This window comes from Gavia stellata, chromosome 4 (assembly GCF_030936135.1).
Source record: "Gavia stellata isolate bGavSte3 chromosome 4, bGavSte3.hap2, whole genome shotgun sequence".
Classification (NCBI taxonomy): Eukaryota; Metazoa; Chordata; class Aves; order Gaviiformes; family Gaviidae; genus Gavia; species Gavia stellata.
Genome location: NC_082597.1, coordinates 27,613,003 through 27,757,181, shown reverse-complemented (window position 1 = coordinate 27,757,181; position 144,179 = coordinate 27,613,003). Strand labels below are relative to the sequence as shown.

The 144,179-nt window shown below is 43.3% G+C and overlaps 2 protein-coding genes across 2 annotated transcripts; one reads left to right on the top strand and one right to left on the bottom strand.

Moving 5' to 3' along the window:
* Window positions 1-4,901: 4,901 nt before the first annotated feature.
* LSM8 (LSM8 homolog, U6 small nuclear RNA associated) lies at window positions 4,902-10,074 on the top strand. The gene is made up of 4 exons (XM_059817089.1): window positions 4,902-5,017; window positions 6,145-6,185; window positions 7,632-7,759; window positions 9,827-10,074. Exons 1-4 carry the CDS (start codon window positions 4,987-4,989, stop codon window positions 9,915-9,917), a joined length of 291 nt encoding a protein of 96 aa, XP_059673072.1. The 5' UTR covers window positions 4,902-4,986; the 3' UTR covers window positions 9,918-10,074.
* A 19,847-nt stretch (window positions 10,075-29,921) lies between these two features.
* Window positions 29,922-89,362, bottom strand: ANKRD26 (ankyrin repeat domain containing 26). The gene is made up of 39 exons (XM_059816261.1): window positions 89,160-89,362; window positions 85,550-85,664; window positions 85,131-85,304; window positions 84,913-85,019; window positions 84,266-84,403; window positions 83,332-83,480; window positions 80,397-80,447; window positions 78,375-78,408; window positions 78,223-78,295; window positions 76,895-76,955; window positions 75,531-76,543; window positions 74,423-74,579; window positions 72,796-72,857; window positions 71,518-71,620; window positions 69,855-69,883; window positions 69,686-69,752; window positions 69,550-69,594; window positions 64,304-64,389; window positions 61,659-62,654; window positions 60,619-60,857; window positions 59,644-59,793; window positions 58,808-58,841; window positions 58,443-58,581; window positions 56,797-57,010; window positions 54,500-54,683; window positions 53,889-54,032; window positions 51,621-52,574; window positions 49,616-49,768; window positions 48,714-48,889; window positions 48,412-48,505; window positions 47,236-47,313; window positions 45,931-46,065; window positions 44,750-44,862; window positions 44,209-44,350; window positions 42,133-42,414; window positions 41,185-41,420; window positions 40,176-40,422; window positions 31,662-31,707; window positions 29,922-30,161 (listed from the first exon to the last, which is right to left on the bottom strand). The coding sequence occupies exons 1-39, from the start codon at window positions 89,360-89,362 to the stop codon at window positions 30,013-30,015; spliced, it is 7,572 nt and encodes a 2,523-aa protein (XP_059672244.1). The 3' UTR covers window positions 29,922-30,012.
* Window positions 89,363-144,179: the final 54,817 nt, after the last annotated feature.

Genomic DNA, 144,179 nt, shown 5'->3' with positions numbered 1-144,179 from the left:
TTCTGCAAACAGAAACATGCAAAATTATTTTTTATGCTAACACATTAAGTAGGGATGTAGTCATTAAGATTACTATTGTATTTTGCATATTTTAGCAAAAATTGCTGGAGAAATATACACTTTCTCATATAAAGGAGCTCTTTCAGTAAAATCTGTTTTTTGTAATGTTTCCCATGATAGCAGCAGTTGCTATCATAACAAACAAACTTTAGAGCAGGTGTTTGTTAACACTGAGTTTCTAAAGATAAATAAAAAGCACTTTGGGACTACTCATGCTACAGATTTGTTTCTAATGCATTGTAACTTATATTCAGAGTCTACCAGAAATTTTCAGACTGTTTACCTTTTATAATATTTTCCTGATTGCTGATAATGGACCCTAGAGTCTCTACAGACTCAGAGGAACAAGGCAGAGATGAAGGGATGTTTCTGTTTTTCCTGAATACATAAAAAGAAACCAATCATGTTTAGCCAGCTTGGGTGTGTATAAACAAGCTAAAGAGCTAGGGTCTTTTTATGGAGTGACATTCTGGGAACATAGGTGAAAATCAGAGAGATTTAAACCTTTAAGTCCCACAAAGTATGAGAAAGGCTGTTAGAAGGATTAAGTAAATTAAATGTGTGGGATTTGGGGGTGCTTAGTTCTCTTCTGGAGTATGTACTGTCTGATTCTTCTTCTTCAGTACGTACCACTCCGTTATTCCCTACCTCAGGTGCTATTTTTTCTTGAGCAGCAACCAGGGGATGCAATTTTTGTTGAGCAGGCTGACAGATATTACCAATTTTGGGAGGTTTGTTATGAGAAAGTTCTTAAAGCCCCTGAGTTTCAGCTTTGAAGGAAGCCTGAGGAGTAGGTCTTGCACTTTTCTCCATCTGACCTGACAGGGACATGGCTTGACATGTCATGGCACAGCAGTACTGGTTAGAATGGCTGGGTCTATAAAACCTGGCTACTTCTTAACAACGAAGGAAAGCAAAACCACCAGAAGCCAGTGTGTTTTGGGAGACGTAAAACTGATAAGCAATATACAGTGACAGCAGCAACAAATGATTCACTCATCCATTCCATCAGCCCTGGGCTAGATAACAAGTTTACACACAGTAACTGCTTGCACATACACCCTACAACTACTATTGCAGGATTTCCTTCCTGCCCTGGCAGACTATAAGGAAGCAGGAAAGTGTGCAGAGATACTCCAGGGCATGATTAGTTGGTTATATATTCTGCGGAAATCATAACATATAGCAATCACTTGCCAGAGCAACTTTTATGTATGGAGAAGCAATTGCAGAAATAAACTGATTTTAGTTACAGGAGTAAATGTAATTAGCAAATAAGCTGTATCTAGACAATGTAAGAGAAAGGGAAAGACTTTTTACAAAGGTGTTTTGTTTCTTCAATTAATTTAGAGCTTAATGGGCATTATGGTCATATTCAGTTATTCAGTGTACACTCATATTGTTATTTAGAGTGTCCTCATGAGCAGCTCTGCAGCAAGTGAAGGTAAGAAAGAGGCAAAAGGGTACCTAGCTGCAGGTTTCCGATCCTAACACCAAACTTATCTTGACAACTATGGTCATCAGGAATAAAATTTGTTTGGCCTAATATAAATGTGAACCTGTGAAATGTCCGTATCTGAGCTAGTCACCCTAGGCTCACTTTAGAGGTATTGGAGAAACACAGACATCTTTAGAGGAAAATGCATATCATCCTATGGTAGAAAATTAATTGTTTTTCTCTGTAAAGAAGATCAGGGTGACATGCTTAGCCTTAAAATACTGCATTTCTACATCTAAAGTTAGGACTCAAGTGATCTTGACCAGCTACAGAGAACCAACGCTCAAGGTTGCTTATTTAATCTAAAATGCCACTGGATTTCTGTACTGAATAGACCTTGCAATAGCAACCAGAAGGTAAGATTTCCCTCTACTGGACAAGTAGCTTAACCACAGTTTTAGACTCTTTTGGTGCTCTCTCTCTAGCCTAATGAATCCATACTTTCTCTGCATGTGGCACAGCTTCAACAAAGGGCAAATTATGGCCCCAGGTTATAACTTAGTCTACCAAACCTTGCTACTGAGGAGGAGAGGCAGGCAATATCTCATTTTTTTCAAAAAGGAAAAAAACCTGGTAGCTTCAAACAGAAGGCTGAACCTTGAGAATAGGACTGTGAGAAGAAGGGCACATCTGCTCGCATTCAGGAAAAGGCAGAGAGCGCCTGCATACATGAAGTCAGGAATTCCCTTTTCCAAGTTCCTTTATATTGACAGTGCTAACTGCTCTGAAGCACCTGGTTTGGCAAAGCCTGGGTACCTAACTTCAGGAGCCCAAACCTAAGCCTTACTCTTTGGGTCTTAGTCCTTCTTTACAAAATAAGAAAAATAGCCCTTTGCTGCTTTTTGGGGACACTGTTAAAATAAACAAGTAGATCAGAGATTCTCAGGGGATCAAATATTGCTGTAACGTCGCCATGCAAGTATTTTAAGATTTTATCCTACATACTTGTATCCTAATGATCTCATATTCTTGGCCTTTGAAAATGTCTGTCTTTATAGGGAGGAGTATGAAAAGGAAAATGTCAAAGCACACGCACACAAAAATAATCTTCAGCCTCTTACATGGAATATATAATAATTATTTCCAGTCCTGGTATAAAGTTTAGTGGCTGTTGTTAAGCATTTTATAATAAGAGCTTAAGAGGATGGGCATTATGTAATGCCCAGTTCCAAGAGTATTTTATGTTCTCTGACATCTCTTGTCATGTTTTTGACAAAGGCTGAGCCATTAGACAAATTCCTGAGAGACTACTTTGGTGTAGTTACCTTCAGAGGTGCCAGGAATTGACTATCTATTTCTTCTGGCTAATTTGCCTTAAAACACTTCATTTTGCTTTCTCTGTAGTTGTGATGGCTACAATGTGAAAGGAGACAATCAGCATACTAGAAGGGGATGAAACAATAGCATTCTGCTGTCCAGTCCATGGTATTCCCCATGGGAATTAAACCATGGACTGGACACCGAGTTCCTTTTTACACCTCTTGCCAATTTGTCCCTGGAGTCTTTATTGAAATAAAAGGAAGTTGGACTAGTACTGACAGAGATGATCTAAACTCTAAGTAGCATTTATGTAGCAAAACAAAAAGACCACAAAATACTTTTACAGTTGAAAGGCAGACATGCAGAAGTCAGGTAACACAGAACTCAGATGTTTTAAGCAACATCAGTTTAGCTTAATTTGTGTCTGCATCTTTTGCTACATGATCTGAGACTTCTTTTTATAGCATTCTGTCAGTTAAAGAGAACAAAGGCTGGTACCTCATCCATGTCAAGTTATTCAGCTTCTTCTACAAAAGTGGGAGTAATCAACTTTGAATTTTCAGTTTGTCTTAAACACCTGATTGTACCTTCAAGTTATTAAAAAATGCATTCTCATTATTTCAGTGTATGAAGATTTATGAAATTTAGAGGTGAAAGCCCTGGAAGATAAGACTGTTTTTAAGAGGTCATGCCTGTGTAAGAATTCTGAAACCTGTTGCATACTGATTATATTATCTCCCACAAAGATGGGTAAAGCACTAGGATTAGTTTTGTAGCTTAACTTGGTTCTACTACTGAATGTCTGAACTTAATTTCCGTGAGACATCTGTTCTTGTGTTAAGTACCAGTGTGGCTCCCTACATTCCTGAAAATTGTCTTCCAGTGCCACCATTGAATCCAGCAGATTTTATACACTCCTGCATCTCACAGGACTCTGAGGAGACTGAGAAACACTGGGTGCATCATGTAGACTTGACCAGAAAGTATGGAAGGCAGTAATAATCAGGGATGCATCAGAAGAAGTAATGGGCCACCAGAAGTGAATAATGCCAGTGACAGGTAAAGTTACACAAAAATGAAAAAGCACAAGTCCTTCGGGACATCCCTATTTGCCATTCCCACATTTACAGATTATGACAAAAGGAGATTCCTGTAAACATAAAATCCAAACTTCTGCGTAAGTATCACCACTTACTTGACACTGCACATCTTTTTAAAAAGATAGTTTTGCTTGGATTGCAGAGAACTTGACCACTGTGTTTCTCTTCAAACAAGCAGCACAATTCTCCACTTGTAGACCGCAGCCTGGGCCCAAGCAGGTGGCTTGGTGCCATGTGCATTTCAGTGTGGAATCTGAGCACAACAAAACCACCTTCCCCAAGCCTCGTGTCTTAACCACACCCCGGCATCTACCATTTCCTACAGAAAACACACCCACATGGGACTTCAATAAACAGCACTGCAAGGCCGGCACTAGGCATCTATCCCACAGTCCTGCTGCAAGGCTCTCCGAGTCCGTGCAAAGGGGCAGAAGCCAGGCCTCCTTCCTGCCCACCTCACACCGGCAGGCCGCAGGAAACCGAGGGAGGATATGTGGCTCCCGTGTTAGCAAGAGAAACGCTACACCCAGGCCACGAGGCCCTGAAGGCCAACCCTCAAGCTAGGCACGCCAACAGCCCTCCCGCTCCCCTCCAAACGCCTCCTCCCCAGCCGAGCCCCTCCACAGCGATGGCGGCCGATGGAGCTGCGTGAGAGAAAAGGACGGACCCGCCTCCGCCTCCTGGCCCCGCACACCCAACACACGTCCCTACGGATAGTGCCATGTGCCGCGGAGGGGGCAGTGTAACCCGCCCCCGCACGGCCCTCAGCGATGGCTATTTGGTACAGCCCACTCGCATCTCCTTGCCGCCTCAAGCCTCTCCGCGCATGCGCATCCGCAGGGGCCCTTCCCGCGGTCGATATCACGCCGCTTGAAAGCCGGCCTTGCCGCGGCGCTGCGCATGCGCAGCGGTTGGAGTGGCGCTCTCTCTGCGTAGTTGTGCGCCTGCGCGCCGGGCCGCGCGTCAGCGGCGCGCGCCGGAGGTATCGTCGGGTGTCTCGCCGCTGCCGCTGTCTCGCGGAAGGTGGTTATCGGCGCCGGTGTGAGGCGAAGCGCGGGAGCCGTCACCATGACCTCTGCCTTGGAGAATTACATCAACCGTATCCTTCCAGCGGGCGGAAATATCCCGGGGCAGTCCTAGGGGCGGCGGCAATGGGCCTTCTCTCTCTTTCGCGCCCGTGGGCTTGAGGAGAGGCCGGGTGCGAGGGGCCCAGCGTCTCAGTGCCGCTGAGGGCCGGGCAGCGCTCGTCCCCGGGGCGCTGGTGACTGCAGCATGGCGCGGGGTTGGGTGCCAGAGCTACTGCGGGCATCGAGTGACTCCGGGCCCGGCAAGGTGTGAGCTGCGAGGAGATCCCCAGCCCTAGGCAGGCTGCTGAAGAGCCTATGAAAAGCATATTGGCCGGGGCCTCTGGCTTCCTGCATCCTGCTCCCGCGGGCCGTTGCGTTACTTTGGTCCTTCCTGGTTGGCTCTTTCAGTTTTTCTTTACGTGAGGCTGGTTTAGCAGGTAGAATGGAGATTACAGGAGGCCCAGAGAATAGGGTCCCCTATAGCTTCTAGTGCTGCAAACCTGATCTCTGATGAGGAGCGAGATTCACAATGGGCCTGGCCCCTTAAAGGGCTCTTACCCTGTGTTTAGTTATCAGCTTTACATCATTTGCTCAAAAGCTGTAAGTTGGTGTTTTTGGAACCCTTTTCTTGGTATTTTTTTGTACTCCTAATAACTTATAGGTACTTTCAGTTTTAGTTGCAAACAGCAAGGTACTAACCCAAAATCATTCCGGATGCTGGATATGTGATCATCAAATTGATATAGTCCGACCTTCAGAGTGAGTGGATGTACAATGCCGGACTTGGGATCCCCACTGCTAAGCTGCTTTTAAGGACTTAGCTTGACGTGTTTATGAAACTTTTTCAATTTTGGGGTAGTGCAGTTAATAATGGGAAGAGAGGTGAACTCAAATCTTTAGTCTGCTTTTAATGGTGTTCGTGTTTGTGTATGACTCTCCATGGTTGGGTCAAGTGAAACTTTAAAACAGATAGTCATAAAAAATACTGTGTTTTCAAATGTTACTATTGTGTTACTATCAACCATGCTGCTTTTTTAAAAAAATTAAATGCTGATAGGCTCTTAATGGCTCTTAAAACTTACATTACATATGAATGTTTCAGAAAATGCTAATGGTTCTATTTCAGATATCTCTAAACATTTCCTTAATGAACTATGAGGTACTGTTGCAGTAATTACTTCTGATGGAAGAATGATTGTGGTGAGACTTGTATTTTTTCACATCTTATTTTGCCCCCATAAAGAGTTTCCATCATGGCAATAAAGAAACCATGCTAGGATATTAGCGCTTATATGTTCACACGTTTACATATTTATTTTTCTTAAAGCTTTATAGCCATTATTTTATTTTGTATGATTTAAACAGTTACTGGTTATTGCCTGTCAGCTTTGTCCTTTGATAAATTTATGTGTGCAAATGCTGTGACTTTTTGTCAAATGGCCTTTTCTATAGAAAGGCACAAGAAAATGCATTTCTCTTTCTGTTTAGCAATTTGGTTTCCATCTAAAATGTCCTCTTTCTTCAGTAAGCTCTTCAACTTTCATGCTAAAACCATTTCTTCCATACGATTATAGAAAAACATCAGCTGATAATTGTTGAGTAACTTTTATGGGATTCTGTTTAAACCTGAAAAGCTGAGGACTGGCAAACTATTATATATTAGACTGTATAACGTTTTGGTTCTGTGGTCTTTTTGGTTTTTTTTCTTGTGTTCCTTTCTCTTCCCCCCCCCCCCCCATCTTTTATTCTTTTGTGTTTTGAGTTTAACTTACTAGTATGATCTTTGCATGAGGTCTTCTTGTCTGTCTGTACTTAGCTTTGTGCGGCCTCTAGAAAGAGAAAACAGTACTTTTAGGAGAAAAATACTAGCTTCACCAAATCTTTTGTCTCGTTGGAGTCAGTCTGGTAAACCTTGTGTTGTGATACAACAGACTTTCTACCAAAAAGATTTCAATGGAATTGGAACACATGACTCATTGTTACACGGTTAGATAGTGTAGATGAGTATTATTACTGTTTGAATGACTGTGTCTTACATGAGTTTAAATTTCTTAATCCATTACTGATGGTAAATTACACAAATCAATTATGTTACCATTTTTCCAAATGCTTATTAAAATGTCACAGAAATTCTTCCTTTTTTGTGTTTTGGAGGTGTTTTTGAGTAATTCTGTGGAACCAAGTTAATCTCCTTCAAAGAGACACCACTTAAAACCACATGTTAAAAATGGTTTCAATACTGTTGACCAAAAGAATATAATTTTTCTGTTCTTTGATTTATTTAATTATTTGGTATCTGGAAGCTTCCATACAAGGAAGACTAAAATAGTGTAGAAATAGTAAAATTAGTTGTTTAGAGGGCATCATTGGTACAAGGGAAACTTTACTACTTTTAATGCTAAAGATTACTGTAGCTGTTAGCATGAACACTCAGTAGTAAATATAGATACTTCTTAAATAATCAATTAATTGCTTTAAAGTTTCATTCTTCAGCTGTTTGTGTTTTTAAGCCTAGCAGTAAAATATAAATAGATCATCTGTTCTCTAGTACTTTAGGATTGTCACCTTGTTTAATATATCCTTGAGAGCAAAGATGATAAATTTAAAAGGTAATTGGAGTGCTTTTATTTTTGTGCGTTTTTTCAGGGAACCCTCAAAGGTTTTGATCAGACCATTAACTTGATTTTGGATGAAAGCCATGAACGAGTGTTCAGTTCCTCACAAGGAGTTGAGCAAGTAGTGCTGGGATTATACATCGTAAGAGGTGATAATGTGTAAGTATAGCATATTCTTGTTTAAACCAATTAATAAAAAATTTTTGTGTGAGTGTATATATATCATATATCTGTATATGTCTGGGGCTATCAAGATATCTTACGCATTTGTATCTGTGGGTAGCACTGATTGTACTATGAAAGCTGAGGCATATTAGATAGCAAATATCTATGCTTCTATTACAGAAGTGATTGCATTGTAATGTTAAGATATTGTTGGTCTAGATTTATATATCATGTACTGATAGCAATCTAGGAAGGGTCAGTATAAAGCTCAGCATTTTCCTTTCTTGAGTGTAGGCATTGTATAGATGTTCTTTATTCCAGTCTGTGAATGGCAGTATCTGTCAACGGAGGAAAAAATAGCAGAAGAACAAAAGATGAGAACAGAACTTGTGTGCAACAAGTCAGCAATCTGGTAACAAAGTTAACTTTTAACAGGATTTTTTTTAGATGAGATTTTCACAGATAACACTTTATAATCTGGAAAATGCATGAAGGGTCTGCCTTGACAGTGTAAGAACTGGACCGTGAAAGCCAATGTAGTGACAGGTCAAAGGTGTGAGTTGATATTTGAGGTAAAATGCCATGACAAAATGATAGTAAAAGCTCATTAGATGCAGAGAAAAGTAGCTGACGTGCCAAACAGATGGGAGGGTTACAAGAGAAATGGAAAGGAGACCGGTAAGTGGGCCTGCTAGGAAGTTGGTTTTTGCAGCAGCATGATGGCAAAAAATGAGATTTTTTTTTTTATCACAACCAGAAGAAGAATATGTCACAGTGGCCAACATGTGAGCCTGGATAGGAATTTTAATCCTCTAATTCTAATAGATATTTCTGTACAAAGAAATGTCAAAACTTAGATTTATATCTAGGTGTGTTTATCTAACATGACTGAGAACGTGGATCATTTTGGAAGGCTTTCATCACCTGACTCAAGCTTTTCAGCAAAAAAAATTAAATTGACAAACGTACAAAGGTAGAGCTAAGCATGCTACTCTAACAGTAACTTTTCAAATAGTACAAATGTGTATAAAAAGCCAAATAATTTTTAATATTCACCTTCCTGTAAGGATGCTGAATTTCAGTATGTTAAAAGTTGCATGAATACAGAGTTACTCCTTCAATGAATATGTTTCCAAGTTTGTCAAGTTTACAAAAAAATAGAATACTTTTTATGGAAGAACATTTTGAGCACAGCTATAGAGGTAATTGGTTGCTGTGAAATCAGGAGTGGTGTAAGGAGGTAATTGCTTCATTTAAATTCATCTAGCTTTTTCTGGTCTTGAAAAAGGAAGGTAATCAGACAACAAGTTATGTATAAAGGTATTTCACTGCACACTGTAAAACTTAATTGTGGAACTCATTGCTGCAGGATGTAGCAAAAACCAAAAATATAAATTTGTTCAGAAAGCTATTGGATGGATTAATATAACATAGTTTCTGGTGGCTATTAAGTCATTTTGTGAATACAGTCCCTAGCTCCTAAGTCTCTGAAGTGGTGAATAGACGGGCTATGCCAGAAAGATTAGACTCTTTGTTCTTATGTTCCTTCTGGGTTAGTTCTCATCCTGAGCTAGTATGACTTCTATTACCTTCACCTTCTTTTCTCTTTAAGGCAGTTTTACTGAGTCCACTAGTGTTTTGGTCCAGGTAAGTCTTAACATAGCATAGGTGAAATACTATATATTCTCCCTTGGATAAATTAATAACATTTCACTGGGCTGTGTTGAAGGAAATTGTCTTACTTTTCTGATGCTGTATGCACTTACAAATTGCTACAATTAAACGTTACTCTTGAAAAGCTATTCTCTCTCTCTAAAAGGTTTCCAGGTCTTGTTTCTGCCTAAAACAGACCAGTAGTATTTGGTTCTTGCAACCTGTATCTTTAAAAAAACCCCAACTTCCTTTAGACTCTACTTATAGCCATCAAAATTTGAAGTTGAAAGGATAGAGCTCTACAATTTAAAAAAAAAAAAAGGAGGGATTTCACTAGCAAGTTAATTTTGTGCTTTCCAGATTTGCACCAGGGGATTTCAACAAATCATAACCTGTTTTTTATTGCAGTGCTGTCATTGGTGAAATTGATGAAGAGACAGATTCAGCTCTTGACTTGGGAAATATTCGAGCAGAACCTTTAAACTCAGTTGTGCATTGAAAAGATGGAAATGCACAGGGACTTTGTAAATCTTTGGTTGTACAGACCTATTTAACAACGTGGAAGATTTTTACAAATCGTGTTTAATTTGTTTAGTCACCAGTTTTTATTATGAATATGTTGTAGTTTTGCATGTAAATTAAAGTTTCTATGTTTTACTAAAGACACTTTCATTGAATTTCCTTTGGGGTTTCATGTTGCATAATTTCACTGTAAAATACATACTGGGAAATGCAAGCAATATCAGTGATAGTCCTGATAATTATGTATATATACCTCATACTTAAAATAAGATCACATTCCTAAAGGTAAACCAAGGCGCTTTTGTGTTAACTCAAGATTATTTGGAGATAGATTGTGTAACAGTCAGTTTAACCATCTCTAAATGTAGTTCTGGCTGTAAGTAGAAAACTGGGTTTTGTGGGGTTTTTTGTGTGTAGTGTAGAAAGCAAGAATGTTAAAAGCTTTCACAGCCATATTAATGATTTATGCATGTAATAGGGTTGTGCGTTTATCAAACGTTCTCTAGTCCCCAAGACTGTCCTAGAGGTGCAGGAGTTCTTAGTGCCTTAATGCTTGCAAATTAAATTGGAGAAAGAAAGACTTTTGAGCAGGAACACAGAACCTAAACCAAATATACACATTTATTTGAAGCCCATTAAATTCTAGACCAACTCCTTCTCTATCATCTTTTTTCAGCAACTGTTGTGTTGCTCAAAATGCAGGTAAGATACATAGACAGAGAATCGTGTGTTTCCTAATGTGTAACCATTTTCTTGCTAGAGTGTAGTTTAGAAGACACAGGAGTACTTTAGATAGAGAAATTATTTCTTTTGAATGAAAGGCTTGCCAATGTGACACCCATCTTCAAGAAGGGCTGGAAGGAGGATCCGGGGAACTACAGGCCTGTCATTCTGACCTTGGTGCCGGGGAGGATTATGGTTCATCTTGAGGACGCTCACAGGGCACATGCAGGACAACCAAGGGATCAGGCCCAGCCAGCCACGGGTTCATGAAAGGCAGATCCTGTTTGACCAACCTGATCTCCTTCTATGACCAGGAGACCCACTGTGCTGGTATTGGCTGGGATAGGGTTAACTTTCTTCATAGCAGCTAGTGTGGGGCTGTGTTTTGGATTTGTGCTGGAAACAGTGTTGATAAAGCAGGGATGTTTTAGTTACTGCTGAGCAGTGCTTACACAGAGTCAAGGCCTTTTCTGCTCCTCACTACCCCACCAGCGAGTAGGCTGGGGGTGCACAAGAAGTTGGGAGGGGACACAGCCGGGACAGCTGACCCCAACTGACCAAAGGGATATTCCATACCATATGATATCATGCTCAGCATATAAAGCTGGGGGAAGAAGAAGGAAAGGGGGGGATGTTTGGAGTGATGGCATTTGTCTTCCCAAGCAACTGTTACGCGTGATGGACCCCTGCTTTCCTGGAGATGGCTGAACACCTGCCTGCTGACGGGAAGTAGTGAATGAATTCCTTGTTTTGCTTTGCTTCTTTGCACGGCTTTTGCTTTACCTATTAAACTGTCTTTACCTCAGCCCACGAGTTTTCTCACTTTTACTCTTCTGATTCTCTCCCCATCCCACCCGGGGGGAGGAAGAAGGAAGGGGGGGACATTTGGAGTAATGGTGTTTGTCTTCCTGAGCAACTGTTAGGTGTGATGGAGCCCTGCTTCCCTGCACATAGCTGAATGCCTGCCTGCCAATGGGAAGTGGTGAATGAATTCCTTGTTTTGCTTTGCTTGCCTGTGTGGCTTTTGCTTTACCTATGAAACTGTCTTTATCTCAACCCACAAGTTTTCTTACATTTACTCTTCTGATCCTCTCCCCCATCCCACCTGGGGGGAGTGAGCGAGTGGCTGTGTGATGCTTAGTTGCCAGCTGGGGTTAAACCATGACACCTGCCTAGTGGATGAGGGAAAGGCTGTTGACGTTGTCTACCTGGACTTGAGTAAAGCCTTTGACACTGTCTCCCACAGTAATCTCCTGGAGAAGCTGGCGACTCGTGGCTTAGATGTGTACTCTTTGCTGGGTAAAAAACTGGCTGGATGGTCAAGCCCAGGGGTCGTGGTGAATGGAGCGAAATCCAGTTGGCGGCCGGTCACAAGCAGCGTCCCCCAGGGCTCAATTCTGGGGCTGGTCTTGTTTAACATATTTATCGATGATCTAGATGAGGGATTGAGTGCACCCTCAGCAAGTTTGCAGGTGACACCAAGTTGGTCGGGAGTGTTGATCTGCTGGAAGGTCAGAAGGCTCTGCAGAGGGATCTGGACAGGCTGGATCGATGGGCTGAGGCCAATTGTATGAGGTTCAACAAGGCCAAGTGCCGGGTCCTGCACTTGGGTCACAACAACCCAATGCAATGCTACAGGCTTGGGGATGAGTGGCTGGAAGGCTGCCCCGCAGAAAAGGACCTGGGGGTGTTGATTGACAGACGGCTATGAGCCAGCAGTGTGGCCAAGGCGGCCAACGGCATCCTGGCCTGTATCAGAAATAGTGTGGCCAGCAGGACCAGGGAAGTGATTGTGCCCCTGTACTCGGCTCTGGTGAGGCCGCACCTCGAATCCTGTGTTCAGTTTTGGGCCCCTCACTACAAGAAGGGCATTGAGGTGCTGGAGCGTGTCCAGAGAAGGGCGACGAAGCTGGTGAGGGGTCTGGAGCACAAGTCTTGTGAGGAGTGGCTGAGGGAACTGGCGTTGTTCAGTCTGGAGAAGAGGAGGCTGAGGGGAGACCTTATCGCTGTCTACAACTACCTGAAAGGGGGTTGCAGAGAGGTGGGTGTTGGTCTCTTCTCCCAAGTGACTAGTGACAGGACTAGAGGAAATGGCCTCAAGTTGCGCCAGGGGAGGTTCAGGCTGGATATTAGGAAAAAGTTCTTTACTGAGAGAGTGGTGAGACACTGGAACAGGCTGCCCAGGGAGGTGGTGGAGTCACTCTCACTGGAGGTATTCAAGGAACGTGTGGACGTGGCATTGTGGGACATGGTTCAATGGGCATGGTGGTGTTGGGTTGATGGTTGGACTTGATGATCTTACAGGTCTTTTCCAACCTTAGTGATTCTGTGAAATTTGCCATAATATTGGGTATAAGGATCACATGTAACTGTAATAGACCTCCTCTTATACATCAGCAACAGCCAAGTTAAGTGGGACAAGCTCTGTGCAGTATATTGTTTTTTAGGCCACATCCAATTCACTACCCAGCAGAAATACTGATATGGTGGCAGCGAAAGGAAGTTGGTACTACTGGAGAAAGTTGTTTTCCTTGTCCTCTAGTGTACCAACAGGTCCAATATTTTTTCCCATATATAAATGTGCTGTGAAAAAAAAAAATAATGTACATATTTGTTTTTTATATTGATTTTAATGTTAAGTGGGATTTGGTACTTTTCATTGTAACTTCACTGTTTGGAAACCAAATACATTGAACTGAATATATTTTTCTCCATGAAATCTGGGTCTCGGTTCCTGTAGCTTCCAGCTTGTTTTCTGAGACTGCTCTTGGTGGAGCATGTGAAGCCCAGCAAAACTTTTTGTCCTTTACCCGTCTTGTGACCTAGTAAAGTAATGTTTTCTGTCCACGTTTATGCAGGGAGTTGCTGAGCAGACATCAAATAAGGCAAATCAGGGTTTTTCTGTGATTACTGAAAGTCAAGTCTGGTTATGATTCATTATGTGAAAAGAATTGACCAGTTTCATTAAACAGTCAGCAAAATTGTGTATAATGTAAATCCCTTTTGCTAGTGAAACACTGATATCAGCACAAGAGAAAAGAAAGTATAGAAAGTGAATTGTACTGATAAAGCACAAATAAAGCAGATTATGTAAATTAGCTACCTTAGGGCTCAGCAGAAAAAAATGCAGAGGCAAAGAGCTGATTTTAAATGCATTACTTAGCCTTGGATGTATTAGGATAGTTACAGTTGAACTACATAGTTGAATACTTGTAGAAGCACTGGAATGACTAAGGAAATCTGTTGCTTTACAGCTGAGGAATTATGTTTAAAGCTGAGTTATGGAATGTTAATGCATATGGAGACCATCTGTCTCAAGCACATCATTTGCAATGCAACTTGGTCCTGTGTTTGGTTGAGGACTTAGAATATGATGAGCTGCTGCTGTTAGTTGAAACTATTTTCTCTATCCTTAAAATAATGATTTCAGATGCAAAGCTGTGGAACCAAGGTGGTGAAGCTGATCAGTAAAATCCAGGGAGTGACCAGATGAGAATTCAGAGTAGTTCAGGAATTGCTGAAGCAGGAAAAACATGATCTGAAAAATAATAGTTACACGCAGTTAGGTGTTCAAAACACAGATTGCAAACCGTGCCGTCTTCCCTTCAGGTGAGTGACCTCAGCTCTTGCATGCACTCTTTCTGGACCTGTGAAATTGTGTGTGCAGGGTCAGGGAGGTTACAGCTTAAAGAAGTTAAAATGTGTCACCGCTCACAGGCTGACCTAAACTTAGGGCATTCTCCAAGGGATTGAGAAAGATAAGTTCAAACTCCCTTTCAGAAAAGGATCCTAACAAAAACTGGTTGCACATAGCCCAAATGGGTTGATACACAGTGCATTGTCAAATCGATTCTTCCGCAATGAGATAGGCAAAAGAAGGCCAGCTCACAGCTCTGATTGGGATTGTGGGCAGTAACTCAGCCCTGCCAAGACGAAGCCTACTCAGAAGCAAAGTTCTGTCTAAAACATTAAAACTGGCAGCTCTGGAGTTTGCTTACCTTCATGCTTAGACAGCAGCAATGGAAAGCTTTTCAAAGTTGTCGTTTCTGGCTTACACTCAAATTTAGTTTCAATTTGATGCCATGGTTTCGGTCTGGATTTGACCAACGCCTTTTCTGGATATACTGGTGACCCAATCAGAAGGAGATTCTCAAAATCGAATCTAGGGCCCCATACGCTTTTAAAAATTAGAAGATGAAATTATAGCTTTGTGAACTGAATAGGAGCTCTAATCTATCGTGGATAACTAGGTCCCTGTAAGTGTACGGTGGAGAGAAAGCACTCAGGAAAACAGTATTTGATGCAGGAAGTTGAATTATAACCAGTCTGAAACAGTATTTTTATTGAATCAAACCTGTTGTGCAGTCCAGCTAAAAAATAGGTCACCAATGGAAGTTAATAATTTTTTATATCATAATTTACTTTCATAAAATTAATCAAAGTAGGAAAAATAAATGAGACTGAAACAGGGAAGTGGACCCAGAATGATGGCCTTGTATTAGTCATTCTAGAAAAGAAAGCTAGGGAACATTAGTCCCCAGAGGAGGAGTCTAGGGTGGAAGCTCAGCAAGTGTGAAGTCTGTGTATGTGCCTTGACTCTAGGTGAACCCCCACTGCAGCTAGTGTAGCAAAAGCGGTGACAGTAGTGAAGAGGTAAAACATCAAGGAAATGAAGAAGTAGAGCTGAATTTATGAAAGGAAATGTTATGTCCTCAGGTGCTGAGGAGGTGTGAAAGAAGACTGGAATAGAAAAAGCATCACAGATGACTCTTGTGTTGAGCAGCGGTATGCCAGTCGTTGTGTGCCAGCTGGCTGGGGTGAAGGTTCTCCTTGCTGTTTCCCACTAACCATACAGATGTAGCAAAGCAAATGTCTCCTAGGAGACGAGGAGTAATACTTTCTGCCAAAAGCCTTGGCTTTATTCTTGCTGGAGGGAAAAGTACTCTCAATAAGAAAAGAACAACTCCCTTTTCAGACTTGAAGGCACCCCCAGTGAGTTCTCACCACTGTGGTCATATGAGTGTCACCTGGTTCCTCAGGGTACATGAAGAGCTCTGCTGAGATAAGAAGGAGTCGTAGTCCATAATGTTCTTGGAAACGGTCTTTTCCTGCAAAGAGCCTAGATTAAAGACCCAATAAATAACAGGTGACGTTCAGTAAAATCCAATGTGTCCTTGCAGAGTAATAAACCAATTTTACAAAAATGAGCAGGACAGAGAAAGGTGATGCTAAGGACAAAAGGAAGTAACGCTGAATTGGAGGTAATCGTCATATTCCATTGTTTCCTGCATTGCCCTAGGTTGGTCACTTCCTCCTTTTGTTTGTTTAATAGAGATCTTGGAGTGAAAGGACAAGTCTTGACTAGTACTGGAAAAGGATGCCTCCAGTGAAATGACTGATCTGACTTACAGACATTAATTAAATTCATTTGGTGTGGATGAAGTAATGCAGAAGCCATCTTCTGTGGTCCAAGGGCAACTTCCCTAATTGCAATCCATGTGGAGTGCCTCCATTTATACTTCACACATTTGCAATCAAAGTTCTTCAAATATTACACGGCCTACAGGCAGATTACTGGATTGAAAGAACATGGATTCTGTTTTGAGGGCTTATTCCAACAGTGGAAAATCTCTGGATGACTCAACCTTCGCTATCAACTATAGCCTATTATCCTTAGTCCCTGGAGTTAGTGTTTGTCCTCCAACCCATTTTATAAGTGAAGCAACAGAGAGACATACCAAACACACTGTGCTAGAGCTGAAGATAAAACATGGGTGGTTTGTCTGACAGATTTATCTATACTACTTTCATAGCAAATGTACTAGATCTGTATGCTTGAGTAGGTGCTTTGTACCTGTGGTAACAATTCTACCTCCATCTCTGCTGCATGAAGCTGCACTCCACTGAGAATTTTATTCTGCGGATTCCTACAGAAATGATTCTAAATACCGGGGTTGTGTTCTCAGTGCATTGGTAAGAGAGGATTTAATTTATTCCACAGTTAACATGGCAAATACCAAGCCATGAGGTGTTGTTTCTTTAGGAATGAAATAACAATGACCATGAAGGCGCTCCTCAAGAAGGTAGACGCCCCAGTTGGAGAGACTCAGAAACTACAAAGGTGATTCGCATTAGTGAAGCATCAAGATGGTTTGTGCTTGCTAGTTATACACGGTCTACGGTACTTCTGAAATTGTCTGTCTCTTTTGCATCTTCAAGCTGCAGGTTTAAGGAGTCACAACGCCAACTGAAGAAAGCACAAGGCAAAGAGACAGACAGTATTAACTCTGTCTCAATTTTTGGCACCTGTGTATGCAACTCTACTAATTTTTACTACTTGTGTTTTTATTTCTGCTTTCCAGTTGGGAAAACTGCAGTTTAGTGATTAGAACTATGAAAATAAGTCTGTGGATTTTTTTTAAGTGGAAGAGAGTTCCTCAGGCACAGTAAAGATCCAGAAAAGCTGTGTCATATCGATCAGTCTCAGCTTCCCTGTTGCTTAAATAGTAAGGCATACTTCATGTATCAGGTATTCACAGACAAAAACCCACGAAACCCAGATGTGCCAGAAGGTGGTATCTGTACAGACCAAGTCTTGAAGTGAGGGAGGGAAAACATATGACAAGATAGTAAAGAGCCAGGCATTTGTCCTGGAAATCCTGTTCCTGATAGCCTCTTCCAGTGTGCTATGTTCTGTCTCGGGGTCCTTTTCAGGGGCCTTTTTTTAACAGTAATTTTTACAGTAATGGCAGAAATGCTGACATTTCTTCCAGCAGCAGCATTCTCCTTGAAGAAAATAAAAGCTCCACTGACAAAGGTAGAAATCAAAGCTGAAAACAAAACAGCATTCAGACTGAATTCGGCCAACAACTACTTGCTAGCACTAAAAGCTTGACCTTATCTAGGCGGTAATATCTTCCTTCCTGGAGCCTTGCAGCACGTTCCAGGAACTCTGGAACTTGCGTTGAACAACACGCTGCTGCCGTTCAGCCTTACATCAGTAGTGGTGCCACTGAATGCCAAGAAATTTCACTTCACGCTGAACTTCTTGTCTGCTACTTGCACTTTTAGATAAAAGGTTTTTGATACTGGAGGGAGCACAAGGGCATGTGCATGTACCAGTTTTGTCCACTAAAACATCTTTAATGGTTGTCCTGCCATCTTCTTTTTGTTTTGTACTCTAGCTTTATCTTATCTTTGATTCAGTGTCGATTTTTCCAGCAGTGATGATTAGTGCTCTGCATAGGAACTAGAGTGGAAATTATACAGGTGGAGAAATCAAAGAAGCTGGATCTGAAGTAGTGAAATCCATAAAAAATAGAAGTAAGCAGAATAGAAACCTGTTGAATGTGGACCAAGTTAGGTTTTACAGCAGTGTTCATTATAGTGAAGTTCTCTTTAACACAGATACAATTATTGTGCATGTCATTCATAGTATGAAAAATACTGAGAAATTGTGAGAAAACATTCTCTACTCAGAAATATTTTAAGGCACCAGAATTTCATATGGAAGCTTCCTATCCTAAAACATTATTTTTTAATTATGGTCCTTGCTTTGTATTTTTGTGCTTAAATCTTCGGGAATTGTCACTTGTATAATTTCAGACTTCAACTCTGCTTACAATGCAGATGGACACCTGTGTGCAGATGAACGCTGTGATGTTTCTGCAAACTGTCCAACCAGTGTTGCTGGTGGTATATGGCAAGGATCTGCAGTATTTTGCACTGATGGGGAATGCAGGTGACATAGTGTCCTCAGATACAGGGGATAGATGCTAAAATTGTATTCAAGGCAACATGCATGCAAAAGACCAGGAAAAAACATGCAGCAATAAAACTCCTAGCTCTTTACAACTGTTTCAAAATCACTTTAAAGCATTTCCAACGAATAAAACCAGTTCTTGCCAAATGCCACCTAAGTACCACTGCATCTATACCATTTCATCTATACAGACCAGATTTACGGGAGTTCTGTTTTGCAGCGAGTTGCAGTGCTGAACAGAAGCCAAGGCAGGAAGTGATTATGACTAAGGAGCTGATGCTGATTGAAAATGTCTGATGCTGCGGAGGAAATATCACACAATAGAACCTCAGTTAGCTTGGAAATAGATTTCAAAAACAGGGCACATTAAGATGTAAACAGTCAATAGGACTGGGGCCCGCCTTTCTCCTAACAATCAGATCATTAGCAGTAGGAGCGTGCAGAATGATTTCCATGATTAAACTGCAAATGCAAAATGCGTGAAAGTGCATGCTCATCAACGCCGAATGGAAACAGCCTTCTTGCCATGTTTCTTCTACTGCTTATCCTAACTCATCCTGGATACAAAAGTCAGGCATAAATGCAGCTTAAATCTAGGAAGTGCAAATGCTCAAGGTCTTTGAAAAGGGAGGCTCAAGATTCTTTTGTGTAACTATAATGGGATAGGATTGCACTCTGGAATTGCACTTCTGATTTTCAAGACTGCTTCCCTGAAAAGTCTCGCATTCAATTAAAATTGTCAGGATCCGAGTGGAAACAGTCTCTGATGAGAAATGGAACAGAATTAAAATATTTGGTAGAGTTAGCTATTGTTATAATTTAAGTGATGATTGTTATGTGGGTGAAGGGGACAGCTTCCTATTTTATCTAGAGCCTAGTTTAACATCTTGCATAGTTTATAACATCCATCAAGTAATTTTGAGTTTTATGCTCTAACTTCTGATTCCACAATTTTTCACAAGTCAAGACAGTGCAGAAAGCAATTAGAAAGACAAACTTCAATCTGGGACTCATACCTTTTTATTTGTGGATAAGACATGTATGATGCTCTACAACCACATTGTGTATGTCAGTAGTTTGGGGTTTGGTTCTAATTATGCTTTTTCTGAGTATCAAGAGCAAAGTGCAGATGCTAGTGGAATTGCCCTTAGCTGAAAGGGAATTGCCAGGCTACCCGACTCCTAATGCCACGCTTCAACACACAGCTGTACCCAGAGCAATGTTGAGAGCCTCAGTCCTTCCTGGCTGGCCCTTCATCATCTTGGGTCTTTAAGCAGCTGAGCATTATTTATGAAATCACTGAAGTTTCCAAGCACTCTGCCATGGGCCACCTAAGCCTTAGTACTTTAACGAAGCCAGAAACTTCTAAGATAACAAAGGTTCTACTACAGCGCCAAGAAAGGCTTAATCAGTGAAGATAATCTGGACATAAAGAAGTATAGATAAGTTGCAAAAGCCAGTGATCCATCATTTTTCCCTGCACTTCTGGTACATATTTTTCTCTGTTTGCTCCTGTCTGCATGCCCAGAACATCTACACATCTTGTCTTCCGCATCCAGAATGAAAGATGATTTTTCTCACAGTGACTTGGGACCCTCATGTGACAGATGGCAAAATGCAGGTGCAGGATTTTGTTTCAGGAATAAAATTGAAAAGATAGCCAATCATTTATGGAGAGGGGACTAAATTCAGTCCATGTTCAAAGTAACTTCTTCCTTGCCCCAAAATAGACGGGTAGAAAAAAAAAATCCCAAATATGTCCTTTTCTTGATTAAAGAAGGCTCAGCTCCATTGTGGATGCGAAAAAACAAACCAGGTTTTAAAGCCCAGCTTCTCTGAAATATTGGTGTCTTTCCAGGTATAGCCCTGCAACTCTTGAAAATTAGAGGACAGCATGAAACAATTTAAGTTTATTAACAGTAAATACAAAGACACATTGATCATCAGGTTGGTCTGAAGAATTGGGTGGAAAAGGGGGCTGGAATGGGCCTGTGTGATTCAGGATTCCTTGGTAAATATAACTTCTGCTGGGGCTACCTAGCTGCTGTGAAAGGACTGTTAGCTTTGTGCTGGGTTAATTTTCCTTGATGCTCTAGGAATACGTAAGCATGATCCTGTTTTGTGAAAAGCCTTTGAAGAGGAGCATTTGAGATGGATAATAACTGTCTATTCATTCTTGCAACAGGGAATGTAGTTGTATGCATAGGATTTTGATAATAAATACAACTGGAGACAAAAAAGGACTTTTCTCAAAGGCTATGGCAATCGGCAGTTCATCAGCAAGAAGGTGACTGGCAGTAGTGTCCATGTAGGTGCCATGAGTGTTTATAGATGTGAAGGAGGCTTTCTTTTTCCATTTACAAAGATGCTTAGAGCTCCATTCTACATAGAGGCACTGCTATAGATGTCTGGGGATCGACCTATGAGGTGGGAGCAGAATTTGTACTCCATTTCTACAGTTAAAAGAGAAATGGCAAGAGAAAATAAAAAGTGAAAATTATCCTTGTCATTTTTGATACACAGCTGTGCTTGTAAGGCCTAACTAGTAAGTGGACTGTGCTGCTTGCCTGTGTAACAGTCACTGTCCTTGTTGTGCTTATAGCAGTGATTAAATTAATGGCAATAATTAATAATTAATGATTAATAATTCATCATAGTTAATAGGTAGCGGAATGGTCAGCTATTATAGTAACCTCAGCTAAAATAGTGCTTAAGCTTAGGGAAAGGCTGTGCTACCAATGAAAAGCAATTTGCACATTCAGGGTTGACAGTGTCAAGAAATATCGTTATCATCTTGATTTGCAAGTGCAAACCATGAACACCATCTGCTACTGGCAATGTGTAACCAAAGGGCGAGAGGAGGCATAAGTCAAACTGATGGTACAGTAAAGGCTGAATAACCAGTTGTCAACCCCTTGGCCTAGGGGTCTTTTCTAGGTATCATGCGATACCTCCCAGCACCTGCAGATTGTGCTGGTGTGCTTCTGGCTGTCCTTTAGAAGAGGTCTATTGTAATGATGATTTTCATAGTCTTCTCAAACTAACTGTACTAGGAAAAGGCACGCAAAGACATAATTATAAGCAGATTAAGAAGCAGTCTTTCACACTGTTATTTCTTTAAGCATTCTGCATTGTTAATCTGTTTCAGAAGTTAAAAGAAATCAGTGAGCAAAGAGCAACATTAGGTTAACAGACACTGGGATGAGGAAAAATTGGGACAGCCACAAACTGACACCAGCCAAAGGTCATCTTGCCAACTATTTGGGGGTTTATGGGTAAATCATGGGTACAAGTAACACAGCAGAGAGAAACCTGCCCCCTGTGCAGGCTGGAAGGCATCAAGGCACTGAGGAGTTAAGTGTAGGATTATGAGATAAAAGCTCCTCTGCTTGAGGATGGTGATGGTGGGGAGCAAGGGACACTGGAATAAAACCCTGCTCCAGCTGCACCCAGGCTCATCACAGGAGCTATCAGCCAATCAAAGGCCCATCTACATCAGCCTAGGGGAGCAGAGAAGCTTAAGTGTGGGCAGAAACCCAAATTTGGGACTCAGAGGAAGGTACTTGCTGTCTGGGCCGCTCCCAGGAGTGCCTCAGCCCCTTAGTCCAGGTGTGAAACCATCAAGATGAGACAACAGCTCAGCTATGGGACAGACTGAGTGTCTGTGCTTGACTGCTGGAGGGATCCACATTGTACCTACCTATATTTAGATATCTATGTCTACAAACATATCTATATGCATATATGTATCTATTTTTGTATCTGTAGCTACACATATCTTTGTACTGTCCCCATCAGGTTACTGGCTTCGGCAGCTTGCTCACAGTAAGTACTGAGTAGCTGGGTGCCCCATTAGGATGAACTGTAAACAAGTTAATGATCTTCCAGAAAAAAGAAGAGCTCCTAATGGGGCTGAAGATGTGCTTGATCCTCTTGTAGAATAGGGTACCTAAATCAGAGAGTTCAAAGCAATAAGAAATGAGGTTTGTGGCTGGAGGCCTGGGCAACTGGATGAGTTGGTGCCACTGAGGAGAAAAGCTGATTCACTCACTGTTGGTTTGGCACTGTATCAAGCCTGTGCCTCATGAACACTGAAGACCTGCAGGCTGATGTCCCAGCCTAGCCCATCCCCATGGCCCTGCCCAGCCACCCCAGGGCTGTGTCTGACCCTGGTCACCCTCACAAGGCCTCATCCTGATGCTGACGCTGACCTGGGAGGAGACTTCCCAGTTGACTTGTTACCAGGAACTTGCCTGGTAATCTGCACTCCTGGCTGGATCTGGCCACAATCTTTAGGTCCATCCTGCTTGCCTGGCTCCAGAGTGGTGGGACTGGGCTCCAGCTGGCAAGGCCCTTGCTCCCACAGCTCCGTCACTGCTCACGGCTGCTCAGTGCTGGGAGGTGCCTCCAGGCCAGCCCTGGGTGGTCCCAGTCCCAGCAGCCACTGTCAGGTAGAGCCTCTTCCAGGCCTCAGGAGCTAAAGCCGTGGTCTCAGCAGGGTTTCTTTTGCTTCGCAAGGTCAACACCATGTTCACAACTGCATGTTCAAAGGAGTTGGCATCTATGCCAAGGAGCCAGATATGCAGACCTGCGTTTTGGCTTTGTGTGCAAAACAGATTACGTCTGCACAGACCCTTTCAAGACATAGAGGTTGCCTCATGGAGGGCTGGCCAGCCTCCTGTAGGAAAGTACCCCAAAGATCCCCATGTGTGGCTAGGTTTTCAATGGAGGGCTTGCCCTTGGCTTCCTATTGATAGCGTATCACCACTGAAGACCACTGAGCAGTTCAGCACGCCCATTAAAATCATAATTCTTCACTCTGGTTTCAAGCATCATGGACACCAAAGCTGTTGAGACTGTACCAGTGGATGGCTGGCTGCAAGCATTCTGCCGCTGTATAAACTGAAGAACGTGGCATGAAAAATAGCTTGCTATAAAAAATTAAACTGTATTATCTGTTACTTAAGATCTCTAGTTTTAGTATCATTGGAGGGCACTGAAGGCTACACATAGGCATGTATTGGTGCATTCAGGGCTTTACAGAATGCACTTCTCACGTGATCTTTAGCTTTTTTGTAGCTGTGATGCTCCCAGAGCAGCTGGAGTGGTGTAAACTATAGAACCAGGATTCACTCCTGTTATGAAATGGCATGCTGCAATTCCAGTATATAAGCCATAACTGTACAGCGTTGAGGCTTTCTCTGGTGATAGCAGACTCAGAAAGGAAAGCTTTTTTGCCCTGTGTATCTGGAATGACCTCAGACTCCAATTTCTCCAACATTCTAATTCGACCTTCCAGGACTGAATAGAGACCGTTCATCTTTCTTCTCTTAATACCATTTAAGATATCAGGCAAGTGAAAGAAATTGCTTAATTTGGAAGGATGGGAACACAGGAACTATAATATGAATAAAATAATATAATATGCTGAAAAGCAGACAACAGCTGGATCTTTTTTGAGGCGCTCACATGGCATGTGCAGGCCATGTGCAGGACAACCAAGGGATCAGGCCCAGCCAGCACGGGTTCATGAAAGGCAGGTCCTGCTTGACCAAACTGATCTCCTTCTATGACCAGGTGACCTGCCCAGTGGATGAGGGAAAGGCTGTTGACATTGTCTACCTGGACTTCAGCAAAGCCTTTGTCACTGTCTCCCACAGTATTCTCGTGGAGAAGCTGGCAGCTCGTGGTTTAGACGTGTACTCTTCGCTGGGTAAAAAACTGGCTGGACGGTCGAGCCCAGAGAGTTGTGGTGAATGGGGTGAAATCCAGTTGGCGGCCGGTCACAAGTGGAGTCCCCCAGGGCTCAGTTTTGGGGTGGGTCTTGTTTAATATATTTATTGACAATTTGGATGAGGGGATTGAGTGCTCCCTCAGCAAGTTTGCAGATGACACCAAGTTGGGTGGGAGTGTTGATCTGCTGGAGGGTCGGAAGGCTCTGCAGAAGGATCTGGACAGGCTGGATCGATGGGCCGAGGAACAATTGTATGAGGTTCAACAAGGCCAAGTGCCGGGTCCTGCACTTGGGTCACAACAACCCCATGCAATGCTACAGGCTTGGGGATGAGTGGCTGGAAGGCTGCCTGGTGGAAAAGGACCTGGGGGTGTTGGTCGACAGCCAGCTGAATATGAGCCAGCAGTGTGGCCAAGAAGGCCAACGGCATCCTGGCCTGTATCAGAAATAGTGTGGCCAGCAGGAGCAGGGAAGTGATTGTGCCCCTGTACTCGGCGCTGGTGAGGCCGCACCTCAACTACTGTGTTCAGTTTTGGTCCCCTCACTACAAGAAAGATATTGAGGTGCTGGAGCGTGTCCAGAGAAGGGCAACAAAGCTGGTGAGGGGTCTGGAGCACAAGTCTTCTGAGGAGTGGCTGAGGGAACTGGGGCTCTCTACAATTACCTGAAAGGGGGTTGCAGAGAGGTGGGTGTTGGTCTCTTCTCCCAAGTGACGAGTGACAGGACTAGAGGAAATGGCCTCAAGTTGCACCAGGGGAGGTTCAGGCTGGATATTAGGAAAAATTTCTTTACACAGAGAGTAAGAGCAGTGAAGCTTTGGAACAGGCTGCCCAGGGAAGTGGTGGAGTCACCCTCCCTGGAGGTGTTCAAGGAACGTGTGGACGTGGCATTGCGGGACATGGTTTAGTGGGCATGGTGGTGTTGAGTTGATGGTTGGACTTGATGATCTTACAGGTCTTTTCCAACCTTAGTGATTCTGTGAAAGGGTTGGAGAGAAGAGACTGGAGACTGCGTGTTGCATTACAAAGGAGAATGCAGAAAGGAAAACACACTGCCACTGCACAGGTAGACTGACATACCATAAATAAGTCGCTGGATGTTATTTCCCCAAGTATGGGAAATGAAGCTGTACCACGTCTGGAAGAGGATTGCCTGACACTATGCTCTGGAGCTGAAGGTGTAATGGATATGGAAGAAACCAAAGCTTATGTTAGAGAAAGCGGCTATGTCCCCCCTAAATAGGGACAGTTGAAGAGATGTGGTTTGGTAGTGGGAAACATCTCTTCCTCATGTACTGTGTTTGCTTTTTCAAGATCTCATACATCTCAGTGTTGCTTAAGAAAGGCAATCTTTCACAGAATCACACAGAATCACAGAATCACTAAGGTTGGAAAACACCTGTAAGATCATCAAGTCCAACCTAAAACAAAACAAAACAAACAAACAAAAAAAAAAAACAAAAACCAAACAAACAAACCACAACACACCAAAAACTTTGTCTGATGCAGAGCAAAAACCCCTTTGTTCTGGAGTACAGAAGGGTGCAGGAACAAGCTGAAATACCCTTGTTCACATGCAATTTGCCTGTATTGCTTGCATTGTACAAACAAAAAGAAAAAAACCCCTCAACGTGCACCCACTGTGTGCTAGTAATACATGATCAAGCACTAAGGCACCAGGGAACTGGACCGGAAACTTAGACAGTGTGCTGGTTTTGGCTGGGGTAGAGTTAACTTTCTTCATAGCAGCTAGTATGGGGCTGTGTTTTGGATTTGGGCTGGAAACAGTGTTGATAAAGCAGGGGTGTTTTAGTTACTGCTGAGCAGGGCTCCCACAGAGTCAAGGCCTTCTCTGCTCCTCACCACCAGTGAGTGGGCTGGGGGTGCACGAGAAGTTGGGAGGGGACACAGCTGGGACAGCTGACCCCAACTGACCAAAGGGATATTCCAGACCATATGATGTCATGCTCAGCATATAAAGCTGCAGGAGGAAGAAGAAGGAAGGGGGGGACATTCGGAGTAACGGCGTTTGTCTTCCCAAGTAACCGTTACGCGTGATGGAGCCCTGCTTTCCTGGAGATGGCTGAACACCTGCCTGCCAATGGGAAGTGGTGAATGAATTCCTTGTTTTGCTTTGCTTGCCTGCGCAGCTTTTGCTTTACGTATGAAACTGTCTTTATCTCAACCCACAAGTTTTCTCACTTTTACTCTTCTGATTCTCTCCCCCATCCCACCTGGGGGGAGTGAGCGAGTGGCTGTGTGGTGCTTAGTTGCCAGCTGGGGTTAAATCACGACAGACAGAAATTATGGAAGAGACACCTGCAGAGAAGATTGATTCCCTGTTTTATAGAACAGGATAGAGCTCTGTTTCAGGATAAATAGTGACCTTGTGTATCACCATGTGATGTGGTAGCAGCACCACTTTGAGGGTAGCTGGGGCTGTTTCCAACAGGCAGCAAGAACCGGGTACCCATTTCTGAGAATAGGTTTTTTAATAGTGAACAAGAAAACAAATACATCAACTTTGAAGTTAATTAGTTGACTGGAATTTCCTTTACCTGCTACCCTTATGGTAACAGTCATGAACAACTGTTATGCTAGATGGTGAAACTGGCTTTGAGTTCAGTTTGTCCAGCAGCCAATAACCTTCCCTTCTCACTGAGAGGCAGGAGTAAAGAAGCATTTACCATTGGCTTTTACAGGCAAATAGAACTTGTAGTTTGTTTGTTTTTAGTAACAGGTGATTTATCTCTATATCCAGGGTAAGGGTGGTGAGAGGTGCCTCTAAGGTAAAGGGAAGGGGAAAATATGACAAGGTTGGTCAGTATGCTTATAGGAGACAAGATTTATATTCCCTCTGCAAAGCATCAGTGAAGCAGTTAGAGCTGCAGCAGTCAGCAATGAATTATAAGCAGATGCCTGAATATCTCAGAAGTCAAGATTCACTGGGGGGACACATCAGTGCTATGGCAACACTACTCAGCCAGCCTTTAAGTGATCTTTCATGCCTCTACTCTGCCAATGAGTAACAATGAAAAACTGATGTTTTGTGGCCACAATTCAATGCAACATTTGAAAATAGCAAAACCTGGATACCTTACACTGTTTGCTCTTAAGGAAAAAGCAACTGGCATAATGAGACTTGCTGAAACAGAATTGTATATTCTGAACAACTGATTTTAAAACTGTAGCAATCCTCTTACAGCTACTGACCTGAAAGGGTTTCTAAGAAACTTTAGCAAAGAAATTAAGAAACACACTTACCTTCTCTTTGGAAACAGATCAGAAAGTTCCAAAAGCTGACTTGACTGTTATGGTGCAAGCCAGAGAAAGCCTTGCTAGTCAAGGTAAGCAACATGCACTGCTCTCCTCTGTCCACTGAATTACTGACATCATTGTAGAAGGCTACCAGATTGGCGTGGCATGATTTCCCCCTTCGCAAACCCATGCCGACTCCTCCCCGTCACCTTCTTGTCCCCAACAACTTTGGAAATGGCTTCCAGGAGGACGTGCTCCATCACCTTCCCATGCAGCGAGATGAGGCTGACTGGCCTGTAGTTCCCCAGCTCCTCTGTCTCACGCTTCTCAAAGATAGGATGGATATTTCCTGTCTTCCAGGCCTCAGGGGCATCCCCCCACTGCCATCTCCGAGATCAAGAGTGTCCCCCCAGTGACACTGGAGATGGACTTGCAAGTGAAGGAACTGACTGGACTTCTCTTTACCCCCTCACCCCCCACCCCATTGTAACTGCTATCAGCTCCTGTGACGCCGGATGCCAACGCTGAATTTCTGTTCTGCTGCTCCACCAGCCAAGAACTTTCCCCTCTCACTGGCAACCGGCAGCAGAGAGCCCGTTAGGAACAAACTTGGAAACAGGTCATGTCCGAGTTTATTGCAAGGGCAACAAAAAGTTTTCTGCACCTGCTCTCTCCGTGGAGAGACGCTAGAAAGTAGCAAAAGCTGAACTTCTCTTTGACTGCTCTGGTGCGGGCCGGAGAAAATTCTTAACACCTTTTCCCTTTGTAGGCTACAAATCGGTCAGCTCCCCCTGAGATCAAAACCTTTGCCATTTGCCAGCGTTTCATGGCTACCAGAAGCTCACCCACTACCTTCTGCCCAGACCACAAGAAGGATTGCTCTAAAATACAGGAAGAGTCTGGGAACTGGTTATTAGCAATGCCTCAATTCTTCTCCACGATCTTAACACAATTGTGCTTCAAGGCTCCCTGGAGGAAAAGGACACAGATGCGTGCTGGCTGTTTGCCTGGCCTCCAGGACAAGCTGAAGATGCAGCTGTGAACAGAGCTGCAGTGAGCAGAGGAGAGCTCTGTAGAGTTCTATGGGCAGGGAAAGGGGGGGGGGAAAGCAAAGCCAAGAAGGGGAACAATAGAACGAAGACTTAGATTACAAAGTTTATTAAATATCAAGTTGGAATGGAATATCTGGAATTAAATACAGTGTGTTAGCTTCACAAAAATGTATTAATATAAAAAGGAACACAGTGTCACAGCAGCATTCATTGCTTTCCTCACTGCCTATTAACTCAAGTCCTTAAATTAGAGTGTGAAACCCCCAAATTTTTCCAGTCTTAATTCATCTCAGCACAACCATTCTTACTCTTCCAGAATTGGGAGTTTTTTCTATGATCTTCTAATCACTAGTGACTTTTGCAGACAACTGCAGATTTTCAGTAACAACAGGCAACTCCCTGAAATAGGTAAAACTGCTTGTTTTATTGACACAAATGTCCCACAACACTGGCCAACATCCGGGCTACAGCCACCATATCATCAGCTGCTAGCAGCAACAAGAAGATTGGCTATCCTATCACACAAGTTTTAGAAAGTTCTGAGGAGTCTGAAGGTTGATATATTAACATTCCTTTTTTCCCCATATGAAGTGTTTCAGGTGCACCACAGGTGTTGACATAGGAACTGCAGATGTCTGAAGCTGCAGCAATTTTTAATAAAAAAAAAATCGACATGAATACTATGAGAGGCAATGGGCATAAACTGAAACACAGTAGGTTCCATCTGAACATCAGGAAACACTTCTTTACTGTGAGGGTGACTGAGCACTAGCACAGGTTGCCCACAGAGGCTGAGGAGCTTCCATCCTTGGAGATACTCAAAAGCCAACATGGTCCTGGGCAACCGGCTCTATGTGGTCCTCCTTGAGCAGGGGGGGTGGACCAGATGACCTTCAGAGGACCCTTCCAACTTCACCCATTCCACGGTTCTGTGACACAAAACAAACATACCAAAAAAGACCACCTAACAACTGTACTGGCACTACTATACACTCACAGTATTTTTAAACGTAAGGTGCATAAAGTGACAGCAATGTAAAGTGCCCTATTCTCCAGCTTGAACGCTAGTAAAACTTTATCAGCAGAAATATTCACTGCATCTGGACTGAGGCAGCAGGCTCAAAGCACATCAAATAATGTCTTAAGCATCAAAAGAACCACTGGAAACGTTAAAAACACATAAAGTGAAAGGATTAAACAGAACAAAGAGAATGGTTTTGTAAAAACACAGAACATGAGTGGAGCAAAATAATGCATCTACCTTAGTAAGAAACATTTTGACAGTTCCATCAAGCTCAAGAATCAAGAATAGTCAATCTACTAGTGAGAAAAAATAGATATGGTTCTTATTGTGAGGGCAAAATAAAAAACTATGTATCAGTAAACCAACAGGTAAGTGCAGTGTGCTTGACATCCATTTAATAGACTTTGAATTTATATTCAGACTGCAGTAAACATGTTTTCACATCTGAACCATGGAATGGGAAAACATAGATGCACTATGTAAACAAAATTATTTCCAGAGCCTTTCCCTAGCATTTTGTTCAAATCAGGTAATTCTTGGTTAAAACATCACGGTACTCCTGTATTGCCCTGCAAAGTGGATCCTGGTCAACGTGGAAATTTCTTGAAGAACCATCAGTGGATACCATGGGAGAAGCTCCAGCAGATCCAGTTTCAAGTTCAGCAGTGGCTAGGGAGAAAAGAGACAGGATTCCTGGTGTTACTTTTACAGTAGACAGGCCCAAATAAGTCACTGTAAAAACATTATGAGTAACTGGAAAGACTACAATCCAGAAAGAGATTTTAAAACTTCTATGGGAACATAACAATGAAAGGGCTAGGCACAAATGAAGAAACACATTTTTTCTGCATTTGCTTATCAGTCAATGGTATTTCTAAAGTTAGTGAAATATATTCTGGAGGCTACACACTGAACATCTTCAGGGAATCCACAAATGACTCCTGCTTACACCAGTGCTAAATTTAGCCCCCCTGCAGACCTCTTCTACCTCAAGTGTTTGTTTTCCTTAAATGTTCAAACCAGTGATTTACTGGAACACTACTCCTAAAAACCAGCTTCTGCATTTGCTGTGACAAACTTTAAAAGAATCTGCCTGTGAAAAGGCAAACACTTTTGCGCTGCAGTCAGGCCAGAACAAGTCTCCCAGACTGGCACCTTCTCTGAGGGGCATCTTTGTAACTTGCTCTGGCAAAACCCTCTTCTCTCCATGAAAACGCATACTCAATGAAAACAAACCCACCTTTGACATCTTTCTCCAGCCACCTTTTTCAGACAAGGTCCTCAAACCAAACACACTCTATGACTCCTAGCAGATGCACAATTACATTCAAAATGCACACAGATGCAATGCAATGGCTTTGTGTCCATTCAGACACACGGAAAGAGCTTATGAAGCAACAGTTGAACACTCTCTATATGTTTAAAAGCATACAGGAACTGAAGGAAATGCTCTCAGGGGGGCACCTGCTTTGAAATAGCACCAGTCACTGCAAAGCAGTGGCTCTGGAGGAACAATTATCATGAAATAGGTGGAATTCCTCTTTGGACACCTGGCCTCATATTATAGAGCATGATTTATGCTATGTATTACAAGCAATCAACTTATCTTATGCTTGCCTAAACACTACTGAATGATCTTTTCCTAAAGAAAGGAAATATTTTGTCATTGATTATATTCTTCTTGCTTATTCAAAAAAGACAGCAACACATAAGCTACAAATACAAGCAATGAGTAAGAGACAGCAAAAAATCAAGAACTAACAACAGAGAATGTGTATGGTATAGTTTACTGCTGAACGCATTTAATGTACGTGGAAGAGCAAGTGATGGCTGAAGTCTATAAAAGAAGCCCTGAGATGAGATTTTTATGTTTGATGTTTGGGCTTGAGGATTAACTGTAGTGAAAGGCGACTTCAGCTTAATCCATGTGTATCTGTGTGGGGGAAATGGGTTAGTTTTCTTTGCACTTTTTTTTTCAGGCAACTGCATAACATTTTATAAAATATTTTGGTAAACAGGAATTTTTCACATTCAGGTCTAAACTGGAAGGCTAGCAGAAAAAAAGCTGTGCTTAGCACATGAACTTGACAACTTTCAAGCCATTATTTTCAAGAGTTAGGAACAGTCATCTTCTTCCTTAAAAACACTCTTAACATAATGACACATTACCCTGTTCAAGTTCTTTAGTGATTTTTTCATCCAGTTCCCGCCGTACCTAGAATTATACAGAAAATATACAGTTAAATAATTAACAGTTACATTTTTGTAATATTAAACTTCTAAAACATTCTTAAAACCCACACATAACATGTGATAAAACCTAAAACTATCACCCAAAATAGAGACATCTTGGTTTGGGGTTTGATTTTTAATGAAGATAAACTCTTGGTCAATCAGGCTGTAGCATTCTCTTTGCTGAGCAACATTAACTGTAGCACAAAACAATCTGTAACTCACGAGCTAGATTATAACGGGGTATTTAAAAAAAAATATACAGGAAGAAAGCACAGTGGAGTTATTATGATGAACGTATTGCTAAAATCTATTATCAAGTACACGAGCACAATGTCAGCTAAATGCTGAGATATGCACAAGTGCCACCCATAGGGACAAATTCAGTTGAGGCTGGCTTCTACATCTTCGTAAGAGAAGAGGTGCAACAGCAGCTGCTGCAAGATTGACATATTCCATTGTATAGAAAAAAGCATGTACCAGTATTCTTTTTTCCACCTTAAGATGGCAAATTGAAAGAGCTCCTACAGATCATGCCAAGATTTTTCTTTATTGTTATTGCAAATACCATGACACACATATATAAAAAAATACATAATTTTTTTTTAACTTTGTACTAAGAAAATATAGCAACAGCTACAGCTTCTACACAGCAAGTGCTGTCAGTTTTATTATGTAACCAAAATCAGCTTGGATCGCTAGAAAGGAACACTTAGCCCTTTCTCCCCTAGAAAGTGGTTATTACTACCAATTAAGTTATTCTCACTTATTATTCTGACTTCAAAGTCTTCATTAGAAGAAATCAGATCTTTTGAAGAGTCATAGTCCAAGCGTTATATGCTGTTGTTTACATTTGATGATACTTTGACTCCTACATTTTTTCCATCAACTCTGTGACACAGAAGTGATTTTCAAAATAGATACCATACAGCTTCCTGGCCTATGATGGCCACAAAGATGCTGAAGGGCTTGGACCATGTAAGCTATGTGGAGAGGCTGAGAAAGCTGCGACTGTTTCTTTACTGGAGCACAGAAAGCTCAGGAGGACCTTATCTATGTGTATAAATACCTGGTTGGGGCAGTAAAGAAAATGGAGCCAGACTCTTCTCAGTGGTGCCATGTAAAAGAACAAAAGGAATGGGCACAAATTGGAATAGAGGAAATTTCATTTTCACATAAGGAAATTTTTTTTTTTTTTTTTTAAATTGTAAGCATGGTCAAACATTGGAACAAGCTGTCCAGAAGAGGTTATGGAGTGTCCATCCTTGGAGATGTACAAAAACCTGGCTGGACATAACCCTGAGCAACCTGCTATGGTTGACCCTGCTTTGAGCAGGGGTGGGGTTGGACTAGGTGATCTTCAGAGGCCCTTTCCACCCTCACCCATTCTGTGATTCTCTGATTTTAATATTGAATCCCTGAGGGGGAATAAGTATTTATTTTTATGAAATGCGCAGGCTCACCTAGCAACATACCAACTAAGAGAAGAACTGTACAATGTACTCAACAGGCCATAAAGAGCAAAAGCCTCAGTAAGGGAAGCACCCTGCAAACCCTCACAAGAGGAGCAGTAACAGGCAGTAACTCCAAGGGCCAAAGAAGTGGGGCTGTAAACCAGCAGAGTGGAGGCAAGGGCCCTCTCTCCAGGACTACAGGGATAGCTGTGACCAAATTCACCAGCTCCTCCATGGGAAGAACCACTCAGTGGTACTTTGTTGGAATAGTCTGTGCCTTCACAGATAGGAGAGGGGAACATGGAGCTGAGAGAACAATGGAAAAGGACCCCTCAAATCCCCAGACCTCTAATTGTTTTCAAGCAGATACAAGCAGCAGCAAAATCCTGGGGAGAAGGGACCCCCTAACACATGAAGTGAGACACAGGTAACAGAAAAAAGCAGGAAAAGTAATGCCTAGACCAAAAGACAACCCAAAACCAGGACCAAATCTAAGCAAAGCAGTAGTAGTTGAGGTGTTAGAAGAAGCCACTTTCCCTGGTTTCTGGAGCCTTCACAATGACCAGAAGGCCCACAGGACCCTCCACAACATGTGCGGATGAACCAAGAGAAGGAAAAAAGATTTTGTTTTCCTCTTATTCATTCCATTAAGATCTTTAAAATCGTGATTCTCATCCACGCCTGAGGAAAGAGGAATAGGTGGAAATAAAGCCAACATGCTGATTTCTGAAAAAGAAATGAAGAGCCAGGTAAAATACAACCTTGAGGACTAAAACTTGCCTCCGCTGTTCTCCTTCTCCCCACCCCCTGGAAAAGGCATCACAGCTGACTATCCCAAACCTCCTGAGCAGTAAGGATGACAATTTCGGATTCCAGAAAAGCTTTTGCCAGACTACAGCCACCAAACTGGAAAGCAGAACAGTAACTGCTACTTCTCATCTCACTGTACATCTCTTCAGGCAGTAACATACTGTGTTCCCTTGCAGCAGTCACCTTCTCAATAATTCTTTTTCAGAAAGCAGTATTGACTTACTGCTTACCCACATACGCTGCTTGAGCACAGAGTAAGTAGGATCCTGTGAGACTCTATGAGCTGATACTCAGAGCCTAGGAACTCAACTTCAGAACAGTACTGGTACTCCAGATGCAACCGCTATTACTACCAAGAACTTTTTGAACATCAGAACTGTCAAGGAGGGTAAACCAGCCTACTCCTATAGTTTAAAGAAGTTCATTGTAACAGACAAAACCCATACGCTGTCATCTTACAGATGGTTAACCACCGCAGAAGCCATAACATTACAAATACATAAAGCATGAAAGTACTCTGCAGCATTCATTCTTTCACTTGGACAAACGAACAAGTTCAAAATATTTGCAGTATTAGGAAAATGTGAATGCATCACTAAGTTTTAATCAAAACCTAACAGCATAAATAGACAAAACATTTCCAATATAAAATACCACCCAACATTAAGCAGTACTGGCTACAAACCTTGTCATGTATCTGGCTGCAGAGAAGAAAGAGAAGAACAGATTTTTGATTAAGGAGCTGAAGAAGAAACAAAAACGGCCTTAAGTTCAAAGGTCTTCAGTGAGAAATAAGAACATGGCATACATGTAAATGATGCAAGTAAAAAGCTAACAATACAAAGACTGCTACAATACAAGAGTGCAGACAAAAAATGAAATCAGAAAAGGAAAAGAAATTGAGAGAGAGTAGGAAGCAGACATTCCCCTTCTCACATTGTATAGGAAAACTGGTTTCATAAACCCACTAATTCACACTGGTTGTAGCTAGTAGAGTTCACTATTATCTTCTATGTCAAGACACCCATGTTCATTTTCACCAGCCTTTTGCACAGCTGTTAGGATTTAAGCTTGAAATTTGTTAAACCTAACAACAGGACTCCAACCCCAAAAACTTGCAGCAGACACTCCTTGCCTTAGTCTACAGACTAAGGCAGCAGTTCCCAAATTATAGTACACAGACCACTAGCAGTACCTCATATTTGTGTTTCATCTGCTTGATTCAATTTAGTTCTGGATGGTGACATGCCAATTCATGAGCAGTTTAGGAGTCAGCAGACCAGATTATAAGAGAGAAAAAGACCCCGTCAAAGATCTCTTTACTCCTGTAAAGGACAGGCAATACACACGCACATCCTTCTTATGACACAAGTCCTACTACGAAACAAATTTGAGCCAATCTCCTTCCAGAACATAACAAACTGCTGGTTGCTACAGTCACTGTTTGTAATGACATGCACAGAATTTTTCAAGTACTTGTAATTTATTCCTCATTACTGGAATTCTAATAAAAATAAAAATAACTAAAAAAACCCAAAGACATTTGCATGTGATTGGCATTTTACTGGTTAATTACTTGTGTCAATATGAACTTTTTTTTATTTTCAAGATACTTCTGCACTTCCATTTCAAGGTTATCAAACATACATGCTACAGAAATTAATAAGGGGAAAGGGGCTACATGGTAATGGAACACATTTTTTTTTTTTTTTTTAAGAATAAAATGCTCATTTTTTGCTGAGTTTGCAACATGACCGTCTTCAAAATGTAAGGCTATATGCATAATCACTGACATTCGCCTCTCATGTTAAGTAGTGGTTTAGGAAAACTGAAATCTTTCAAGCCTTTAAACTCCAAATTTCTTAGTTATGTCTAAAAGAAGTAACCGTGTCCGCTTGCCAGAAGAACACTTCTTCCTCTTGTTTGCTGTTGTGCTGGTTTTGCCTGGGATAGGGTTAACTTTCTTCATAGCAGCTAGTGTGGGGCTGTGTTTTGGATTTGGGCTGGAAACAGTGTTGATAAAGCAGGGATGTTTTAGTTACTGCTGAGCAGGGCTTACACAGAGTCAAGGCCTTTTCTGCTCCTCACCCCACCCCACCAGCAAGTAGGCTGGGGGTGCACCAGAAGTTGGGAAGGGACACAGCCGGGACAGCTGACCCCAACTGACCAAAGGGATATTCCATACCATATGACATCATGCTCAGCATATAAAGCTGGGGGAAGAAGAGGGAAAGGGGGGGACATTCGGAGTGATGGCATTTGTCTTCCCAAGTAACCGTTACGCGTGATGGAGCCCTGCTTTCCTGGAGATGGCTGAACACCTGCCTGCCGATGGGAAGTGGTGAATGAATTCCTTGTTTTGCTTTGCTTGCCTGCGCGGCTTTTGCTTTACCTATTAAACTGTCTTTATCTCAGCCCACGAGTTTTCTCACTTTTACTCTTCTGATTCTCTCCCCCATCCCACCGGGGGGAGTGAGCAATCGGCTCTGTGTGGTGCTTAGTTGCCAGCTGGGAATAAACCACAACAGCAATCAGCCCCATTTACCAATGGTTTCTCCAACAGCTGCATGAACAAAGAATTAATACCAGCATTTTGAATAATAGCAGTGTGAAGTATTTTCACCTCCTTGCCCCTGAAGCTATTTAAAAGCTTTTGCACAAACCAAATTTACATAAACATCCTCCTCTTAAGAGTGGCATGTCCTCTACTTCAAATACCCTTTCTCACCTTGAGGAAGCAACTTTGAGAAACACCAAATCTACACAGACAGCTTTGACTAAAAAAAGACGTGCAAGAGGACTACCTGAGGCACATTGCAATTTAAGCTCCTTAAATCCCTGTCCTTATGAGCTTTAGTGGCAGGAGCACTTGTAATCTCCAGCCAAGAAGGCACTGCTCAGCTTGGATTTAAAGGCAAGACAAATTCTGTAGAAGGGAACCATGTTACTGGAAAAAGTTTGAGGCATAATTGAAGCCAACAGTGAAGTGAAGAAAAGGCTTAGAGTCAGGGAAACTCTTCTGTCTTGAAAGAATCTGGTGAACAGGCAGAGTACTAAGCAGCATAACCAGCAAAGTACTTCAAAATAGACTAAAACTGTCATCTCTGAATTCTTTCCTCATGCTCCAATTTGTCCACTGAATGACACAGTACTCCCACAGAAATGACAGAACAGATTGTGCATCTGGTAATTTTGCATTTGGAAACTGATCAAGATTCACCAGCCATTATTGTATGCAGAGCAAGACATGCAGTTTTTCCCCTTTTGTTACTTCCTAACTCAAAGCCTTATCTTCCAATTCAATCCTTTTTTTTTTAGATGCACATGTCAGGAATCCTGGATTTTCAGTTCCTCAGAGATATGGTATGGCTTCAAACACTGTTAATAACATACTGCACACAGTTGAGGAAACTTAAGCCAGCAGTTCTAAGTGAAATACCCACTTAGATGCATGTCCTCTAGCAACTACCACACTTCTGAGAACCCTATTCCTTTTTGTTTTTTTAAGGACTCTGAAAGAGAAGATCAGGTCTTAAAGACTTTCCTGAATACATTGAACATTGGCTACAGACAGTGCCATTACAACTAGTCTCAGTTGTTCCCTAACTGGTGATTGCAGGAAGAAATATCACAAAAGGATGCGCAGCTAGTAACAGGGATGATGAATTCCCACTGGTAATTGAATTGCAGAGACCAGCCTTCTGATTTGATTGAGAGAAAACAAGCATGCTGACATTTCCAGCTTTTTCTTAAGAGAACCTGGCAGAAATGGTAAGAAATGGGTAAGTTCTCCGAGGATTTAGCAATAGTTTTACTCACCTTCATTCAGGGAAGAAAATTTTAGAATTTAATACTATATTAGAATTAAAAGCTAACACCGAGAAGACAAACTGTGTATAATAAGAGCCAACTATCCTCAGCTCCTCTGTTGACAGCAAGGTAAAAGTCTCTGTAGGCTGTAAACAAGATCAGAGAGAACTTCAGGGGACTAAGTGCTCCTAACAAAACTGCATTTTGCATAGGAAAGGGAAATTTAGGTATATAAGAAAGCCCCCAAGCTAACAAACAGAAAACCCAACCTGACATCAGTAATTGGAGACTGGGGAAATATCATACATAATTGTTCAACATCTTTGAGTCTGCTCAAGGCTGAGGGGTTTTTTTGTTCTCTTTTTTTAAACCTTCAGAGTGAAGCCTCAAAAAAACAGTACCAAAACCTAAAAGCATTCCTCAGCATGGCAATCCATCACAAAATGCAAAAGACATATGCTCTGCAAAAAGAAACTTCATAGTTGCCATTGAAGTCAGGACACTGAGTGAGAACAGTAACACCATTCTCAAATCTAATGCACACTTTTCTTGGAGTCAGCTCAAATGTTTTTCACAAGTAGATTTGGGAACCATTTTTCACAAAGTGTTAAAGCAGCCTATGTAACTATTTGAAATATATATCTGCATATATTAGCAACTGGATAAAAACAATGAGCTATGAAATAGCCTTTTAAAATATTAAATTTCTGTAATATACTTAAGGGAAGCTAGTAAACCAGTAAAGGTATCTACCTTGATATTGACAGAACTTTGAGATGCCCAGAGAGTTCCAATTTCTTCTGGAAAATTAAAATGGAAAGGACTACCTGAAGAATGTTGCTGTACTTGAGTTAAGAAGCACTGAGTATTCCCACTTTCTTTCCCTTCACTGTCTTTTTTTCCTGTTTCTTCTTCTTCAAAAAAGGCACAACTGTTAATCTTTTTTTTTTAAACTAGGGCAGCTTTTTTCCTAGAAGTGGGATTGTTTCCTCCTTTGCCTTTTTCTTCTTTTAACGTCTTGCTCCCATCTCTCTGTCCTTTCTTTTCCTCACTTGTTCCCTGCTTCCTAACTCTTGCTCTCTTGCCCTGGCCTTCTCCTTATTTCACTTTTGCAGTGGGTCACTGAATTTTGCCTCCTTTCCACTGCTTGCATGCAGAACAGCCCTGCAGATGGTACAGTACTAATTGCCTCCTGAGTTCTTTCTGTAATGTCTGTCTACACCTCTGACCTGAAAAAACACATTCATAGTGATACAGAAAAGTTAATCTCTGTAACTGCCACTGCTATGCATTACCTACACTGGTTTGTCAGGGGCGGGGGGGGTGGTGGGGGGTGGTGGGGTGGGCAGTGCCGTGGGTTTTGTGTTTTGCTTTGGTTTTTTTTTTAAACTAGGTGCAGTATGCAGACACATTGTTTAAATGGGTTCTTTCCAACGTGGGTGGGACCACTGAGATGGACTTACAAGTGAACTAATACTTCTCACATTCATTCAACAACAGAATATACGAGGGATGGAACACTGACTGAATAGAGAAGCTTGTCCGTGCCTCAATCCTGTGCTAGGTGGGAAACTGATTACAACTATTACATCATGAGATTTGGAAACCAGATGTCAATGTTCACCGTTCTGTGAGGGATGTGGTATCACACTGACTGCTAATTAGAGGGCATGCTTTGACCAGAGGTATTGCAGAGGTTGCAGCATTGCTGCAAAATTAGAAAGCTGTGAAGACTTGCTGAGGAGTAGTTAGCTTTACCTTTTCATGTATGTAGTAACACATAGCAGAAACTACAAAAACAAATGCCTACTATGATAGTATACGTCCCACACTGAAGTATTAAGTGAGAAGTTACGTGATTCCCTTCATATCATCCTATTTTTGAAGCATCCCTTTGTTGGTATTAATGTACTAAAACAAGTTCCAGAGAAGAAACAGCTAGAATGAAGATCAGTGAGGAAGGAAAAGGTGTCTCAAACAAAGATGTCTGATGGGATTTTGCACTCATCATAAAGTTAGCTGGTTTAGATAGGTCATACATACCACATATTAAAATTTAATGACAAGCTTAGCTGCAACTTCCTATGCCACAGTATTCTTTATCACAGTTTCTCTTGTAGAAGAATGTAGTTACACATTTCATTATTTAGATGTCAGTATTTTCTGGTCTTTGAGCACTCTTCGAAATCTGTACAACCCTGACGACCAAAAGTCTTCACCCCCACCACATATAGTTGTGTACTGTTTTGATGATTAGCAGCTGTTTTGGCATATTAGACCATATGGTTTGGAACTATAAATGGATTCTAACTTTAGGCTAAAAAGCATAACCTTGCATATGGAGTAGCAGTAGTTAACAGTATTTCAAAATGCTTACCTTAGCCACATAGGCTTCAACCCTGTTTCTTGATGATAATGCATTCCCGGTTGGGCTTAGGAAGCTTCCTCCTAGACTCAGACTTCTGTTCAGTGCCAAATTGTTGCCAAGATGTCCCAGTTCAGTTGAATACATAACTGGATTTGCAGCCAGACCTCCACTGACAATGCTGCTTGCAATTAAAGATTTGCTTCTATGGCGCTCCTGAAGAAGCTTAGCATTGGCTTCTGCTAGTCTCTCATTAGCTCTGAAACATTCAGAAGCATACAAATAATTATCTTCGGTAGTAACACTTTTGCAAAGTTACCCTCCAGGTCTTTGACTACTATTCGACTTCTGAAAGCAGAAGGGATCAAGAGCATCCAAAACAAGAACATTATTTGATCAGAGGTTTTTTGGAGAATCTATTTCTAAGAAGTCATGCTACCTGCAAGGAGCAGCAAGAGTTACCAACACTTAGGACTTCTCAGCATTAGGGCTTCAAAGCAATCTGTAAATGCCATGTGTTTACATAGCTTCTTTTGAAAGGTACGTCACCTGCATAAGAACTCTGGGCCACCCTCCCTTTCCCGAGGAAAGCTCAAACCTCAGACACACTGCTAAAAGGAAAGCCAGAAAAGATTTTTTTTTTTTGCTTCACAGAATCAAATTCTGTTCTCTGAAGGCCCTATCCTTATTCAAGCAGTAGAGGACATGAAATTTCTCTTTTCTGCTGTATACAGAATAAGAGAAGGAGATTAGAGATTGGCAAAAAGGCTGGCTGTTAAAACACAATCGAGTTAAAAAATATGTTATTAATGCCATGATCAGTAGTGTTACTGCTGGAATACTAAAGAGAAATGAAGACAGTTCTAATGAAGAGGAAGGGTCTTAAGGTACTTTCCTCACAAATACGCCATCTTATGCTTACATACATACTGCTGATGAGATGTAGGAGAGAGATTTTAGGAGAAAAATGCATGAGGAAAAAGTTGTATCTTATTACCACTCCAAAAAAGCATGGACTTACCTTTCCAGTTTATTTGCTAGGCATCTTCTAATTTTTACTTCTTCCAGGTACAGCTCTTTGTACCTTTCCACTTCTGCCTGTGTGGATTCTTTCTGAAAAATACTGTCTTGTTGGGTATTTTTTATCCTGTCCAATTCACATTCGAGATCTCTAATCCTGTGTTTTAGCTGGTTTCTCAGTGAAGCATGATGACTGGCTCTGATTTGTTCTAATCTGTCCTGGGAGGCTGCCTGTGTCTGAAGCAGATAATGCACTTTCAACCACCACAAAGAAAAACTCTCCCTGCGTCAGTTGCACGGTACACAATTTCAAGGGCCCAGCTTTACTCAGTGGGGCAACTGTGCCTCCTCACTACCATCAGCAATCAAGGCAGAACCCTGGAGCTACCATGTTAAATAGTTCTTTTCATTCTGGAAGAACCCCCCTTTAGCACTATCATTCATCAAAGCTACTAATGAAAGAACACTATCTTTGTAGGACAGGGCATCTAGAAAAGGATTCCTCAAAGCAATTATGAGGATCCCTCATCTCCACCCTCCCCACCCCCCCAACCACCTTCAGTGACTTCTTTTCTGAGCACTTTCCCTTGTACAATGACAAAGAAGGATCCATATGTCTGGCCAGTAGAACTGTAAGTTGCAATAACCCATTCAAGGATGAATAGCAAGAACAAGACCAGCGGACAGCAATACCCCCCCCTCCCCCCCAAGAACTGCAAAATGGAAATCTATCTTGGGCAAGCTTTTGATTCAGGGAGTTGCAGGCACATTACACACACATGAAAGTACTCTTGCCCAACCATATTCCCTTCTCCCACTGCTCTTCAGGAAAGACAGAAGTACAGCACTAACACACAGAATCAGGCACCAAAAATAAAATATTAAAAAATGACAACCACAACAAAAGTGTATAATAGAGACTACAGACACAAGTGAGAAATTCACTCACCTGCAAAAACAGATTGACTTCTTGTAGTTTTTGTCTTATTTCTTGTCCAGCTCGTTCTTCCATCTCTCTTTTATATTGTTCTATTTGGCTGTGATCCACCATGTTAGCCTCCAAACGATGTTTGAGGTTAGCCACCTCTTCTTTCAGCTGGCATTTGCTCTTCTCCAGTTTTTCATGGTTCCCACGCATGGTAGACAACTCTTCTCGCAAATCCTGATTTTGAGCTTCTAGCTGCATGCATTTTTTAGACTCTACCTCCAGCTGCTGGGAAAGTTCACCAACCTGTAGACATTTAAAAAAAGGAACTCAGAGGGAGCTGAAATCAATAAGTTCTGTGAAAATCCATAAAAGGGTTGGCCATCAAGACTGTATTTGTCATCTGCTGACTCAGTATTAAAACCAAAGTGAAACCAGGCTCTTCTTTTAAAAGAACAGCAGCTTTCACATGATTTCTGATAGGATCCCTCAGGTTCCCATCCTTTCTCAGTTCTTCTGCAGTAGGCCAAAGACCAAGAGGTATCAAACTAGCAGCATTTCACCCATAGGGCTAGGTTGAAAAGCACTAGGGCTATTCTTCCACAAGATGCTCGTATGCTCATGGGAAATCCAACACACCCATACCTAGCCACCTTCTGGTTTCATCAGAAACAACACGTATCCTGCTTCAGAAGAATTTTACGTGCTGTCAACACAGTCAAAGCTTCATTACAGAACTGACAAGACAAGAAACAGATACTCTTTTTTTTCATTACATTGGAAGAACTATAAACAGTGGTTCAGAACATAGCTTTTACAGCAGTGGTGGAGGAAGTTCTCTCTAGGTCAAAGTTGCAGCTTATTTTCAAAAATTTGCACGAAATACCAGATTTTCAACAGGTCCCAATGGTCAACTACAGCTCCATCCACCTCTTTCCCCCTCCAGAAACATACCTTTTCTATACCTATTGACCATAAAACATAATGTTCTGTCTTTTTTATTGAAAGAGTGGAGGAAACTTTAGACTTACTTAAAACCACCTAAATGTAATACCCTTCCCTGTCATTCAGAATAACTCTTCCAACAGAAACAAAAATGCTACTGATTTTTGGACTGAAAATGAGCCACTGCAAAGGCAGTTGACTCATTCTACAATACCTTTTAAACACAAATGTAGCTCTGAAACACAGCTCCTTTAGCAACAAATTTGAGTAATAAGCAGAGAAGTACGTAAAAGGTTACATGCTACTGAACAGCCAGAGCAACTTCAAAAGCACATCTGGGACCTCTACTTCTGGGTCCCTGTGACAAGAGAAAGATGGGCTGAGGCAGCTACCAGTGAGCAATGTAACAGAATTTTTACTGCATCACCTCACTGCATCATGCCCTGGGAAGCAACGACACCATTTAGAAAAGCAAAACCTGAACTGCTTCCTGCTCAACTCATGCCTAAGACAGGACTCAAGGGGTGATCTTGGGCAAAGCCAGCGTCATACAGTTGTTCTGAGTTACGGTGGTGTTACTTCCCACTCTTCCTGAGAAGGGATTCATCTGCCAGACCTAGAAGGTGCTGCCACAGCCTCAAGCTGCAGCCAGGCCTGTGCTGGGCCACACTGCTCTCAGCCCCGACCCTCAACCATGGACGTCATGTCCTGGTTGGACTGCAGACCTGCACATCCCTATGGACTAGCCTGGCGATCTGCACTCTTGGCTGACCCTGCTTACTGTCACCGGACCTGTTCTGCTCTTCTTGGAGAGGGCCTGTGGGACTGCTCCCTGGCCTGTGAGAGCACGGACCCTGCCAACCTTGTTGTGACTCCCAGTTCGCCCTTCCTCTACAGGACAGCTTGCCCTTGATGTGCCCTTGCAGATACTGCTTTGCACATGTTTTCATCTTTACCCATAATGATAACTACATCACTACTAGTTATAGTCACCTACTACTGTAAGAGTAGAAGGAACATCAAGAAAAGTCAATCAACTCCAAAACACAGTCAAGAAAAAAAATCAACAACATGAAAAGTATAGGGAAAGAATAACACAGGTTTCAAAAGAAAAAACACTACCACCAAAAAAACCCCAAACAAACTAGAGCTCACCTTTGTTCTTAATCTACCAACTTCATTGACCATCTCAGAATACCTGTTCTTCACTTCTCCCTGCAAATTAAGCTGGGACTCTCTCTCTCTCTCCTCATACACGCTTAGTTTCTTCATCGCTCTGTTCAGAAGCCTCTTCAACCTACACAGGAAATTAGTCAAGAAAACAATGAAGCAAAGGAACAACGAGCCTTTTTCACACACTCTCATGTAAACAGTGCAGATGTGGCTTGCTTCATCTTTAACATGCTTGACACACCAGGAATTACTGAGAAGAACCAGTATTCCCATGCCACAAATCACTTGGAGGGTCCAAATTTGACCTGGAAAGAGGAGTAAAAGTAAAATGCAGGGCAACCTGCAGTTGCAGTTATTTGGCAGCTCTTGAAAACTATAGGCTCATGCACAGAAGCACCTTGCAAGAACTAACTAGGGCTTGAATTTGCTAAGAAACAGTTATGTACATCTATTTTTACGTTAAAGTTCAATAAAGCTTGACTTCTACTGAGGGATACTTCTTCAAGATACTAAAAAGCCATACCTCTTACAGTCTTTCTGCAGTTCAATGTTTCTTTTCATTTCTTGGTCCAGACGCAGTTCAACTGGGCGTTTCAACTCTACTAGCTTCTTCACTTTCTTTCTTTCACTCTCACACTTTCAAAATAGAAAAGATACATGACACACAGAGCATAGAAACAGTATCTACATGCAGTATATGAATCTAACATTCTCCACAGAGAAGCTGCAGTACGTCTCTATCTGTTAGCCAAGTTCTACAGAATGCCAAGGGACAGAATTCCTGAAGACAATTAATCACTTCAGGTTTCACATCAAACAGGCCAATACCTAACAACAGAAACAGATGCCCCCAGTGAAGCAAGGGCTACTCTCTTCTAATGCTTCAAGGCAAAAATGTGGAAAAGATGTTGGAGAACAGTTGCAGCAGTTCGTCTGCTCATAGCAGGGACTATGTAGGTATGCAAATAACAGGAGAGCATAGGTCAATCTAAAGCTTTCATGGGATCTTCAACAACCAGCAGGCAGGGGCTTGCAGAGAAGTTTGATCTTTTGGAATCCTTCAATGTTTTATTTCCCTCTGCCATCACCTCAATCTCTTCTTTGTGGGTATTTACTTATTCACGTGTTGCTCTTCCTCTTGGTGTTTTCTCACCCAAGGGGAGCTGGCAGCTGTTTTATCTTTGTATTTCCATTTTTCCTCTACGAAAAAGGAGAAAAGGGAGACTGCCCCTTGGAAATTGGCAGCCATTTCTTGTTTCCCAAGCACTAGTTCCTTTGGACAGAATTCCTTCAGTATGTATTTCTGCAAGGTTTGTAAGCTCCCACTACTCTGAAAACATGCAGCAGCTCCCCCATACATTGCACTGGAAGCATGAAGGATTTTAACCCTGCACAGAAACCACAGGGTCAGAATATGACCAGAAGGAATCCAAGGAAAGAACTGGAGAACTGCAGCCTTGCTCCAAGTGCTCAACTGATAGCAAAACACACTGGGAACTCTTCCCAATAGAACCACTCCAGAATTTACACAAAGATACCCAGGTAGCTTTTATTTGCTTCCTGCATGACCCCAAAAACCACAAGATACTCAGTGCCTCAACGGTAGGGATAACGGAAAAAGCCGAGTCTGTAAGCACTCGACAAAAAGGTGAACGCAGTTCTCCTGGGTATTGGCTAGGTGTCTGGAGAATTTTCTGGGCTCACCTGTTCCAAGAGTTCAGCCTTCTCCCTGTAAAGGTGAGCAACACGCTCTTCAAGCTGGGATCTTGACTTCAATTGCTCTTCCCACATGCTGTGCAAGTCCTTTGATGTCAGAGCCAGCACATTCTGGTTTTGCATCTGTGAAACCAACAGTGGCAAAAGAAGAAACTAAGGTGACCAGAAAGACAACACTGCAATAGAAAGCAGTAACTTAAAGGGAAACAGGCCTAAGCTCTCCTCTCCCCATCCGATATCTACAGTTAAGGTTAATGCGGAGTGTAAAACACACCTCAGGAAACATAACCAAGAACAGCAATTGAAGCTGGTGGAAAGAATGAACACTCTAGAAGTGACAAGACGAGGCTGCAACTTTGGGGTATAAGACGACACACACAGACACACAGGTGCGCACGAAATCACCCTACAACTTTCTTCCGAAGGTCCTCTGGGGTTCATAGTGATACATACTTTATGACACAATAATTCCTGTAGTGCCCACCACAGAAAATAGCCTACCCTCACTGCTTCTGTAACAGCTGTACATCTCCTGAGAGGAAGAAAATGTTTTCAAATCGGCAATGCTATTTATGCTTCTACCCAAAGGGACAAAGATATGCCTAACAGATGCATTTGAGTGGAACAGAACTTGCTGATTCAGTTCAAGTATAAAGAAGCAAGCTGACTAGATGCTTTTACTGGCATTCTGTAAGGGGCGGGGGGGAGAAAAGATGCTTACTGATCTACAGAAAGTCATGAAAACCTTAGCACAAAGGCTTAGATAAAAAAAAATCCTCAAGGTGTACAACTTTCTCAAGTGTCCTTACAGAGCAGGTGAAACGCTGGGTCTTATGACAGAAGCTAACATGGTCTCAGGCGCAAGCTGTGACAAAGCTGCAAAGATAACATGGATCTCCCAAGTCTAGTCTTCTCTCTCAGCTTTCAAGCACAGATCTCCCTCCTACCCACAACATCCATCCTATCCATCATCTGCCATGGTTTAACTCCAGTAGGCAGCTAAGCACCACACAGCCACTAGCTCACTCCCTGCTGGTGGGATGGGGGAGAGAATTCAAATGAATCATGCTGATGAACACAAATATCTTGCATACCATCACACAGACACAAAACACAGCAGCAGGGGAATGAGGATATTTACAGCCTTTTCCCCTGAGGGTACCTTGCCCTAAAAACAGAAGGGTATTTGGCAGCTGAACTGTGCCTACACAGCCCACCTGATCTTTTCATCAATTACCTGCACACAAAAAATTCAAAGACTAAAACAGTCATTCACAGAAGCCAGTCATGTACCTGCTGATGGTGGTGGTCCTCTGCAGCTGCCTGTGTTGTCTGTAAGCCAGCTATCAAGTCTTCCAGGCGGTTATGAACCTACAGAAGCATTAAAGAAGAAGGAGACACACTATGAATTTCCAGACTGCAGTTTACACCTCATTACCAAAAATAAGTATTACATACACCTCTTCTCCTCTTCATTCCTACAGTATTTACACCCAGCACCAATGATCAAAATGGCCTTAGTTTGATGCCACTGCAAAATTGGTAGCGATCATTGCCTCTGCGGTTTGCTTCAGGGAGAGAGAACATCATGCAGGATACAAAGAATCTTCAATGAAAACAGGCAGGAGTAGCTTTTCTCATCCACAGTACATTTGAAAACCATGCCCTATTAACCAAGGGGCAAGGACCAGCATTGTGACTGCCTTCTCTCTTCTCTTGCCAGTATCAGTAAATCTAAGTTCAACTTTTACATGTAGTTATTTTAAAAATCTCCTCAGCACTAATTAACAACTACAGTTGTAACAAGAACCCTAGTTTGCTGGATACAATACGAAAATAATTTCCTTCATACAGGTCACAGATGAAAGCACCTTATCTGAGCTAAAATTAACCACTGAGTAGGGGCACTGGGAAATTCCAGGCCTCGCACTTAGTTCTGCAAATGATACAACAGGCATTCCTTTTCACTGTTTCATAAAAAAAACACCACACCAAGTGGCCAAAGAAGAGCACTTCTGCACACCAAAAGCTCTGGGAGTGTAATTTTTGTTCCTGTCTGATGATGCCAGTCAGGCCTCTGGCACGAAGCACTTGGCACCAATACCCCCTGTGGAATTTCCACAAATTAACTTGATGAATACCTTTAATGTTACACATTGCAACAAGTGTCTGAAGCAGCATCTGATGTCATGACGGGTCTAAAACAGACAGTAGTTACACCAGTGTATTAGTGTCAAATCCTTACCTTTTAGAGTGTTAAGTAGGAGTTGCTATAGGAGCATGGGAAAACTCTCAAAACCAGAAAGCTAGGGAATGGACCAGGCTGCTTCCTGAGCAGCCTATATTCAGTAGAATGCAGGAACTGAGTGCCCCTAGGCATTCCAGGAAAACCTCATCTCAAAATTTCCCCACAGAAATAGGTAACTAGGCTCAGGCGCTCACAAAAAGGGAAGTTTATGATCAGCTTACTGAGGCAGAGGCTTGCAGGTCTCTCTGAAGGGCTTCAATCCTATTGCTTTGTTGCTGGACTGTGGCTTCCAGTCTGGCATTTTCAATTTCCAGGCTTAAAAAAAAAAAAGAAATACAGGTCTTATTACGGAAATCCACCAGAGCATCCATTCTGAAAGAACAGCGTGAAATAGCATAATCTAAACCAAAAGCATCCTTCAAAATCACGTATTGACTTGCTGTGACGCAACAAGGCTATCCTGTTGTTTTCACACAGTCCCCGAAAGCGACAGACACCGTGCTTCACTGTGTTACGCTCTTACTGTTGCACGTGTTCTTCCAGTTGTTTTATGGTAGTATTAGTCCCAGAAGATGCCAACAGGAGGTCCTGCAGTTTCTGGGAAGAAGCTGTGACTTCTCTTTCCTTGTTATCCAAGGCAGTCTGCAAGTCGTGAACACAATGCTCAGACTGAAGATGCTGTTCTTCCAGCTCCCGCAACTGTAAAATCACAGTAAGAATCCACAGTAGTCAGGTGAGCTTTTCTGTAGAGGAGTCAACTGCTGCTGAAGAATTCAAGTACTGCATATATCTGTGCGTACCGTCTACTCAAAGAACTGTGATCATTTCAAGTACATTCAAACCTTCACTTGTACTAGCAAATGAGCACAAACTGTGTTATGTCATCGTCTTTTATACTGGTCTCTCCCATCCCTACGCTGATTTCCTACAGCATGGTTCTAAGCACCGACAGTGCCCCCCCGACTCTTTCAGTGACTCCTGACACTCTTTGTATCCACTTGTTTGCTCCTCCATTGAAAATATGAATTAAAAAGTTCATCCTTCTCCTAAAAGGAATTCACAACTCCCTCTGCAAAAGGTGGTCCTCACCTCAGAAAGTAGCTTACAATTCACTTGCAAGAAAGCTGCTTAAGGATGGCAAATTACAGCAGGGCCAAAGCAGGGAAATATGGAGAATAGAGTTACAAAAGCATTTAGAATTGACAACGTGTTACCTGGTGGCAGGGGGGAGGGGGAAAAAAGAATAGACAGCATAAAAAAGCCCAAATGCAGCAGTCCACTATTTCTACTGTTCTTCAGAAATTAAACAGCCTGCTTAACCAAGCCAAATGCAAGAAGCTATAGACACATCAGTTTATTTTGCATTTTCTCCTACTTTCAACAGCTACCCTCAGATTTATTCATATAGTTACAGACATTATGTACCTTGGTTTTAACTTTCTCCAATTCCTTTTGCAAGCGCAATTTGTCTTCCTCCAGGTCACTGCGGTAGCGTGTAGTAACTTCAAGTGAAGCTTCTGACATAGACTGCTTTTTAAGAGCATCAGCAAGCTCCTGCTGCAGCTGTCTAACCATGCCCTAATGAAACAGTTAAATGAGCATGAAGAAAATTGTAAGAATATGAAATATGCCTTTACTTTAACTTGTTTGATTATACAGTTAGACCTGTCTTCAGATTGAACTCAAAGGTACAAAATTTTGCCTGCTACCAACAGGGCTCTGCACAGATTATGTCCTCTCTTCATATTTCTCAGCTGAGCACCTCCAAACTATCAGCAGCTGTTCATGAGGATTTTCTTCTAACAAGACCCAAAGAAATCTGTTGTGATATAAGAGCTATAGTTTGACTGCAGATATTACTCTGATGACCAAAGGCAGGACTTTTTATTAGATCACTCGTTGTTCTATTCCGCCATTATACAAATATAACTAAATGAATTCATATATCTGAAAGCTCTTTTGAGATATACTTTAATTGTATGTTGAATCACATTCTCTTGCAGTCTTCCTACTTAGTTCACTTTAGAATAACAACTGCCTTTATACTGACAGATTAGGTTTACAAAAATCTGGATAATTCACATGTATCTAGCATCTTCAAAAGGAACCTGTTATTTTGGTAGTAAGACTATAAAGCAATTCACAGATTAAAATGATTGACAGCACTGCTGGAGTTCTCCCCCCCCCCGCCTTAAAGTAACTGGCAAACAAAGAATAAGGTGATTATCTGACACACGCAGATATTTACCTCACTCAAAGATTCTGGATTTGTTATGAAGAAGGAAATAATTTTACATCACTACTTAAATCATTACGGGAGACAAACCTTACACCAGAGTGTCTAAATACTGAATGTGATTAGTTTCTATTTTCCAGAAAGTAAAGAAAGATTAAACAAAATAGGTAAGGCAACTTTTCAATCATTGGTCTACCTGGAATTGGTGGAATACTCTATCAATAGAGAAGACCATACCTAGTCTCCTAGGAACATGTATAATAATAATGCATTCTCACATTACCTATAGCTTTTTCAACTGTCTACCTATTCCTCACTCCTACCCCCACCTTTATTTTCTTCCACCCTTTTTCTTGACAAAAACCATCTACATGCAGAAATGGGAGCAACACTTTGTTCATGCATGTTTGAGCAACATAAAATTATGCTAGTGCTCTGCATAAGAGCATGTTTCATATTCATGTACTGTGTCAATTTGCAGAAAGACAGTTTAACTGCTTTCCTAATTAGTCTTCTGCCGAGTTAATTAGTCTTTCACAGAGCCACAAACAAAGAACACATTTAAATATGGCTACACATCATAAAATAGATAATAGGTGGCTTAGGTCAGTGTCTGAAGTGAACTTCGAGGAACAGGCAGACCCCTTAGAACCCCCAAAACATGTACATAGATTAACACCTGAACACTACTAATACTCTTCAATTTTGATACCAACTTATGGAGAAGTGATTTTTTTTTTTTCTCTGTAGGAGCTTAATATAAATTCAACCCCCATCACTTCACTTGTCTGCATCTTCATTTCTCAACCCTTGCATATTGGATGGTTCTTCCTTTTATACCGCTCTTATTTGTGTCAGCAGTGCAATAAATATATAAAACCCATCAAATACATAAAGCCATTCTATAGGGCATAAAATGGACAAAGGAAAAGAAATGAAAAGAGTTCTAGAGAAGAATCACTTTTCTTGATCAAAGCTTAGATTTGGATACCTTTTTTCTGTTCTCTGCTTAGATCTGAGTAGTAACATCTTGTTTGCCAAAACCTTCCACAGTTCCAAGAGAAACACAACAAAATCAGAACAAATCAGCATTATTTGGTCCCATGTGTATAACTTACACCTGGTACATTTTAGAAACATAAAACTTCAAGAACTGACAAACTTTAAATTGTTCTTTCTAAGTATATACTTTACCTCTCTTTCTACTTTGTCAGTCTCATATTTAAAGACTTGTTCTCTTAAATCAGTACACTTGGCATTTAATTCCTTGTTTCTCTCTTCCACTAGGTAAACTTGCTTTTCAGTATCAGCTCTGAGTTTGTTGAAAATATCATTAAAGCGGTCCTGCACATCATTCACTACTTTTTCTTTGATGATCCCCTTGTTCTGCATATCTTCCAGTTGCTGACGGAGTAAAAGGTTTTCGCTCTGGAGCTGGGCCAATCGCTCCTGCATGGATTCTTGCTTTATTATCAATTTGCTTACTTGATCTTTCTCAAGTTGTCGAGCATGATCGCATTCCTTTGCCTGACACTGGGCTTGACTTAATTCTTTCTGTGTCATTTCTAAAAGCAACGTTTTTTCTCTGAGCATTTGTTTCAGCTGGTGAAGCTCATTTTCTAGACTATTAGCTTGGCTTTCAGCTTTACTCAGCTGCTGAGACAAGCTCTTGTTGGTTTCTCGCACATCAGAGAGGTCATGATGGAGCTTGTCTTGCAAGCGAAGCCATTCATCACGTTCTCTCTGAAATGTTCGTTCGACATCACTTTTTGATGACTGGTGACGTTCAAGTTCTTGAACAGTAGTGTTCAGGCGGGAACGAAATGATTCAATTTCTGTCTCTAGCCTGTCTTTGCTTTCTTTTGTCTGCTCAAGTTTGGAAGTTAGCATTGCAGATTCTGTCTTTAATAAGTTCAGCTGTCCATTGTACTGAAAAACTGTTTGTGTTAAGGCTTCCTCATTCAGTTTAAGTTCCTTTTTGAGATCTTCATTTTTTTCTTTCAAGGTCTCATTTTCCTCTAAATATTTTCCTTCTTGCTCCTGGTGCCTAAGTCTTACTTGATCAAGTTCTAGTCTTAGCATAGCAATCTCATCTTGTAGTAACTGATTTTTGAACAACAGGTCCTTTTCTCTCTCAGTGTCGGATTCCTGAGTGACAGGGAACATGAATAAATAGCCAGTTGGGAAATGAATCTACAAAACCACTTCAGCATCAAACTGTGTTTTCACATTTCTAATACTGAAGCATGACTTCAAAGATGAGAGTGACATTTCAGTTAATACATAAGCTGGTCTATGAGCCCATGCACATGCACAACGTATGCACACACTGGAAGTGTAACATACCCTTAAAACATAAATGAACATCCCAAATATACAATGCGTTTTTTTTCTTAAGCCAGCAATGAAATAATAAAATTATTTAAAATATATCAAGCATAAAGCTTTAAAAATGACAGTGCTTTCTTATATGCACCTGCCTTTAAAATATTCCCTTTAAGATTAATTTAGCTGTGTTACAAATCTGGTAAAAACAAGCCTAAAAAGGGTATTTTCCTTCTGGGACATTTAGCAAAATTGCAACAACTATAAATGCTACCTTTCATCTTGTATCAGTTGTCAAATGTCTTCTTAACACTTATCTTTTGTATTACTGAAAGTTAGCTATACAACTCAATCATCCCTGGAATGCAACAGTCTTGTTATTTATGATATATATAAACTTTTTTCCACATAAAAATATTTACCCTGCACTTATTGGGCAGCACATTCGAAGCACTGCACATTCTTAGTAAATTCAGTAAACTCTTTTCAAGGTTTTTTTTTTTAATACAGTGTTTATGACTGCTTTTTCTCCTCCAATTATTCTAACTCTTGTAAGAGTTACTTTCTGTAGAGAGTTTAATTAAGAGTAACTCTCTGTAGAGAATTTAATTCATTGCTGATATTCCTTCATAAAATTTTAGTATGTGGAGGTGGAAAAGAAAAGCATACTTGAAGTAATTAAGCTTGATAAGGGAAAAAGTAATTAAAAAATAAGGGAATAAGTAATTAAAAAAACCCCACACAAGTAATGGGAACACAACGAATGAGCATCAAACAACATTCTTCCTGGTCAATCTTGACGTAGGTAGCTACCTGTTTCACTGCTAGACACCTTAAAAAGAGATGATGAAACGTCTACAAAATGAAAAATAACAGATAGCTTAAGAAACAGGGTAAATAGTGTCTTCTATTAGTTTCCTACTTGCACATGCAATTCAGGACTGATGCTGCTTTCCAGAACTTCTAAAGACATAAGGGGGAAGGGGAAAAAAAAAGTATTTACACAGTTAAGTTACATTGGAAAACTGTAAATAATCATCAAGAAACAGAAAAAAAACTATGTAAGATTTACTATGACTTTAGAATGAACATGGTGAAATTTAATTAAAATTAGAAAAAAAACCCCAACTTGCTTACCTCTGAATTTTTTCCTATAGTTCTTGTCTCTTCTTCTAGTTCCTTCTGTCTCCAAAGGTGGTTGTTCAAAATTCCTTCTTGCAGGGCTCTGGCACTCTTTTCCTGAGAGAGCTGTCTTTGTGTTTCATCACGCTCTTCTTCAACCTATAGTAATACAATTAAACTACTTGCATCTTGAGAAAAATCAGAGCTAGCGATATCTTCCCGTTCTCCTTTGTATTCTTTCAAATATTTTTGCTTCCCCACAGTTACGATAATCCAACTATAAATAATAAATTTTATTTTTCTTCTGAAAAATAAAGAAGAAATACAGAATGCTTTGTAGTAATTTAGAAAAATAACTTAAAAATCAGGCTTTGCCTGAAATACAAATGAAACCTAAATTTTGAAAAAAGGAATCATGAACTTGCGAAGAGAAAAAAAAGAAAAAACAAACAAAAGAACAGTCTACTTGTGAAACAACTGTTCTCAACTGTCCTCAAAATTTGGCAATAGTTATCCAATGCTTCTTCCATGAACAAAGTACCTCCTTTTTTAGGCATAGTGGAATACAATGCCAATTAACAAGAAGTAAAAAATAAGACAAGTGTTTAACTCATTATTTAATATACCTGTTTCAAGAGCTTTCTCAGTGTTATTAACTCCATTTCTAAATTCCTTGAATGTAACTCAAGTTGCTGTTTCTCCTCCATCTCTTTACAATATTGATCTTCTTTCCTTCTGAGTTTTTCTCTTGTTTTCTCATGTAATGTTTCTACTCTGAGCCTCTTTTCCTCTTCTTGTTTCAGAGTAAATCTGGGATTTAACAGAGTATTTGGAAAACTAAAGCACTGACACAAAAAGTAGATATTGCACATTCTGAACTTGCAGAGACAAGTTAAACCATAAAAATGTTAAACCTTTTCAGATTTCATATTTTTACTGTAATTAACTTCTTAAAGAATTCTTATGTCATTCCATTATCCATGGTATCAATTGTACAAGATACGAAAATAAACTGTTGAGTGATTTATCATTGATTTGTAAGTTTAACATAGGTAAATATAGAGTAGTATCCACATTTCTATAACTCTTAAAAAAAAAATCTTTTGCATATAACAGACACTTCATTCAAAAGGAGTTTGTTGTCTCATCAGATCAAAGCATCATAAACTTTAACTATGACTAATACACATTTTCTTAATTTGCTGAGCATTGCCTACATATTATGGATTCAGGGATTGCAAGTAATGCTGATGAAGCTGCACACCACTTATCTATGATAGACCCAACAATTTTTTAGCAAGCATTCTGTAAGTCTAAAACAACTTCTGACCATAGGAAGAGCAAGCAGGTTCTGTTTACTCAAGAATGAGGTCAGTGTTCAAAAACAGATTTAGAAATGCATACGGTTTAAGCTTAATACAATTAAAAATAGTTTTAAACCTCAATGGATGTACATCTGGGAGAAACCATAGCAATTTAATTTTGAAGCTAATTTATAATGAAAGCCTCAGGTAATGTCAATTTCTTTACTGTCTGAAACAATCAGCAATAAGCACCAACATGGTAAAAACTGGTCCACTGCAAAAAAGCAGTTTAATGTTTGATAATTATTTTGAATATTTTTTCAATGGTCAACATGAAAAAAAATGATCAAGTATTAACATAAGGAAAGAGCTGCCAATTGAAAATCTGCTTTAGAAATTCTGCAAAACAGTATCAGCAACCACTAATAAATTATTCGAAAGATTGACAGTAACATTTGTATTTGAATAGTTTATATTGCAAGGAAAAAGCTTTACATACAATTTTTAGTGTAATTTCACAAAAAGTATAGCTTTAAGTGTAAAGTTAACATGGCTTTGAGAATTTATTTAGAAAAGAATACTAATTCTTTGTAACTGACAGATATTCTTAAGAACAGTTGGAGTCAAATCCAGGCCAAGTTGGGACTGGCTTTGTCTTCCTCATAATCCTCCTCCACATACTGGGAGGCAGAACTCCTCGAAGCTCAGTTCCCTCAGCCTCTCCTCACAGGCCTGGTGCTCCTGCTCCCTGACCAGCTTGGTAGCAATCTGCTGAACTCACATGTATCAATTAAGATCTCTCTTTTACTGGGATGCCAAAAATTGGACCCCATGCTCTAGACACAGTTCAGCAAGTGTTGAGTAGGGGTGGACAATCACTCCCTTCAATCTCTTGGCCCTGCTGCTCTTAATACAGCCCCGAATGCCATTGGCCTTCTCAGCTGCCAGCTCATGCTCGCTCACACTGAGCTTGCTCTCCACCAAGAACACCAGGGCCTTCTCAGCAAGCTCCCCAGCCAGGCCATCCCATGGTACACCATCACAAGGGGATCTTCCTTCCCAAATGCAGGGCTTTGCATTTGTCCTTGCTGAATTTCATATGGTGCCTGCTGGCCACTCCTGTCTGAAGTGATGTGAACAGTGATTAAAAACCCTCACACCATCCAGGTCTAGCTTAGATGTATGGGGAAAGGGGCAAACTCAAATTTGACCTTTCAAACAAACAAGCAAGCAAATGCTCTAAGCTCTGTTCTGAGTTGCGCTCTGTGGAGTTACCAGAATTCCTAATATTATACACCAACAGAAGCTGCAAAGACAAAAATCAAAAAATTCAGTTCTCAAAAAACTCTCTTATAAATCTAATTTTCCCATATGTACTCTCTTGTTCTTTTCTCTTTGTATTAAAAAAAAGTTAAACCAACATCCATTTTACATGGAGCTAATAACCAGGCATTTTTCCTCCTGACATTATGTCCTTTATAACATCACTTGCCCATGGGATTCAAAAAACCCAAACCCAAAAGACTAGAAACTTCTCATCCTATCGCCTGTACCATCACCATCTTCTGCAACATGAACATTTACAGGTTAACACATTATCAGAACACAAGGTTACATACTTAAGGCTTTGGATATCACTTTTCCATTCCAATTCTTGGTGAGCCAATATGGATTTCAAATCTTGAGTCTCTTCCGCTATTAATTGTGACTCCTCCTTTTCACTTTCCAGTTTCCTTACTTCTCTCCAGACAGCTGTATACCGATTTTTTTCACGTTCTATTATCTTTTCATATTCAAGAAGTATGTTTTGAATTTTCAACAAAATAGAAGAACCTATTTTGAGATAGAAAAGACACAAAGCTGCACATATGCACAAATACTTTCCAACGTAGACATTATTTAATGTTTTGCTGTATTGGGTGTAGATGGCAAGGTTTTGGTAGCAGGAAGACTGCAGGTAGTGGGGAGGTCTCTGTGAGAAGAGGCCAGGGTTTGCCCTGTCTGGTTGCCCAAACACAGCCAGTTCCCACGGAACCACAGGGCACAGCTGAGCCTCTCAGCCACTCCGGTGGCACCTCAGGGAAAACGTATTTAAGAAAGGGCAAAAGCACCACAAAGGCAGAGGAGAAGGGGAAAAGAGTGTGAAAAACAGCCCTGTGAAAACCCAGGTCAGTGAAGGAGGGTCAGAAGTGCTTCAGATGCCAGAGCAGAGATTCCCCTGCAGCCCATGGAGACACCATGGTGGAACAGGTATTTCCCTGCAGCCCCTGGAAAGGACCATGCTGGAGCAGATAATCACAATGCAGTGCTGTGGAGGACAGCATGCCAGACCAGGTGGGTATTTCCTGAAGGACTTGGAAAGCCCAGGCTGGAGCAGATTTTCCCTGAAGGACTGCAGCCCATGGAAGGACTCACACTGGAGCAGGAGAAAAGTGTGAGGAAGAAGGAGCGGCAGAGGAAAACTGCTACGTCCTGACTGCAGACCCCAGCCTCACTGCACTGCTTGGGGAGGGATAGGGAGTCAGGAGTGAAGTTGAGCTTGAGAAGGGGCTGGTGGGGAGGTGGTGTTTTAATTTTTTTTGTCTTTGTTTCTCACTATCCAAATCTATTTTAATTGGTAACAAATTAGGTTAATTTCCCAAAGTGGAGTCTGTTTTGCCTGTGACAGTAACTGGTAAGTGATAGCCCTGCCTTTATATTGATCTTTGAGCTTTTTCATCTTATGTTGTCCTGTTGAGGAGGGGTAGTGAAACAGCAGCTGGGGGGGGTGACCTTTAGCCAAGGTTAATTCTTGCCTAATGAAATTTTAGCATAGTTTAATAGACATAGTGACACTTATGTTTACTATATATATGCAAGCATTTTATGACAGTTGATGTTATATACACATATACATATATTTTTAAGCAAAGCCATTATTTTGCTGCACTGTCATTAGCTATTGGGGGGATATAAAGAGGAAACAGAAGATCTTGCTAACTTTTGATGACTGCATTAGAAGGAGTTGAACTGTACTTTGCAAAAACCTGCTTCTCCAGCTCCAACTAGACAGAGAAACAATGATAAATTAAGGCATGTTTGCTGACAATACAGGCAGACATCTGAGGTTAGGTGAGATAATTTCACAGCTTTTGAGGGGGATCTCTAATCATAATGAAATATTAGATCAAAACATAAAACTAAATACCTAGGAATGCATATAAAGAAACCATGTTTTAAAAGAGGAACTTGTAACAGCTGAAGACAAAGTGACTTGAAAACCTACCCGTATGATCAACACTAAGCTGTTCTAACAGCAACATAGCCTCTTTGTATGTTGAAGTTGGCAATTCGACATCTTCTGAAGTTGTGTCAGATGAGCGAGTTAAATCAAGGTCATCAGTTACATCCATTTGTATGCTGACCTACAAACAATACAGTATTTTCTGTATACAACTAGACAGTATTACAGATCATTACAAATGCATGAATGATTCATTCTCTCATTCACAGCCCACAGATTTGGCTCAAATATAAAGTTGCATACTAGCAGCAATTTGTGCATCTGGTTGATCACTACATAAATGCTGTTCCCATCTAAGTGATTAAAAGCTGATACAATCTATTCTCAAGAAACTAATTTTACAGTACCTTGTTCTTTTCACTCCCTGTTTTCGCTGCAGGTCTGGAAAACAGAAATATATTTCAGTACTGGAATGCTTATATTGCATTATGAACAGTATCTAAAGTTGCTCTGAAAACAGCTTCAGAGGTGAATTAAACTAAAATTTAATATAAGAATTTTGTTAGATGTAGTTGAAGACTGAAATAACCTTGGTGTTCTACTATGTCTATTGGAAGGCTATTTTTTTCCACAAGATATTAAGCAAATAGTTGAAATAATTGTTCTCTGCACTTCAGTCAAAATGATAGGAATCTTACAGCTACAGTATTGAGAATCCTTCTCTTACAGGTCAAAGAACCATAATTTTGGATTCTCTTGTGTACTGGGTCTGGCTGGGGTGGAGTTAATTTTCTTCATAGCAGCCCACACAGTGCTGTGTGTTAGATTTCTGACCAAAACAGTGTTGATAACACACACCAATGTTTCAGCTGTTGCTAAAAAAAGAAAGAAAAAAAAAAAGAAAGCAGAAAAAACTGAGATGCCTGGAGTGAAAGAGTAATTTTGCTCTTTCATCCTCTCGCTTTTTAAAAATATAATATATATATTTACGCATGTGCACACACTCAGGTAATTCAGAGTTTGTGCACATCTGACCTTATCATTAACTTGGCTAGTATGCTCAAAGCGCTCTAAGCAAAAAGGAAGTGTTTTTGAACACAAAGGCCATCAGGTAGTGTTGTCACATGAAAGAACAAGAATCATTGCGCATATCAGGTTTACAAAATTTACCTTTAACTTTCAGGTCAATTTCTAACATTAAGTCAGTTTTGGTTTTTTTAATAACATTCCTTATATTCAGTACCTTCCTTCATCTTGAGATGTTTCACTGAAAGTGCTATCATCCAGTACTTGAAAGTGATTCCCACTAGAAGAGCTCATCTGCTGATTAGCCTTCTGCTTTGAAGTCTGTCTTTTATTTTTCTTTGCACCTTTGGCATTCAGGGCAAATTTACTACATTAAACAGAAAGAAAAAAAAAAAATCACCAATTGAGGAGCTTCGCATAAAATATTTCTGTGAAACGACATACTTAAGATGACGTCCAGAAACAACTGAGATGAAAAATATCTATGATAAAACACAGACTTGATTCCAAAGATCATGGAAGATACCCAAGTATTTAAAAAACCTTCCCGCAGGAATGATGGGGAAACATGGAATCTGAGCTAGATTCAGGTAACCTGGAACATATCTGAAGTATCTAGAGCAGAGATTCCGTTGAAGGACAGACAGGAAAAAGCTCCTGCTTAGGGTTACATAGAAATAGCTGTGCCTTCTTCAAACTTTTGAGATTGGTTTGGCAATATTATCTTTTCCCTTTTCCTGACAAAGAACATCTGAACTTAATGAAAAGGAAAACACCTAAAATCACCTAGATCACTAGAATCACCTAGAAAAGGGAGAAAGCAAAGCAAACTGCAAGTTCATACCTTTTTTTCTGGATGGCCATTTCCTACAAAAATAACTGTTTTTTCCAGTCTTCAACTCTGGTTTTGAAGACATGTTTTGTCTCAGTATTGACAAGGAAATCCACAGGAATTTGGTTTCTCTTTTTTTTTTTACTTTTTTTTAAAGGAGGCAATAAATTTGAACCTCCATTATGAGCTTAGTTTTTCCTAAAAAAATTTTTTTTTCCTTAAATGTTTGAGAAGCAGTGCACTACTCAATATTGCTTTCAGCATTGAGGAAACTACTTCAACTGCTACAATATTAGAAAATCTAAAAAGATACTTAAGTAGTACTACAAGTAAGAATTAGAGATTATTTCCTTAGTTTACCCTTTCATTGGCATTTTAATCAGTTTTGATCTCTCCTCAGATGAAAAGTTCTTTTTGTCTTTTTCTTCTATAGTGTTTTCATTCTCCATTGGCAAACAGTCATTCTTCCTTAGAGTAAGCTTTTGTTTCATTTGCTGATGAGTAACGCTGCCTGCCGGTGTATTTAATTTATCAAGATCTTCCTGTTTTGCCACCACCTGCATTTTGAAACATCTTTCTTTGCTTTTTTCCTTCTCAACCTGCAAAAAGAAAGTTAAGCTTCATATATTTCTCAGTATTTCTAGAAGAGAGAAATACCATATCCAAGATTGAATAATTCAGGGTTTACCTCTGAAATCATGTGAAATGAAAAAAAAAAATTTTAATTCATATGGAGAAGCATTTTCACAAAATTACCCTACAAAGTGTATCAAGTAATTGGAAGTACTTTGAATTCACTCATGATTAAAGATATAACAAAAACATAGCCCTTTGAAAGAAAACAATAGTGTATATGAAAACATGAACAACAGAAAGTGAAAGTGTCACTGATGGACAAACAGAAGGACTGCACAATGTTAGTTGTAAAAACACAGAAAAAAAAATCAGAAATCGTTTCACAGCAAACAATTTTAGTGAAGGGCAATGAAGACACACCATGCAGAAATCACAGCAAATGAGCAAGTCAAGACCCTGTTCAGAAGCTATTTTCATTCTTTGATTCACAATCAGAACTGATAATTGTGTGCGTTTCTTCATGACAATGAAGTGATAACTACTTACACTGGAACTGAGTGCCACCTATTGTGGCACCTATTGTGCCACCTATTGTGTTAAACTGGAACAACAATGCATTCTGTGTTTTCCAAAAAATCTTCTAATTACGTAATGGGGAAAAGGACAACTCTCCACCGCTCTCTTTATGAATAAGTAATGTATTTCCATTAAAACAAAACCCAATTTGCACAAAGCATCTTCCCTTAATGATGAATAGCTAAATTGAACAGGACCATTGATATGGAGAAAGACTAAAGAATACAGAGTAGCAGGTGAACTTCTACCTCTTTTTGCAGCTGTACCTTCTCTTTCTCCAAAGCCAGGAATACTATTTGCAGCATTCCTACCTTACTCTTAAATCTTTCCATATCTTGTTTTAGTTCTTCATCAAGATTCCTTTTCAGCATACCACACGATTGTTGAACATTTGCAAAAAGACTGTCAATTTCTGTTTCTCCTATTTTATTATTGTTGATAAGGCAGTCCCTGGGAACATCATCATTAAATCCAGAGTCTTTTCCAAGTTTCCTTTCTGTTACAAAGAGTGCATTTTCATCACTTGTAGAAACAGGTCTTATTTTAGAAAGAATATTAGAAACGTCATCCAAAATACTTGTTTTTAAGCTATGTTTTAGGGAGTATTCAGGACTTCCTTCTACATTTCTACTACTTCCATTTTCCTTCTCTTCCATTTCCATAGTAGGCATTTTCTTTTCCTCTCCTTTTGCTAGAGACACCTTTCTATTATGCATATCGTTTGTGCTATCTTCTTCATCTGTACTCCAGGTGTCTTCCATGTTTGCATTTAAGTTATTTTGATCAATAAGGACACCAATATTCGGAATTACCATTTCCATTTTGGGTTCTTTTCCACCTAGCATAAGCTTAGCACCTCCAAATTCATCTTTACTTTCTAACTTATTGCTTGATTCCGTCGCACGAGATGAAACAACATGAGAAATCTTCAATTCTTCCCTGAAGCCATCTTCTGACATTTCTTCCACAAGGGAAGTAGTTTTCCCAGTTTCATTAATTTCACCAAACAGCTGCTTCAGTTCTGCTGTAATGTTTTTGAAATTTGTTTTCAATTCCCTTTTCTCATTTTCAACCCACATTCTTTCATATCTTTCTTCCCAAGGTTTTTGACTTAACTGCTTGTCAGCACTGTGCAATTCCTCATTTTCTGCCAGGGCTTCCTGATGTGAAATTTCTGCTTTGTCAGTCTGATTTTCAAGTGCTGTTTTTTCTATCAAGTTGGTAGTTTCTAAAATATATTTATCCTTAAGTAAACAGGTACAGACAGAAAGATTACCAAGAAAAAGGAAGTTACAGTTAATCTAAGTAATTTCTGTTGCAAACTCATCCTAGCATATAACAGAAATAATAGAAGTAAGGCATTTCGAAAGCAACTGTTTATAATTAAAAATCAACGGATACTAAATTAAAGGTTTACTGAATCATCATTTTCTTAAAGATAGAAGGACTTACTTGAGAGACAACAGTTTTTCTTAGATTAGATTTGTCTGGACATTAGGGTTGCTTATACCTTTTAGCCTGCCTGCTTTCTGTAACTGGTAGCATTTGTCACAAAGCAATTTATTTTTTCACATTTTATTGCTTTAATACCATTTTTCATTACAACTGCCTGCATTTTCCCACTCTCCTTCCTCTATCATTCTCTACTGTCTGGCATTTTACAGTCCCCTGCCAGCTGAGGTAATACAATGTGAATGAACATGACAAGCTTTTACTGTCCACCACAAGGAGAATTGGCTAAGTTAGGACTATTTCTTTACCCAAGATTCAGAAATATTAAATTCCATTCCAAGCTCCAAAGAAAAGTATTTATTAGGGAAACTTGTCCATTCCTTGCCTTATCCCAAAAATCAGGAACCCAAGCTTGCATGAAAACCGTACCATGCCTCAACCCCACCCAGCCTCCTCACTTCCTTGACCCCATGCTCTGTTCCTCAACAGTTCTGACTGCTCCTGTGTCACACTCCTCCCAACATGCTCCCTTCCCCACATGCCTCCTTAGCTTGTGGTCCCTTCTAAATAGGGCCTGCAGCCTTGGTATCCCAATGGGCTACGACCATCCAGCTCCTCGCTCTCTCTTCTCATTAGCCAGGCCCTTTTCTCCCTCTGCAAAAATTCCTCCTTTCAGAACAGGGAAGGAGCACTTCAGCCAGCTGCCATCTGTCTCAGCCTCTCCATTCCCAAGTTCATTGCCCAACTACTACCACCTTCCAATAGGCTTAAGTTCTGTGCTCTGCCTGTTAAAATTAAGCATGTCCCTCTTTCATGGTGCCTGAGTGTGGGGTGGAAATAATTTGCTCCGCTGCCACTTGAGGTGTTACAGAAGACTCCAGATCCCTCTATTCAGCCCTGTCCTGTGTATGCCCAACACAAAGAAGATAAAAAAAAACAAACCACTTTTCAAACAATTATTAACATGGCCAAACAAGGGTATATTTTGCAGAGGCAGGGAAAGCATCAGAAAGGTCACCAAATTTCAAGGTTTTTTGTTTGACCTTTCTCTTACAAAGAGGAAGACCGGGCATGTTTAATCAAACAGATCAGCAGATTATAGACAAATCTCCCTCTTCACTTGAATGTGCATTTTGCATAGGGGATAAGAAGCATTTGACTGCACTGTTTCTCAGCACCGCACAAAAGGAAAAACACTGGTCAAAATTTAAGCAAACCAGCTGGAAACAAATCAGTATAACAGCAAGCGTTCAACATAATGACAAGGATTTTACCCCACCGTAAGAAGATTGTATGCAACTGTACTTCAGACTATAATACAACCTTCATCTACAGGACTCTCCCTCCCTTACCATTCACTGACAGGTAAGTTGTCTTTACCTTAGTGTATAATACAATTTACCAATTCAGACTCTAATTCAAAATATTTGGTTTTACATACCTGCACCCCATAGTTTTCACTGGCATTCTTGATGTCTTGTTTTTCAGCTGATGATGACATGTGAAAGGCAGATCCCGAGTACTCGCCTACAGTGAAAAAAAATATGTATTTTTATAATGAGCATGACTTCATACTACTTATTTACATCTTGCATCGTTGTATTTGTGAGAAAAATCTTAACACAAAATAACACATCCCCTCAAATTTACGAGCTCCTAGAGAGAAAATTACCATAATACAGATTTAAGATGCATCTGTGTGAATTCCTTTCTCCCAGGGCATTTTACTTTTTAATGTATAAAGGAAATTTGCTGAAAATCACTATAATGGTCACAAATAAACCATTCCCTGTTTCTGAGGGGGGGGAGAGGAGAGGAGGACGCACTGTGTGTCATGCAGTAACTACCTACATTCCTCCAGCAATTTTCCTTTCCCTATGTCTTGTGCACAGAAAATCGTAAACAACAAAATCACACGCTTGAAATATTTAAGGTCCCAGCTTTACTCCATGCATGAAAATTATGTCTCTAGACATGGGTCTCAACTGAGTATTTCAAACTGCTGCCTCATCCGTTGCAGAAGACACGGATGGAACACTGAATGAGAGACAGGCTTGTGAAACGTTGAGAAAAACCCATGATCCGGACGTTTCACTTGTACCATTGAAAACTGGATTCCACCTCTCTCAGAATTTCTAAGCAATATTGGACAGGTCACAAACTCCTCAGAAGCAGTCACTCAGTCTGGGCTCCCCATTATGGGGTGCCTACCTTGAATCTCTGTTCCATCTGAGAATTGGACTCCAAATAGTCCCAGATACAACTTAGAAGCAGCAACTCATTGTCATTGTTTTTGTGGAAGGCACACTAAACACTTTGAAGTACCAATTATTCAGAAAGAAACAAGTCCCAGCAGCTCAAGTGTGGAATCTAAAAACAGAGATGGAGGCTTTTCACTTTAATCACTCTGCACTCCTTTCCTGCTCCATAATTCTATGGTTTCTACGCAATAGCCTTTCTACACACAAAGCTTCACTGCTAAAAGAGGGACACAATATTCTATTCTTTCTACAAGAAAAGCAAGCAAGACAGGGAGAAAATAAGTATCATCATTATCATACAAGAGTCCAGTATTAACAAGTCACATGGCCAACCTCACTTCTGGCATTTTCTGCTTTTGGTGACTCCTTTTGCAAACTTTCATTTCTTGAAGGGGATTACATTAGATACAAGCTTAGAGTTACAACCTGTATGTCTGAATTGGGAACCTAAGCTCCTCAGTCAGTCGTACAGGTCTCCAGAGGTCGATTCTAACCTCAGGTTACACAGTGTGAAATAACAACCTTCTCCTCCCACTTCAATCACTGGTGGGTGCAATGTCCTAGATTTTTTTATAATTTTTTTTTTTTTTTGGTATTTTAGCACAAGGCATTTCCCAACACACATTAGTCATTAGTGGGTTGACAGTGCTTATTTCACAGGGTTTTTATGATGATCTATTGATGACCTTGACACATTTCAGACAATCTGACGAGTATTAAAGATAATAATAACAACAATAATTAATGATTATCTAAGGATAATGTTCTATAAGGAAAATGGGCATTTTTCCCTTTCTCTTGTTTTTCAAGATCATAGAGTAGATTTAGCCTTTACTGATGCTTGTAGATATCCCAATAGCAAGCTGTTTGCTGGTGCAGATGAAGGCTGCAACCAGCATTAGAAATGAGGACAGATGTGCTGGTGGTCAAGGAACACCTGCAGATAGCACCATAGAAGGTACTGTAGACAGTGTCATAAATTATCAATACCAAGATGCTTGGAATAAGTAAAAGCTTAGCTCCCATACAAATAACCTCCATAACTTGGAGATCAACATCTTCATTTTCTCCAATAGTTTTGCATAGTTTCTGTAGATGGGTCCTTGTCCTTCTTACTAGAACTGTGATGAGGCTGGGTAATTTGAACCAACAAGTCCCTCCCTCACTGAGCATACAGTTCCAGGAGTACCAACTGCAAGGGGTGGCCAGAAGCATTGGAGCCTGATGAAATCCAAGAGAAGTATCTACACAGATGTCACACTGATTTGCAACATCCTTTCAGAAAACAAAAGGAAAATAACTCGAGAGCAAAACTGGGCACAGACAGGCACCCAATATGTTTGTAATTTACACATAAGCCTTTTGGGTGGTAACAATATCTCCTAGAAAGAGAAGAGTCTAGACACACCAGTGCGCTCGGAGTTTCTACTACTCCTAGAAGCCTTTCCAGCCCAAGCACAGCAGGGGGTGGTCAAGCTCTCAGACAGATTGGACTGCTTCTACACCATTTCCATAAATGTACCCTTAACCAGATTTCTTCTATCACTTCATCAATGTTCATTCAGGTCACAAACTGCAACATGCATGCAGCTTCCTACCATAAAATTTGATACGTGTGATCACTCCCACCATGTAACACAGACACCACAATTTTGCTTAAAAGACAGACTAAGTATTTTGTGGCTGCAGGAGAGCTGTGACACCCTTCCTGAAGAATACTGCACAACACAGACTGAACAAGCTTTTCTGGTTGACTGTATCTGCCTGAAAGCCGGATAAAAGTAGACCTGTCAGTACCCATAGTTTTGTACTGGCCTTCTAAACATGCAGTTCACATTCTCTGTTCAGAGTATGTAGGTGTCTTAATGTTTTGGATTCTGTTTCAGAGTTCAGAGACTTCAAAATTACATGCCATACTGCTATAAATCAAAAGCAACCTGAACTCTTATTCAGTCTTGCCCACCATGGTCAACACCAAAGTTTTCAGCAGCAGCTATTTGAGCCTAAAGTCTCAGTCTTTAGGTAAGATTCTAGGGTCTTTGGAGCCCATAGATTTCTTTTCCATAGGGTTTAATCAATCTTGAAATTTCTGTATGATGGGTACAGAACAAGGAAAAAGGCAGGAAAGATGAAAGGCAACAATGTTCTTCCATCTGCAAAATTCCATTTCTCATGGTATCAGTAGTTCTAAGCCACTGGAAAAATAATTCAAAATCATAAACTAAGAAAAAAGATAAGAACTTCTCCCATTAGCTGTTGCAAGTAAAGTCTCTTCTCTTCTTGGAGCAGTAATTAATGAGTCTATTTTCTCTATTATTGGCTCCTGTCAACATTGTGAAAGGGGGACGACTCCTCATTGTCAAGACTTTTTCACTTTCAGCACAGGGAGAAATTTTTAGTTAAAACACTGGTAGAATCCTAGTCCGAAGCTTCTGAAGAGCCTGTCATTTAAGAAAATGTATATCTAAAATTCCAGTATTTTTGCCAGTCATTTATCACTAGCATGTATTTTTATTAATGGATACCTGCAGCAGGGTTAGATGAATCTGGCTTCGTGACTCACATACAAATAGACAGAAATCCCTGTGCATATGAAAGATGCAAATCCCCCACCTTTTACTCTGCCTGTTCTCTAGCTAGCACTGAAAGGATGACTTTTAGTGTTCTTTCCAATTAGCCTTTACCTCTCCTCTCTCTTCCGAGATTTCCCTCCTCATAAATTGTCTTCCATAATGACTTTTTGCAGATTACAGTGCAAAGCAGCTACTCTTCCGTACAGAAAACATGAGAACACTACTACTTAATTTTGACCCAAAAATAGATTTTAAGAAGTTATTACTATGAGTCAGTAACAAAGTAAATAGACTGGGAAATTTCATCTCTCATTCAGCATTTAATTGTGCAAGATACTGTACCTGTTTTGCAGATTTATGAAATAAACTTGTGAAGGGTGGCATTCAACCCTTTTAGAGTTAGAAATATGTGTGCCGCAGGAATCACGATGCTTTGCTGAAGCAATCTAAATTGCTTAAACCCAAATCAAAACATGAAAGTTTGAAAGAAATTTTCACATGTACCTCTTAACACCTGATCTTAAAGATAACACATGGTTAAAAAACCAAAATGACATAAATGAATAAAGACACACAGGAAAAATAGGTGACATGAAATGAGCTATGAAAAGGCAGTCTTTCCTTTCTGTATTTGTAATTTTATAACATACTGGTCCACTATGGGGCTACATTTCACATTACTGTGTAATACAGAAAAACCCCAAACTCATGTTTTAACTGAACAACTTTTTTAACAATCCTCTATGCATCCTACAAAAACACTATCACTGCAAAATAAAGGGCAAAAGAGGACCTGTTGTTGCTTACCCATTGCAAGTACATGAGAGAGAGGAGAAGGGCGAGAGGAGGAGGAGAGAGGCATTTTACCTCGAAAGAAGTTTAACCTCTATTGTTGTCAAAAGAACAACGGTACTTTTTTCTTTTTTCCCCTAAAACAAGGATGCCAAAGAACTTGGAACTATTTGTTTTCCATACTTAGAAGTTACAATAATTTAAAAAATTATTTCCAATTACCTACTTCACTTGCCTACATATCTGTTCACCTCTCTCTGGTTTATATTTTCAATAACTGACTGTAGAAACTCTAAAACCTGTATGGGTAATTGTTTCTCATCTCATTAACATATATGCAAATCAATAAATGTTAGAACAAAGAAACTAAAAAGCCATTAAGGTCATATATCCTCTCTCCAATATATAGTGGACCAGCTAGCTGCTTCACTTTTAGCCTTGCTTCCAAAGAAAAGAGAATTCCTGCCAACATGCTGACACTGTCATTTCCTCCCACCTTGTCTCTCTTCCCCACTTTTTTCCCCTACTTTTGAACCTGCTGGTCAGTTTCCATGAAATAGGAGGGGGATGCCTCAGAGGAATGCATTTGCTATATGTTTCAAAACTACTGCCAGACAGGTAGAGAAAAGCCCGGCAAGTAATAATTCCTGCTGAGTGCAGCTACAGTATGAGCCTAAGAATTACCCTTTTGTCTTGCCTGCAGCTCCTGGACAGCTTAGCTTCCAGATCCCTAGCCTGGAATCAGCTGCAGCACATGCTCAGAGAACCAGGAATATCAGGAAGGGGTTTTTTGAGAAACTGGAAGGAAAGCAAACTTGAGGACTACCTGGAAAAGGGAGGTAACAGCAGGTACGGTGGAGGAAGCCTACATCATGGGAGGGTATTTACAGTGTTGAATGGCAGACTAGAGGAGGGAGCACACACATGCATAGAGGCATATTCCAGTAGACCTTCTGCTCCCAGAACAACTTGCTAGACCATTAATTTAACATTAGGAAAAAATTTGCAAGTACAATATGTCTGTCCATAAAAGAACACTACAAAAAGAGTGTTATGAATACCTTCAATATCCTCTGCATCTCCTAAGCCAAATTCCTCCAATAGATCTGCAAAACAAATAAGTCATATGCTTTATTAAATACTGCTATCCAGAAAGATTATGAAGCTAAACCCAGAACCACATGAAGTGAACATTACCTGATTTCTGCTGCCTTCTTTTAGGAGAGGTTTCATTCATTTCCAAAACAGATTCAGGAGTCTTCAGCTATGAAAGACACAATCCAATCATAAAAAAACAAATTAAAAGTAATTACATACTATTTAATGAGCAGAACAAGTAGTCAGTCTGACATGAACAAATACTTACCTGGGAATTGTCTGGTTTCTTCGAAAAGCCTAGAGGTGAAAAATATTTTGGGAACTGTTAGTTTATTTAATTGAAGGTATCTTCTACTCCATTCAGCATCAGTAGTTTCTACAACTAAGTGTCAGTTGCAAGCATTATTTCATCGAGAGTACGATACCTAACATTTAATTTACCTCATCATACAGCATATGTATTAGTATACAAGAAAAGGACAATGTATACGTTCCACTGTACACCTTGGATTTAAAAAATAATAAACACAGAACTAGGACAATTCACATGAAGCAGTAAGGTCATGCTCATTAACAGAACAAGATAAAATATTTAGTCCTTTTGAGGAGCTGAATCCTGCTTTCTAAAAGGATTATTTCAAAAGCCAAAGCTGGTCTGCTATAATGAATGATCATAAAACAGTCCAACAGCACTATGACTGTGATTATCCTGTGAGTGTTTAATGTTGAAGAGTATTTTCCTTTCCATTGATGGGACAGAGAAACCATGGGTGCAGATGCAAAAACCTCATACACGTGTCTTTCAGTGAGGTAATATCAAGCTAGTTCTCAACAGATTGTTCTGTTTTAGCTTGCAAGGAAACAAAAGACACAAATGTTGTTTGGTTGTAATCTCCATTTATAGCATAGTTCCAAATACTTTTTTTTTGTAAATTTTTGTCCAACATCAAATCATTTTCAAACCCACACAATCTACTGGCCCACCTATATTTCTTAAATCCTCTGCTTTACTCATCTTACAGCTTGAGTCCTCTCATGAAAGAAGTGTATGAAACGTTACTAAAAATAGCTCCACAGCAAAATTTTTATATTTAAAAAAAATCATTAGAAAACAAACAGTATTTGATTTCAGTAAACTTGCTGGTCTAGCAGTATGGAAATACCTTAGAAAGATTACCATGATCACCTTTTACCCCCTTTTCACACTGATTTTAAACTTATGTTAATATCATCATACAAAGCAGACTTCCATGACAACTACTCAACAAGTAGATTTACAAGCTCCCAGGAGCTTGTAAAGTCTTGCTTCCAGCTTACTAAACTAAAAATGGATTAGCTTCTTCAGCTGTTCTATTGTACCTATACTACAAACGGGACTGACAACCATTTGTTAAAGGAGAAATCCTTCAGAAAAGAGCTCTACCCCAAAAGCAAAACTTCCCTGCCATCCTATGCTCAAGAGACAGTGTCACAAACTACAGGCAGAAACCCTTAGCAACAAAACCTGAACTTTTACTCATATTTTAGCTCCTAGGCAAAGCACACCAGAAAGTTATCAAAAATTAAGCTACGAAGAAAAAATGCTTAGCCAGATCATAGCTTTCTTCTGCTGCATCATCTAAGAATGTTTAAATGTTCAGACACGTCAGTCTTAAACCACATACACTTTCATCACTACGCAACAAGAACCTGAATCAAAAAAAAAAAAAAACCAACCTGTCCTAAGAACACACATAATGCAAACAAGACAACTTCCTTTACAAACTGGCCAGCAAGTGCTGTGGTAACTGGTGTTAATTAACAAATACTAAGCACTTCATTGCTATAGCGCACACCCACATCATAGCAACATTCCTAAGACAGACACTTATAAAAGTTCACTTTAGCCTATAAATGCTTACAGACAAACATTTAGTCCACCATGAAGTTACCATTGTCACGTTCCCCTGAAACAATCTGTGAGCATGCTCCATGTCTGTCAGCAGCTGGGAGCAACACACGGGATGATACTTTTCTCGGACTTTCAGAATCCGTCTGTATAATCTAAAACACATGCATGAGAATTGGTACAAATGCATTTTCAAGTAATTTCTATGCAAAAAGCTCCTGCTAAGCAAACTTGCATAGCATGGTATCAAGTATATTAGAGATATAAAAACATTTGTTAAGACCCTTGGAAAGGACACATTAAGACATAGTATACTGGAAAATCACAGCAGTTGTGCGTGTTTTCAGATCTTAAGCAAAAATCCCACAACTCATCTAAACTATTCTGTTATGTTGATAAACCTTGACAAACTGGACAGCCACAAAAGAGAATTAACACAGTAACTCAAGATGTGGGTTGTGAACCAATAACTGCGGGTCTGTGGTGATCCAACATTTGTACTGAACGTGTACCTGACATTTAAGTTTGTGCTTATGCTCCCTAGGCACATATGCTGCAGTGGTGAGTGAATGCATCGCTATTCCCAATCGCAAGGGCGATTTGTGTTGAACAAAGACTAGCAAGGCAAAGCTTACAGAAACCAAGGCTACCTAAAAAATAATAATATTTTAGTCTTGTATTTTCAAGAAGGGGGTGGGGAAGAGTTCGTTCTTCCTCACAAGAAAAGCCAGAGGGCATTAGCTACAGACCCTGCTTGTTTTCTTTTAGCCCATTACCACACAGAAAGAACTAAAAAGGCAAACACAGCCAGCATGTGTGGTATCTCTTTTGAACGTGACTTTCAAAAAGGGCTGAATTATACCTACAAAAGGTAAACAGGATCTATTCAGAAGCAGCTAACCATCTAGGTTGTAGACCTTAAAGGCAACCACTGACCAGGTCAGCAGAATAGAGCGGTACGGTGAAAAAGCAACAATCCTGCCAGCCCCTGTTAAAAGCTCAGAGCATTTTAAGCAACAAGAAACTTCACTGCTTCAGTACTATACTAGAAACCAAACTCAAAGGCCAGTTTCTATGAGACCCAAGTCGTTAGCTTGACGTAATTTCATCCCAATCCCAACTGAACAGCTGGCCTAGAGCAGAAGTATTTCAATGGCCCCCAGTTACAAACATATGGCAGAAGCAGGAAAAGATGAAATAAGCCTCATCAATGGTAGGGCCCAAGTCAAAAGTAACCTCTCAAGTGCTTCTGGATGTTACTCCTACCATTGTCCTCCCCTTCCCCCGTGGTGGGAACCCCCATGTCCTTCACAGAAAGTACCTCAGAATCCCAGGGAGATTCAGAATCTTCCTCTTCCTCTGCTCCCACTGCTGATAGGGCACCTACAAATGAGGTAAGAAGTGAGACACTGAGTGTTTTTATTTCTCTCTGCTCTTCCCCATCAGTCAAGTCCTGCATCCAAAAAATGCGCGGTGATTCTATTGCTAAGGACAAACTAAGAATCGAGCGTTATTCAAGGGTTTCTTCACACCCAGCCACATCATGGTATTTCCTTTACATTGCCACCTCCTCTTGCCTCCCTTCCAGCAGGAGATGGCTACGCACAACAGCAGACATAGCTACAAGCAACACCCAACACATGTTTGGGTAACATTCAGGAAGAGACTCCAGCACGCTGCAGTCCTGTGGTATACAGAATTTAGGTCACCTGCTCTCCAGCCTACAGCTCCAGAATTCGGTATTTACTACCACTTTCCACTGTACAGGAGGTACCATAGAAACACTATCCAAAACATCCTCACACTAACATCACTAAAATCACCAAGAAACAATGCTCCTTTTGTAGTGCTACCAGGAAAGATCTTCCCTGACAGACAGTTGTTACCCCAAACGTTCCCAGAAGCTAGACACCTAAGCATTGCCATTTAAAAATAGAGGTTCACTGCTCAAACACTAACCGCAAACACACAAAAGCCATTTTTATCTCAGGGGGTTAATATCCAAACCTCTTCTCTACCAGATGAACATAAGGCTCAGTCTCAGTGGGTTCCTGGCCAGATTAGACCATCTTCATTTCTCTGTTTTAAGCTACTCCATTAGGTAAAACTGATTTAGGATTCACTCGTGGGGAGACATGCACACAAAGAAGGGGCAAGGAGCTGAAGAGCAGTGAGGGCACCCACCCCCAAAGAGGGAAACTGCTGGTTCCAGCCTGGGCTCTGACTACTTACACTATGCCAAACTCAAGCTTACGGTAAAATGCATAGAGACAGAAGAGCATGTATAGGCGCAACACTTGAATACAGTGGTTCTGCCAGGCCCCCTGTGTAGCATTTGATCAGCAGCTACACATGCTCTGGTAACATCTACCACACCAAGCTACTCTCTAGAGACAGACAATGGAAACGGTGCCCTCTCCTCCTGCGCTGAGACTTGAGGCGAGTACCAAAGAGCTCAACTCTGACCAAGCTGGTAATGCTTTCAAGCACACACAAGTGTGGTACTGGAGGGACCTTCTACATTTTAAAACTGGACAAGGTGAGGTACTGAAACAGAACAGCTTTCTCTCAGCTTGACTCAAAATTTTCCCCAGCTTTTCAATCTGACAGTACAGGCCAGAAAGGGGAATATTACTGTCACACCCAAGACACTCTAGTCCTCTTTTTCATCCATGCATTTTGTTCAGATCGCTTCAGGGAGAACACAGCAACAAAAGCAAGAACGGCCCTTGCTTCATATAGCATCGTTTGGAATCCAACGCTACAATTTCAGTTCTTCCAGAATGAATGAAAAGGAACAAAAGCTGCTTTCCTTCTCTGCCAATGACCACTAGGATTCACAGGCAAGTAAAATATTTGCTATTTCAGAAGTCAAATCACAGTTTTAGTTCATTTATGTGTATTAATACTTCTAGAGAAAGAATTGGGATCAGCATTTACGAACTCATTTCTCTCACCAGCATTGTCTTTTGATGCAGTGTGGACTTGATGGCTATCATTACAAATAGAATTTTTCACACCCTCAACAACCACAGTTTGTAGCTCTTCACCAATGTCTTCCTTCTCCTGCTGCTCCTCCTCTTCTTCCCACTCAGGTGATTCTTCCTAAAAGAGATCGACTGAAACAGTTGGAATGAATAGAAACAAGCACCTACTTCACCATTCATCAACAATTTGAAAAATACTTTTCTTGTGTAAGAAAAAAGGGAAACTTTGTAAAACAGAGCTCAATAAGGCCTTCAGTTTTTCCATGGGAATCTATACGAGTAGACAGCAATGCCTAATGTCATAAGTGGAAATGGTCTCAAGTTGTGCCAGGGAAGGTTCAGGCTGGATATTAGGAAAATTTTCTTTACTGAGAGAGTGGTGAGACACTGGAACAGGCTGCCCAGGGAAGTGGTGGAGTCACCATCACTGGAGGTGTTCAAGGAACGTGTGGATGAGGCATTGTGGGACGTGGTTTAGTGGGCATGGTGGTGTTGGGTTGATGGTTGGACTTGATCTTATGGGTCTTTTCCAACCTTACTGATTCTGTGAAGTCTCACCCCTGGTTCTGCAAAGCCCCGGAGAAGCACTTCCTCATGTCAGTCTAACTCTAGCTTCATTTAAGTTACATCATTCCAGAACACATTCCTTCTTTTCCCCTACTTTGCTCCAAGGAAAATCACTAGCTTCCAAATCTTACTCAAACTTACTGTTGTTTCCTCACTTTCAGCTATCACACCATGAATTTTACTGAATTGCAGTAAATCTTCACAGATAAAATCTGTATATACAACTGAGAAAAATGTAATTGATTCCAGAAAAAGTCTACTGCCTATTCTTTTTCCTGCAAAACCACTGTAACCAATAGAAAAAAAAAAAATGAAAATGCTTCTTATACCTAGGAAACTGCTTTGGCTAAGAGTAAGACATTTTCTAAAATCAAAAAAGGATGATCAAAAGACGGATATATGTTAAGAGCAAGTATTAACAGAAATCCACTTTATCATTTGTTTCTTACCTATATTACCCTTAGAAAATACCCTTGTGATCAAATCATCCGTATATACTTACTTTGGTGCTTGAGTGAAATGCTGCTCTTAAATTTTCTTCACACCTATTTAAGCGCAAGTTTTCACTTTCTTGTTTCAGTGCTTCACAGACTTTATCATCTACTTCTTCATATTGCTCTTCTTCAGTATCTTCATCATCCACATGTTCAAGAACGACAGAGTTCAGTCTTTGACTTTCCAGCTTTGGGTTTTTTGCTACTGACCAAGAATTATTACCACTTTCAAAGCCATCACCAAAGCTTGACTTTTTCTCCTTAACACAACTGTCTGAGAGAGGTTGAGGTATCTCTTTTTTCCAGTCTGTCATTTCAGAGTCCGCAAAACAGGAGTCAGCATTTCTGTGAAACGTCTCCTGAATCATGCTTTTCCTGTTCCAGCTTTCTTGCGTACCTTGCAAATTATTTATATTTTGAAAGACAGCTTGTTTTGGTACTGACTTGGAAGATATTTCATTATTCATTATCTTTGGAGACATGGCAGTTACATTTTCTTGCAACCTTTCGTAACACCCAGCTATAAAAGACACAGGAGTATCAACAGATTCCTCTATCTTTTCATCAAGTTCTTTACTTATTTTATGATTGTCCTCACAGTCATCTCCAGTTCCACACCGAGTTTCCCCTTCACACTTAGCATTACTAAAATACTCCAATTTCTGATTAATTTCCCCTTTAGGTTCTGTTTTCTCCCCCTGCTCCTCCTCCAGTATGTCATTAGACTGAGTTTCTTCATCTTCCAGATCTTCCTCCTCCTTTTCATCTCGAGTAAGATCTTCGTCCTCCTCTTCTTCCTCTTCCTCCTCATAATCTTCATCATCATCTCCATTGTCATTTTCATTATCTTCTTCCTCCTCCTCCTCCAATTCTTCTTCCTCCAGGTTGCTTGTATCTGAGACATCTTGATTCAACAGTTCTCCACATTCTCCTTTGTTCAGGTTTGCATCCGACAGGGTTCTTTGTTTGAGGCTCTTCTTTGGTGACTTAGGACTTTCAATTCTAGAACCATCACCATCATCTTAAAGCACATGAAAAGGAAAAATGCATGTGAACAAAAGGAGTTACGCAAATAGCAATAGGCATGTTACTAGATTAATGCACAGGAGAGGAGTCATCTGGGAATGTCTGGAAAAGGAGACAGGTGAGGGATGGGCAGGATGGAGGAAGGACTTGACCAGGTACAAAGGCTTAGGAGGGGATTAATATCTTCATTTTAACGATAGGACTTATTTTTTCTGAAATGACTAAGTGCTGTGTTTTCAAAATGCTACTTTTCTCATTTACTATAGCAAAAAAAAAATTAAAAAACTACTTAGCAAGTCTACTTTTATTTATCAGTGTATCATGCAATCTTTTCCAAACAGCTTACTGTTTTTCCTGAACTGCTGGGAAGCGTTCATTAACAGTGTCAAGTTTGGCTTCTGCAGCTTCTGTAAATAAAGATTTATTTAAGCAAAACCTTTTTTTTTTTTTTAAAACAGTAACAATAATAAATCCTTTGTTCACATCAAATCTTGAACATGAAATATAATCAGGTTGTCCTTTTGATACTGCTCAGGTGCTGGCTCCATCCTATAGTTCTAACTACACAAACACTCCTCGCATATGCAATTCAGTGAGTATTTCACCCCAAAACTATGCGCAGGCACCCTTCTGCAAATTGTTTCCAAAACTATGTTTACACGCATAACAGTTCTAAAAAGCTGTTTTAACATTTGTAATACTTAAGTAAAATCCAGCTATATTTAAGATTGCAGTTTCAGGATGCTTACTTGCAAATGTGCACAATGCAAGTAACTGTTAACATCCCTAGACTTAATGCATAAATTAGTTCCTGCAAGTACACTTACCAAAATATACCTAAATTTCAAATTCACACCAGAAAAATGCATCATTTCTATTTAAATCAGTGCAAGGAAACAAAATTATGTTAAAATTAAACGTGCTTGCATCTCCAGCATTACAGAGCGGGTTTAACTACCACACTCCGGTTCCTCATCACTGCAGGATACCAGTGCAACAGAATAGATGCTCCAGACATCACTACAGAAGTTGATAACCCTTCAGAACATTAGTAAAAACAGAAGGCACGAGAGCTTGTAGCTGACAAAAAGAATACTACCCGAGCACTCAAAAAAGAGGGGAAACATGCACTGTGAGATTACATGCAAGCATGGAATGCCATCTCATAGAAGAAAAAAGACAGCCCATTTGAGTAACTCATCCCTTGAGTGCTCGAGGAACGTGACGAGGAGGAAAGGAGAAGTAGGTGATGAAGGATTTCAGTAGATCTAGATAAACAAATGCCCTTTTTCTTTATCAGTTAGGAATCCATCACCAAAATTACAGGAAACAATAAACATGTTTGGAGAAGAACGGAATAGGTTATAATAGTAACTTACAAACTTCTACAGTCTGCAAATCTGACTCAAATGAACAAGAACAAATAAAACAATGTGGTTGTTTTTCTCCTCAGCTATTGCTCTTTTGCCCCAAACCACAAATCTACTGCATGCTCTGCCACAGCTACCGGTCTTTTAGGAAAAACTCACAGCAGAAGGCAGGCTGGCAGGTCAGAGACTGCTTCTAAGGGGAAAAACAATATTGGCTGGAACTGCAATTTCTTTCAATCCCAGAGAAAGCTTGCCTTCAAATCACTTATTTTTACAGGACATTTTTCCTGTAAAGGCACCATACCTTGGGGGTAAAATCCAGTTCTTCTTCCTCAGAAGTATGCCAACTGTCATCACTCCCCTCTTTCTCAGAGCTTCTTAAAAAGCAAAGCAAAATGAGTACTGTCTCTCTCAAATCATTCCTCAGGTAAGTGTTAGGTATTTTTAAAGTCTCACCTTATTGAGTCTCCTTGGGAAAAGTCTTCTATTGCTGTTCAAACATTAATTGACATGTTGAAATTAGATTTGGCATGCTAAAAATTAACCAGTACATATAAACATTTAACATGGACAACTCCACAAGTAATAACAGAATGAAACTTTGGGTAGTCAATTCAACACAAGACAGCATGAATGAATGCATTTCCAAAACAACTGCTTTTTCAAGCCAAACTGAATTAAAAAAAGAAAACAAAAAAGACCAGAGTTGTATCTCCTTTCGACTCTTATACCTAGAAGTTTAAGAAACATCTCTAAACTAAAAAAAAAGGCATTGCATGAATATGCTATGTTAGTAAACAATTAACTATATGGTGGTTTTTTAGCAAGACAGCAAGTAAATGAACCTCCAAAATATTCATATTACACACATGAGTACATATCACATGCAGAGACTTTACTATTTTAGGTAACGTTATGCTATATACTACACTATCTACTGCTCTACCCAGTTACAGATTATTCTGAAAGGGTAAAGAAAAATCAAAAAGCGTAATCAAGATCTAAAGCTTATCCTCCGGAAGAAAAAAATCACCAGCAGTTCTCTACACTGCACCAAAAAGGGCATTCAACAGGCAAAAGAGGCATAACCAGGGCATCCTATACTACACTCCAAGCTTTCATCAGCATTATGAAGGCAACTTGCATGCAGGATCATAGGATAAATCAGGTCAGAAGGGATCTCAGGAAGTCTCTTAGCCAACCGCCTCCTCAAAGTAGGCTCAGCTATGAGGTCAGATAATGTTCCTGAGGGCTTTATCCAGTCCAGTCTTGAACACTTCCAAGGATGGAGACTGTACAACCTCTCTGTTTTACTGTCTTTATCATGGTGAAGCTTCTCACATCAAGTTAGAGACTCTCTTGTTTGCATTTATGCCTCTGGTATCTCTGGGTCCTGTCATGCACCACTGGGAAGCACCTGGCTTTTTCTCCTCATATGTACTGGAAGCTGCTGCTAGGTCCCCTTCAAAGTCACCTCTTCTCTAGGCTGAACAAGCCCAGTTTCCTCAGCCTCTCCTCAAAGGGCAAGTACTCCTGCCCCCGACAGGTTTGACGGCCCTCCACTGAACTTGCTCACTGTTGAAAGACCAACCTCTTTTGCAGTAGGGGTTCAAAATTATACCCAAAGAGCCGGACACAATCCAGCGAGTGCCAAGTAAGGGTAGACAATCACTTTGCTCAATTTCTTGGCTATGCTGCTCTTAATACAGCCCAGGACACTGTTGACCTTCTCAGTTGCCAGGACACCCTGCTGGCTCATGCTCAGACAACTCTGATTTTTAATGTTTCCTATTACAAACACATAATATTTAAAAATATTAATTAGTTTTACATACCACAGTTTTCTGTTAAATCACTCAGTACCTGCAGTCTAATCTACCTGCTAACCCCCCAAGCTGAATGAAAACCTGTCTCTTAGAACTGGGTGAATAAGGTGGAGCAGTCACTTATAAATTCTTGACAGGTGACTTCAGTTATATTTTCAATTAGTACAGTTATAATTAATCAAACCAGCTGAGTAAGTTATCTGAACTTTTACTTTCAATGTATAGCAACTTTAAGCAATGATCAAAACCAGGTCACATTGTCCTTTAGAAAGCAATAGAGGAAGTTTATGAGCTGGCTTTCAGACAGACCTTGATACCCTACCATAGAAACAGAATCTAGAAAAGCAGTCTCTGGGGATTGCTTGTTTACACTTTAATTGAAGTCCATTTCCATTTTGGAGCAACAGAACAACATATTTAAAAAAATTATTTACTATCACTAGTGACACAAAGCAAACACTCAATTCAATAATAAAGGACTCATGCAAAACATGGAAACAAATAAGAAGCGCCCAAAGCCTGCTCTCATATCTAATTTATAAAACCAAACTCATCAAAATAGGGTCCTCCAGGATAAAAAACATTATAGATGTGTTAGTATTTGTGTATCATACAACATGTTCCATATTTGAAATGCTACTGTACAGAATACCTTTCCTTGATTTTCCTGTTCTTGATGTCTGGTTAGGAGATTGTTGCATTCCTATATCCATTTAGGAAAAGGCATGGAAAGGACAGATGAAACAATGACATCAGAACAAATTTGAATTTCCAGAAATTTGGAAAACATAAGCAGCACATCAACAAAGCTATAGTAATGGGAGAATGTACTGTGACTATCAACCTACTCTACAGTTTTAAGTGCTAGAAACAAAACCAATCACAATCTACAGAACTCTACTCTCAAGGGACAGTGTCAAACAGTGCAACAATTTACTTGCTCCATGTAAAATACCCATATTCCAATATTTTGAAATACTGCAACAGATTATCAGAAATTTACTCTACTGCCAACTTTATACTGCCAACTTGACTAGTCCTTATCTAGCACAGACGGCAAATGGAATTCCTTCATATTTGCAGAGTGCTTTATACATACAGCACACTTAAAATCCCTCCTTAGGTGCCAACAACTGAAGTTTGGAGATAAGCTATCCAGAAATTTTGAAGGAAATCTTGGCTCCCCCGCCACGCAACTTCTAGCCGTTACGTTATTTACACTCCCTCATCTTAAGTTACAGTTTTAGCATGTTTGTTATCCCTCACTAAAAAAGCAACCCAGAAACTTGTTGCCTTAAACCAGCTCACCTTAAAAGTTGTGTCAGTTGGTGCTTGAATCAAACATAGGCCACTCCTACCTCAGTCTGAAGGTAAGAGAGTCCTGCTTATACTGATTTCACCATGCTAAACTGTTCACATACAGAAGCTACACCACCAGCCATGCAGACATGACAAGCAGCCAGAATGAATACCCTGTTCTCCCAGCTCTATAGAGCAGTCCACAGCTGGACCAAAACGGGTGCACTGACTGGTGTGAGTGTCATGCACGTGTGTTTGTGTGCGTATCCATGTCTATGTGTTGTGGAACAGAAGTTTTAGAATGTAAATCACTACCCACCTGCTCTACCCATCCTACTTAGTAAAATTTTGTATTTTAAGTCAACGAATGGTGTGGTTCTGTTATTGCAGCTCCCTGACACCAAATTTCTTTCGTTTGTCTCAGAACAGAAGGGAGTATTGCTTATACTGATTTGATCACAAATACATGGAATGGGCGTGGCAAAAGGACTCCTATCAAAAACATATACTTAAAGAGTTAAGAAAGGACCTCAAGATGGCTTCTCATCCCTTCTCCATTTCTCAGTTTTCTTAAAAGGTGATACAGGACAGCTTTTCCCGACCTCAAGATCACTGAAGCACTCATTTCTTTTCCAAAAGCTCTATGATGAAAAACCAACAGTTTCTGCAGGGACTCAGGGAAACACTGAAGGAACAATACACTAATAGGCAGTACAGTAGCTAAAGAAAAAAAAGCTGCCACTGCAGACATACTAGAAATCTGAATCCTTGCCTTTAGAAAAATTGCAAAATTATTATTTTTTGCCAAAGAAATTAGTATTAAAATTTTCAAGGAATGGGACAAATTATTTGGTTCAAGAACCCACATTTTCCTGAGGGTATGTCAGTTTTGGAATCACACAACAGTGTTATTCTTCAAGTTATTTTAAAATAACCCAGGCCTGTCAGCCATTACAATGTGGTACCACAGCAATTATCTACCTGCACAGGAGGCAGTAACAGTGAGTGCTGTTTAGGCGAAAGCAACATTTTGTTGATTAAACTACCTGTACTAAGCCCTTTAAAAAAAAAATAAATTAAAAACTCTTCCTTCAATCTATCAAGAAACTTTACAAATTTCCAGCTAGATCAAAGCAACTATTCCCAAGTCAAAGGAACAAAGTTTGGCTCTAAATTAAATTCCCATATCTGGGAAAAGTCAATGAGGAAAAATATCCCATGTTTTGCTCATATTTCTTGACATATTTAAAAAAGGCGTAATGAACTGCCTGTTTGAACGCGGCTTGCTGCCCATTTGCCACATAGTTCTGATATAACACCCTTAAACTGGAAAGAATAAAACCTCCCACTGTAGGGCCTGAGATGTAAAGTACAAGAAAAACAATTTAATATATATTAAAATATTAATTTTCTAAGATTCCTCTAGGGTTATGTGAGCTCATAAGCATAGTCTGGATTTTACAAACTCACTGAAGGAGTTAATTTTTCAATCACAAGGCAATTTAATTGTTTTCCTGGATCACAAGGTAATACGGATTTTTTTAAAGTTTATTTCATAAAATTACTGAAAGCGGAAGAAAAGCAATATTTTTATTGTAAATCAAACTCTTTCCAAGAAGATACAGTATACACAGACACTGCATTATTGTTGTTAGCAAAGTTACTTTTCCAAGACAATTTTTCCCAAATATGTCTCTACGGCACCTACACGGAAACACTTGTAACTGGTGCTGAGAAATAAGATGACTCGCTAAAAGGAACTTAGTGCAGGTGAAACTATTAATATTAAAACAAAGACACACAAACTCAGTTGAAATCAATAAGACATGTATCTTCCTGCTAACTCATCTGTTGCTTCCCAACTACAGAAAGATGAACAGCTACTCAGGACAAACCTACTGCTTTTGCATTGGACTTTCACAATCTGAATGGCCATCTTACAGGTAAAGTACACACGTGAAAAACAAACACACTCTGGTCTAGTTCTTTCCCTGTCCCCCTTCTCTCTCTCTATAGGAAAACCTATACAGGTGGGCAATCTGACGGGCAGAAGGCAACAACCCTGTAAGTAGACACGTAGCACACAAATCACATCTGCCTTCACAGCCTGACAAGAAGCACCTCCAACTAGCAACAAAGAAGCACATTCAAAAAACTTCTTGTGCTACTCCATCTGATGCCTCCGCTAAAGTCAATGGTGAACACAATAAGCTTTAACAATAGAAACCACCTAAAGAAAAGGCTGTAGTGATTTTCCTCATGAGCTCCTCCATGATTAAGGATCCTACCTCCTCTGTCCACAGCAGGTGCACCCAACGTAAAGCCAGCAGCTCCTGTCCGGTGAGGAGTGCTAAGTACCGTGATGCCTTGTGCACCACCTGCAGAAGCTTCTGCTGTATTTTCCCAGTCTACGTATTCTGCCAGTTGTTTACTAAGACTATACAGAGAAAGAGAGGAAATATATTTGGTAAAAATAACCACGTACTTGCATATACCATTTAATAGAATAGTTAACAGCCACTTATTATCCATCCTACGCATATTCATAGCCCTCTGAATCGATACACTTGTATGTATTCGCTAAGGGTGATACACACAATCCTTATTGCATGACTATTACGTACTTCAATATTCACTGCAGTCTTGTTCCTTCTATAGATGCATATTCATATCTACAAAGTTATTAACTCGTGCTTGGTACATTTTTTTCAGCCTAGCTTTTAAGCACACATAACCACCTTAGAGAAGGAACACCCACAGGTACAAAGCTATGCATAAGAGGAGTAAAACTGCTTAAGATTTTAACCAAATGGATATTGGTTAGATCTCCTCTGAAAGAAAAAGTTGGTAGTTCCTGGTCATTGTAGTGGAAGTCAGTAAAGACAACAGTGCTGGTCTGGGGAAAGGGTTTACATGCATTTCAGTTTGCCAAGTTCCACCTCTGGATAACTGTAGGCTACAGACACTTTTTAGAGAGTTTATACTGGGCAGATGTGAGCTTAGCAACAAAACTTGAAATCTAACAGAGAATTCTGTGTGGAAATTTTCCTCAACTGCCAAATTAAAACTAGACACAGGAATGATACATATCAGAAGAGGTCATTGAGCACAGCTTCAAGACAAGCCTCAACACACCATTAAACCTTGGTGCTGTTACCAAAAATGTTCAAAAGCCACACTGATAACTGACAGTTTATTCTAACGATAAACTTAACAATTTACCTAGAATATCCATGAATAACAGCATAATCCTCAGCTGTCCATCCATTAGTGTCTTTATGGGAAACATCAGCACCATACCGAAGAAGAACTTGTATCAAATTAAGCTCCCCACCAGAAGCAGCAGTCATAAGTGGGGTTCTGAAACATCCAGAGTATAACATGAAACAGATGATTTTACACAGACACTGTAATTATTTTTATTCCTATTTGTTCTCCAAAAAAGTATTTTCCCCATTATTTTAAAATGAATGAAGGAAAAAGCAGTTTTCATTAAGTATTAAGAACAACAATAAAATGGGACAGGGAATCAAAACAATTAAATGTTCAATCTTCAGAGAAAGCTTCCACATAGACAACACTTACATACAAACTATGCTGCTCTTGTAGGAGGGACTTTTCTGAATTGAGGCAATGTTGCTGAGCTAACGACATGTTTCCTGCCAGAAGGGCCACCACAGACAATGCCTTCGTGCAATCCTCAATGCGAAAAACATCACTGAGATACGACAGCAGCCAACTGCAGACCTGCTTTCACAAGTCACACAGAAATAGCTCCTTCTGTGTGGTTTTTTTTCCAGACCTCATTCCCATGCCTCTCATCAATCCAACCTAGAGACACCCAAGCAGAGTTTTGACAAACCCCTCACCTTTCACACTGATCTCGAGCATGCACATCAGCTCCTTTTTTAAGGAGAAACTCTACCATCTCTTCATGATGTTCGGAGACAGCAAGAATAAGCGGGGTATATCCCTCCTGAAACGACAGATAAATAAATCAAGTTAAAAATCAAAGTCAAAAAACCCTTCAAGAGAAATATTAATGCAACTTTTTGAAAGAAATTCCTTAACAAATATAAAAATTTACCTTATTCTGGGCATCAATATTGGCATTACGCTCAAGTAACAGCCCTCCTACAGATATATTAGGAGATATGACAGCCAGGTGAAGGGCAGTGTTGCCGTCAGCATCTGCCAGATTCGGGTCAGCACCGTGCTCTAGCAGAATAGCCACACATTTTTCTTGCTGGCACTGTACTGCCTGGGAACAGCACACAAAAAAGGAAAAACTTCCAGCATTTACATTTCACTCTGCTACAACTCCCCCAGCTTCCCAATGCTGCAAAATAAGAGCACCTTCAAAGATTAGCTAACATATGCCTATTCCATGCTATTTACAATATGCATGTTTCTACACAGGTCTGTGTAAAGTATCCTGCAAGATACATATCATCCAGCGCATAATCAATAAGGCCCACTTGCAAAAACGTGACATATTCCACATACCTTCATCAGTGGCGATCTGTTATCACTGTCAAAAAGATTTAGCTGACACTTGTTTTCTACTAGGTATGTAACGACATCCACATGACCATTTGCACAAGCGAGATGCAGAGGTGTCCTAAAAAATTAAATATATTAAATTAGCACAGACAGACAACTAAAGAAATCATTTCAGGCTGAGATAAATGGACATGGCCACAAGTTTCACTTTGCAAAAAGCAAGCTTAAGAAAAGACTTCTCATTCCATTACCAGTAACAGCAGTTGCACACCAAATGCCTGAGGCTGGCTAGCAAAACCTCTCCACAGCATCCGCTTAGTAAGGTGACATTCCCTTCACTGTAGAACTGAATCTGCACAAACAGATTCCCAAAGTTTGGGAATCTGAGGACTATGGCAAGTAAACCTCTGAGTTCTTCTATGATCATTCATGTGCCAGAAGTGTATCAGAGATGTAGGAGATAGGTTTTACATCAAGAATATTAACATTTCCCTGCACTTTGAGAATTTCTGGTTTTCCTCTAGCCTACTACAGAGGAAGCCCTCTCCAAGGAAGGAATACTGTGTTTCCACAATGGATGACCAGCTAATGAACTAGAAAATGAAACTTTTTTCTTCAAGTTAAAGCCTTACCAGAAAGAAAAGGGCTCCTTCAAACCACAGAACATCTTATGTCTGATGTCAATTAACCAGCCTACTTGTATCCAAAGACACTATCACCCAGGAAGTCCTTGCATGTGTTTCCCCCTAAATGACAGGCACAAAGCAGCAGCAGATTTGCTCTGTAGAGAAAGCAAAGCATCTGCTCCTCTGCAGGACAACTGTCCCAACAGAGCAGGAGACAAGCTAGAAAACACCCAGGACCTTCCTCCCTTGAAGGTAAGGCAATAAAAATCCTGCAGTTTCTCAAGAACTGGGGGCAATGCCAGCACTAGTTTTGAACCACATCATTGTGGGTAGGTCCTTCTCTGTATTTAGGAAAGCTCAACCAATGTTGCAATTGTTTTGGTACCTCGCTGAGAGACAGGAGCACAACGGCTCACTGGCTAGGTGGTAATAGAAAGGGAAAGGTACACAAATGCAGTAGCATGTGATGCAGAAACACATCAGTTTGTAACGCAGATACTTCTTGTTACAGGGCAGTTGACCTTCCTCCATAGCAACAAGGATGAGGACAAGAAAAACACACAAAACTTCAAAGAACTTGTAATGCCTTGCTACAGACAGGGAACAGACTGAAGCATCAACAGAAGAGTCCCTCAAGAGTGACAACCACCACTTTTTGACAAATTCCCATGTAAGTATGCAGCAACCTTTCACCTCTGAAGAAATGACTGACTGAGATTATCTGAAAGCTAACCAGAGCTGGTTATGAGTCCACAATCATCTAAAAGCTGCTACTACCAAACACTAGGAAACAGGACAAACCTGAAGAAGTCACTATCCGCTTTGCAAACAGAAAAACCTTCAGAAAACCTGTGGACTCATTGCTGCCCTCCTCAATCAAGCCTCTCAGTCTGCCAACAGGAAAGGACATGGCTCTGCTTGGAGCAAGGCCTGCTGAGCTCCACAGAAGATCCACTTCAGGTAACAGGCTGGCAGAAAACATCAGTGTTCACAGTTGCCTGTACCCTACAAGAGGCCTCCAGTAACACCAAAGCTGTTCTGCCACCCAGCCCTGGAGATCCTGCCCAGACTCTACCTCTCCTACTGCTGCAATCCTATGCTGATCCACCCATGGGGTAGAAAAGAACTGCTGATGCCTGAGCAGCTGCAAAACAATCCCACTGGGAGACCACAGGGAAACAGCAGGTTGGCAGCATGCACTTCCAACAGCACTTGAGTCAATGACCCAGCAGCAACAACGTAAGCCATGAAAAGCTCTACAGTTCACTCTGACAGGCAGCTGACAGAGTAAATCTCTCTTAGCGATTAGCTTTGACCCAGGATTCAGGACTAGTCGGCATTGTGCCTATAGTGCTTCCAACTCTGTGCTGAGTTTTGCCCCTCTCTTAGCAAGGCTGAAGGCTTTGCCAGACCACCTCTGAAAAGCTGCCTGCTCCTAACTGATGCTGTTCCATGCACATTTTTTAGGAGGTCCTGGGTGCTACAGGACCCACTTTATGGAATGAGACTGTAGGTGTGACAGTTGCCACATCCTTGGTGTGGGATTTTGCTTTTGGAAATCCTGAGGAGCAGAACTGAGATATTCATATGAACAGTACACACATTTTAGCCATTACTACCCACATTTCCTATTCTCTACATCTATTTCCAATGACATCAACTCTTCCAATCCCTGGAGGACAAAATAAACCTCTGAAACACAATCGCATCTGGTGGTCACTCAGGACACACATCACACCCTCAGGCACTAAAAGGGCATAGGTGGGCCTGCAACCCTCATGGCTGGTGTAGTGTACAGGGACTGCAGCAAGCAGGCAGACACTGTCCACTGAATTCCTCTCAGGTAAGCTTTTCAGCAGCTTTACAGCACTGGGCATTGTCGTGCCAAAACCACAGCAGTGCTCTATCCTACGTACACTGCCTTGTCTCTTGGGTTTTTTTACAGGGTGTTGCTTTATTTGCCCAGTTATAACAGTGATAACAGCACGACACACAGATGGAAAACTTTCCAGAAGAAACAAATCTTTCTAGACAAGATGAATTTAAAATGCAAAAACTAGCTAAATTTCATACCAGGGTCTGCTAAGACCTCATGACTGACTGAATCAGCCATGGTGAAAGAGAAGATAGTAAGAAGAAAAACAGAGGAACATTCAGCAGCTATTTCTATAAATGTCATGGGCACCTTGACTCAGGCAGTCAGAGTATGCACAAAAAGCACGCAATCTACCTTAAACTGCATCCCCCACCTCCAGCTGCATAAAATAAATACTGACTGGCAACACTCAGGCACACAACCCACACTACTAGAAGTGCTGCAAATTGCTGCCCAGATCTTTCAATCCAAGGTACTGATTAGCTGTACCAAAGCCTCAGAGCAAACAACTAAGTAACTGCCACCCAAAATCAGACTGTTGCTTTGGCTGCTACATCACAGTCACGAAAGGCACATAAGGCAACGGTGCATGCAGCGTCAACGTACAACACGTTTATTCTGCGCTATATCTCCTTCCTAATTGCAATGCTTACCTCTACTTAAGTTACTCCTCGTTAAGGCAGTGCAGCTTTTCTCGGCTCTACTACTAAACCTGCACGCTGAGCCCTCAAAGATGCACAGAGCCACATGCGATTGCACTTTGACTTCAAAGCATGGCTGGAGAATGCCTGTAAGGCTCCTTCTGCAGCCCACCTTTGTCAGGCTGCTGCCAGCTGCCCTCCACTCCTGCGCCCCCAGGTGAGGAAATGGGAATGAGGGCCCTGAGGAGGCCGGGGCAAAAAAGACAAGGCGACAGTTGGATGCTAGGCCGAATTCAAGGCTTTCTGGCAGCACAAGCCTGATTCCCACCCCCAGCCGAGGGCTGAGCTCGGCTGCGGAGCCAGCCCTCCCGCTCCTCGCAGCGCCGCTGAGCTGCCACGGGCTGCAGCTGCGGCCCGGGGCTCCGGGCGCTGCCGGGACCCCCCACCGCGCCTCAGCACCCGCCCCTTACCGCTCCGCCTTGTCCCGCCCGTCGATGCCGTACTTCTTCAGACCCTGCCGCACCTGGGCCAGGTCGCCGCTGGCGGCCGCGCGATGCAGCTTGCCCAGGTCCTTCTGCCGGAGCTCGTAGGCACCAGCGGCGCAGGGCAGGGAGGCGCTGCCGGACGGCGGCTGCCCCTTCCTCTTCCTCCCGAACCCGAAGATCCTCTTCATCCCGCGGCGGGGAAGCGGGCACGGTCCCGCCTTGGGGGAGCGACGGCGGGAAGCACCCGGCGGACTGCGTCAGGCCCCGGGCAGGGAGAGAGGAGCGGAGCCCCCAGCAGCAGCCTCGGGCCGGTACAGCTGCTGCGGAACCAACCGCCGTCGAACCTGGAACCCGAGGACAGGGACGCACTCCCGCACCGACAACGGCACCGCTAGAACCACCTCCTCGCGCACGACCGCGAGCCCCGCGCAGGCGCTGTTGGACGGCGACGGAAGGGTAAAGGCCCGCTGCGGCTCCGCGCATGCGCGGCCTGAGGAGGGTTGGGGGTGTTAGCGGGGCGCTTGAATGTCGGACGGGAGGCTGGCGTCAATTCCTGGTCTGCCCGTGTGAGTTGTTTATGACCTGTGTCGAACGGTGAGTGACGTTGCTTTCTTCCTCTCAGGCGCCAGACTGCGACAACGGGTCTGGGGGAAGAAGGCGCCTGGATGCGGGTCTGCCGAGCGCGGAGGGGCAGTGAGAGCGCTGGCGAGCCCCGCTGGGTAAGTGGGGGGATGGAGCTCCCCGCGGAGCACGCGGGGATCGCTGCGGGGAAGCTCATGCGGGTGTCGATGTACCTGGTAGCCGCAATTCCCCGCTGGCCCCCGGCGGGATCTGTGCTGCGAGCGCAGGGGGCGGCTCAGCCTAGTTTCCTTTAAAAGCAAATGGCGCAAACTGAGAAAGCGCGTTCAGTGTGGAACAAAAAAATCTCATAGAGGAGTTACGGACAAAATAATTCTCTGGCGAAATTCATGTCCCGGTTTATTTAGCAGTACTGCTTGAGTGCTGCTATCAGGCTTGGGTGAATGGATGCCAGAAAAACAAACGGCAAGGATTAATGTAGTAGAAAACGTGATGGAGGGGGACTTCAGACATCATCTAGTTACATGCCTTACCCATGACCGAATCCAAAAGTTACTTTCCAGTAACTGTGTCTGAGTTGACACTGCCGCAAAAGAGTACAAACATGCATGTATACTGATTATATGAAAATGCGGTACAGAAATCAAAAGACTTGTCACGCCTTTGGTATACATAAGTTGGGAATCATTCTCAATATTGTCCTCCTACAGTGATGCCACTAGGCAGTAGAGAGTGGTGAAACCTTACTATAATATACCATATGATTTTGGGGTAATGGCATAGTACAGTATGCCCTAGATCACTTGGCTAATGAAACACTTGTCAGAAAACTTCTTACTATCTTCAGGAACTGCTTCTTCCGTATGACTTTGTGAAAAATGGAGAGATGGCAAACCAAACCCATTTAAGCAGAGCGACACATTTTTCTATGATTAGCAGTGAAAATATTTATTGCAACAGAACAGGAATATAGCGCTCCTTTTAAGGGAGGAGATTCAGCCCTTTGAAATATTTTCTTCTCCTTCATCACTAATGATGGTACAGTTATTAAAACCTTCATTTTCCTTTCCAGGATGAGTCTTCACAGCTTTATTGACCCTGCTTGCTTCTGGCAGTGTTCCCTTGTACCAAAGTGGCTGATGTACAGTCACTTCTATTAGTTGATTCTCACTGTATTAGAAGTGTTCTGTTGTTTCAGATAAGATCTCTAGAAGGAAGAGCTAAAATAGTAATAATAATTTAAAAGACAGAAAAAAAACCTTTTGTGGAGACCACAGCTAAGTAAATTCAGTTTGCAAAACCTAAATTCTATGAGTATTGGGAAATGGCTGTGAGTAGACATTTTGAGAGTACCTCTGTAATCAGTCTGACCATTTAATGGAGAAATGGAGAGCAAAATGCATTTTTTTGATTGTGTATGTTTGTTTTCTTCCAGACATCTTAGAAGAAAGGCAGGATTTTATTTGCAAGATGGCAATACAGAGTGAACACAATCCATCTCTGCACTCTTTCCAGGAGGAAGTATTTCTTCCCAAGTCCTTTTTCAAGTGGACACATGCTCAGCCACAAAAACTTTTGTTTTTTACAGGTCACTCCCCAGCAAAGACCAGGAGACCCTACAGTCCCCGTCACATGTCAAGTGTTTCAGAATGGTATCAGTGAAACCCTCTGTGATTAGAGAATCAGCTTTAGTTGGTAGGGACTTTGGTAGCTGGTTGGGCTGAAATTTAGTTTCATGCTTTGAAGATAAGGGGATGCTGATGGGGCCTATGGAAATAGTGATATGGGCACAACAGGAACTGTTCATGCATTATTAGCCAAAAAAGATGCAAAATGAATAGCTAGAATCTATCACTAAACCAATTATCAGCTGTTTGTATTAATTTTTGCCAGCTTTTTGATCTTTGTTCATACTATTTCTGTAATCTCTTTGGCTCATGGGTGATGTTGAACATACCCAAATTGTTGTCTTTAGTTTTAATCCATTCCTATTTTTAGGTTTTTTTAATAGTGCCTTTTTTATTTGTGTTGGTTGGTTGGGTTTTTTAAGATGTTGGTATTTCCTAATGTGTTGCTTTGTCCTTTCACTGTGTTCTATGTAGCTTTCTCTCAGTACCATCTAGTAGTAGTTGTTTCTATTCCTGTCTGCGTGAAATGTGTCATGCCTGTTCTGATACCCTGCGCAAGACCTGTGTACCACAGGAAGATTTCCAAAGAGGGCTTAAGTGTGGCTTAAGTGTTGCATAAGCCTTGGTATTTGAGTTAGTCTGCGAAAGGTACACCTTTCCTTCAGTATGATTCACTGTAGCTCGATAATTTAGCTCACAATCTTTGTACCTCTGAGGTACAAAACAGCAGTCTAAAATGCCCTTTTTCCAGTCTGTATTTTCTGCCTATTAAATCATCCTGTGTATTTTGTTTACAAAGACGGAAGAATTTCCGTAAAGACTTGTTGGGCTGAGAACCATATGCTGCTAATCATCTGGTTTAGTACACCTGCTCTGCAATTGCTGTATTTCTAGGAGGGGTGATACAACTCAGAAAAGCTGTCTGGGAAGATTGCCTTTCTTGGCGTTGCTTGCTCTGAGGCGCTTTGAAGAGCACTGGGTTGTTACATGCATCCTGCAGGCCCCGACTGTAACAGCTTTTGCTCTGTCTCGCTGGAGAGCGGGAGTTGTGGTGGTGCTTCTGGTGTGCCATGTCTGGAGCCTGGTACAGTCAGTGGTTATGCTGAGTCGAGTGGTGGCAGTTCTACTTGTTCCCCGTCCAGTCTGACACGGACACCATATCGCGTGCACACATGTGCACACAGTAGTATTAACAGCTGGCTTTCTGTTGAGAATGAGGAATGAATTTCTTTTGGCTTCTTCTAAGTGACGAACAAGGTATGTTATTTTCTTTTCAATACAGTAAAAGAGTTACTGTGTAACAGAGGAGACTTACTAGCATATTCAGAACCACATAGATTCACTGGCTGACACTTTTTGGGCAAGCACATGTGTATTGTACCTATCTCCAGTTGTAATTGAAGTGGACACTGAGTGTGTTACTGTGGAGCAAGGTAGATCGTAATTGGATTTATTAGGTTTGGTTACATTTTAGTTGATACCAAAGCAAAATAAAAAATTGTCTTCCTTCTTTGAATTAAACTACTTACAAATTATAAACCATAAGAAAGTGAGAAATGTCTGCTAAAACTAGGACTGTAATGCATTGAGAATTGACTTCAATTCCCAAAGGAATAGAGTAACATTCCTACTAATGTGGTTATTCTCAACAGTTTTTTAAAAATCATGCCGTATGAGTGTATACCTGCTACTAAAAATGTTTTTGTTATGTTTAAATGGAATTTCCTGTATTTCAGATTTTAGTTTGTGGCCATTGCCTCTCAGCCTGTCGCTGATGCCAAAAGGCTGCTGTTCTTCTTTGCTGTCCCCTTCTGCCCCGATTGCTAAGATTCCCCCTTAACATTCCCAAATAAAATTTATTACAAAAAGTTCTTCACTACCTCGAGGCCTCTTCTGTTCTTATACCAAGAAGCAATAGAAGGATGGTTTCATTGCCTGTGTCTCACTCATTTTTCTTTGCAGACTGTTGATCATCCGGAAACACGCTGAATGTTCAGAATCCAATTGCATGAAGACTTTACCTACTGGTTCAATATGAAGTGTATCAGTGATTCCAGTGATGTTAGTGAAATTATTTGAGCTACAGTGCTTTGTTGGGTCAGAGCTATGGTTGGGCTTGGTGCATCCACACAGTTGGTGTAACACATTGGTTATTCTGAGTCTACAGTGCTTGTAGCATAGCCCTGCCTAGAGGCATTCATGAGTATGGAGAACTTGTGAGAAACATTCTGCTGGAGAGGTATGGGGACCTTATTCATTCCAGCAGTGGACCACAATAGCAAATAACAGAGTAGGCAGAAAGTTAATGATGTATTTATTATTTGCTTTGTTGGCTGCTAAAATGCATAGTGTTTGTGCTTAGAGTTTGTGTCAGCTGTGTTTCAGATGTTGCTAAACTTGAGTTTGGAACAGGCGAAGAACAGGTGCAATTGATTGTTTGAATAAATGGGGTGTCATCTTCCAAAGGCCATTTTGGTTTTACAGCCCAGACATTCACTAACATACATAGCTGTGAGGGGTGATCACCTGGAGAGGAGGTGGAACATTATTTGAATGTTTTTTTGCCAAGTGTGCTTTGGTGTATGCGTGAAGAGTGATTTGTCAAAGTTGTAAAGCCTGTCTTCATGCATTTGAGGAGATGAGGGCTGGTTAAGTCGACTTCCATAGCTGGCTGCTTCCCAGCCAGACCTGGAATGTGGTGGTTCTTCTCTACTTCCAGGTCTTGAGCTGTAGACAACCGAAGTCCAAGAAGTATAAAAATGTGGCTGCGTGTCAGATTGTAGCAAGCCGAACGAATCGAATTGAAAGCAGATCACGGCAGCTGTTAACAGAAAACACTGTGATAGAATAGGACAACTCCCCCTCATTGACACTCAAAGGTTATAATGCAGCTGGTGTTGCACGGTGAGCAGTGTCCACTGGGGTCCACTCACTCTGTCTGAGGCCGTGGCATGGATTTTGTCAATAGTTTGAGAAATGGCCACTCCTAGCTGCTTGCTGCTTCCCTCATGCTGCCTTCTGCATTGGCCTGACCAAAGCATGGTGGAAACCTGATTCGTCTGAGAGATACTAGTTTCTTTCTGCTGGAGCAGAAGCGGAGAAGTCCCAAAAGGCTCTCCCCTCATGACCGGGAGTTAGAAATCAAGATTTCCTTGGCTAAATCTAGGGCCATTCTTCAGTGCTGGCATCACGCCTCACAAGATGACTTTGTGTCCAAAAAGGTTGTTCTCATCTTGGTGCCTTTGAACTTGCAGATGCCGAATACATTCTGCAGTTCTTTTGTTTGTTGCATGTAGTCAAATGAAGACTACCATTAAAGCGAAGATTAGACCAGACTCAGGCAAACGGCTGATTACGTTGGGCAGGACGTCTACCTGAATAAAATCAGGCCTGTAACGTGAAAGTTTAGGATCACTGGAGACATTTCCCATTTTATTTTGGCTGTAAGAGCAAAAAGATGCTAACAATATCCAAATCTGGCCAGTCTTAGGGTGGTGGGTTAGACACAGCTCTGCTGTTAGAAGAGGCGCTGCGTGTGGGCAGGTCCCATGTGCACAATGCACATTTCCTGTCTTCCAGGCCTCAGGAGCCTCCACCGACTGCCATGGCCTCTCCGAGATCATCAAGAGTGTCCCCCCAGTGACACTGGAGATGGACTTGCAAGTGAAGGAATTGACTGGACTTCTCTTTACCCCCTCACCCCCCACCCCATTGTAACTGCTATCAACTCCTGTGACGCCGGATGCCAACGCTGAATTTCTGTTCTGCTGCTCCACCAGCCAAGAACTTTCCCCTCTCACTGACAACCGGCAGCACAGAGCCCGTTGGGAACAAACTTGGAAACAGGTCATGTCCGAGTTTATTGCAAGGGCAACAAAAAGTTTTCTGCACCTGCTCTCTCCGTGGAGAGACGCTAGAAAGTAGCAAAAGCTGAACTTCTCTTTGACTGCTCTGGTGCGGGCTGGAGAAAATTCTTAACACCTTTTCCCTTTGCGGGCTACAAATCGGTCAGCTCCCCATGAGATCAAAACCTTTGCCATTTGCCAGCGTTTCATGGCTACCAGAAGCTCACCCACTACCTTCTGCCCAGACCACAAGAAGGATTGCTCTAAAATACAGGAAGAGTCTGGGAACTGGTTATTAGCAATGCCTCAATTCTTCTCCACGATCTTAACACAATTGTGCTTCAAGGCTCCCTGGAGGAAAAGGACACAGATGCGTGCTGGCTGTTTGCCTGGCCTCCAGGACAAGCTGAAGATGCAGCTGTGAACAGAGCTGCAGTGAGCAGAGGAGAGCTCTGTCTCGGACTTACGGCCTTGCTTCTCTCTCACCCTTGGTGACGTCTGCATGACTGGTTTTCACTCAGGCCGCGGGCAGAGAGAGAAGTCTTAACTGCCTGCCTCGGAAGAAAGCCTGAATAAGCCTTCCAAAATATGACTCTCCTCATCTACACCAGCTAGGTCCAAAGAACTCAAACTCTGTGATAAAGCACAGCAGTTCTCTTAAAATGTCATGACAGTTCTAGCAGCTGTCACCATTTTGCAGCAATCAGACAGGTCCTCATCTGTACCAGAGGCAAGCAGAGGGAATAAGAGGGTACAGCCACTTGAAGAGGGGAGGGGAGAAGCAAAGCCAGCGGGGGGAACAGAAGAAAACAAAGACATGTACTAGATTATACAGTTTATTAAATACCAAGTTGGAACAAAATTCTGGGAATTATATGGCAGAGTGTTAGCAGCACAAAACCGTCGTCTTCCTGCCAATGTGGTGGCCGTGGCTGCTTTTCCTCACGGCCTGGCAATTCTAGTCCCTGAATTAGTAAGTGCAAGGCAAATGTTTCATCTCGGTATAACCACTCCTTGTTTTCTGGAATTGGGACTTTCCTGCTCCAGCATCTTCTGATCTTCATGGGTTCATGAAGGGCAGGTCCTGCTTGACCAACCTGATCTCCTTCTATGACCAGGTGACCCACCTAGTGGATGAGGGGAAGGCTGTTGACGTTGTCTACCTGGACTTGAGTAAAGCCTTCGACACTGTCTCCCACAGTATTCTCCTGGAGAAGCTGGCGACTCGTGGCTTAGACAGGTGCACTCTTTGCTGGGTAAAAAACTGTCTGGACGGTCGAGCCCAGAGAGTTGTGGTGAATGGAGTGAAATCCAGTTGGCGGCCGGTCACAAGCAGAGTCCCCCAGGGCTCAGTTTTGGGACCGGTCTTGTTTAATATCTTTATCGATGATCTGGATGAGGGGATCAAGTGCACCCTCAGCAAGTTGGCAGATGACACCGAGTTGGTCGGGAGTGTTGATCTGCTGGAGGGTCGGAAGGCTCTGCAGAGGGATCTGGACAGACTGTGAAGTGTGACTCCACCAGAAGTGGTGGAGTCACCCTCCCTGGAGGTATTCAAGGAACGTGTGGACATGGCATTGTGGGACATGGCTAAAAGGGCACGGTGGTGGGGTTTTTTTGGTTGATGGTTGGACTTGATGATCTTACAGGTCTTTTCCAACCTTAGTGATTCTGGGATTCTGTGATGTTGTCTCTTCAGCCGTGAAAATACGGAAAGACAATTGACTCATTCTACAATAATACCTTCTGAAAACGGACGTAGCTTTGAAACACGGCTGCTTTAGCGACACCTCTAAGTAATGAGCAGAGAAGTACATAAAAGGTTACATGCTACTGAACAGCCAGAGCAACTTCAAAAGCACATCTGGGACCTCTACTTCTGGGTCCCTGTGACAAGAGAAAGATGGGCTGAGGCAGCTAGTAGTGAGCAATGTAACAGAATTTGTACTGCATCACCTCACTGCATCATGCCCTGGGAAGCAACGACACCATTTAAAAAGCAAAACCTGAACTGCTTCCTGCTCAACTCATGCCTAAGACAGGACTCAAGGGGTGATGTTGGGCAAAGCCAGCGTCATACAGTTGTTGTGAGTTACGGTGGTGTTACTTCCCACTCTTCCTGAGAAGGGATTCATCTGCCAGACCTAGAAGATGCTGCCACAGCCTCAAGCTGCAGCCAAGCCTGTGCTGGGCCTCACTGCTCTCAGCCCCGACCCTCACGCAGGGATGGCATGTCCTGGTTGGACTGCAGACCTGCCTGTCCCTATGGACTGGTCCGGCGATCTGCACTCTTGGCTGACCCTGCTTACTGTCACCGGATCTGTTCTGCTTTTCTTGGAGAGGGCCTGTGGGACTGCTCCCTGGTCCGTGAGGTCTCGGACCCTGCCAGCCTTGCTGCGACTCTCAGGTTGCCCTTGATGTGCCTTTGCAGATACTGGTCTGCATGTTCATTTTTACCCATGATGAAAACTACAGCAGTGTTTCTCATCATCTACTACTACTACAACAACAGAAAGAGCATCAGGAAGAGTACAGATAATTGACTCTAACAAAAAAGTATAGGAAAAGGGTAATACAGGTCTCAAAAAAAACCAAGCCAAAAGGAAATCACCAAGAAAACCGCAAACAAAGCTGAGCACACCTTTGTTCTTAATCTACCACCTTCATTGACCATTTCAGAGCAGTTTTTTCTTCATTTCTCCCCGTAAACTAAGCTGGGATTCCATCTCTCTCTCCTCATACACGGTCAGTTTCTTCATCGCTCTGTTCAGAAGCCTCTTCAACCTACACAGCAAATGAGTCAAGAAAACAATGAAGCAAAGGAACAACGAGCCTTTTTCACACACTCTCATGTAAACAGCGCAGATGTGGCTTGCTTCATCTTTAACATGCTTGACACACCAGGAATTACTGAGAAGAACCAGTATTCCCATGCCACAAATCACTTGGAGGGTGCAAATTTGACCTGAAAAGAGGAGTAAAAGTAAAATGCAGGGCAACCTGCAGTTGCAGTTATTTGGCAGCTCTTGAAAACTATAGGCTCATGCACAGAAGCACCTTGCAAGAACTAACTAGGGCTTGAATTTGCTAAGAAACAGTTATGTACATCTATTTTTACGTTAAAGTTCAATAAAGCTTGACTTCTCCTCAGGGATACTTCTTCAACATACTAAAAAGCCATACCTCTTACAGTCTTTCTGTAGTTCGAAGTTTATTCTCAGTTCTTTGCACAGATGCACTTCATCCCTGCATACCCCGAGTACCAACTTTGCCACTTGCTGTTCTTCATTGTCACACTTTCAAAATAGAAAAGACACATGACACACACAGCATAGAACAATGTCTAGGTGCAGTATGGGCATGTAGCGTTCTATAGAGAGAAGCTGCAGTACATCTCTCTCTGTTGCTTCCTGCATGACCCCCAAATGACAAGATACTCAGTACCTCAACGGTAGGGATAACGGAAAAAGCCGAGTATGTAAGCACTCGACAAAAAGGTGAATGCAGTTCTCCTGGGTATTGGCTAGGTGTCTGGAGAATTTTCTGGGCTCACCTGTTCCAAGAGTTCAGCCTTTTCCCTGTAAAGCTGAGCAACACGCTCTTCAAGCCAGGATCTTGACTTCAATTGCTCTTCCCCCATGCTGTGCAAGGCCTTTGACAAAGCCAGCACATTCTGGTTTTGCATCTGTGGCAAAAGAAGTGGCAAAAGAAAACAGTGGCAAAAGAAGAAACTAAGGTGACCAGAAAGACAACACTGCAATAGAAAGCAGTAACTTAAAGGGAAACAGGCCTAAGCTCTCCTCTCCCCATGCGAGATCTACAGTTGAGGTTAATGCGGAGTGTAAAACACACCTCAGGAAACATAACCAAGAACAGCAATTGAAGCTGGTGGAGAGAATGAACACTCTAGAAGTGACAAGATGAGGGTGCAACTTTGGGGTATAAGACAACACACACACACACACACACACACAGGCGCGCACAAAATCACCCTACAACTTTCTTCCAAAGGTCCTCTGGAGTTCATAGTGATACATACTTTATGATACAATAATTCCTGTAGTGCCCACCACAGAAAATACCCTACCCTCACTGCTTCTGTAACAGCTGTACATCTCCTGAGAGCAAGAAAGTGCTCTGCCTGCTACTGTACAGCATCACCTCACCTAATTATTGTTTAGCTCAGCCCCCTGTGCGGCAGGACAGAACCAGCACCTATTCAGAGGTGGGAAAGAAAGCTAACATGGTCTGAAGGGCAAGCTGTGACAAAACTGCAAAGGTAACACGGACCTCCCAAGTCCAGTCTCCTCTCTCCGCTTTCAACCACAGATCTCCCTCCTACCCACAACATCCATCCTGTCCACCATCTGTCATGGTTTAACCCTAGGAAGCAAATAAGCACATACAGCCACTCGCTCACTCCCCCCCAGCACGGTGGGGGAGAGCATCGGCAGGGTAAGAGTGAGAAAACTTGTGGGTTGAGATACAGACGGTTTCATAGGTAAAGCTAAAGCTGTGTGCGCGAGCAAAGCAAAATAAGGAATTCATTCACTATGTCCCATCAGCAGGCAGTTTTTCAGCCAGTTCCAGGAAAGCAGGGCTTCATCACGCATAATGGTTACTTGGAAAGACAGACACCATATCCCCAAATGTCCCTCCCTTCCTCCTTCTTCCCCGCAGCTTATATTGCTGAACATGATGTCATATGGGATGGAATATCCTTTTGGTCATTTGGAGTCAGCTCTCCTGGCTGTGCCCGCCTGCCCCAGCTTCTTGTGCACCCCCAGCCCACTTGCTGGCGGGGCAGGATGAGAAACAGAAAAGGCCTTGACACTGTGCGAGCACTGTTCCGCAATAACTAAATCATCCCTGAGTTGTTAACACTGTTTTCATCACAAATTCAAAACATAGCACCCGAAAAGCTACTATGAAGAAAATGAACTAGTGTCAAATCCTTACCTTTTAGAGCGTTAAGTAGGACTTGCTATAGGAGCATGGGAAAACTCTCAAAACCAGAAAGCTAGGGAGTGGACCAGGCTGCTTCCTGAGCAGCCTATATTCAGTAGAATGCAGGAACTGAGTGCCCCTAGGCATTCCAGGAAAACCTTATCTCAAAATTTCCCCACAGAAATAGGTAACTAGGCTCAGGCGCTCACAAAAAGGGAAGTTTATGATCAGCTTACTGAGGCAGAGGCTTGCAGGTCTCTCTGAAGGGCTTCAATCCTATTGCTTTGTTGCTGGACTGTGGCTTCCAGTCTGGCATTTTCGGTTTCGAGGCTTAAAAAAAAAGAAATACAGGTCTTATTACGGAAATCCACCAGAGCATCCATTCTGAAAGAACAGCGTGAAATAGCATAATCTAAACCAAAAGCATCCTTCAAAATCACGTATTGACTTGCTGTGACGCAACAAGGCTATCCTGTTGTTTTCACACAGTCCCCGAAAGCGACAGACACCGTGCTTCACTGTGTTACTCTCTTACCGTTGCACGTGTTCTTCCAGTTGTTTTATGGTAGTATTAGTCCCAGAAGATGCCAACAGGAGGTCCTGCAGTTTCTGGGAAGAAGCTGTAACTTCTCTTTCCTTGTTATCCAAGGCAGTCTGCAAGTCGTGAACACAATGCTCAGACTGAAGATGCTGTTCTTCCAGCTCCCGCAACTGTAAAATCACAGTAAGAATCCACAGTAGTCAGGTGAGCTTTTCTGTAGAGGAGTCAACTGCTGCTGAAGAATTCAAGTACTGCATGTATCTGTGCGTACCGTCTACTCAAAGAACTGTGATCATTTCAAGTACATTCAAACCTTCACTTCTACTAGCAAATGAGCTCAAACTGTGTTATGTCATTGTCTTTTATACTGGTCTCTCCCATCCCTACGCTGATTTCCTACAGCATGGTTCTAAGCACCGACACTGCCCCCCCTGCCCCCCGACTCTTTCAGTGACTCCTGACACTCTTTGTATCCACTTGTTTGCTCCTCCATTGAAAATATGAATTAAAAAGTTCATCCTTCTCCTAAAAGGAATTCACAACTCCCTCTGCAAAAGGTGGTCCTCACCTCATTAAGTAGCTTACAATTCACTTGCCAGAAAGCTGCTTAAGGATGGCAAATTACAGCAGGGCCAAAGAAGGGGGACTAAAAGATGCTGAGATGCCGCTTTGCATATACAGTGCAAACACCCCACCTAAAAACAAGCTCTGCTTCTTGCTTAGTTCAATGCACATGGTTCTGACACCTGTGCTGTTAAAAAAAGCCCAAACCCTAACAACCCTTGCACTCTGGAAGAGGAGGAGAAGGCCACCTGGCTGAAGGTTTCACTGGCTTCATGAATTACGACCGGGGATCATTGTTAGCTTCCTCAGGTCTCTCTCCTGCTGGCTCCCAGGATATTGTTTTGTCCTTTTTCACGATGTACAGGAAGAAACAGCCACCCACAGGTTTATTCCTATAGTGACAGGCTTTCCATACCTCAGCTTCAACCCCGTCCAATTCCTTTTGCAAGCACAGCTTGTCTTCCTCCAGGTCACGGTGGTAGCGCATAGTAACTTCCAGCGAAGCTTCTGACATATATTGCTTTTTAAGAGCATCAGCAAGCTTCTGCTGCAGCTGTGTGACCCAGTCCTAAAGAAATGTTGTTACGTGAGCACCAAGAATTTGATAAGAACATGAGAATATGCGGTGTGCTTTTACTTCTTAGGCTACATAATTAGGTCAGTCTTCAGAGTGAATTCAAAGACAAGAAATGTTTTGCAGGCACCTGCAAAACTGATGACCTCTCTCCATCTTTCTCAGCTGAGCACCTCCATGCTACCAGGGGGAAGCAGGGGAAAACTCCACTGCTTCCATACTATTCTCGAAATGAAACTCAAAGGCCAGTTGCTATGAGACCCAGGTCATTAGTTTGGTCTGCCTTCGTCCCAGTCCTAAATAACAGCTGGCCTAGAGCACAAGTATTTCAAGGGCCGCCAGTTATAAATGTGTGGCGGGAGCAGCAGAAAGGGTCAATGAGCCCAGAGGTAAGCCAGCCCGAAAGCAAGCGAACCACAGGGGACCCCACTGCATCCCTCATAGAAAGTACCTCGAAATCCCAGGGAGATTCAGCATCTTCCTCTTGCTCTGCTCCTCCGGCTGGCAGGGCACCTGCAAAGGTGGTAAGAAGCGACACACTGCGTTTATCTCACTCTGCTTTTTCCCATCATCCAAGCCCAGCATCCAAAAGATGAGGAACAGTTCTACAGGCCACAGCGATTTTCCTCATCGGCTGTTCCACAGTTAAGGATCCTACCTCCTCTGTGCTGAGCAAGTGTAGCCCATGTAAAGTCCGCAGTCCTCACAGGGCAGGAGCTGCTGAGAACGGCCTTGTCTTCTGCGCTACCTGCAGAAGATTCTTCCCTGCTGTCATCATCCACGTTTTCTGCCAGTAGCTTACTAAGGATATATACAGAAAAAGAGGAAAGAGAGTTGGTAAAAACAACCACATCTTTGCATACATGCCCGACTAGGACAGCCATTCCTTAGCCAGCCTCTCTGTTTTCGTTGCCAACTGAGAAACGGTAACACACACACACACACACACGCTTACTCTTGCACTACTATTACATGCTGAAATACTCGCTGCAGGCCTGTTCATTCTCCAGATGCATGTTGGTGTCTATGAAGCACTTCAGCCCTGCTGGCTACAATCTGAACTGATGAACAACCTCTCCGTAGGGAACACTACAAAAATTAAACAAGCCCTCTGGCAGATTCACATCTAACTGCAAGGGTGCTATGTCCGCAGGGTGCTACCTTAATGCTGCAACTATTCGCATCAAGCCAGCCTATGGTCTCCTCAAAGGCAGTCCTGACTTGGAAGGATTTCAGAAATCTTTGACTTGAGAGTTTAGACAGCTCCTAAGTGTGATCCAGAGGCCAAAAAAGACTGGGGTTGCATTCTGAGCACTGTGTGTGTTAACTACATTGAACAGGCATTCTCTTCGAAGAACCTTGGGAGGGAGTAAACTGGGGCTCCTGACAGAGACCCCTTTCAGGTTTGCTTTTTCACTGACGCTTAAAATGCCCCCAGCAACAACAAAAAAGCACTCGCTCAGACCAAGGCTTCTTTGAAAAACAATGCATTAGCGCAACATTTATGCTGTGCCAGAACACTGGAGTAAGGCGTGAAGATCTTTTTTCCTAGAGTAACGCCCATGAAACATGCTTTATTCCTAAAGCTGTTTAGATGCCGGGTGCCCTTCTCTCTGGCTGCCCATCAATACAGTCTAACAGCATGGGGCAGGGAGAGAAGATAGGAAGTGCGTGTTCAGTGACAAGTGGTTTCGGGCAGATGTTTTTGGGCAAGACAAAGTGTGCTCCTAGGGATAATGTAGTGCTTTCAGCTGGCTACCACCATGAGGAAAAAGGGCTATTTTCTTCAGCTTAGCTTTTAAGCGTACATTACCGCCTTCATGAAGGAACGCCCATGGGTGCAAAGCTATGCACAAGCAGATCCCCACTGAAACAAAAGGCAGGTAGTTCCTGGGCAGTAGGGCTGCATAGAGCTTAGCAACACATGCAGGAAATCTAAGAGAGCGTTGTGGGTGGCAGTTCTCCTCAAGTTCTCCTCAAGTTCCACATCCACTCTTGACATGGGAAGGAGATGTATCAGAAGACAACACTGAGCCTAGCTTCAGCAAAGATCTCAACATATCGTTAAACCTTGGTGCTGTTACCAAAAAGGTTCATAAATCAGTGCAGACACTCTGACAACTCAGCCCCTCTAACAACAACGTAAACCATTTACCCAACCTGTGTAGACATGCAAGCATAATCCACAGCTATGAAGCCGGAGTTATCTTTATAAGAATATCAGAACCATGCCAAAGAAGAGGTTGGATTGCATTCATATCCCTGGCAAATGTGGCAAACGTAAGAGCAGTCCTAGAGCATCCAAAAGGTGATATGAAATATAGCCGCTTCTGCAGGCACTGCGTTGTCACCATTTTGATCCCTGCTTGCTCCCAAAACAATTCTTTCCCCCTTTCCTACAAGCACCGTGAAAGCAAAGCCAACTATATGGAAGCACAGGAGAATTCGGGTTGGAAGGGACCTTAGGAGGTTTCCAGGCCACTCACCTCCCCAAGGCAGACTCAGCTATGAGGTCAGACCACACTGCTCAGGGCTCCTTCCACTCTGCTCTTCCAAGCCTCCAGAGATGGAGGTTGCACAACCTCCCGGGGCAAGCTGTTTGACTGCTTGACCATCCTCACACCAAGAAGTTTTCTCCTCACGTGAGGTTGGAACCCCTCGTCTTTCACCCCCTTGTCCCTTGGACAACGTTGGCTCTCTTTCTCCCAATGCTTCCATTGACAACACTTATACACCAACTATGCCTCCACTTAAAAACCCCTCTGTGTGGCTCCTTCTTTTTCAAAGCTTATTCCCACGCCTCTCATGAATCACAGCTGCAGATCACTAAGGAGAGCTGTGTGCCATTTTGACAAACCTTTTGTGCTGATCTTGAGCATGCCCGTCAGCTCCTTTTTTTTGAAGAATCTCTACCATCTCCTCATGATGTTTGGAGACAGCAAGATTAAGGGGGGTATATCCCTCCTGAAAGGATAAATAATCCCAGTTAGAAAAACACAGACAAGTTCTGCACCTTTTTGAAAGAGCAGCTTTACCCAAATACCAAGGTTACCTGGTTCTGAGCATCAATGTTGGCATTATGCTCAAGTAACAGCCCTGCTACAGTTGTGTTAGGAGACAGGACAGCCAGGTGAAGGGCAGTGTTGCCGTCAGCATCTGCCAGATTGGGGTCAGCACCATGCTCTAGCAGAATAGCCACGCATTCTTCTTGCTGGCACTGTACTGCCTGGGAACAACACACAAAAAAAGACAGACTTCCAACATTTACGTTTCATTCCGTCACTTTCTGAATGCTGGGAAGGAAGAACATCTTCAAAGACTAGCTAACATATGCCTGTGCCACACCGATTACAACATGCATGTTTCTACACAGGTCTGTGTAAAGAATCCTGCCAGACACTCCTCATTTACTGCACAGTCGATAAGCCCCGCTTACGAGAGCGCAACATATGCCACATACCTTCATCAGGGGTGATCTCTTGAGATTGTCAGCAAGGTTCAGCTGGCAGTTATGTCGTACCAGAAATCTAACGACATCTGCATGGCCGTTCGCACATGCGAGATGCAGAGGTGTCCTAAAAATTAAACATTTGAGCTTAACACAGACAACAAAAGAAGCAAAGCTGTGTTGCCACCCAGCCCTGGGGACCCTGCTCAGACTCTGCTCCTCCCGCTTGCTGTTGCTGCTGCAATCCTGCACTGATCAGCCACAGGGCAGAAGAGAACTGGTGATGCCTGAGCAGCTGCAAAACAACCCCGCAAGGAGACCACGCTGAAGCAGCAGGTCAGTGGCATGCACTTCCAAGAGCACTTGAGCCGATCTGGCAGCTACAAGCAATGAAAAGCTGTAGAGTTCGCTCTCCCAGCTGGCAGGGCAAATCTTGCTTTTCAAGTGATCAGCTTGAATCTGATCCACACCAAGCCGTAAGGGCAGATGCTTCCACATGGCACCCAAAAGCTGCCAGGGGGGGTGGTCATGCCATGCTGATGCTCCCGGTGGATCAGTAGGGTCTGCGTCATAACACACTCCTTGTGCTTGAGAAAGGGCTGCCGAGGACGAGTGGAGCTTGGCTCAGACCCTCCCGCAGCAACAGGTGCCCGAAGCAGCCAACACGTCCGTAAGCGGTACACAGCCCCTCACCGCTTCTCCTTGTCCCGCCTGTCCATGCGGAGTCTCTTCAGCCACCAGTGCCACCGCCTCAGCCAGGCCAGGTCGCCGCGGGCAGCTGCGCGGTGCAGCCTGCCCAGGTCCTTCTCCCGCAGCTCATAGGCACTGGTGGTGCTGGCGGCAGCGCAGGGCTGTCCGGAAGCACTGCTGGAGGATGACTGCTGCCGCCTCTTGCTGAAGAGCCCCATGACCCTCTGCATGCTGCGGCGCATGCTGCGGCGCATGCTGCGGCACGGGCACGGCTCCGCTGGGTGCGACCAGCAGCAGGAGGCACCCGGTGGACTCTGCCAGACCCCGGCAAGGACAAGGACGAGGGTGATGGCGAGGACGAGGGTGAGGGCGAGGGAGAGGGTGAGGGCGAGAGCGAGGACGAGGACGAAGGCAAAGGCAAAGGCGAGGGCGAGGAGGAAGGCAAAGGTGAGGGCGAGGAGGAGGGCGAGGAGGAGGGCGAGGGCGAGAGCGAGGGCGAGGAGAGGCACAAGGGAGACGAGCTCGCCCCGAGCAGTGGCCGCGGCCTGGAGCCCCCGAGGCGGGCGCCGGGACGCACCGTCGCTCCCAGCTCAGGACGTGCTGCCGCTCCCAGATCGGCGGCGACAGCACAGAGTGCTTGCTCCGTGCGCCAGCAGAGGGCGCGCCAGCCCCGTGCCTGAGCAACAACGCTCCGCGCACGCTCCGAGCGAGGCGTCACAAGGGGGCGTCACAGAGGGCGGGGGGCGGGCGCGGTGCGGGCCATGCGGGCGCTGGTAGCTGCCTGCAGAAGGCGGGCGGGCGCGCAGGGCGTGCGGGAGCGCGGCGCAGGGCTTGTGAGGGCTCCCAGGGGCCCCGTGGAGAGGGGGCTGTGCCCCCGCGACAGGGTGCCCTGGGGAAGGGGCGCGGGCTGCTCCTGCCTGGCTGAAGGCTGTGGCAGACGCTGGAGCAGCTCGTGCCTCAGCCGCTCCTCCGCGTGTGGCAGCCTGAGGCCACGTGTCCCTGAAATGAGGCTCGAGGTGGGGTCAGAGCCCAGTGGTGTGGTCAGGGGCCGTGGGAGGTCGGTCTCTATAGATGCTGACTGATCGCCCCGAGCCTGCCCTGCTGGAGCTCCAGGACGATGTGCTTTCCTCCAACAAAGGCGTCCTGAAGTTCCTGCAGTGTGGCGAAAATCAAGGGCCCCATCTTGCTATGCTGGTGGCTGCTGCTCGCCCCCTGCACAGGATCACAGAATGGCTAAGGTCCTCCGGTCCAAGTCCTCTGCTTGAGCAGGGTCACCTAGAAGCAGTTGTCCAGGACTATGCCCAGCCAGCTTTTGAGTATCTCCAAGCATGGAGACTCCACAAGCTTCCTGGGCAGCCTGTGCCAGTGCTCAGTCACCCTCACAGTAAAGAAGTGTTTCCTGATGCTGCTGTGTTTCAGTTTGTGCCTGTTGCCTCTTGTCCTGTGACTGCGCACCGCTGAAAAGAGCTTTGGACCCTCCCTTCAGTTATTTGTACACATTGATGAGGTTCCCCCTGAGCTTCCTCTTCTCCAGGCTGAACAGTCCCAGCTCTCTCAGCCTTCCCCAGTCCCTTAATGAACTTAGTGGTCCTTTGTTGGACTTTTTCCAGCATGTCCATGTCTGTCTTGTACTGAGGAGCCCAGAACCGGACACAATACTGCCCTCACTTGTGCTGAGCCTCCAAGGACAGCTCATTTTGTGTTCACAGAGATGCAATGGCAGTAGGAATCATGGCCCAGCCTGGTGTTCAAAGGAGATGGTGCCGTATAGATGGGGGAGATAGGTTGGGCAATTTGTTCCCCGGTATGTTTGGGAATGAAGTCTTCCAACACCATCACTGTGGCAGTCAGTGTTTGGTGCCAGTGTTTTTCCAGGTGACCCCCCCAGTGCAGTCTGTCCCCAGGCCTAGGGTGGGTGAGGTGGTTTTGTGTTAGTTAAGTTTCTGTCCACATCATGTGGTGTGTCCCCTAATCATTCCACAAGACAACAAGGAGCCTAAGGATTTTCCCCTGCCTCCTTCTTTTGCACTCTCCGCAGAGCTTCACAGTCTCTTGCAGCCAGACTCCTGAACTCTGTTGTGCTTTGTCCTCAAAGCTTCCCCCTGCCCACTGTGGGGGCTCCAACTGCAGCCTTCTTTATTTTTATTTTTTAATTTTTGGGGGAGCTAGCTTTAGCACACAACTCAAAGCAGAGGGAGGTGGATAATTAGGCAGCGTTAGGACCCAATGCAGCTTTTGCAAAGGCCCAGTGCATGCTCGGACAGGGCTTTGGTGCTGCCTCGTTGCCTTCCTGCCTGTGCTGCCCGAGGATTGAATGACCTCCCTTGAGTGAAGAGACTAGTAGTTGTCCTCTCAGAAACGGGTTGCTGCTTTCCATAGGCGCTTTTTGCCATCTAGTGGCATCAACATGTTGGTGTACTGTTTGCCTCTGATAATTGCACTTTCTAGGCATGGTACAAAATTGTCTGTGCTGTAGGACTCCTCCGTCAAGCAGCAAGGTGCAACTATCCATCCACGCTGCTGACTGTATTGGACGAAAGGCCAGGAGACTGGCTTTTCCTGGAATGCTCAGACTGGGGGAAGTATCCACAGGAATGCTAAAAATTGGTGTTTTTCTGAAGCTTAATGGAGTTTTGAGTTATTTAAGCAAATGCTCCTTATGTGATCCTGTGGACGCCTTGTTGCTGATTTGGGGATGAATCCTGAAAGGTAACATTGTGGGACCTCTAAAACGAAAAGTCGTATTTTGATGGGAATGTTTGTTCCATCGGCACAATTAGGTACGCTGTATCTCTGAAATGCAGCAGTTGTGTTGGAGGTGCAGGTGGTTAATAATAGGAATAATAGGAATAATATCCATCCGTATTACTGCGGAGGTACTGAGTCCTAAAGCAACCATTAGCGAGCTTTTGCATGGGTGGTATGTGCCAAAAGGCCAAGGCAGGTATGTCCCAGGTGCTTTGGGATAGATGTTGCACACAGGAGTCAACATGGCATAAAGTGTCGCTATTCATGGAGTGTTTCAGGCATGTCGTGCTGTCCCGAAATGTGACCTCGGTGTGGCCCTTTATCTAAACAGGTTTACTGGGGCAACCCTCAGGAGCAATCTTGCAGAAAAACACTGAAAAGGCCAAATACTCTCCAGTAGGTTCTAACGTCTGCAGAGTACTATGCAATGCATACCTTTGGTAAGCAGGCTTTTTTGACAACGCATTTTTCTTTGCTCCAAGACAGACATTATTTCCCAAGATAGAGAAACACTGTGCAGAATACAGTCAAGTCAAAGGCAATGTTGAAATCACAGCTTAAAGCAGCATTGCACTGGAGATGGGGAACTAAGGCAGATCTCCATTGCGTGGTAGGATGGTTTCTTAGCATAATCAGATTATGTTGCCGTAGCAAGATTTGCTCCCACAAGCAAGTAAGCTTGTTTAGCAGTATCTTCACCCTGTTGTCCAGGATGTCATGAGGACGGACATTTGATCGCACCTCATTTGATGTGTGCCTACAGAGCTGCTTCCCCACTGAGCTCTAGTGGCTGACATCTCCCATGTGTGAAACCTGCTAATCTGCTTTCCCCTGTGGACCCTTCACAGATGGCCACTGCCCAATTACTACACAGTTTCCAGATGTCTAGTTGTTAGATGTTTGTTTAGCAAGCACCTGTGGTGATTTAGGGTGATCTTGCCTCTAGCTGCTTGCTATTGCCTTCAACTCAGAAGGAAAGAGATTGCCTTTCACCTCTGTGGTAGACGCAAACATTCCCTGATGTGCTTTCCTTTTTGAAGTGATCGACTGGATTCTGGCTGAAGCAGTTGAGGAAGTACTTCAGCAAAGCAATCCACAGGCTCGAGGTAATAGCTTTAGATGGGGCTATTGGCTGCTGTTTGCAAAATTACTCTCTGCTTACAGCCAGCTGTGGGATAGTAGTTCTGACAGAGGGCCAGTAACCAAGAGCTGGAAGTGGATGTGAGCGGGGTGTTGATTGACAGCCGGCTGAATATGAGCCAGCAGTGTGCCCAGGTGGCCAAGAAGGCCAACGGCATCCTGGCTTGTATCAGAAATGTTGTGGCCAGCAGGAGCAGGGAGGTGATCGCGCCCCTGTACTCGGCTCTGGTGAGGCCGCACCTCGAATCCTGAGTTCAGTTTTGGGCCCCTCACTACAAGAAGGGCATTGAGGTGCTGGAGTGTGTCCAGAGAAGGGCGACGAAGCTGGTGAGGGGTCTGGAGCACAAGTCTTATGAGGAGCGGCTGAGGGAGCTGGCGTTGTTTAGCCTGGAGAAGAGGAGGCTGAGGGGAGACCTCATCGCTCTCTACAACTACCTGAAAGGGGGTTGCAGAGAGGTGGGTGTTGGTCTCTTCTCCCAAGTGACTAGTGACAGGACTAGAGGAAATGGCCTCAAGTTGCGCCAGGGGAGGTTCAGGCTGGGTATTAGGAAAAAGTTCTTTACTGAGAGAGTAGTGAAACATTGGAACAGGCTGCCCAGGGAGGTGGTAGAGTCACCCTCCCTGGAGGTATTCAAGGAGCGTGTGGATGTGGCATTGTGGGATGTGGCTTGATGGGCATGGAGCTGTGTGGTGTTGGGTGGGTTGGTTTTTGGTGTGTTGTGGTTTGTTTTTTGTGGTTTTTTTTTTTTTTTAAAGGTTGGACTTGATGATCTTACAGGTCTTTTCCAACCTTAGTGATTCTGTGATTCTGTGATTCTGTGATTCTGTGAAAAGTCCTTCCCCACTCCTGTTGAATCCAGGAGGGGGTGAATAGTCGTAGCCCAAATGCTGTACAATAAAAAGAATTCATGTCTTTTCCATGCTCCTTCTTGGCACAAGCGTTTTATTTCTAAACATCTATTACTGCACGACAAGAACTTAAGCTGAATTTTAAGGAGGCTAGCAAAGAAAGAAGGAAAAAGAACACCAATAGCAAAGGTATCTTGAACATGTATTTTATTATTGAGATACTAGGTTTTTCATAATAAGCCAAAGAGACTTAATGTGCTAATACATAATGAGCCCAACAAGCATAAGTGTTACATATTTACCCCCAGAAGTAGTCCCAGTAAGCCAAATTGCCTGCTCCAGATCCTCTGCCCTATTTTATTTACTGCAGGACATGGTTGCATCATATGCCAAGCTGGGGGCAGAGCCCTTCCCTTATCTTTAAGCGGTGTAACGTGATTAAGTAATTATGTTCTTTCACCTCCGCCTTATGCTTGGAAGTTTTCCTGTCCCACTAAAGCGTTATTCTGTTGTGTCAAAGCCTCTATGCGTATAATGTATAGATTTTGGGGGGGGCTTGCAATTCACCTTCAGTTTCGTCTCGTGGCCAAGGAAATTGGTTTACAATACTCTTAAAATAATCTTCCCTTATAAATAATTTTCAGGCTGCTTAGTTTCAAATTATATGCTCATAGCATGAAAGTAAAAGGCTCATGTAACCATTAAACCTTGTCTTGGTTTAAGCCTCAGTCTTCATTCTTTACCATTGACTGTGATAATGGTCCTTTAAGTATCTGAGAGAAGCTGAGAAACCGTCACTTACTTGTAGGAGTGATATAAGGAAGTGGCAAATTCTTCTCTTGAAGTGCGGCTTTTTTATAACAAATTAAAATTAGGAGCTAGAAATGGTAAAATAGCCCTTCTTCTGTGGCTGGTGCTCAGCTGGCTGTCTTTGGTATTCTCAGAGCGAGACAGTTACTCTGGTTTATTGGTGTTTGGTTTTTTTGGTATTGAGTAAGGCGCTGAATGCAGTTAGCTCTTTGTAACCCCCTTTCCCCATCTCTTCAGTTATTATAACCACTTGTTGTTCCTTATCTCACATTTAAATAGCAAACTGGCTTGCTATGTCTGTACAGAGCTTGCTGCAGAAGGCATTGGGTGTAGACTGCTTGGGTAAAATCTCCCCTCCTTTTTTGTTTATACAGAAAACAAACAAAAAAACCCAAACAAAAACCCCAAATTCAGTGTTGCAATAATTAACTCTAATTCAGCAAGGATCAAATCCAGAAAAGAATCATTTTTCTCCTTGCTCCAAGTGGAGGGAAAAGGGGAGAGAAAGAAGTATTTTTTCTTTAGTAAAAGCCAGAGAGGGATAGTTGAAGTGCCTTGTTCATCACAGATAACATAACCCTCTTAGAGTAACATCACATGTCAAAAGGCTCTCCTCTGCACCTAGCAGCTATGTGTGACAGAGAGTAGGTTAGTAGTGAATCCTGGTGCTGTTCCCAGGGATCTGATGGCTCTTGTCAGCCTCTTCCCAAGGAAAGATGTTATGGATATTTCTTTTTTTTTCAAAAAGAAACTATAGTCTTTTCAGGGAAATGTGACACATTTTACTTTCCTGCCCTCAGGCTTGATAATAATTTAAAAGACAGGAAAAAACCTTTTGCGGAGACCGCAGCTAAGTAAATTCAGTTTGCAAACCCTAAATTCTATGAGTATTGGGAAATGGCTGTGAGTAGACATTTTGAGAGTACCTCTGTAATCAGTCTGACCATTTAATGGAGAAATGGAGAGCAAAATGCATTTTTTTGATTGTGTATGTTTGTTTTCTTCCAGACATCTTAGAAGAAAGGCAGGATTTTATTTGCAAGATGGCAATACAGAGTGAACACAATCCATCTCTGCACTCTTTCCAGGAGAGAGTATTTCTTCTCAAGTCCTTTTTCAAGTGGACACATGCTCAGCCACAAAAACTTTTGTTTTTTACAGGTCACTCCGCAGCGAAGACCAGGAGACCCTACAGTCCCTGTCACCTGTCAAATGTTTCAGAATGGTATCAATGAAACCCTCTGTGATTAGAGAATCAGCTTTAGTTGGTAGGGACTTTGGTAGCTGGTTGGGCTGAAATTTAGTTTCATGCTTTGAAGATAAGGGGATGCTGATGGGGCCTGTAGAAATAGTGATATGGGCACAACAGGAACTGTTCATGCATGATTAGCCAAAAAAGATGCAAAATGAATAGCTAGAATCTATCACTAAACCAATTATCAGCTGTTTGTATTAATTTTTGCCAGCTTTTTGATCTTTGTTCATACTATTTCTGTAATCTCTTTGGCTCATGGGTGATGTTGAACATACCCAAATTGTTGTCTTTAGTTTTAATCCATTCCTATTTTTAGGTTTTTTTAATAGTGCCTTTTTTATTTGTTTTGGTTGGTTGGTTGAGTTTTTTTAAGATGTTGGTATTCTTCTTTGCTGTCCCCTTCCGCCCCGATTGCTAAGATTCCCCCTTAACATTCCCAAATAAAATTTATTACAAAAAGTTCTTTACTACCTTGAGGCCTCTTCTGTTCTTATACCAAGAAGCAATAGAAGGATGGTTTCATTGCCTGTGTCTCACTCATTTTTCTTTGCAGACTATTGATCATCTGGAAACACGCTGAATGTTCAGAATCCAATTGCATGAAGACTTTACCTACTGGTTCAATATGAAGTGTATCAGTGATTCCAGTGATGTTAGTGAAATTATTTGAGCTACAGTGCTTTGTTGGGTCAGAGCTATGGTTGGGCTTGGTGCATCCACACAGTTGGTGTAACACATCGGTTATTCTGAGTCTATAGTGCTTGTAGCATAGCCCTGCCCAGAGGCATTCATGAGTATGGAGAACTTGTGAGAAACATTCTGCTGGAGAGGTATGGGGACCTTATTCGTTCCAGCAGTGGACCACTATAGCAAACAAAATAGTAGGCAGGAAGTTAATGATGTATTTATTATTTGCTTTGTTGGCTGCTAAAACGCATAGTGTTTGTGCGTAGAGTTTGTGTCAGCTGTGTTTCAGATGTTGCTAAACTTGAATTTGGAACAGGCTTAGACATTGTTTTCGATTGGTGTTGAGGGAGAGAACCATGATTGTTCCCAGTAAAGTGCCATAAAAGCTTCAGCTTGTAAATGGTTTTTCTGTGAGCCTCACATACTGATTGCTAGCTTTGTAAAGTTCAAGCCAGCTTAAATTTCTTGAAAGATTGAGACTCTCTCAAATAATTTTGCAGACTTGATGTTTAAAATCAAACCAGCATCTGACAAAAAGAAACCAATGGCAAATCAAAGTACAAACTCAAACAATTTGCTCAGGTATTGCATAGTCTTTGATCAGACTGCTAAGCAGCCAGATTTCATCGGCTTACATGTCGTCACAGAGCTTACCGCTGCTTCTTATGTCATTTGCCTTTATTGGGAGTTTACAGTACGTTGCTCCTTAGCAGAGCTCTCATTCTCAATTATGTGAAGAACAGGCGCAATTCATTGTTTGAATAAATGTGGTGTCATCTTCCAAAGGCCATTTTGGTTTTACAGCCCAGACATTCACTAACATACATAGCTGTGAGGGGTGATCACCTGGAGAGGAGGTGGAACATTATGTCAATGTTTTTTTGCCAAGTGTGCTTTGGTGTATGCGTGAAGAGTGATTTGTCAAAGTTGTAAAGCCTGTCTTCATGCATTTGAGGAGATGAGGGCTGGTTAAGTCGACTTCCATAGCTGGCTGCTTCCCAGCCAGACCTGGAATGTGGTGGTTCTTCTCTACTTCCAGGTCTTGAGCTGTAGACAACCGAAGTCCAAGAAGTATAAAAATGTGGCTGCGTGTCAGATTGTAGCAAGCCGAATGAATTGAATTGAAAGCAGATCACGGCAGCTGTTAAGAGAAAACACTGTGATAGAATAGGACAACTCCCCCTCATTGACACTCAAAGGTTATAATGCAGCTGGTGTTGCATGGTGAGCAACCAGTGTCCACTGGGGTCCACTCACTCTGTCTGAGGCCGTGGCATGGATTTTGTCAATAGTTTGTGAAATGGCCACTCCTAGCTGCTTGCTGCTTCCTTCATGCTGCCTTCTGCATTGGCCTGACCAAAGCATGGTGGAAACCTGATTCGTCTGAGAGATACTAGTTTCTTTCTGCTGGAGCAGAAGCGGAGAAGTCCCAAAAGGCTCTCCCCTCATGACCGGGAGTTAGAAATCAAGATTTCCTTGGCTAAATCTAGGGCCATTCTTCAGTGCTGGCATCACGCCTCACAAGATGACTTTGTGTCCAAAAAGGTTGTTCTCATCTTGGTGCCTTTGAACTTGCAGATGCCGAATACATTCTGCAGTTCTTTTGTTTGTTGCATGTAGTCAAATGAAGACTACCATTAAAGCGAAGATTAGACCAGACTCAGGCAAACGGCTGATTACGTTGGGCAGGACGTCTACCTGAATAAAATCAGGCCTGTAACGTGAAAGTTTAGGATCACTGGAGACATTTCCCATTTTATTTTGGCTGTAAGAGCAAAAAGATGCTAACAATATCCAAATTTGGCCAGTCTTAGGGTGGTGGGTTAGACACAGCTCTGCTGTTAGAAGAGGCGCTGCGTGTGGGCAGGTCCCATGTGCACAATGCAGTATGCTGCGAAGACCCCTGCATCAGTGCTGCACATTTCCTGTCTTCCAGGCCTCAGGAGCCTCCACCGACTGCCATGGCCTCTCCGAGATCATCAAGAGTGTCCCCCCAGTGACACTGGAGATGGACTTGCAAGTGAAGGAATTGACTGGACTTCTCTTTACCCCCTCACCCCCCACCCCACTGTAACTGCTATCAGCTCCTGTGACGCCGGATGCCAACGCTGAATTTCTGTTCTGCTGCTCCACCAGCCAAGAACTTTCCCCTCTCACTGACAACCGGCAGCACAGAGCCCGTTGGGAACAAACTTGGAAACAGGTCATGTCCGAGTTTATTGCAAGGGCAACAAAAAGTTTTCTGCACCTGCTCTCTCCGTGGAGAGACGCTAGAAAGTAGCAAAAGCTGAACTTCTCTTTGACTGCTCTGGTGCGGGCCGGAGAAAATTCTTAACACCTTTTCCCTTTGCGGGCTACAAATTGGTCAGCTCCCCATGAGATCAAAACCTTTGCCATTTGCCAGCGTTTCATGGCTACCAGAAGCTCACCCACTACCTTCTGCCCAGACCACAAGAAGGATTGCTCTAAAATACAGGAAGAGTCTGGGAACTGGTTATTAGCAATGCCTCAATTCTTCTCCACGATCTTAACACAATTGTGCTTCAAGGCTCCCTGAAGGAAAAGGACACAGATGCGTGCTGGCTGTTTGCCTGGCCTCCAGGACAAGCTGAAGATGCAGCTGTGAACAGAGCTGCAGTGAGCAGAGGAGAGCTCTGTCTCGGACTTACGGCCTTGCTTCTCTCTCACCCTTGGTGACGTCTGCATGACTGGTTTTCACTCAGGCCGCGGGCAGAGAGAGAAGTCTTAACTGCCTGCCTCGGAAGAAAGCCTGAATAAGCCTTCCAAAATATGACTCTCCTCATCTACACCAGCTAGGTCCAAAGAACTCAAACTCTGTGATAAAGCACAGCAGTTCTCTTAAAATGTCATGACAGTTCTAGCAGCTGTCACCATTTTGCAGCAATCAGACAGGTCCTCATCTGTACCAGAGGCAAGCAGAGGGAATAAGAGGGTACAGCCACTTGAAGAGGGGAGGGGAGAAGCAAAGCCAGCGGGGGGAACAGAAGAAAACAAAGACATGTACTAGATTATACAGTTTATTAAATACCAAGTTGGAACAAAATTCTGGGAATTATATGGCAGAGTGTTAGCAGCACAAAACCGTCGTCTTCCTGCCAATGTGGTGGCCGTGGCTGCTTTTCCTCACGGCCTGGCAATTCTAGTCCCTGAATTAGTAAGTGCAAGGCAAATGTTTCATCTCGGTATAACCACTCCTTGTTTTCTGGAATTGGGACTTTCCTGCTCCAGCATCTTCTGATCTTCATGGGTTCATGAAGGGCAGGTCCTGCTTGACCAACCTGATCTCCTTCTATGACCAGGTGACCCACCTAGTGGATGAGGGGAAGGCTGTTGACGTTGTCTACCTGGACTTGAGTAAAGCCTTCGACACTGTCTCCCACAGTATTCTCCTGGAGAAGCTGGCGACTCGTGGCTTAGACAGGTGCACTCTTTGCTGGGTAAAAAACTGTCTGGACGGTCGAGCCCAGAGAGTTGTGGTGAATGGAGTGAAATCCAGTTGGCGGCCGGTCACAAGCAGAGTCCCCCAGGGCTCAGTTTTGGGACCGGTCTTGTTTAATATCTTTATCGATGATCTGGATGAGGGGATCAAGTGCACCCTCAGCGAGTTTGCAGATGACACCGAGTTGGTCGGGAGTGTTGATCTGCTGGAGGGTCGGAAGGCTCTGCAGAGGGATCTGGACAGACTGTGAAGTGTGACTCCACCAGAAGTGGTGGAGTCACCCTCCCTGGAGGTATTCAAGGAACGTGTGGACATGGCATTGTGGGACATGGCTAAAAGGGCACGGTGGTGGGGTTTTTTTGGTTGATGGTTGGACTTGATGATCTTACAGGTCTTTTCCAACCTTAGTGATTCTGGGATTCTGTGATGTTGTCTCTTCAGCCGTGAAAATACGGAAAGACAATTGACTCATTCTACAATAATACCTTCTGAAAACGGACGTAGCTTTGAAACACGGCTGCTTTAGCGACACCTCTAAGTAATGAGCAGAGAAGTACATAAAAGGTTACATGCTACTGAACAGCCAGAGCAACTTCAAAAGCACATCTGGGACCTCTACTTCTGGGTCCCTGTGACAAGAGAAAGATGGGCTGAGGCAGCTAGTAGTGAGCAATGTAACAGAATTTGTACTGCATCACCTCACTGCATCATGCCCTGGGAAGCAACGACACCATTTAAAAAGCAAAACCTGAACTGCTTCCTGCTCAACTCATGCCTAAGACAGGACTCAAGGGGTGATGTTGGGCAAAGCCAGCGTCATACAGTTGTTGTGAGTTACGGTGGTGTTACTTCCCACTCTTCCTGAGAAGGGATTCATCTGCCAGACCTAGAAGATGCTGCCACAGCCTCAAGCTGCAGCCAAGCCTGTGCTGGGCCTCACTGCTCTCAGCCCCGACCCTCACGCAGGGATGGCATGTCCTGGTTGGACTGCAGACCTGCCTGTCCCTATGGACTGGTCCGGCGATCTGCACTCTTGGCTGACCCTGCTTACTGTCACCGGATCTGTTCTGCTTTTCTTGGAGAGGGCCTGTGGGACTGCTCCCTGGTCCGTGAGGTCTCGGACCCTGCCAGCCTTGCTGCGACTCTCAGGTTGCCCTTGATGTGCCTTTGCAGATACTGGTCTGCATGTTCATTTTTACCCATGATGAAAACTACAGCAGTGTTTCTCATCATCTACTACTACTACAACAACAGAAAGAGCATCAGGAAGAGTACAGATAATTGACTCTAACAAAAAAGTATAGGAAAAGGGTAATACAGGTCTCAAAAAAAACCAAGCCAAAAGGAAATCACCAAGAAAACCGCAAACAAAGCTGAGCACACCTTTGTTCTTAATCTACCACCTTCATTGACCATTTCAGAGCAGTTTTTTCTTCATTTCTCCCCGTAAACTAAGCTGGGATTCCATCTCTCTCTCCTCATACACGGTCAGTTTCTTCATCGCTCTGTTCAGAAGCCTCTTCAACCTACACAGCAAATGAGTCAAGAAAACAATGAAGCAAAGGAACAACGAGCCTTTTTCACACACTCTCATGTAAACAGCGCAGATGTGGCTTGCTTCATCTTTAACATGCTTGACACACCAGGAATTACTGAGAAGAACCAGTATTCCCATGCCACAAATCACTTGGAGGGTGCAAATTTGACCTGAAAAGAGGAGTAAAAGTAAAATGCAGGGCAACCTGCAGTTGCAGTTATTTGGCAGCTCTTGAAAACTATAGGCTGATGCACAGAAGCACCTTGCAAGAACTAACTAGGGCTTGAATTTGCTAAGAAACAGTTATGTACATCTATTTTTACGTTAAAGTTCAATAAAGCTTGACTTCTACTGAGGGATACTTCTTCAACATACTAAAAAGCCATACCTCTTACAGTCTTTCTGTAGTTCGAAGTTTATTCTCAGTTCTTTGCACAGATGCACTTCATCCCTGCATACCCCGAGTACCAACTTTGCCACTTGCTGTTCTTCATTGTCACACTTTCAAAATAGAAAAGACACATGACACACACAGCATAGGAACAATGTCTAGGTGCAGTATGGGCATGTAGCGTTCTATAGAGAGAAGCTGCAGTACATCTCTCTCTGTTGCTTCCTGCATGACCCCCAAATGACAAGATACTCAGTGCCTCAACGGTAGGGATAACGGAAAAAGCCGAGTATGTAAGCACTCGACAAAAAGGTGAATGCAGTTCTCCTGGGTATTGGCTAGGTGTCTGGAGAATTTTCTGGGCTCACCTGTTCCAAGAGTTCAGCCTTTTCCCTGTAAAGCTGAGCAACACGCTCTTCAAGCCAGGATCTTGACTTCAATTGCTCTTCCCCCATGCTGTGCAAGGCCTTTGACAAAGCCAGCACATTCTGGTTTTGCATCTGTGGCAAAAGAAGTGGCAAAAGAAAACAGTGGCAAAAGAAGAAACTAAGGTGACCAGAAAGACAACACTGCAATAGAAAGCAGTAACTTAAAGGGAAACAGGCCTAAGCTCTCCTCTCCCCATGCGAGATCTACAGTTGAGGTTAATGCGGAGTGTAAAACACACCTCAGGAAACATAACCAAGAACAGCAATTGAAGCTGGTGGAAAGAATGAACACTCTAGAAGTGACAAGATGAGGGTGCAACTTTGGGGTATAAGACAACACACACACACACACACACACACAGGCGCGCACAAAATCACCCTACAACTTTCTTCCAAAGGTCCTCTGGAGTTCATAGTGATACATACTTTATGATACAATAATTCCTGTAGTGCCCACCACAGAAAATACCCTACCCTCACTGCTTCTGTAACAGCTGTACATCTCCTGAGAGCAAGAAAGTGCTCTGCCTGCTACTGTACAGCATCACCTCACCTAACTATTGTTTAGCTCAGCCCCCTGTGCGGCAGGACAGAACCAGCACCTATTCAGAGGTGGGAAAGAAAGCTAACATGGTCTGAAGGGCAAGCTGTGACAAAACTGCAAAGGTAACACGGACCTCCCAAGTCCAGTCTCCTCTCTCCGCTTTCAACCACAGATCTCCCTCCTACCCACAACATCCATCCTGTCCACCATCTGTCATGGTTTAACCCTAGGAAGCAAATAAGCACATACAGCCACTCGCTCACTCCCCCCCAGCACGGTGGGGGAGAGCATCGGCAGGGTAAGAGTGAGAAAACTTGTGGGTTGAGATACAGACGGTTTCATAGGTAAAGCTAAAGCTGTGTGCGCGAGCAAAGCAAAATAAGGAATTCATTCACTATGTCCCATCAGCAGGCAGTTTTTCAGCCAGTTCCAGGAAAGCAGGGCTTCATCACGCATAATGGTTACTTGGAAAGACAGACACCATATCCCCAAATGTCCCTCCCTTCCTCCTTCTTCCCCGCAGCTTATATTGCTGAACATGATGTCATATGGGATGGAATATCCTTTTGGTCATTTGGAGTCAGCTCTCCTGGCTGTGCCCGCCTGCCCCAGCTTCTTGTGCACCCCCAGCCCACTTGCTGGCGGGGCAGGATGAGAAACAGAAAAGGCCTTGACACTGTGCGAGCACTGTTCCGCAATAACTAAATCATCCCTGAGTTGTTAACACTGTTTTCATCACAAATTCAAAACATAGCACCCGAAAAGCTACTATGAAGAAAATGAACTAGTGTCAAATCCTTACCTTTTAGAGCGTTAAGTAGGACTTGCTATAGGAGCATGGGAAAACTCTCAAAACCAGAAAGCTAGGGAGTGGACCAGGCTGCTTCCTGAGCAGCCTATATTCAGTAGAATGCAGGAACTGAGTGCCCCTAGGCATTCCAGGAAAACCTCATCTCAAAATTTCCCCACAGAAATAGGTAACTAGGCTCAGGCGCTCACAAAAAGGGAAGTTTATGATCAGCTTACTGAGGCAGAGGCTTGCAGGTCTCTCTGAAGGGCTTCAATCCTATTGCTTTGTTGCTGGACTGTGGCTTCCAGTCTGGCATTTTCGGTTTCGAGGCTTAAAAAAAAAGAAATACAGGTCTTATTACGGAAATCCACCAGAGCATCCATTCTGAAAGAACAGCGTGAAATAGCATAATCTAAACCAAAAGCATCCTTCAAAATCACGTATTGACTTGCTGTGACGCAACAAGGCTATCCTGTTGTTTTCACACAGTCCCCGAAAGCGACAGACACCGTGCTTCACTGTGTTACTCTCTTACCGTTGCACGTGTTCTTCCAGTTGTTTTATGGTAGTATTAGTCCCAGAAGATGCCAACAGGAGGTCCTGCAGTTTCTGGGAAGAAGCTGTAACTTCTCTTTCCTTGTTATCCAAGGCAGTCTGCAAGTCGTGAACACAATGCTCAGACTGAAGATGCTGTTCTTCCAGCTCCCGCAACTGTAAAATCACAGTAAGAATCCACAGTAGTCAGGTGAGCTTTTCTGTAGAGGAGTCAACTGCTGCTGAAGAATTCAAGTACTGCATGTATCTGTGCGTACCGTCTACTCAAAGAACTGTGATCATTTCAAGTACATTCAAACCTTCACTTCTACTAGCAAATGAGCTCAAACTGTGTTATGTCATCGTCTTTTATACTGGTCTCTCCCATCCCTACGCTGATTTCCTACAGCATGGTTCTAAGCACCGACAGTGCCCCCCCTGCCCCCCGACTCTTTCAGTGACTCCTGACACTCTTTGTATCCACTTGTTTGCTCCTCCATTGAAAATATGAATTAAAAAGTTCATCCTTCTCCTAAAAGGAATTCACAACTCCCTCTGCAAAAGGTGGTCCTCACCTCATTAAGTAGCTTACAATTCACTTGCCAGAAAGCTGCTTAAGGATGGCAAATTACAGCAGGGCCAAAGAAGGGGGACTAAAAGATGCTGAGATGCCGCTTTGCATATACAGTGCAAACACCCCACCTAAAAACAAGCTCTGCTTCTTGCTTAGTTCAATGCACATGGTTCTGACACCTGTGCTGTTAAAAAAAGCCCAAACCCTAACAACCCTTGCACTCTGGAAGAGGAGGAGAAGGCCACCTGGCTGAAGGTTTCACTGGCTTCATGAATTACGACCGGGGATCATTGTTAACTTCCTCAGGTCTCTCTCCTGCTGGCTCCCAGGATATTGTTTTGTCCTTTTTCACGATGTACAGGAAGAAACAGCCACCCACAGGTTTATTCCTATAGTGACAGGCTTTCCATACCTCAGCTTCAACCCCGTCCAATTCCTTTTGCAAGCACAGCTTGTCTTCCTCCAGGTCACGGTGGTAGCGCATAGTAACTTCCAGCGAAGCTTCTGACATATATTGCTTTTTAAGAGCATCAGCAAGCTTCTGCTGCAGCTGTGTGACCCAGTCCTAAAGAAATGTTGTTACGTGAGCACCAAGAATTTGATAAGAACATGAGAATATGCGGTGTGCTTTTACTTCTTAGGCTACATAATTAGGTCAGTCTTCAGAGTGAATTCAAAGACAAGAAATGTTTTGCAGGCACCTGCAAAACTGATGACCTCTCTCCATCTTTCTCAGCTGAGCACCTCCATGCTACCAGGGGGAAGCAGGGGAAAACTCCACTGCTTCCATACTATTCTCGAAATGAAACTCAAAGGCCAGTTGCTATGAGACCCAGGTCATTAGTTTGGTCTGCCTTCGTCCCAGTCCTAAATAACAGCTGGCCTAGAGCACAAGTATTTCAAGGGCCCCCAGTTATAAATGTGTGGCGGGAGCAGCAGAAAGGGTCAATGAGCCCAGAGGTAAGCCAGCCCGAAAGCAAGCGAACCACAGGGGACCCCACTGCATCCCTCATAGAAAGTACCTCGAAATCCCAGGGAGATTCAGCATCTTCCTCTTGCTCTGCTCCTCTGGCTGGCAGGGCACCTGCAAAGGTGGTAAGAAGCGACACACTGCGTTTATCTCACTCTGCTTTTTCCCATCATCCAAGCCCAGCATCCAAAAGATGAGGAACAGTTCTACAGGCCACAGCGATTTTCCTCATCGGCTGTTCCACAGTTAAGGATCCTACCTCCTCTGTGCTGAGCAAGTGTAGCCCATGTAAAGTCCGCAGTCCTCACAGGGCAGGAGCTGCTGAGAACGGCCTTGTCTTCTGCGCTACCTGCAGAAGATTCTTCCCTGCTGTCATCATCCGCGTTTTCTGCCAGTAGCTTACTAAGGATATATACAGAAAAAGAGGAAAGAGAGTTGGTAAAAACAACCACATCTTTGCATACATGCCCGACTAGGACAGCCATTCCTTACCCAGCCTCTCTGTTTTCGTTGCCAACTGAGAAACGGTAACACACACACACACACACGCTTACTCTTGCACTACTATTACATGCTGAAATACTCGCTGCAGGCCTGTTCATTCTCTAGATGCATGTTGGTGTCTATGAAGCACTTCAGCCCTGCTGGCTACAATCTGAACTGATGAACAACCTCTCCGTAGGGAACACTACAAAAATTAAACAAGCCCTCTGGCAGATTCACATCTAACTGCAAGGGTGCTATGTCCGCAGGGTGCTACCTTAATGCTGCAACTATTCGCATCAAGCCAGCCTATGGTCTCCTCAAAGGCAGTCCTGACTTGGAAGGATTTCAGAAATCTTTGACTTGAGAGTTTAGACAGCTCCTAAGTGTGATCCAGAGGCCAAAAAAGACTGGGGTTGCATTCTGAGCACTGTGTGTGTTAACTACATTGAACAGGCATTCTCTTCGAAGAACCTTGGGAGGGAGTAAACTGGGGCTCCTGACAGAGACCCCTTTCAGGTTTGCTTTTTCACTGACGCTTAAAATGCCCCCAGCAACAACAAAAAAGCACTCGCTCAGACCAAGGCTTCTTTGAAAAACAATGCATTAGCGCAACATTTATGCTGTGCCAGAACACTGGAGTAAGGCGTGAAGATCTTTTTTCCTAGAGTAACGCCCATGAAACATGCTTTATTCCTAAAGCTGTTTAGATGCCGGGTGCCCTTCTCTCTGGCTGCCCATCAATACAGTCTAACAGCATGGGGCAGGGAGAGAAGATAGGAAGTGCGTGTTCAGTGACAAGTGGTTTCGGGCAGATGTTTTTGGGCAAGACAAAGTGTGCTCCTAGGGATAATGTAGTGCTTTCAGCTGGCTACCACCATGAGGAAAAAGGGCTATTTTCTTCAGCTTAGCTTTTAAGCGTACATTACCGCCTTCATGAAGGAACGCCCATGGGTGCAAAGCTACGCACAAGCAGATCCCCACTGAAACAAAAGGCAGGTAGTTCCTGGGCAGTAGGGCTGCATAGAGCTTAGCAACACATGCAGGAAATCTAAGAGAGCGTTGTGGGTGGCAGTTCTCCTCAAGTTCTCCTCAAGTTCCACATCCACTCTTGACATGGGAAGGAGATGTATCAGAAGACAACACTGAGCCTAGCTTCAGCAAAGATCTCAACATATCGTTAAACCTTGGTGCTGTTACCAAAAAGGTTCATAAATCAGTGCAGACACTCTGACAACTCAGCCCCTCTAACAACAACGTAAACCATTTACCCAACCTGTGTAGACATGCAAGCATAATCCACAGCTATGAAGCCGGAGTTATCTTTATAAGAATATCAGAACCATGCCAAAGAAGAGGTTGGATTGCATTCATATCCCTGGCAAATGTGGCAAACGTAAGAGCAGTCCTAGAGCATCCAAAAGGTGATATGAAATATAGCCGCTTCTGCAGGCACTGCGTTGTCACCATTTTGATCCCTGCTTGCTCCCAAAACAATTCTTTCCCCCTTTCCTACAAGCACCGTGAAAGCAAAGCCAACTATATGGAAGCACAGGAGAATTCGGGTTGGAAGGGACCTTAGGAGGTTTCCAGGCCACTCACCTCCCCAAGGCAGACTCAGCTATGAGGTCAGACCACACTGCTCAGGGCTCCTTCCACTCTGCTCTTCCAAGCCTCCAGAGATGGAGGTTGCACAACCTCCCGGGGCAAGCTGTTTGACTGCTTGACCATCCTCACACCAAGAAGTTTTCTCCTCACGTGAGGTTGGAACCCCTCGTCTTTCACCCCCTTGTCCCTTGGACAACGTTGGCTCTCTTTCTCCCAATGCTTCCATTGACAACACTTATACACCAACTATGCCTCCACTTAAAAACCCCTCTGTGTGGCTCCTTCTTTTTCAAAGCTTATTCCCACGCCTCTCATGAATCACAGCTGCAGATCACTAAGGAGAGCTGTGTGCCATTTTGACAAACCTTTTGTGCTGATCTTGAGCATGCCCGTCAGCTCCTTTTTTTTGAAGAATCTCTACCATCTCCTCATGATGTTTGGAGACAGCAAGATTAAGGGGGGTATATCCCTCCTGAAAGGATAAATAATCCCAGTTAGAAAAACACAGACAAGTTCTGCACCTTTTTGAAAGAGCAGCTTTACCCAAATACCAAGGTTACCTGGTTCTGAGCATCAATGTTGGCATTATGCTCAAGTAACAGCCCTGCTACAGTTGTGTTAGGAGACAGGACAGCCAGGTGAAGGGCAGTGTTGCCGTCAGCATCTGCCAGATTGGGGTCAGCACCATGCTCTAGCAGAATAGCCACGCATTCTTCTTGCTGGCACTGTACTGCCTGGGAACAACACACAAAAAAAGACAGACTTCCAACATTTACGTTTCATTCCGTCACTTTCTGAATGCTGGGAAGGAAGAACATCTTCAAAGACTAGCTAACATATGCCTGTGCCACACCGATTACAACATGCATGTTTCTACACAGGTCTGTGTAAAGAATCCTGCCAGACACTCCTCATTTACTGCACAGTCGATAAGCCCCGCTTACGAGAGCGCAACATATGCCACATACCTTCATCAGGGGTGATCTCTTGAGATTGTCAGCAAGGTTCAGCTGGCAGTTATGTCGTACCAGAAATCTAACGACATCTGCATGGCCGTTCGCACATGCGAGATGCAGAGGTGTCCTAAAAATTAAACATTTGAGCTTAACACAGACAACAAAAGAAGCAAAGCTGTGTTGCCACCCAGCCCTGGGGACCCTGCTCAGACTCTGCTCCTCCCGCTTGCTGTTGCTGCTGCAATCCTGCACTGATCAGCCACAGGGCAGAAGAGAACTGGTGATGCCTGAGCAGCTGCAAAACAACCCCGCAAGGAGACCACGCTGAAGCAGCAGGTCAGTGGCATGCACTTCCAAGAGCACTTGAGCCGATCTGGCAGCTACAAGCAATGAAAAGCTGTAGAGTTCGCTCTCCCAGCTGGCAGGGCAAATCTTGCTTTTCAAGTGATCAGCTTGAATCTGATCCACACCAAGCCGTAAGGGCAGATGCTTCCACATGGCACCCAAAAGCTGCCAGGGGGGCTGGTCATGCCATGCTGATGCTCCCGGTGGATCAGTAGGGTCTGCGTCATAACACACTCCTTGTGCTTGAGAAAGGGCTGCCGAGGACGAGTGGAGCTTGGCTCAGACCCTCCCGCAGCAACAGGTGCCCGAAGCAGCCAACACGTCCGTAAGCAGTACACAGCCCCTCACCGCTTCTCCTTGTCCCGCCTGTCCATGCGGAGTCTCTTCAGCCACCAGTGCCACCGCCTCAGCCAGGCCAGGTCGCCGCGGGCAGCTGCGCGGTGCAGCCTGCCCAGGTCCTTCTCCCGCAGCTCATAGGCACTGGTGGTGCTGGCGGCAGCGCAGGGCTGTCCGGAAGCACTGCTGGAGGATGACTGCTGCCGCCTCTTGCTGAAGAGCCCCATGACCCTCTGCATGCTGCGGCGCATGCTGCGGCACGGGCACGGCTCCGCTGGGTGCGACCAGCAGCAGGAGGCACCCGGTGGACTCTGCCGGACCCCGGCAAGGACAAGGACGAGGGTGATGGCGAGGACGAGGGCGAGGGCGAGGGAGAGGGTGAGGGCGAGAGCGAGGGCGAGGACTAAGGCAAAGGCGAGGGCGAGGGCGAGGAGGAGGGCGAGGGCGAGAGCGAGGAGGAGGGCGAGGGCGAGGAGAGGCACAAGGGAGACGAGCTCTCCCCGAGCAGTGGCCGCGGCCTGGAGCCCCCGAGGCGGGCGCCGGGACGCACCGTCGCTCCCAGCTCAGGACGTGCTGCCGCTCCCAGATCGGCGGCGACAGCACAGAGTGCTTGCTCCGTGCGCCAGCAGAGGGCGCGCCAGCCCCGTGCCTGAGCAACAACGCTCCGCGCACGCTCCGAGCGAGGCGTCACAAGGGGGCGTCACAGAGGGCGGGGGGCGGGCGCGGTGCGGGCCATGCGGGCGCTGGTAGCTGCCTGCAGAAGGCGGGCGGGCGCGCAGGGCGTGCGGGAGCGCGGCGCAGGGCTTGTGAGGGCTCCCAGGGGCCCCGTGGAGAGGGGGCTGTGCCTCCGCGACAGGGTGCCCTGGGGAAGGGGCGCGGGCTGCTCCTGCCTGGCTGAAGGCTGTGGCAGACGCTGGAGCAGCTCGTGCCTCAGCCGCTCCTCCGCGTGTGGCAGCCTGAGGCCACGTGTCCCTGAAATGAGGCTCGAGGTGGGGTCAGAGCCCAGTGGTGTGGTCAGGGGCCGTGGGAGGTCGGTCTCTATAGATGCTGACTGATCGCCCCGAGCCTGCCCTGCTGGAGCTCCAGGACGATGTGCTTTCCTCCAACAAAGGCGTCCTGAAGTTCCTGCAGTGTGGCGAAAATCAAGGGCCCCATCTTGCTGTGCTGGTGGCTGCTGCTCGCCCCCTGCACAGGATCACAGAATGGCTAAGGTCCTCCGGTCCAAGTCCTCTGCTTGAGCAGGGTCACCTAGAAGCAGTTGTCCAGGACTATGCCCAGCCAGCTTTTGAGTATCTCCAAGCATGGAGACTCCACAAGCTTCCTGGGCAGCCTGTGCCAGTGCTTAGTCACCCTCACAGTAAAGAAGTGTTTCCTGATGCTCCTGTGTTTCAGTTTGCCTGTTTTGGACCCTCCCTTCAGTTATTTGTACACATTGATGAGGTTCCCCCTGAGCTTCCTCTTCTCCAGGCTGAACAGTCCCAGCTCTCTCAGCCTTTCCCAGTCCCTTAATGAACTTAGTGGTCCTTTGTTGGACTTTTTCCAGCATGTCCATGTCTGTCTTGTACTGAGGAGCCCAGAACTGGACACAATACTCCCCTCACTAGTGCTGAGTAGAGTGGAAGAAAAGGACACCTAGGTCCTTTTCTGCAAAGCTGCCCGTGTTGACCAACGGGCCCATGTTTTCCCTGGTCTTCCTTTCGTTGCCTACGTGCTTAAAGAAGTCCTTCTTGTTGTCTTTGACATCCCTGGGCTGATTCAATTCCATTTGGGCTTTAGCTTTCCTAACTTCGTGCCTTGATGCTCAGACAATGTTTCTGTATTCCAGGTTACCCGTCCTTGCTTCCACCCTCTTCATGCTTCCTTTCTGTGTTTGAAGAAGGACCTCCTTGTTCAAGCCATCCGTGCAGGCCTCCTGGCATTTTTGACAGTCAAGGGTGATGATACAGCTGGTGTTTGTGAAGGGACGCTGTAAGGAGCTGCTACCTCCAGCAGCTCCTGTGCCAGTAATTCCTCCTTCTCAGCCACACAGTGGGAAGCTCAGGACTAAGCTTTTGTGTTGGTACAGGGTTCAGCACAAGGAAGGTGCGATTTAGTCCTTGAGTGCTGTGGAGGACAAAAATGTGTTAATCAGCAACTAGATTCATGGAAGCTGTCTTTCCTTTGACATGTCTGTAATTGCCCTAGCATGGCCCTAGTGCAGCTGAGAGTAGGGCCTCTTCAATCTGCTTTTTCTTGTGTCATTGTGCTTTGCAAGGTGTTGCAAAGGCTGTAAAACCCAAGAAGTATGGAAAGGGCATTTTGTTGTGAAGAAAGTTAGTAGGTGCAAAAAGAGGATGAATATGCTTTGTCTGTAGCACTGTGCCAGATGAAATGAAGCTGACCCGTAACGTGGTCCTTTGTAGCACACCTGCTGGGATGTTCAGCCTCCAAGGACAGCTCATTTTGTGTTCACAGAGATGCAATGGCAGTAGGAATCATGGCCCAGCCTGGTGTTCAAAGGAGATGGTGCCGTATAGATGGGGGAGATAAGCTGGGTAATTTGTTCCCCGGTATGTTTGGGAATGAAGTCTTCCAACACCATCACTGTGGCAGTTAGTGTTTGGTGCCAGTGTTTTTCCAGGTGACCCCCCCAGTGCAGTCTGTCCCCAGGCCTAGGGTGGGTGAGGTGGTTTTGTGTTAGTTAAGTCTCTGTCCACATCATGTGGTGTGTCCCCTAATCATTCCACAAGACAACAAGGAGCCTAAGGATTTTCCCCTGCCTCCTTCTTTTGCACTCTCCGCAGAGCTTCACAGTCTCTTGCAGCCAGACTCCTGAACTCTGTTGTGCTTTGTCCTCAAAGCTTCCCCCTGCCCACTGTGGGGGCTCCGACTGCAGCCTTCTTTATTTTTATTTTTTAATTTTTGGGGGAGCTAGCTTTAGCACACAACTCAAAGCAGAGGGAGGTGGATAATTAGGCAGCGTTAGGACCCAATGCAGCTTTTGCAAAGGCCCAGTGCATGTGCGGACAGGGCTTTGGTGCTGCCTCGTTGCCTTCCTGCCTGTGCTGCCCGAGGATTGAATGACCTCCCTTGAGTGAAGAGACTAGTAGTTGTCCTCTCAGAAACGGGTTGCTGCTTTCCATAGGCGCTTTTTGCCATCTAGTGGCATCAACATGTTGGTGTACTGTTTGCCTCTGATAATTGTACTTTCTAGGCACGTGTGCTGGTTTTGGCTGGGATAGAGTTAATTTTCTTCATAGTAGCTAGTATAGGGCTGTGTTTTGGATTTGTACTAAAAACAGTATTGATACACAGGGATGTTTTAGTTACTGCTGAGCAGTGCTTACACAGAGTCAAGGCCTTTTCTGCTTCTCACACCGCCCCGCCAGCAAGTAGGCTGGGGGTGCACAAGAAGTTGGGAGGGGATACAGCCGGGACAGCTGACCACAACTGACCAAAGGGATATTCCATACCATATGATGTCATGCTCAGTATATAAACTAGGGGGAAGGCTGGCCGGGGGACCGCTGCTTGGGCTGGGCATCGGTCGGAGGGTGGTGAGCAATTGTTTTCATTTGCATCACTTGCCTTTCTTGTTTGTTGTTGTTTTCATTACAATTTTTATTATCATTATTATTATTATTATTTTACTTCATTTCATTTATTAAACTGTTTTTATCTCAACCCACGAGTATTCTCGCTTTTACTTTTCCTATTCTCTCCCCCATCCCACTGGGGCAGGGGGGAGTGAGCGAGCGGCTGTGTGGTGCTTAGTTGCCAGCTGGGCTTAAACCACGACAGTCCTTTTTGGCGCCCAACGTGGGGCTCGAAGGGTTTGAGATAATAACAGATTCAACAGAACTTATTAGAAGGGGTTTCTATCTGTTAAAAGTTACAGGTCACAATATTGATTCTTCTGTTCTTGACATTAGTTTATTTGATCTGCACCATGCTCTTTTTTCTGCTGTACCTGTTAAAGATTGGCATTGGTTTTTTCGGTTTGCTGTGCTCTTTAATGATTAGTGATATTTTGCCTGGGAGATTTGTTTTTAAAACACTGACCTTGAGCTGGGTACCCTGGTATTTGGTCTCTGCACTGAAGCCATTACTGTACTTTGGGTACCATCTCATGGAGATTTTTAACAATTATACTTCTTCCTCTGAGAGGTTTTTTGAGGAGGAAATACAGAACGGCACCCTTGCTACCTTCTTCTGTGACGTTGTCTCCCTCGTTACAACGACTTCTCAGTATCTTGAACATCCTTGGGTAGTTAAAATACTTCTATTGGCCTTTCTAAGAAATATTGCTTCAGTTTTGTCTAAGGTTAACAAGTAATTTAGGAATATGACCCAGGCTCCACGAGAGCATGGTCATGGGTGGCACGGCATGTGGGAAAATATGGGCAGGTATCTAGAGAACTTCTCACCTCCAATGTTCTGGAACTTCACTCCCGAACAACTACAGGATCCTGATGAAGTGGTAGAATGTTTGAGAAAAAAATGCTGTGGCTATTCTAAAGAGGCACATCTTACTGCACTGTGCTGGGCCCTGGCCAGTATCTACCAAACACTGCTCGATACTACGCAGTACCCCCAGGAGGAAGAGAGGGGAAACAAACCAACAGACACCGTGGCTAAACCAGGCACTGTATCAGTCGCCCCTATAACCAAAAAGAAACAGTGGAAGCGGAAATCAACTCGTTTAGTAAGGGATGAAGAAGCTTCTCCTAAGAGGGAGCAGGAGAAAGAATCAGAAGAGGCAGCCTGTTCTGTGGCAGAGCAATCACAAGAACAGGAGGAGGAAGAGACTGAGATAATCAATGAGACAGAAACCACCAGATCCCTGTCCCTAAGTGAGCTGCGAGATATACGAAAAGATTTTAGCCGTCAACCAGGTGAGCTAATTCTCAGCTGGTTGCTTCGATGCTGGGATATTGGGGCTAGTAGTCAGGAATTAGAGGGTAAGGAAGCCCGGCAGCTGGGATCCCTTGCTAGGGATAAGGCCATTGACAAAGGGATTGGAAAAAAGGCAGGAGTCCTCAGTCTTTGGCAGCGACTCCTGTCAAGTGTGAAGGACAGGTATCCCTTCAAGGAAGAACTCGCAAATTCTCGAAGGAAATGGACCAACATTGAGGGGGGCATCCAGTATCTGAGGGAATTAGCCGTGTTGGAGGTGATCTATAACGACCAGGCATGCAAAGACCCGGATGAAATCCGGTGCACACGGTCCATGTGGCGAAAGGTTGTACGAAATGCAGCGACATCATATACCCACACCCTGGCGATAATGAACTGGACAGACATTGAGGCACCAACTATAGATGAACTGGCCAGGCAACTCCGAGAATACGAAGATAATCTTGCTCCCTCCATGTGTGCTTGTGTCTCGGCTGTGGACAGACACAGACTGACCCAAAACATGTTTGAGCAAGCTGAGAAGCGTAGGTTTTCTTCATGCACTCCAACCAAAGCCTCATCTATTAAGAGTCAGCCTTTTCCTGTTCAAGCGAAAGAGTACCGGTGGCGCACACCACGTGCAACCCTGTGGTTCTTCCTGCGGGACCAGGGGGAGGACATGAGGAAGTGGGATGGTCAACCCACCTGGAGATTAGAAGCTCGGGTGCAGGAACTACAAGGGAAAACAACAGCCAAAAGGCATCCATCCAGGAAAATTACCGCTCCAGTGTCTGTTGGGCAGAGTAGAAGGGCTTACTGTACTTTTGATCCTGATGAAGGGACCTCTGTTACGCACTTACAGAAACCAAGTAATGAAGACTCAGACCAGGAGTAGAGGGGCCCTGCCTTCGGTCAGGCGGAGGAAAGGGACAATCGGGTTTACTGGACTGTGTGGATTCGATGGCCTGGCACATCAGCCCCACGGGAGTATAAAGCTCTAGTGGACACCGGTGCACAGTGTACTCTAATTCCATCAGATTACAAGGGGGCAGAATCCATCTGTATTTCTGGAGTGACAGGGGGATCCCAAGAACTGTCTGTGTTGGAGGCTGAATTAAGCCTGACTGGGAATGAGTGGCAAAAGCACCCTATTGTGACTGGTCCAGAGGCTCCGTGCATCCTTGGTATAGACTATCTCAGGAAAGGGTACTTCAAAGACCCAAAAGGGTATCGGTGGGCTTTTGGTATAGCTGCTTTGAGCACGGAGGAAATTAAACAGCTGTCTAGCTTGCCTGGTCTCTCAGAGGATCCTTCTGTGGTGGGGTTGCTGCAAGTTAAAGAACAGCAGGTGCCAATTGCTACCATGACAGTGCACCGGCGACAATATCGCACCAATCGAGACTCCCTGGTTCCCATCCACAACTTGATCCGTCAACTGGAAAGTCAAGGAGTGATCAGTAAGACTCATTCACACTTTAATAGTCCCATATGGCCCGTGCAAAAATCTAACGGAGAGTGGCGGTTAACAGTGGACTATCGAGGCCTGAATGAAGTCACACCACCGCTGAGTGCTGCCGTACCAGACATGCTAGAACTTCAGTATGAACTGGAGTCAAAGGCTGCCAAATGGTATGCAACAATAGATATCGCCAATGCATTTTTCTCGATCCCTCTGGCAGCAGAGTGCAGGCCACAATTTGCTTTCACATGGAGGGGTATCCAGTACACCTGGAATCGACTGCCCCAGGGGTGGAAACATAGTCCTACCATTTGTCATGGGCTGATACAGAGTGCACTGGAACAAGGCGAAGCTCCCGAACATCTGCAGTATATTGATGACATCATTGTGTGGGGCAACACAGCGGAGGAAGCGTTTGAGAAGGGGAGAAGAATAATCCAGATTCTCCTGAAAGCTGGTTTTGCTATAAAACAAAGTAAGGTCAAAGGGCCTGCACAGGAAATTCAGTTTTTAGGAATAAAATGGCAGGATGGGCGTCGTCATATCCCAATGGATGTGATCAATAAAATAACAGCCATGTCTCCACCAACTAACAAAAAGGAAACACAAGCTTTCTTAGGTGTTGTGGGTTTCTGGAGGATGCATATTCCAGGTTATAGTCTGATCGTAAGCCCTCTCTATCGAGTGACCCGGAAGAAGAACGACTTTGAATGGGGCCCTGAACAGCAGCAAGCCTTTGAACAAATTAAACGGGAGATAGTTCGTGCAGTAGCACTTGGGCCAGTCCGGACAGGACAAGATGTGAAAAATGTGCTTTACACCTCAGCCGGGGATAACGGCCCCACCTGGAGCCTCTGGCAGAAAGCACCTGGAGAGACTCGAGGTCGGCCTCTAGGGTTTTGGAGCCGGGGATATAGGGGATCTGAAGCCCGTTACACTCCAACTGAAAAAGAAATATTAGCAGCATATGAAGGAATTCGAGCTGCTTTGGAAGTAGTTGGTACTGAAGCACAGCTCCTTTTGGCCCCTCGATTGCCTGTGCTGGGGTGGATGTTCAAAGGGAAGATCCCCTCTACACATCACGCAACTGATGCTACATGGAGTAAGTGGGTCGCACTGATAACACAACGAGCTCGGATGGGAAACCCCGACCGCCCGGGAATCCTGGAAGTGATCATGGACTGGCCGGAGGGCCAAAACTTTGGAGTGTCACCAGAGGAGGTGACTCGTGCTGAAGAGGCCCCTCTGTATAATAAACTATCAGAGACTGAGAAGCAATATGCTCTGTTTACAGATGGATCCTGTCGTATTGTGGGAAAACATCGAAGGTGGAAAGCTGCTGTGTGGAGTCCTACGCGACAAGTTGCAGAAACTGCTGAAGGACAAGGTGAATCAAGTCAGTTTGCAGAGGTGAAAGCCGTTCAGCTCGCTTTAGATATTGCTGAACGAGAAAAATGGCCAGTACTTTATCTCTATACGGACTCATGGATGGTGGCAAATGCCCTGTGGGGGTGGCTACAGCAATGGAAGCAGAGCAACTGGCAGCGCAGAGGTAAGCCCATCTGGGCTGCTGAATTATGGCAAGATATTGCTACTCGGGTAGAGAACCTGGTTGTAAAAGTACGTCACGTAGATGCTCACATACCCAAGAGTCGTGCCACTGAAGAACATCGAAACAATGAGCGGGTGGACCAAGCTGCTAGAATTGAAGTGGCTGAGGTGGATCTGGACTGGGAACACAAGAGTGAGCTATTTATAGCTCGATGGGCCCATGACACATCAGGACATTTAGGAAGGGATGCAACATACAAATGGGCTCGTGATCGAGGGGTGGATTTGACCATTGATGCCATTGCACAGGTTATCCATGAATGTCAAACATGTGCCACAATCAAACAAGCTAAGCGGCTAAAGCCTTTTTGGTATAGAGGACGATGGCTGAAATATCAATACGGGGAAGCCTGGCAGGTTGATTATATCACACTACCACGAACCCGCCACGGGAAGCAGTATGTGCTTACAATGGTGGAAGCAACTACTGGATGGTTGGAAACATACCCCGTGACCCATGCCACTGCCCGGAACACTATCTTGGGCCTTGAAAAGCAAGTTTTATGGCGACACGGCACCCCTGAATGAATTGAATCTGACAATGGGACTCATTTCCGAAACAATCTCATTAACACCTGGGCCAAGGAGCATGGCATTGACTGGCTGTATCACATCCCCTACCATGCACCAGCCTCTGGGAAAATTGAACGATACAACGCACTGTTAAAAACTACACTGAAAGCAATGGGTGCTGGGACATTCAAGCATTGGGATACACATTTAGCAGAAGCCACTTGGCTGGTTAACACTAGAGGCTCTGCCAGTCGACCTGGCCCTGCCCAATCAAAACCCCTGCGCACTGTGGAAGGAGATAAGATTCCTGTGGTACATATAAAGAATTTGCTGGGAAAAACAGTTTGGGTTATTCCTTCCTCAGGAAAGGGTAAACCTATTCGTGGGGTGGTTTCTGCTCAAGGACCTGGTTGCACTTGGTGGGTAATGCAGAAGAATGGGGAAGTCCAGTGCATACCTCAAGGTGATTTAATTCTGGGTGAAACTAATCCATGATTTGAGTTATATGTTACAGGAATTACTATAGCAGGAACCACCTGAACCAATGAAGGACAAGCCTTACAAGAAGCAGTGCAAGTGCAGCAGTGACCTGACCTGAGCTGGCTGTGATGCCCAATAACTCCATGCAATACAACACCTCTTCTGTCCTGCGTGACCACCATAACAGATGGAGCCCAAAGTCATGGACTAAATGAACTTAGTGGACATTTTGTGGACATTTGTGGATATTTATGGACACTTCACAGACATTTCACAGGAGTGATCCATAGACTAAGGGAATGATATCTGTACACTATATCAAAGGATGGGAAGGATGATGGTAGGAGAGAATGTATTGGATAGTGTGCTATCTGAGTATGACATAAATGGTATGGAATAAAGGGTGGAGAATGTGCTGGTTTTGGCTGGGATAGAGTTAATTTTCTTCATAGTAGCTAGTATAGGGCTGTGTTTTGGATTTGTACTAAAAACAGTATTGATACACAGGGATGTTTTAGTTACTGCTGAGCAGTGCTTACACAGAGTCAAGGCCTTTTCTGCTTCTCACACCGCCCCGCCAGCAAGTAGGCTGGGGGTGCACAAGAAGTTGGGAGGGGATACAGCCGGGACAGCTGACCACAACTGACCAAAGGGATATTCCATACCATATGATGTCATGCTCAGTATATAAACTAGGGGGAAGGCTGGCCGGGGGACCGCTGCTTGGGCTGGGCATCGGTCGGAGGGTGGTGAGCAATTGTTTTCATTTGCATCACTTGCCTTTCTTGTTTGTTGTTGTTTTCATTACAATTTTTATTATCATTATTATTATTATTATTTTACTTCATTTCATTTATTAAACTGTTTTTATCTCAACCCACGAGTATTCTCGCTTTTACTTTTCCTATTCTCTCCCCCATCCCACTGGGGCAGGGGGGAGTGAGCGAGCGGCTGTGTGGTGCTTAGTTGCCAGCTGGGCTTAAACCACGACAGCATGGTACAAAATTGTCTGTGCTGTAGGACTCCTCCATCAAGCAGCAAGGTGCAACTATCCATCCATGCTACTGACTGTACTGGACGAAAGGCCAGGAGACTGGCTTTTCCTGGAATGGTCAGACTGGGGGAAGTATCCACAGGAATGCTAAAAATTGGTGTTTTTCTGAAGCTTAATGGAGTTTTGAGTTATTTAAGCAAATGCTCATTATGTGATCCTGTGGACGCCTTGTTGCTGATTTGGGGATGAATCCTGAAAGGTAACATTGTGGGACCTCTAAAACGAAAAGTCGTATTTTGATGGGAATGTTTGTTCCATCGGCACAATTAGGTACGCTGTATTTCTGAAATGCAGCAGTTGTGTTGGAGGTGCAGGTGGTTAATAATAGGAATAATAGGAATAATATCCATCCGTATTACTGCTGAGGTACTGAGTCCTAAAGCAACCATTAGCGAGCTTTGGCATGGGTGGTATGTGCCAAAAGGCCAAGGCAGGTATGTCCCAGGTGCTTTGGGATAGATGTTGCACACAGGAGTCAACATGGCATAAAGTGTCGCTATTCATGGAGTGTTTCAGGCATGTCGTGCTGTCCCGAAATGTGACCTCGGTGTGGCCCTTTATCTAAACAGGTTTACTGGGGCAACCCTCAGGAGCAATCTTGCAGAAAAACACTGAAAAGGCCAAATACTCTCCAGTAGGTTCTAACGTCTGCAGAGTACTATGCAATGCATACCTTTGGTAAGCAGGCTTTTTTGACAACGCATTTTTCTTTGCTCCAAGACAGACATTATTTCCCAAGATAGAGAAACACTGTGCAGAATACAGTCAAGTCAAAGGCAGTGTTGAAATCACAGCTTAAAGCAGCATTGCACTGGAGATGGGGAACTAAGGCAGATCTCCATTGCGTGGTAGGATGGTTTCTTAGCATAATCAGATTATGTTGCCGTAGCAAGATTTGCTCCCACAAGCAAGTAAGCTTGTTCAGCAGTATCTTCACCCTGTTGTCCAGGATGTCATGAGGACAGACATTTGATCGCATCTCATTTGAGGTGTGCCTACAGAGCTGCTTCCCCACTGAGCTCTAGTGGCTGACATCTCCCATGTGTGAAACCTGCTAATCTGCTTTCCCCTGTGGAACCTTCACAGATGGCCACTGCCCAATTACTACACAGTTTCCAGATGTCTAGTTGTTAGATGTTTGTTTAGCAAGCACCTGTGGTGATTTAGGGTGATCTTGCCTCCAGCTGCTTGCTATTGCCTTCAACTCAGAAGGAAAGAGATTGCCTTTCACCTCTGTGGTAGACGCAAACATTCCCTGATGTGCTTTCCTTTTTGAAGTGATCGACTGGATTCTGGCTGAAGCAGTTGAGGAAGTACTTCAGCAAAACAATCCACAGGCTCGAGGTAATAGCTTTAGATGGGGCTATTGGCTGCTGTTTGCAAAATTACTCTCTGCTTACAGCCAGCTGTGGGATAGTAGTTCTGACAGAGGGCCAGTAACCAAGAGCTGGAAGTGGATGTGAGCGGGGTGTTGATTGACAGCCGGCTGAATATGAGCCAGCAGTGTGCCCAGGTGGCCAAGAAGGCCAACGGCATCCTGGCTTGTATCAGAAATGTTGTGGCCAGCAGGAGCAGGGAGGTGATCATGCCTCTGTACTCGGCTCTGGTGAGGCCGCACCTCGAATACTGTATTCAGTTTTGGGCCCCTCACTACAAGAAGGACATTGAGGTGCTGGAGTGTGTCCAGAGAAGGGCAACGAAGCTGGTGAGGGGTCTGGAGCACAAGTCTTATGAGGAGCGGCTGAGGGAGCTGGGGTTGTTCAGTCTGGAGAAGAGGAGGCTGAGGGGAGACCTTATCGCTCTCTACAACTACCTGAAAGGAGGTTGCAGAGAGGTGGGTGTTGGTCTCTTCTCCCAAGTGACCAGTGACAGGACTAGAGGAAATGGCCTCAAGTTGCGCCAGGGGAGGTTCAGGCTGGATATTAGGAAAAAGTTCTTTACTGAGAGAGTAGTGAAACATTGGAACAGGCTGCCCAGGGAGGTGGTAGAGTCACCCTCCCTGGAGGTATTCAAGGAGCGTGTGGATGTGGCATTTTGGGATGTGGCTTGATGGGCATGGAGCTGTGTGGTGTTGGGTGGGTTGGTTTTTGGTGTGTTGTGGTTTGTTTTTGTGTTTTTTTTTTTTTTAAAGGTTGGACTTGATGATCTTACAGGTCTTTTCCAACCTTAGTGATTCTGTGATTCTGTGATTCTGTGAAAAGTCCTTCCCCACTCCTGTTGAATCCAGGAGGGGGTGAATAGTCGTAGCCCAAATGCTGTACAATAAAAAGAATTCATGTCTTTTCCATGCTCCTTCTTGGCACAAGCGTTTTATTTCTAAACATCTATTACTGCACGACAAGAACTTAAGCTGAATTTTAAGGAGGCTAGCAAAGAAAGAAAGAAAAAAAGAACACCAATAGCAAAGGTATCTTGAACATGTGTTTTATTATTGAGATACTAGGTTTTTCATAATAAGCCAAAGAGACTTAATGTGCTAATACATAATGAGCCCAACAAGCATAAGTGTTACATATTTACCCCCAGAAGTAGTCCCAGTAAGCCAAATTGCCTGCTCCAGATCCTCTGCCCTATTTTATTTACTGCAGGACATGGTTGCATCATATGCCAAGCTGGGGGCAGAGCCCTTCCCTTATCTTTAAGCGGTGTAACGTGATTAAGTAATTATGTTCTTTCACCTCCGCCTTATGCTTGGAAGTTTTCCTGTCCCACTAAAGCGTTATTCTGTTGTGTCAAAGCCTCTATGCGTATAATGTATAGATTTTGGGGGGGGGGGCTTGCAATTCGCCTTCAGTTTCGTCTCGTGGCCAAGGAAATTGGTTTACAATACTCTTAAAATAATCTTCCCTTATAAATAATTTTCAGGCTGCTTAGTTTCAAATTATATGCTCATAGCATGAAAGTAAAAGGCTCATGTAACCATTAAACCTTGTCTTGGTTTAAGCCTCAGTCTTCATTCTTTACCATTGACTGTGATAATGGTCCTTTAAGTATCTGAGAGAAGCTGAGAAACCGTCACTTACCTGTAGGAGTGATATAAGGAAGTGGCAAATTCTTCTCTTGAAGTGCGGCTTTTTTATAACAAATTAAAATTAGGAACTAGAAATGGTAAAATAGCCCTTCTTCTGTGGCTGGTGCTCAGCTGGCTGTCTTTGGTATTCTCAGAGCTAGACAGTTACTCTGGTTTATTGGTGTTTGGTTTTTTTGGTATTGAGTAAGGCGCTGAATGCAGTTAGCTCTTTGTAACCCCCTTTCCCCATCTCTTCAGTTATTATAACCACTTGTTGTTCCTTATCTCACATTTAAATAGCAAACTGGCTTGCTATGTCTGTACAGAGCTTGCTGCAGAAGGCATTGGGTGTAGACTACTTGGGTAAAATCTCCCCTCCGTTTTTGTTTATACAGAAAACAAACAAAAAAACCCAAACAAAAACCCCAAATTCAGTGTTGCAATAATTAACTCTAATTCAGCAAGGATCAAATCCAGAAAAGAATCATTTTTCTCCTTGCTCCAAGTGGAGGGAAAAGGGGAGAGAAAGAAGTATTTTTTCTTCAGTAAAAGCCAGAGAGGGATAGTTGAAGTGCCTTGTTCATCACAGATAACATAACCCTCTTAGAGTAACATCACATGTCAAAAGGCTCTCCTCTGCACCTAGCAGCTATGTGTGACAGAGAGTAGGTTAGTAGTGAATCCTGGTGCTGTTCCCAGGGATCTGATGGCTCTTGTCAGCCTCTTCACCAGGCTGCTTCTGTTTGTTCCCAAGGAAAGATGTTATAGATATTTCTTTTTTTTTAAAATGAAACTGTAATCTTTTCAGGGAAATGTGACACATTTTACTTTCCTGCCCTCAGGTTTGATCCTACTTGATCTCAGTAATATTCCTCTAGGCTTGACTATAGTAAAAAGAAGAATGTCACCATTATTGTCACTCTCCTTTAGGGACAGTTTGTCTGCCTTGTTCAGCACTTTGCAAGAAGCTTTGCCTTAGTCATGTCCCACCCTAGCAATAGGAATGCTAGCTAGTTAGCTGAATTCCTCCAGTTCCCACTGGAGATTTTTGTTTGTGTATTGTGCATTCATTTGTTTTCTGAAGTTCTGGTGAACTCCAGCTGTGGGTGAACCCGCGTGTCTACTGAACTACCAGTAGATTTCCGTATTATTTAGCATCAGCTTAATGCAACTTAGTATTTTCCTGGGTTTTTACTTGACTGGCCACTTCTTTCTCACAGAAATACTGTTTGTAGGCCTTAGTAGAGTATACAGGAAAGTATACAGGTTTAATGATTTCTTCGTCATGCATTTTTTTGCACAGGTCCCCAGTGAGTATGATCTACCACTGAACTACTAGTTGTGCTATGTCTGTCAAACAGCTCTGGAGTAATTGTTTATGGTAGTTAACTAGCTATACAGCAGATTATTTAAGATTAATAACACTGGACTCCATCTTATTTTGTACATTGTATGTTAAAGTTCAGCTGGGTATCAACACAAGTGAATTACCAGGTACACTGGTCTAAAGACAGCAGACTAAAACATGTATGAAGAAAGAGAGACTGGAAGAAAATTAGATACAGGGGTACTCGAGAAAAATGTTTAGAAGAGACCAATAAATACAGTCTGTAAAATGTTAGTCATTTGGATCAGTCTTAATTGTAAAGATGAGGAACAGTAAGTTTGTGTTTCCACCTAGGGCAGTACTGTTCTGAATTTTAAGGGAACAACAGCCTATCTTCTTCAGGGTTGGCCACTTTTGAAGTAAAACCCCAGGCACCTCAGACACAGAGCAGTTGGGTGCAGGCTGCATGTAGGCTTTGAAACTCAGTGAGTCGGAGACAAATGGGGATTTAAATGCCCAGGCCAGTCAATAGCAGAATAAAAACAGTCATTGTCCACAGAGCCATCAGGGGTAACCAGTGGGGTTACTCTGGCCCCCACAGTCTCTGGGATCTAGTAGGCAGGCCACCTGTCCTGTTTTTGTTGGGATAATTTGGGAAATGGGTCCCTGCCTTGGTTGACACGCAACCACACAACGTAGATACCAAATCCTCCAAATCAGCACTCCCCTCATCTCTTTCTCCAAGACCGCCTCCCTCAGATCTGGACATGGTACCTCTGATGCACCTTCAGGAAAACAATCTCCTTGGTCACCTGGTGATGACTAAACCTCTCACTTGCCAAGATTATCCCTTCTGCTTCCAGAAAGCAGTGCCGCCCACAAACCCCAGTGAGGGTCCACTTCCCCCTTCACTTCACCACCCCCCTCCCCCCCCCAAAAAAAAAAAACTCCTCAGTGCCATCACTGCCTGTAGGATGTGTGACGTCACTGAGCAAAACCCCACTGGCATCACAGTAGTCTGTATGATGTCTGATCTCTTCTGCCTTTTCTCTGGCTCAAAACTGGGTGGAAGAGTTACAAGAACTACTACATCAGCATTGGCAGAATAGAGCTATTGTTCTTGATGTTTTTTTAATTATGAGGAAAACTAAACATACAGCAGATCAGCCCAGGGCATAGCACAGACCTGTCAGTGAGAGAACATTGACTTTCACATGAAACACTCAGTTACTGCAAAACACTTCCTGACCATTTCCACAATTCATTGATCAAAATCTACAGAAAGTTTGCAACAAGATACCCATGTCCTTTTTTGCATACAGAGAGAATTGTGTTATCATGAGAGGATTATTTGTAACACAAGTTTGGAACCAGTTCCATACCTGCTTTAATAAATAATGTTAAAAGGTGCTTAGAGGCAGATGGCTGTTCTGGGAGCTGCATCACACTTCACCTGTGAATATCTATAAAGCTCTGCAGCTGGGTGACTAGAAGGGCAAGCCTGCATTTGTTCAAACTGTTTCATGGGAGCATTGCAACTGAATTTCCACATGCAAAATACTTTAATGGCTAAGGGTTAAATCCTTCTGGAGGAGACTGTTGCTAGCAGGAGGCTGGGATCTGTCACTGAGCTGGTCATTTTCCCTAGGCATGTGAAAAGGGCTGAGATCTCATCTCTGACCCTTTAGCTCAGCTTTTTGAACATCTCAGATAGTTAATTATAGGCTCTTTCTGCATCAGTAGATCTCATAATTTCCCATGAAGTGACCAGTGGTAAACTACAGAAAAGCTGTTTCACAAACCCATTCCTCCTAGCCAGAAAAAAGGGAGGATGGTCACAGCTGATCAATTGGAAGGGCAGAGAGGTTAATTATTTTTGCCTGTTTGCTCAGTACCAGTCTTCTCAGGCCTCTGGAAGGAGAGGCTGTAGAAAAGTTAGTGACACAGAAAGTAATTTCCCTGGCGAATTCGTGTATTTACAGGCTGTGCATATGCCCCATTTAATGAAGAAGAGAGGGGGGTGAGGCTCAGGTGTGCTAATTTGTCTCTGCTGGAGTGTTGTGAAGCCCTGCTGTGTGTAGGAGCTCTTTTCTCAGGCTGGGGAGCACCACCGGGTGATCTGGGAGCCCGGGCAAGGCGCCGCAGCTTTTGCTGACACTGTGCTGTCACCCAGCAGGGAGATCCCTGGCAGAAGGTGCAAGGAGGCTGGGATGGGGCCCCATTCCTGTCTAGAGTGGCACAGCCGTGTCTGCTCCTGCTGCCCACAGCTCTGCGTTTTACAGGTACAGCTGTTTGGTTCCTGGGGTGAAGCTGTTCATGGCTCAGTGCTAGGGTGTGGGAGAGAGAAGCCATGAACAGTCCCCGTCCATTTGTTTAGACATCCTCCAGTTATGTTTCTGTTCAGCTTCCATGGGCAAAACTTCCACCATCAATTTCCCTTTTTTGGCTGTAAATCAGCATAGGTTTATGACAGAGCTGCTAGAAGAGCGGGTGAATTCAGTGGTGCACTTCCTCTATAGAGAGTTACACAGTGATTGTATCAGCTCAACATTTGTATTTAATTATCAGCTTTTGTCTTACTATTTTCATATGTACAGTTTCTATTTTGCCTTTTCACTATCATGCCAGATTAGCAATCATATCTTGGGAAGAAGTGTTATAGTGAAGTTTTACTAACTTGCACTTTGCATAAATAATAAATTTTACATAAAAGTATTTTCTTCTAGATTCCTTTCATATTCAAATCCCTCTGGAAAATGTATTTCCAATAATTATCCTGTTGGAAAGGTAACACAGATGCCTGATGCGAAATGGGAGCTGTTCTGTGCTCCAACAGATCCTTCACTGTCCAGCTGGTAAAGTTAGAAACACTCCTAAGGGAGCAAGTTGAGACCACAGGCATGTTAAGAAAATTTGGGTTTTCTACAATGGTAAGTTTTCATTTGAATTTTAGGGCTTAGGTGTACCATTATCATTATAACATATCATGCACTTCAATTCCTGAAATACTATCATTTCAGGAATTAAAAAAAAATCTGGATTTTAAACAGTTGCTATGGAAAAAGAATTCTAAACTAAAATTTTTAGTTTAGAAAAGTGGAAATGAGTTGCTCTGCTAATTTTAGAGTGAATGGAGCAGTCCAGATCAGCCCTAGGGACAGTACCTGGAGCCAGCATGGAGATGGGGGAATCTTGCTGTCACTATATACTTACAGCAAGAGGATGCAGAAGGTGCTCTCCAGCCTTCCCAAATCTCTGCTGGAGTCCTGAATGATTGCTGCCAGACTGCTGGTTGTCTCTGGGCATGCAACTGTACGGCACAAGGCCATTCTAAACCAGCCAGGTTGGGACCCCAAAGGACTACAGGTATGGCACTCAGCATTGCCTTGGCTAACTCACGTGAGCAGAGGTTTCT

Coding starts and splice junctions, on each gene's coding strand:
- LSM8 (XM_059817089.1), top strand. CDS start 4,987: ATGACCTCTGCCTTGGAGAATTACATCAACC. Junction 5,018..6,144: donor CTTGGAGAATTACATCAACC/GTATCCTTCCAG, acceptor ATGAACTATGAG/GTACTGTTGCAGTAATTACT. Junction 7,760..9,826: donor ATCGTAAGAGGTGATAATGT/GTAAGTATAGCA, acceptor TTTTTATTGCAG/TGCTGTCATTGGTGAAATTG.
- ANKRD26 (XM_059816261.1), bottom strand. CDS start 89,362: ATGAAGAGGATCTTCGGGTTCGGGAGGAAGAGGAAGGGGCAGCCGCCG. Junction 85,305..85,549: donor ACAGATCGCCACTGATGAAG/GTATGTGGAATA, acceptor TGCTGTTCCCAG/GCAGTACAGTGCCAGCAAGA. Junction 40,423..41,184: donor CTAGCAAATAAACTGGAAAG/GTAAGTCCATGC, acceptor TGAATGTTTCAG/AGCTAATGAGAGACTAGCAG.